Below are 144179 nucleotides of genomic sequence, written 5' to 3' on the forward strand. Positions count from 1 at the left end.
CTATCATAATGACAACTTTGAACCCATCAAGAGTACAATGGGTCTTGCTTAGCCTAAACTAGGCTAAGTGCGTCGAACTTAACGACGTTAAACAAAAGTGCTTGTGGGAGACAACCCATCTAATTTTCTTGCTAAATTTTCGTTCAATTTATTTGTTTTTATTTTCTGTTTTATTTGTCAAATTCCCAAATTTTCTCCATAAATGTTCTTTTGTTTTAGTTAGAGTTTTTTTGTAGGAAAAAGTGAAAATCCAGAGTAAAGCACACCCAGCCCGTGCCATGGGGTTAGGAGCCAGCACGCCCGTGCGTTTTTCAAGGGTACTGACACTTGAGAGTTAAAGAAGAGCACACCCTGGGCGTGCCCAGCAGCACACCCGTGCCGTAGAAATAGGGGGAAAGGTCACTTGAAAGGCAGGGACAAGCACGCCCAAGCCGTGCTCGATAGCACGCCCGTGCTGTTCACAGGCATTTTTCCATTTTGAGAGGCAGAGAAGAGCACGCCCCAGCCGTGCTCCTTAGCACGCCCGTGCTACCAGCACAAAAATCTTAAGCCCAAAGGTCAGAGAGAAGCACGCCCAAGGCGTGCTTATCAACACGCCCGTACAAGGTACGCTTCTTCTTTTGTTTTGTAGGTCAGAGGAAAGCACGCCCAGGCAGTGCCACGATCAGACCCACTCATTAATTGGCGCCCCTATTTAAAGAACACGCCTTCAACTCCTCTCTTTTCCATCTCGCACGCCCTAGCCGTCATCCTTCTCTCTCAAATTTTCTCTTTTCTTCTCCCTTTTCTCTCAAATCAAACACTCTCCACCCAAAATCTTCATATAATCAACTCCAACAATGCCCCCTAGATATAAACGCAGTAGACCCGCATCCTCCGTTGCTGCTCGAAAGCGTTCAACTACGCGATCCTCCACGGCTCCTCAACCTCCTTCACCTCCTGCACTTCCATTCGAGTTTGCCTCATCCGAGCAACAAGAAAGGTACACAAAACTATCTCTTCGGCCTATTTTACCGAATAAATTTATTGATGAGGCTGCTTTAGCACAAGTGGGTCTTAGAGATATTGTGTTAGAACCACTTAAGAGAATAGGGTGGGGGGAATTTCTTGGTATGAAGGATCTAGTTTATGCACCTCTTACTCTAGAATTTTTGAGTTCCTATTCCTCTTTTATTCGGTTTTTACCTACATCTCCACCGAGCAAGATTCGATTTAGGCTTTTTAGCCAGGATTTTGAACTGTCTGTGAATGAGATTAGCCAAATTTTCAGGTTTCCCACAGAAAATAGTCAAATACAAGTGCCTAGTGATTTTAATGCATATAATACATGGCAAGAATTTACCGGTAAAGTAAATTATAATCCTAGATATTCAAAGGCATCCAAATTGAGAAAACCTTCCTTGCGATACATTCACAAATTTTTGTCAAATACCATATTTGGAAGGAGTGAGAGCGACGGGGTGTTAAGTTTGAATGAATTATATTTTTTGTGGGTTATTGAAAATGGGGTTTTGTTGAATGTTGGATATTGGCTCTGCCAGAGATTTGCAAGGGTGGCTAGAGCCGACAAAGGGGCTATAATGATGGGGTGTTTTGTGACCCGCATTGCTAGATATTTACAGGTTTGGCAACCACCTAGATCAGTACATGAGAGTGTTGGAGGGGGACGGGGTACCCGACTGGATTTAGATGTTATGATCCACATGAAACTGATTGAAAAAGTCGGGGATGCATATCGAGTAGTGGGTGCTCCAGAGGTCAATCCTGATGATGCGCGAGCAGAGGCAGCAGGTGGTGCTAACATGGAGGAGGACAACCCTCCCCCTTTTACCTCTTCTTTTGGTGCAGGTACATCCGGTGCTGGTCCATCGTTCCAAGGCACATCCAACATGTCAAATGATGAAGTCCTTGCAAGAATGATGTCTCGAATGGACCTTTTTGACACACGCCTTAACGGGATGGAAACGATGATCGCAGACCGTTTCCAGTCCATTCAAATTATGAACGGCAGTCTTGATTCTAGGATGGATACCATGCAAGGCCAACTCTAGACCATCCTCCAGCTTCTGCAGCCACCCCCACCACCGGAGAATTGACGGATTTCTCACTTATCTTTTGTTTTGTTTATGTTTATTTTTGTTCTAATACATTGTCTTGGTTGCTTTCATTTTAATTTGTTTGTTATTTGAATTTTTTTTTTTTTTTTAACTTCTTAGTAGTTTTTGTTCTTAATGTTTAGTTGCTCTTTTAGCTAAGACACATTCCACAACCATTCTATTGTATTGTTCAATACAATGTTGGTAAGGTTTCTTCTTCTCTCTTACTGCTTTCCTTTTAGTAATGCAATAAGTTTGGGGAATTTATACACATTGGGGACAATGTGATTGATTGAATTGGGGGAAGGGAATTTTAGCTAAAAATTTTTATTTTTGCTTAACATGTTTGGAATGATTACAAGTAAGCTTGAAGGTTCTCATGTCTAGCAATAAGTGTTAAATATAGTTGATTCTCAATTCCAGCATATTTAAGCTCTGAATTTGAAATTTTGACTCAATCATGTTCATTGATCTAAACTATTTGTTTCTAGATTTTTTTTAAACACTGATTTTTATGAAAGTTATGATGTATAAGTTTGTTTCACTCTAAAGTTATTTAAACCTTGCCGTTCCTAGAACAAAAATTAGAATTTCCTTCGAGGCGAAAAATTTAAATGTTTACTTTTTGAAAGAGATGATTTAGGCAATTTTTGTTGAAACCTATATTTAGCCTAGACCACCTAACTTAAAAATATGACCCTCGAAACCAACTTTGAAGCCTTAAACCGTAAAATTTTCTTCTTCACCGTAAATAAACCGAGCCCTTAAAGCCAAATTCAAATTTCCTACCCTAAGTACAAAGGATTGTATGATTGAAAGATTCGACTTTTAATTAGAATATAGCAACAAAAGAGGGAGAATTTATCAATTAATACTAGCAAATAAAGAAAAGAAGAAAGAATCAAGAAAGAGGCACATGAAAAGCAATCAAAAGAATTCAAGAAGAAAGGAAAAAAAAGCAAGGAAGAAAAGTGCCAAAATATTAAGAAAAGACCTTGCCCAAGATGCCTCTAGCTAGTAAGAAAGTTTCAAAACAGACACTCCCTAGAACTAGTAAAAGTTTAATTAAAATAGAATCTTGAATATTATACATTCTTTTTTTACTCTTTGATTACCTTTTATCCCTTTCTTTGATTAAGCAAAATTTGCACCAAGAAAGCCCCATTACAACCCAAAATAAAGACCTTTTGATCTTTTAATCGTATGCATTTAAATCGTGGAGAAAGGATGACTAATTCTGCATATGGGAATGCCACTTTTGCACTATCAATTGTCTTATTTTTAAAAGGTTGAAAATTCTTTAGATGATTCATGTCCTATCTATCATAAATTGAATAAGTATTAGTGTTGACAATCTCTTTAAACTTTTATTTTACTCAATGAACGTGCTTCATTCAAGAATAAAAGTCAAGCTTAAGTATGAATAGCATGGAGAACGATTGAGTTTATTCACTTGTTCACTAATCATGATATCTTGAAAGTTTATTGAGATCATCTCCAACCATGGTAAGCTAGTGTCGTCAAATTATTTTTCCTGCTTGAGAACAAGCAATGATTTAAGTTTGGGCAATTTTGATAGGTGTTAATTTCATAGTATTTTTAATATAGTTTTTATTAAAATTTCAGTAAGTTTTTGTTACTTTAATTTGATTTTAATTCACTTCTAGTATAATTGTGTTCAAAGCTTCCTTGATTTTTAGTCCGCTTGATCTAAGAGAAAATTGTAGGAATTTGGCGCAGAAAAAGGACTTTACAATGCAAGACACTTAGCTTCTAGCACGCCCAGGCCGTGCTAGAAGGCACAACCATGCTAGAAGCTAAGGAAACCAAAGGAGAGACAAAAGAAAGCACGACCAGGGTGGTGTCAAAAGGCACAGCCGTGCTAGAATGGGACCGAGGCGTGTCAAGCCTAGCACGCCCATGGCAATTCTAAGCAGACTTCCAGAAGAAAGCACGCCCTGCCTGTGCTTGGTAGCATGCCCGTGCCTCAGGAAATCATTAGCCCGTGCTGCCTAGCACACCCCGTGCTTCACTAGCCAGACTTCCAGACTAAAGCACGCCCTACCTGTGCTTGGAAGCATGCCCGTGCTGCACAGGCGGAACCAGCATGAACTAGATACGCAAATCAAGCTTTTTATCACATGGGCTAACCTCGGGGAGTTTCCTAAACACACTAAACAAGACCTAGACTTATTTTGGGAGAAAAAGGAGTCCTAATCAAGAGGAAATCAAAAGCCTAAACAGTCATGATCTCCTACAAAGGATTTTGCACTAAATAAGGATTCTATTTCCTAAAAGGAATCAGACTCACCTCCAGGAGCTCTATATAAAGAGGGAAACTTCTCATTGCTAGGGAGCTCGTTTTTGTGCAATTCTTTACATAATTCTCTCTCTCTATAAGACTTCAAGCATCTAAGAATTGTGCCAAGAATCAAGGAAGCCATCCACATAGTTGTGATACAGTTTTTATTCTAAACTCTTCATCTTGTTTCTTTCTTTTATTATTGTCTTTAAATATGATGAATGATTCAAGTATGATTGAGTTTAATTTAATTAATATGTCCAACTAAACTCTTATACTAGGGATTTGATGTAATTTAATTCGATTCCAGTTTATAATATTAGATTTGTTTTTCTTTGTTCTCGTTATAAATTATTATTGTGCTTAATGCTTCTAGGCAGAAAATTTCCCTTGGATTGAGTTATTTCAATAATCACATTCGGGAGAAGGGTTATTGATATGAAAAAGATAATAATTTACTTGAGAATAATAACTTGATGCGGAAGCTATATGGTTTGACTCAAGGGGGGTTTTCATAAGTTAATAAATTATTAAGTTGTGAACTCACAAAACAACCATAAAACCTAATGATCTGATTTATGTTTAATTTCACTATTAAAAGATAGGTAACTAAACTGGATTAGAATAGCTAACAATAAATCGGGAGAGCTTGTTAGTAACTTTAGGGTTGTTTCTCCTACTTGAACAATTAAAGTTGATTAATGAACTAATAGAATAAGCTGGATAGAATTAAGTGAAATCAAATTCCCTAGTAGCTTAATTCTCTGATTTCTTTTCACCTGAATTTTGTGTTTGATCTCTTCTGTTTTTACTTTAAAGTTTATTTACCTTATAGCAATTCTCTCTTATCATCGTCTAAATAATAATAGGTTAACATAATTTTGGTAATTGATAAACAATCCCTGTGGATACGATACTCTCTTACTCTATATTACTTGTTGCGATTTCGTACACTTGCGAAAACCGCTGTCAACTGGACTGTTATTTTCAAGAATGCACCTTCGAGGGAGTCAGATGGACTTGCACCTGGTGGTAAATAGAGCTAGTCACAATTTCTTTTTACATGCTTGATATGCCCCTATGCGGCTTGACCATGTTAGTGGCTTATTAGCCCAGCTGAGTAGCTAGACAATACGATCATCATCAGGTTGTCCTAAATTACACGTCGTTCGAGGGCAGCCTTTTCACACAGTAATTTCTTTCTCGCTTTATTTCCACTTGGCCTAGTCGCACGATTGTACCCATTTCTGATGTGGCTAATACTTCCGTTTCAGACTTGTACCGTTCTTGGCTGCAGGCTTACTCTGGGGTCAGTGTTGATTTGGAATCGGTTAATTTGTTGACGGCTAGATTTCTTTTAGGACTTGGCATGTAGATGCCTCTATCATTCTTTCTATTGAAATGTACTAGACAATTGTTGACAGTGCAATTATATGAATGCATGCACTTATTATGAATGAAATGTCTTCTTGCTTAAGATGCTTGATATATTTCCTGCTATTCTATTACATCAAAGTAAATTCACAACATTTGTATAGCAATATAAACTTAGTATAACACGCTTTAAAGTTAATAAGAACACAAAAGGTGAATTTATTAATTGGGATTTGCCATAAACGTTTTAAGTCATACAGAAAATTTCTTCAGTCTGACAGGTTCGATAAATTCATTGCCTTGCATGTCTGACAACTTCACTACACCTTTAGAAAACATTCTCTTAGTCAGAAATTGGCCTTCCCAGTTAGGCTTGAACTTTTCCCTTGGGTCTTGAGTGTTTGGCCACATTTGTTTCAGAACCAAATCTGCTACTCTTAGTAGCTTTTGATGAACTCTTTTGTTGAAATGCTTAGTTATCCTCCTTTTATACAATTGATCCATGAATCGGGCATTAAGCCTCTTTCCATCTAGGAGTGCTAATTCTTGATAGTGATCTTCTACCCATTGACATTCTAAAATCTTGGATTCCATCATTATGCACAAGGACTACACTTCTACTTCCGTTGGTAGTACAACAACCATTCTGTAAACTAGAGAATAAGGGTTGCCCAGTTGCAGATTTGGTTGTGATCTTGTAACCCCATAAAGCATACTGTAGCTTGCTTGCCCAATCCGATGATTTTCTGCCATCTTTCTTAATATCTTCTTGATGTTTTTATTCATAGCTTCCACTGCCCCATTAGCTTGTGGTCTATAAGATTTATAATGTTCACTTCCATACTTTGCTTGGAACTAAACTGCATTGTCTGCCACAACATGATGGGGGATTCCATATATATTGATCAGGTTCTTTTCAATGAATTTGGCCATTTGCTTGGCGTTGATGTTTTGAAAGATTCTGCTTTGACCCATCTTGAGAAATTGTAACAGACTGATTTTTCTTTTATTGTCGGTAATAGTGATTTACCGGTCTGTGAATAGTACCATCGGTCTGTGAATAGTACCAGCGGTCCGGGACTTGGTATTATTTTAGTCCGGAAAAATTACTATGCATAGTTAATATTTTATTTACTATTTTTGGAGCATGTTTGCATGATTTAGGTGGGTAGAAAATATTTAATGAATATTTTTGGAGAGTTTATGTATTAAATGCATAATATTTCTAGTGTGGTATACTAGAGGAATTATTTTAATGGAGTTAATTTAATTAATTGGTGGAGTTAAATAATAAGTAGAAGAGAATTATTTGAGGAATATTTAGAGCCATTGGATGAGATTATTTAGGACTTGATCTTAGCCACACATTTGGCATGATTTTAGGAAGTCAAATTTGACTTTGGCACTTAAAGTAACACCACAACATTTTTTTTCTTTCTTCTCTTCTCTTCTCCACGCCATTTCCATCTTCTTTCTTCTTCTTTCATTTTCTTCATTTTCTTACCTCCAAATTTACCACCAAACTACCTAATTAAACCATAGAATAGGACTTAATGCTTAAGAATTAAGGAGTAGAAGTTGAGATTGGTGATTAAAAGCAAAGAGAAGTGAAGTTACCATTGAAGCAAGTAAGTTGTGGTTTTTGAGTTTTGTGAATTGTTAAGTAGAATTCATGGTTTAGACATGTTATTGATGCATTAAATCATGCTCCAACTATTTCTTTTGTCAAGTTTTGCTTGTAATGTTGATTTTTCATGCTTTGAAGAGGTTGGAGAACCATCCTCAAAGGGTAAAGAGAAAGCCAAGGAGTAAGGCTTTCCAAGCTTATTCAAGCTTGTTAATAAGGTTAGTGCAATCATAATTTCACTTGTTTAAGTTGTTTTTACATGGTTAGGGTTTTGAATATATTTTGGGAACTTTGTATGTTTTGGTTAAATTGCTGAATTTTAATGTGAGATGTGTTCTGCCGTGGGATTGGAACTCGTTTTTGACCCCTTTATACTTCCCATTTGTTTCTGACTTCTTCATGAAAGTTGTAGCTCTATTTCTTAGCTTTCCAAAACATATTCTTATGTCTAATTCCAATACTTGTAGCTCAACTTATGATTTAAATACCAAAACTGGTTCTGTTATGATGTCTTACCTGTCTATCCGAAATGATTGTCCATTTTGACCACTCAAATGGCAAAATAACGTTTTATGTTCTTCATAAAAGTTATAGCTTTACTTCGTATCTTTCCAACCCATCCTCTTTTGTCCAAATTGGATATACATAGCTCAACTTATGGCTAAAACACCCAAACTGACTCTGTTGTGTCGGGCCACATGAATTACTAAATTGAGTGCCCATTTTGACCACTATAATGACAAGATTAGGTTCTGAGTTCTTCATAAAAGTTGTTTCCTTGTGTCTTGAGAATTCTCTCGTTCTAGATTGGTTTCATTGGAGTGTTTGGTGAAGTAGGAATTCAAGAAACATTGGACTTGGTTCTGCTGAATCAGGTCTGATCTGTTGGTCTGTGTTCTGAGCTTTTGTTTGCTATCTTACTCTTTGATCTGGGCTGTGGTTTCTTCTGAACATTTGTAGCATTTTGTCTTACATTTCTAATGAATCTAATTTCATTCAATTTGGAGACCCATAACTCAAATTATGTGTTAAAAACCCAGCAAAGGTCAAGTTTATGAAAATGCTGAAAAGTTCTTGATTTATGTACTTTTATACTATATTAAGTATATCTATATCTATAGTGTTTTGAATAAAAATTTTGAACTGATGAGTACTAAATGAAGAGGTTTTGATTAAGAATTATTGCTTTTGTGAAAGAATGATTTTGATTTGGGCTCTACTATGCATGATTGAGACGTGGTATGATGAGATGGATTTTCTTATTGTGAAGCTATGATCATATGCTAGGGTTATCAGCCCATATAAATAGGCGGACGCGCTTATTTGTGTGATGGGGTGGTGCTTTCATAGGCCACGGTGGTGCTTTCATAGGCCACGATTGTGTGATGGGGGTGGTGCTTTCATAGGCCACGGTGGTGCTTTCATAGGCCACGAGTATGTGATGGGGGTGGCGCTAACATAGGCCACGATCAAATCTGCTTATGTTCATTCTGCATGAGTATGAGCCTTAACGGAAAATGAAATTTTATTATTGCTATAAAAGAATAAAGACATATTTGTATTTATAATCTTCTCATTGCTTTCAAAGTTTAAGTTTTGCCTTGGCTATTATTGTTAATTAAATTGTTGGTTATTTAGCACCACTGAGTCTTCCACTCAGCGCGTTGATTTTTATCACGCGCAGGTTAGGAGCGGAGGGTGTTCTTCATGACCAGAGGACGAGCATCAGAGTAGATATCACATTTTGGGTAGGATATTTTGTAAATGGTGATTTTTTGGCATGTATATAAATATTGGGTTGTGAAGGTTGGATATAATAAGTTGATAATGTATTAAGAGTTATGATTATTTAAGGAAATAACATCTTACTATATTTTTGGTGTATGATGATTATAGGTTCCTTGAAAAGAATGTGTTTCGAATATTATGCATATGTTGATGGATATTTAGAAGTGCTTGTGGTATGTTGTGTTGAATTGGAGTTTTGGGGGTTTGGAGAAAATTGGAAGTGTGTATATTTTCTTTGTGTGGCAAGTTAATTTTTAGGGGAAACTCTTGCGAAATTTTCGTAGGAATTTCCTTAAACATTATTTTTGTAAAAAAAAACAAAATGTTAATTACTTGCCTCCTTATGAAAACTTAACCACTTCTAATTTGTGATCTAGCTTTAATAAGTGACATAAGATGGTGCTCTGGCACCGATTGTGGCATCCACCGTCTGGTTCTCCGGGATTGGTCAGTGGGTGTTACAGAAATAGTCAATCGCAACCACTATAAACTTTTGCCCATTAGATGCAGGAGGTGAAATCTTGCCAATGATATCTATTCCCTAAGCTACAAATGGCTATGGCAAAATAGAAGGATGTAATTCTGAAGGTGGAATGTGACTCAAATCTCCGTGAATTTGACATCTGAAGTACCTTTTCACGAAAGAAATACAATATCTTTCCATTGTCGACCAAAAGAATCCCTGTCCGAGAATTTTCTTAGCTAGCGCTTTTTCATTTATGTGGGTGTCGTAAACCCCTGCATGGATCTGTTCCATAATCCCTTCAACTTCTTTCTTTAATACACATCTTAACAATACCCCATCTACCATTCTTTTGTACAACTGACCGTCTAAGACTGCGAATTGTAATGACAAACGTTGTATAGCTCTTCTGTCATCTTTAGTAGCTGAATCTGGATAAAACCTTTTAGTCATCCACTGTAGGACATCATGAAACCATGGCTGTCCTTCTTCCTCAATATCCATAACCCTTTCACTTTTATAACACGGGAAGCTACCCGAAGACATCATAAATGGTTTCTTAGGCATAACTGAAATCTCTTCCCATGTTGACACTAAATTAGCCAAGGCATCTGGTACTTGGTTCTTCACTCTGCTTGTGTGTGTGAAGGTCACTCTCCTGAAGTTCTCAATAACAATGCGCAAGTAGTCAATGTACGGTTTCAGCCAATCATATCATGTCATGAAATAATGCAGTTGCCATCCATTGGTAAGTAGCCCTAGTGTTCTTTAAGCCAAACGCATCACTTGGTAGTAGAAAGTACCAAACTCCGTCACAAATGTTGTCTTGACATTGTCCAATAATGCCATGATAATCTAGTTATACCTTGCAAACCCATCCATAATAGAGTAGCATCCCATCATTTATGCGTATATCAATCAAGATATCAATATGAGGGAGAGGAAAATCATCCTTTGGTGATGCTTTGTTCAGATCCCTATAGTCCACACACTTTCTGAACCTACCATCTTTCTTAAGAATTGGGACTATGTTTGCCAACCATTTTGGACAGTGAACCACTTCAAGAAATTCTGCGTCTATCTGCTTAATCACTTCCTCTTTAATCTTCTTGGCCCATTCTAGTCTTAGTCTTCTTCTCTTCTATTTTACTGGCTTGGCTCTAGGATACAGAGGAATTGTGTGCTCGGCTATAGACTTGTCTATCCCTGGCATATCTTCATAGCTCCATGTGAAGGCTTCCTTTTTGTCCATGAGTAGGCTTTGAAATTTTGTGTTTAGCTGGTATTAGGTTTGGCACAATTAATAAAATTCATGGATTATCTTTTGTGCCAATATTAAATTCAAGCATGCATGATGAGTTAATGTTAAATATGTGCATGTGCTTATCTACTTGATGAATGGAACCATCAGGAAAGACATCAAACAAGTAAGCAAAATTAAAGTTCATTTCATTGAAAAGCATAGATAGTTCATTACAATCAGATTCATCTCTAACAGAAATAGTCACATCGGAAGAGGCTTCATCTTCCTCAAAGCTTTCCTCGATACAAGCCCTTATTGCTTTTAGAACTTACTCAGCAGGGTCGTCCTCCTCATTGCTGGTGCTTGCTTTCTTTCTATTGTCTTCCTCCTCCTTCACTTAGGTAGCTTGTCCCTCTTCTTATTATTCTTTCTTTTCGTTCTCTTAGGCCCTTGTGGCCCTTCCACCCCCTCTTTCTCGGGTTCCTTTTCTTCATCTTTCTGCTCTTTCTCTTCCTCGGACTTTGGTTCCTTGGGCTCTATCGCTAAGATGTCAATCACATCTGCAAAGATTTCAAGATTTTGGATACGTCTTCCCTTTGTGCTCAAAAGGTGGCAAACAGGGAGAGGAATGCTCACTCGAACGGACGAATCATCCATCCATGTCCAACCAGTCGTATGTATTCTGTAGTGTGCTTCCAATTTTATACCCTAGGCCCATGCGGTTTCTCTAAGTGTGGATTTCAAGTAGCTCTATAATGCCTTGTTAGTCCTTTCCAAGCCCTTTCCTTTCTTTATAATTCATCCTTTTCATGATGTTGGAGACACTGGGCCCTATGTCAGTGCTAAGTATAGCAATCTGAAAATCAGTCCATGGGAGGATTACTTACTTATCCACATTTAGCGTAGCTACGCTTCTCTCATTAACAGCAGGTATGGTGATGACTTCACCATTGAATGGAAACTTGATCTTCTGGTGTAATGTTGATGGTACTCCTCCCAATGAATGATACCATGGGAGCCCCAAGAGTAGGGCAAATGTTGGGGGAATATCAATAACGATAAACTCAGTCTCCTTTTCTATTAACACCACCTTGACCATTGTCTTGAAAATACCCTCAACCTGCCTCTTGGAGTCATCGTATGCTCTAATCACAACATCTGAGGGTTCCAAATCAGACAGTACCAGCTTGAACTTGGAACGCAGCTTCAAAGGACACACATTCAGGGCTGACCCATAATCGATCATCACATTACCAGTAACTCTCCCTCTGAACTCAATTTTATGAATAGTGCTTTGCTATGATTCCTTCCTTCAGGAGGAAGTTCATCATCTGAAAAGGTGATAGTGAGGGGATTGTGTTGAACTAACCCTACAAAATCGGCCGAAGAGATGGATGATGAAATAGGAATCTCCACCATCGTTTTCAGCAAGGCTTCACGGTGTTTCTTTGACGATACTAATAGGTCCCACATGCTTACATTTGCATGGGTTCTCTTCATTTGTTTAATCAAAGCATCATCTTTAGTTTTTATTTTTGGCACACCCGATGAAATTGCCTTTTCCTTTTCTTCCCAAGGCTTGATCATATCTAGCTGATAGATCCGACCACTTCGGGTCATCTGGCTTACAGTTCTCACTTCTTCTTCCTCCTCCCTACTCCATACATCCAAAGTAACGGGATGTACAACTACCTCATTGTCACTTCCAATCCAAGGTTCTTCACTTTGATCCATCCATTCTTTATCAGTGTCCCACACATTCATCGCTATAACATAGATCTGTTCCAAATTATCTCCTTCTCTCTTTCCTCCTCCTCCTCCTCAAATTCAGCCATGACCGCCTCGGGAGTCTTACCAGACTCAACCATATACAAGCTTTTAGGAGGTGGCACTTTTCGAAAGTTAGGAAGTGGATTAGTCCTCGTGCTAGGCCTTGATTTTTCAGGATCAGTCACTTTACCATTATCTATTGGAATCTGGATCTCATGCCTTCAATGCAAACAGTTATCAGTACTATGGCCCTTGCTCTGATGGAAGTAAAAATAAGTATTTTGACCAAATTTCTTTGGTAGAATTGCTGGAGGAGGTCTCGGTGCAAGCGGTCATAACAGACCTGTTGATTTTACTTTCTCAAATACTCTAGAGAGAGGAGTGCCAAAATTGGAAAATATTCTAATTGGTACATTTGTAGCCCTCAGATCTAAAGTGGCAACTGTTGTGTTCTTGTTAATGCTTGGGGTTTTGGCTGACGAACTTGGCCCTTGAAACCTAGACTTTCTGAAACTTCTGGCATGATTCCCATTCTTCTTATCTTCTCTAATCTTATCCTCGATGGCAGTCCCCACCTAATATACTTATGAAAACTCAGTTAGTGGCATATAATACAACTTCTCACGGAAAATCAGCAAAGTCCCCTTGATAAATATCTTGATCTGCTCCTTGGTATTTGGATGGTTCCTCATCTGTGTGACTTTGGTTCTCCATCTAGCCATGTAATCTGTAAAGGTCTCGTCTTGCTTTTGCACAGTCATTTCCAAATCTCTCAAATTAACAATCATTTGGAGATTTTAAGCATATTCTTTGAGGAAAACCATGGTGAGATTGTTCTAATCTCTTCTTATCTTCTTCTCGAGATTTTAATACCAAGTTTGAGCAGACCCAGTTAAGGACATCGGGAACATTTTCAGAATTTCCTTTGACAGCAGACCCGCCAATTCCATGATTGACTTGTATTGCATGAGATGCACCTTTGGATCACCATTACCATCATACTTTGCCACTTTTGGCATCTTATAAGTCACAGGGATAGCTTGCTTCAATTCTAACTCCTCATCATCATCATCGTCGAGGTCGACATATTGGTCCATCCTTTTGGACATCATAAACATGTGCAGCTTCTCAAGCTTCTCATCTAACTTTTTAAATTTTTCTGAGATGACTGGCTAAGACTCAGCCTTCTTGGAAGACATCTTCTTATAGAACTCGTCATCCTGCCAAGTGTCATCAACGTGTTCCTTCCTTTCTAACTCACCCATTGGCTTCATCGTCGTCAATCACCACTTGCTCTTTACCCTTATCAGTCCGTAAGAGCTTTTCAAGGATTGCGACCACTATTTTCTCAATCATCTTCTCGATTTCAGAAATGAGAATGCTTGGTTCGGCCATTTTATTAGTAGAAGTTGAGGCTAGAACTTTAAATCTTTTTGAATTGGAGAGTGCTCAATTTCAAAGCGGGATCCCAAAGAACTAGAAGGTGCAGAATTAGGCAAATCAGAGGCGGTTGAAGGTTCTTCAACTCTAATCAACTGGCTATCTGCTCTTAACCAACTGACTACTTTCGATGCTTTTTCTTTATGTGAAGCTATCTCGATTGCACAAAATGAACGTTAGAAAACACGACATGATGCATGTATGCATTAATGCATGAGATGACATACAAGAATGCAATCATACATTCACAATATCGTGGGATGCCACTAATGCTATATTCCATCATGGCTTTATGGCGACTGCTCAAATCCAAAATCGGATAAAGGCTCTTAAGATCTGTTAGGAGCAAAATGTGCCCTACTTCGTAGCCAAATACTAATGACGACCTTATTGCTCTTTATTATTTATTTTTTTGTTTGCATCCCTTTCTTTTTGCTTTAAGTGTAATAGTACTTGAGCAGGGTTCTTTATTTATATACATTTGAGATTTTTTCTTTGCTTTTCATTATTTTTTCTTTTCTTTTTTGGTGTTAACAATATTTGGCTCGAAATAAACTCATTTCATTACTTTTCCAAAAGTGAAATTTTTACATTAATTATTCTTTTGAGGCCCTTACTAAATATTTACAACTCTTAAAACTCAATACTTAAGAGGTTTGATGAGGCTTTTCATCCTCTAGAGTGAAGTATCCAATTTCCACAAGGCAATTAGCGATATTGCGCATGAGCGTGAATCGTGCCTCCACACCTTTGAAGAGAGTTATAGCTTCCAATTGTGCTTGCTTTATTTCAAGTAAGAGTTGATGAGCCTCTTCTAATTGGTCTTCTTTTGTCAGAGTCGAGATTAGAGGAGCCTCCCTCTTAGACACTTGGGCTTCGGCCTTGTAGTAACTATTGGAAAGAGCTCTTTTAGCTCATTTTGCTTCCAACCTCTCTTAAGTTTTTCGCCCTTTTGCACTTTAAACGTCAGGATCGAGCCATGATAGAATATACCCTAATGGCTACCATAAACAAGTTAAATGATGCACGAATAAAGCACAATACAATCCTAGCAACTATATATAAACAAGGGAGGAACGGAAGTAAGGAAATGCATGACCTTTACCTTTATATCTCCCACACACGGTTCGAGGTTAGAGTCTCTTCTAAATCCCAGGACATATAGATTGGGCCCATAAACCATTATGGAATTATAGACTGATGCCTCTCGCATTTATTGAATGAATGCAATAATCATAAATTTATTAAGGTAAACCTAGAGGAAGGAATTAGGGTCAATTACATGGATTTAGGTCGGGTTTATTAAGTCTTGGGTTCCATAAGCGAGAATTGGTTGTTTCCTCCCTTTTGCTTTGGGTCTAAACAAAAGGTGATAATCGATTGTGTCAATTCTTTTGATCATATGGTACTTGACTTATGGGTGGTGTATATTAGGAGTGGATCACAACAGTCGAGCAGAGTGAAAGGATCACAACCCCCAATACCACCTTTAGGGTTTAGGGTAGAAAGGAGATAAAGAAGAGATAAATGCATGTAAGTACAAAAAGTAAACTCAATTTAAAGTTAATGACATTATTAAAGATTGTGAATAATTGGACAACTTTTGGAGTCAACTCATTTATTCGAATCCAAAACTGAAAACCAGAGATTCTATGTTCGATCCCCAGCGGAGTTGCCAGGCTGAGGACAACGTGGTTTTTCCTCCCAAAAAGTTGGAAAGAACCCGAATCGAATGGGCTTGGTTCATTTCATTTAGAAAATTGATTTTCTTTTATTAACTCATTCGTTATTCCTCGAAACATGGTTCTCTTACTATGGTAAAAATTTTATTTTGGAGTCGCCATCCTTATTAGAGATAATTCTCAAATTAGTTGATTCTTTGGAATCGACTAATCCGGTTTTAAGCCAGAGATGGGTTCGAGAGTTAGATATGAAATGGGAAGGTGTTAGGCATCCATTTTGCCTGGTTAAACCGACCTCCTCATTGACCAAGGATTCACAATTAATTAATAATGCAATTAACTAAATTTGAGATGTAAAATAATTTTAATGCAATTTTAGAAAACATGTCATTCACACAAATTATTGCAATCATGATAAGCATGAAATATAAGACATTAATGAAGAAAGAGGGAGGAGTAAAGAATTACAAACCAACCTCATCTTTACAATCTACCATTTCCCCTCCAAATTTCCCAAACCCTATCTAATTATTACAAACTAGCTCTTTAATGAGATCCATTAAGATCTCTTACATTTTGCAATAACCAATACAACACAATAAGAAATAATTATCCAACAAACAATCATAAAAACAAGAATGATAACCCAATACTCAAGACCATACATCTCATTCAACCAACAATCACACATTCATAAAAATGAAAAAATGATGCATGATTTAAGTAAGAACTTGGTAGATAAAGGGTTAGCATAATAATGAACATAAAGGGATAAAATTAAAGAGCATAAAATTAAATGATAGGAAATTAAAGTGCTTGAAATGCAAAGAATATTAATTAAAAGACGAGATATTAAATGGTTATCAAGATTTATGCTCATGATCTTGATGTTCATTCAAGAAGATGAACAAATTCATCAATCACAGCTCTCAACCTTGTTTTATTATTTATTTGATCCATTTGTGACCATATACGCATCCCAAATCCTTTAGGATTGGAGCTAGGCCATTGGATTTCCGAATAGGGACATTTATTGAGTTTTTTATACATTCAGAGCCTCTGAATCAAAAGGCCTTGCACCATAGGGAGCTATAGCGTGCGTCATAATGTGGCACATCCCACACATAGTGGCACAGGGCCTTTCCCAAATTAGGAAGGCTTCTGGCATGAACAAGGCAAAAACAGGGGAACTTGGGCTCATGTTGCACGAGACACAGGCCTATGGCGCACGCCACACATAGTGGCTTGCACCACTAGCTTAGGCCACACGCCATAGAGGCACATAAACCCCTTTATGGTTGATCCTAGGTTTCCTTCAACCAGACCCAGAATAGGTGCTTAAAACACTAAAAAGGGAAAGAAAAAGATAGAGAAACGAGTTTAAGGTTCTCAAAAATTATCTCTTGGGGATTCCATTGAAGATTGAATAGAAATGGATGAAGAAACCCAAACTCTTTGGTCGTTGATCCAATAATTTGAGATCGTAGATTAAAAGTGTGTTTTTGGGATTTCTAGTATATGCTTAAGTGTTTTTTTGATTGAAGAATCAATGAATCACAATCTTAGAACAACGGGAAACAATGGTTTCCTTTGATTTCTTAGATTGAGTTTTGAAATTTGAAGAGTTTCCTTAAGCAAACCAAAAGATCTTCCCTTTTGCTCACCCCCCCAAATGTCTATTTATAGACATTTGAGGATGGGGTGGCCCCCATGTAGGGCTGACGTGGCAAAAATGCTACTCTCATTCCCGCAACAGGATTGACCCACTTTTACTAAAATGGACTGGTGGCATATAAAACGAGATAGCATTTTGAAAAGTGTGTCGGACGAGCCTAAAGTACTTCCCGAGCCCAATTTCCTCGCAAAACGCTCGGTGACCCGAAAAGTAAAAATGCTTGAACACGTAGATAATCTCAGTCATAGACCATTGGTTCGAAAACCGGAGCAATAAAAAATCTTGATCCAATTTTTTACAAAAAAAAAATGTATCATCATTGAACCTTTTAGGGGCAAAATTTGAGCATCTACAAAGTGCTACTGCATGAAGAATAGTATGGCATAAACACAAGCTGGTAATTTTATTCTCGTAAACAATGGTCTTGCTATCAATTGGAGGCATTTAATAAACGACTCTACTAGGCCATTTTGTATATGAACGTGTGCTACAGGATGTTTAATAGTTATTCCAATTGATAAACAATATTCATTAAAAGTACGAGATGAGAATTATGTAGCATTATCCAGGTGAATAGATTTAATTGGATGATTTGGAAATTAAGCCCGTAATCAAATTATTTATGCAAGTAATCTCACAAATGCCAATTGTGAGATGATAATAAGCATACATGTGATCATTTTGAAGATACATCTATTAAAACCATAAAGTATCTATATTGTCCACTAGGTGGATCTATAGGTCCATAAATATCCCCATGGATACGTTTTAAAAATGCAAGTGATTCATTTCCAAACTAGGTTGGTGATGGTCTTATAATTAATTTGCTTTGATAGTAAGCAGCACAAGCAAAATCATCATTTGTAAGAATCTTCTAGTTCATTAAAGGATGAACTTATGAATTATTAATTATTCTTCTCATCATTATGGATCCGAGATGTCCCAATCGACATGCTAAAGTATAAAAATATTCAGATTAGTAAACTTCTGGTTTATAATAGAATGTGTCTCAATTGCACTAATTTTTGCAAAGTACAATACAAGCCAGAGGATAAAGTTGGTAGTTTTTCCAATACACATTTCTTTCCTGAGACATTACTAGTAATGTAAAGATATTCAACATCCATTTCATTTATCGTCTCTACATGGTATCCATTTTGGCGGATATCTCTGAAACTCAGTAAATTTCTTCGAGATTTGGAAGAAAACAATGCATTACGTAAAATAAATTTTTGTTCCCTCAGGTAGAAATAGGGTGGCTCTTCTGGAGCCTTCAATTAAATTTGCACTACCTAATATTGTATTAACTGGGTCTGTCAAAATGTATCTAACACGCAAATACGATTCGCCTCACACGCGAAATCAACAGGTCAGGGTTGAGGTTAAACAGGTTCGTGTCACAAACTGATCATCCATTTATGATACGAATATAAACGTGTTATGTCGTAGGTCGACACGTTGGTTAAGCGAGTAACCCATTTATTTAGGACTAATTTTAGTGTCAAATATAAATACTCCAACTAAAACCTATTTAAACTTTATTGTTGTATTAATTTTTTTATTTTAGTCATTAATCTTGAAAAATCTATGGGTTATTTTATCTATGAAAAATTATTTTTAAATATAATTTGAGTTAAGTAGGTTAAAATTTAAAAATATTATAAGCGGGTTAAGTAGGTCATATACAGGTTAACATGACCCACTTAACCTGTTTATGATATTATGCGAGTTACACGGGTTGTATATGGGTCAACACAACCCATTTAACCTGTTTATGATATTAGGCGGATTAAACGTGTCGTGTTTGTATCACATGTCTAATTTCCGTGTTGTGTTCATATCGATAAATTTAATATGATTATTAAATGGATCGTGTTCGTGTCGACCATAATCGTGTCCCATGTTAATTGAATCTATGTCGAACCTGACACGCCAACCTGTTTTGACATCCCTAGTATTAACATTCGCTTTTCCATAAGCAAATGAGCAAAATATTTTCTACTTTTCAATATAGTATGCGTAGTTGCGCTATCAATTAGACACATGTCTTCATCATTGAATTTTAACCCAAACAAAAAATTTGGAACATCCATATTATTTTTAAAGAAAGACGATACACAAAATGAGAAATATATAAAGTAAAACTGTATACAAAATGTAACATAATAAAATAAAACATATAAAATTATTTATATTACATGATAAAAAGTAAAATTTAAGAAACAACTCGACAATATTAAAGAGAGCTAAACAAACATAAAAGCATTTAAATAATTAACTAGCAATCTTACCACCAAATCAAATGATCAATCTTCCCATCAGAGCATTACAAAAAATCTGTCACATCCAGACGTGTTATATCAATCTCAGCATCATCAACATCTGAAAAAAAAAATTTATTTCTGCATTTTTGTCTTTCGTTTTTAATGATGCTTCATAAAGATCAATTAAATGTTTTAGAGTAAAATAGGTACGAGACTAATACCCCTTCGCACCACATATAAAGCACACGTCCTCTAAATTTTTATGACATTGCTTCTTGTTTCTCGTCTTTCTTTTTCCACTTCTAGTGGTGAGAATTTGAGGCATGAAAAGTGGAGGAAGTTTTTCCCAACATATCTTTATTAGTAATATTTTTTTCCACGCAGTTTTTATTGAGAGATTATTCTAAACATAATAGAATTATGCTCACTAATTAATTTAAAATCTTGTAGCCTTAAGTGCATCCGATCATATCTTGCTTTTGGAAGAACAACCGTTTTTTGATGATCATATCTTTCTTTTAGATTATTCCATAGGATAAGAGGATCCTTAACAATTAGATATTCAATTTCCAATCCTTCATCGAGGTGGTGACGAAGGAACTTTGGCGTAGTCTTGTTTGATGCTCCAAAATCCATGACAGATAATTCTTGCCCGAATATCAAGGGCCACAAATTCAAATTTTGCAAGACTTGCCATAGAGAAGAGAGAAGGAACTAAATTTATTTTACCTTAAAGTTATTTGAAACTAGATGCTCAAAATGGTAGAATCTCGTGGTGATAACGTGTTATAAAACTAAAAGATTAATATGAGAAATATGTGTAGAATAATAATATGGAAAGAAAATTGAAAGAAGACATTAAAGAATATTTCAGAAGAATTCCAATTTCATTTCTATTCAAGTATATCTCTTTATACAAAGCGCCTCTATTTATAGGCTCTCGATCATAAATATACATGTATAAGTTACAAAAATATAAATAAGATAATTAGTATTCATAACTATACAGTTTAAGTACTTTGAAAGTTACGGAATTTATGATATTGAATTTTAAAAAATAAATTTTATCCCAAAGAACATAGCTTATGGAGAAGATAAATAATTTCTTTAATAAACTTAATGGACATTCATTGTAGAATATAATATTTATAACAAAATACAAAATATGAGCGGTTAATATCTGGCTAAACTAAAGGAAGTAAATCTCGTTACTACTACTACTCTAATACCCTCACCAACCCTCTCCCCCCCCCCCCCCCCACACCCACAAGCTGAAGGTGATGAGGAATAAAGTTGAAGCTTGTCACGATATTGCTCAAATAACAAATGGGAAAGTGGTTTAGTAAAGATATCAACAATTTGATTAGTAGAAGAAATAAATCAAAATACTAATCGCACCCAGGCAACCTGTTCTCAAATGAACAGGAGCTAAAGGAATTTTAGACAATTTTCATAACATGCATGATGAACGCAGGGACATTTTAAATGGCGTCATAGGAAGTTGAAATTTATTTACAATTTTGGAGATAGTTCTAGCATTACAAAGACCTAGACGCATGTGCCATTCATCCATGGTTAGGCAATCCACAACACGTGCTTCCTTTATTGGACGTTGAAGTTTATACACACCATGCTCACAGGGTCCTTGAAGTAGAACCTTCTTAGTAGCTATCCTTAACAACAAAATAAAAGGGCCAAATTCAAAAAAACACAAATTATCAGTTGTGAATTTTTGGATAGAGTGTAAATTTTTAACAATTGATGGAACACAAAAAAAATATTTTTAAGCTTAAAAGAACCCGAGGAAGATGGAATAGATGTTATACCAATGTGAATTATCGAGACAATCTTGCCATTACCTACATGGAGCTAGTCCGTTCTAAGATATTCATTTGTAGTACTTAGAGCAAACATATTTGGAGTGACATGGCAGTTAGTTGCAATGTGCGAAAACCAGGAAACATGTGATGAATTTGGCATAAACAATTCCCTAGGAGCTCGTGGATGTCCATAGCAATGATAATTGGCCTATAGATTAAAAGAGGGTAATGGGCGATAAAAATTGAAATTATATCAATGACGACATTGATTTGCAGTATGATTACAAGACCACAAATTTGATAAGGTCCTCTAGGTCAAAAAAGTATTGTTGTGTCCTTGATATTGTCGACGAGCATTAGGATTGTAGCTAGGAGGTGATTTGGAGAGGAAAGAAGTGGTGAATTAGTATTATTGGATTTAAGAACAATAATTGCAGTAGGTGGTTCTTGTGCACTCTTGATAAGGATTTTGTGTGTAACTAATTGGCCATAAAGTTCATAGAAAGAAACAGGATCAGATTTACAATTCATTAAGCTGATTATGGAATGATACTCTGCACCAATATTGTGATAAATAATCGCTTAAATTCGATCGAAGAGATGGGATGACTCGGAGCTTACAATTCATCTACTAATACTTTAACTTTATGGAGATAATCACACACAAAGAGGTCATTTTTATTTAATTTTTACAATTCAATATGAATTTGTAATTGTCTGTTATTTGAAATAGAACCAAAAGCTTAAGATAAGGGCTTCCAAACGTCATAAAGGATGTTAAGCCAAAAATGTATGAAAAATTTTCTTCAATTACAGATGAAAAAAATCCAAGATAGTAACATTCAATCTTTTGAAACTAAGAATCATATTCAAGGTTAATAGAGGAGAAGGAAGTTTGAGTTGGTGATAGGTTTTGGTGAAGAGGGGTAAAGAACCATCAATAAATCCATGAAGTTTTTGATAATTTAAAAGAGGAATGAATTGCGTCTTCTAAGCAAGATAATTTTTTAGTCAATTTAATGGAAAAGGTATGAGAAGGAGTGTGAGAGGATGAAAGTGAGTTGGTAAGGAGGTTAACGGTGGATGTAATGTTGCAAGCGGACATCTTAAGATTAAAAAATGGGTTATGGCTCTTGTTAACTATCTGAATTGAGATTTGAGAGTATTTGAGAATTGTTCCCCCTTGGAGTAAATTTGGGATATGTATATTAGAGTCAAGATAAATCCTACTAGAATAAAGATTGTGAGAATCCTGCACCATCTGTTAGTTAGAGTTTATTTAGGAATGTAATATCCTTTAATATATTTATATCTTATTCTTTTATGTATTTTATTATAGTATATTATCAGTAGTCCCCCCGAAAAGTGTTGGTCATTTATGTCCAACAAATGTTTAAATTTGAATTGATGGACTTCTAAAATATGAGTTGTTTAAGCTTGAATGGATGGAATGCTTAAATCCGAACTAATGGACGATTTATGTCCGAATTTGAAAGACTGCTTAAGTCTGAAATTATATATGATTTATATCTGAACTAATGGACGATTTATGTTCAAATTGGACGACTGCTTAAGTCCGGAATGAGGGATGATTTATGTCCGAACTGATGAATGATTTATGTTTAAGTTCGAAATGATGCACGATTTATGTCCGAATTGGAAGGTTGCTTAAGTCCAAAATGATGGACAATTTATGTCCAAACTGGAGGATATTTAAGTTCGAATTGGAGGACTGCTTAAGTCTGAATTTGTTGGGGACTGCTCAAGTCTGAATTTATTGACCTCACTTTGCTTGTGCTACCTGTACTTTTATCATGATATAGAGAATAAAAGTTCAAGGCAACAAACTAATTAACAGAATTTCTTTATTTAATCAAATGTAGAGAAAATAAATAAATATCGTATTCTTATAAATTCAATTAAATTTTCATTAGCAATCTGGTAATTTACCATCCTCTGACCCACACAAAGAAGATAAAACATATAGTTCAAGACTAAAAACAATGATATACTTGGCTAGATGGTAATGAGATTATAATGTAATATTATAAAGCAATATTGCATCTTGCTGAAACCATTTTCAATCTTTTGAAATATCAAAGCAAAGTAATTTTTGTAATTAAAAATTCATTAAAGCATCATCTATAATCAAACTATATATAGTTAAATATTTGCAAACACTAGTGGTGGTACACCCAATAAAACTATTTCTAGAAAGGCATGCTAATAAATTTAGTCGAATTTCTAAACTTTAGTGGATTATCACTATTACTCCTAACTATATTCACTTCAATTACAAATGTCAAATTATTTGTTCACAATGTCAAAATAATAGAACAAAACATACCAAAACTTTACTTGGCTTTGCGTAATAGATAATAGCTTAGCGGTTTCATTTGTTATTATTTTTTTTATTGAACTGCTAATTTTAATAATAAAATGAATGACTAATATTTCGTATCTCAAAAATATACTATTTTTGGTTTCTAAAGCAAGGAGCAAGTGTAGAAGTATGTGTATAATTAATGTAGTTATATTTCTAAATGCGAATACTTTCCCATGGAAAACAAACAAATGTAGAAAAAAAAATAAAAATGATTTCTTGACAATTAGCAAAGCAATTAAGCTCATTTAGCAAAAAGAAAGAACTCCGGAACCATAAAGAGCAACTTCTAAGTGCAGATAGACAAAAAGCACACCAAGCACCAAGGGTCTCCAGAACAAATTCAATAAAATTCAGAAACTATGATCAAAAAGAGACAAAAGAAACCATTTATGGCTATTTCACGAAGACATCACAAGTAAATGATATTGTCTTTTGAAAGTACAAAACAATATGGAAAATTAAAACTTTTCTCAATCACAGCACAAATTAAAAAATTCATCCACGAAATAGTATAGAGGTCAGTATAGAGTTGTGCAATTGAGAAATACAAGAAGGCTAAGGAATTCAAATATAATCGTATGAGCAGAATCATGAAATAGCAATACAGGACTTTCAAATACCTACAACTATGTATTTATACGTTCAATTCCTTCACTTTAATAAAGGCTAAATAGAAAATCTTGCATCGATTATCAATAATTCTTCAGAAACTAAAAACACAAGAATCAATCAACACGAATAGTCAAGTAGCTCCTACACAGCCAACCGCATATTCATTCTAAAAAATTATAAAGCATTTTATCCTACAGCATCACGAAAGAAACTGCCATTGGATGATTCTCAGTTAGGAAATATTTATATTAAGCTTATTTTCATAGCCTCTAAAACTCATGTAACCAGGTACAAAACTTGCTAAAATCTTAAAACCCCCTATAGTGTGATTCTTACAACCGAAATATAAAAACCCCAACCATGGCTTGATTAAATCAAAGATAAAATCCTAAAATAACAACTTGCAATTTTATAAATTTAAAAGGACTGCCCAAATATATATGCAACTAGGTGAAGAGGCATAAAAAAAAAAAAAAAAAACTTGATTAAGCTTCGACTTTGGAAATAATGCACGAACCTTTTGCAACCATTCAGCTAAATCTAGAGCAATACCAAAGACAGTCTGTCATAGAGCACTTGCCATAATTTGACAGATTGGATAGCTGTCCTAGCAGCTGGATTTAGCACAAATTCTACTCATCTCAGTGGCACTTCTAAGAAAATTCTTCAAACAAAATGCCCCAAACTTCAAGAATTTATATATTGCTAAATATCCTCTTGCTGATACCAAATAATCCAATTTAAGCATCACACAGAGAGAAGGAAGAAGTTCAGCTTTAGGACTTACCATAAATTATTAAGAAAGTATGAATTTGACATGCAACAAAGCTTGTTGGTTTAATACATTACATCAAAGAATTAAAGGGATATGCAATTTAACTGAAACCTTAATTGAAATCAATACTAAAACTTATATTCTGTATATATGTTTCATACCAAACAGAGAAATTTAATTTAATAAAACAAGATTCTCAAAGATTAAGGAGAACGAGCAAAGAACTTACAAGTTGACTGTCGCCCAGTTCAACTTGATAAGAAAGTTACATGTATATATAAGAAGTTGTGTTATACTAGGAAAGCTTGTTGGTTTGTATTGTAACCCTAGTACAATACAAATATCTTGTATATTCATCAATATACTCGATGCAATTGCAACATTCTTTCATTATGAGCAACGTAAAAAATTTAACTTTATTTTTCTTTCCTTTCCTTTTTTGTTTTAGCACCCTGCCCTACTTCATATATTTGCATAATATTTTTTTTTTCATTTGTTAGGTTTTTTTAGGTTTTATTAGTTGTGTTCTATTTTAATTGGTATTTATTATAATTAGTATGTATTATTTATTTTCATAAAATTATTATATAAAGATATTTTAAAAATAAGAATGAATTTCTAATTCTAAATTTATTTCGTCCATGATTTTAAAAAATTCATTTAAACTATAAATTTAAATTATAATATGCCAAACATGAAAAATTTATTTATAAATAAATTCTAACTTGAATTCGTTTATAAATGAATTATTTATATTAAACGGAGTGTAAAATTTTACATAATAGATAAAATAAAAAGAGATGTCAATAACTGCGATGATGAACTCAGAATTCAGTGATATAAAGAAAGCTAGGAAGGGCAAAGCAGGTGAATGGTGAGAAGGGGAGAAGATGGAGAATATGGTTCTTGATGAAAAGCTTGAAATTTTGATTATAGGATAGAAATGCAACTAAAGTTTTAAATAAGTTATAATAGTAAAAATAATAAAATTAGAATGCAAATATCAAGTTGTAAAATTTGGAATAGACAAATAAGAGGACATATATGAAACCTCGGTGCTATTGCGCACTCTTGAAGATTTATCTGTCCACATTGACCCTCCAATTATTTTCAATAAATTTATTAAGCTCTCTTTTTAATACAGAATAATAAAAAGAATATTATCTATACTATATGTAAAAGTGGAAATGAGGGGAAATAATGAGATTTTCTATGTTATTTTTGTAAAATTTAAGATACTCTAAAATAGTTTTTGTCGTATCGAATAAAAAAATTTTATCATAAAAATATATATAATATCTCTATAATTTGATTATATTTTTTAAACTTTATTTAATAGATAAATACATGTAGATAATTAAGTATTTAAAAATTTAAAATTTTACTATGATTATCTTATTATGTCTAATTATGTTTTATTTCATTATATTATTATATAAATTTTTAATAATAATTTAATAATTTAATAATTTATTATTATTATTATTATTATTTTATTTATTATTATTGTAATTTATCTTCGACATTATTATTTTAATTGAATATGTGAAAATATGAGCCATTTGAAAAATTTTTTTTGAATTTATTTTAAATAAATATATCTAGATAATTAAAATTTTAATTTAAAAAGGGTATGGTTAAATTTCTTTAATTATACATTGCACTTTAATTTTATTGGCCAAAAAATAAGATAAAAAATTATTATTATTAAACATCTCAAATTTGATTAATTATATTGATATCTTATTTAATTCAAATCCAATTCTTTCTATTAAGGAATATAATATTAATAAAAAAATTTTAAATGATTTTATGATTTTGATTGGATAAAAAAAATTAAATAAAAATTATTATTATTTATAAATATGTAATTTGATTTATTAGATTAGTTTCTTATTCTATTATAAAGTATATTTATTTACTAAGAGATATTATGGTGAAAGTTATTAACAAAATATGTAAATTAATTATAAAATGTAAAATAAAAGTTATATGATGATTTTTATAAATCAATTTGGTACTTAAATAAAAATAAATAAAAACAGCTAACGTATAATAAAAACTATATGAACTAGTATGTTAAATAGAATATAAATAACAAATATTTCAATTTTTTTCAATGAGATATTACATTTCAAGACATATAATTAAAAAAATATTTTACTATATATATAGAAATCACTATATTTATTGCAATCTAAATAAGAATATATACTTTATTTATAAATAAAAAATCTAAACGAGTATAAAAAATCAGAGTTAATTATGAGTATAGTCAACATACATCACACGTCATAAAAAGAACTAGTACATATATAAGTGGAATGGAAGAAATATAGGGATAGCCAAAAATGTCCATACTAAATTTATGGATTGAGAATAATATCATTAAAGGCTTTAATTTTATTGGTTGAAAAATAAAAATTATTTAATTTTAATTTATTATATTAATTTTCTATTTAAATCTAAATTCTATGGATAAAATAAAAAATTATATTATATATTACATTATATAAGGTATGTAGTAAAAGTAATAAAAATATAATATTTTTAAGGATTTTAATTTTATTGGTTAAAAATAAAGTTAATTTAATTTTCATTGGCTATATTAATTTTCTATTTAAATCTAAATTCTATTGGACACACTAAGAAATTATATTATATACTAAATAAGGTATATATTAAATATGATAAGAATATAATATCTTTAAGAATTTTAATTTATTGATTGAAAAAACAAAGATAATTTAAATTTAGTTAGCTATATCATACTATATACGGTATATATATTATTTTAAATTTAATTTGATTTTTTATAATTATTTCCTACCAGTAAATTATTCTACAAAGAATAAATGTAAATTATTGTTATTTATCAAGGAATATATTAAAAGATTTATTGTTTGATATAAAATAGAAAATAAAATTCACTGGAGATATATATAAAATTATGATATAATATATTAAATTAGCAAATCATATAACTTATTGAAATAATGTTCTTGCACAAAAGCAACCATAAAGTTAACTATATGCTCATCAACATTAGCAGAAATAAAAGAAAAAGATCAACATTATAACTCATAGTCTAAAACAATGATTATACTAATTATTATAATAGCTATATATTTATAATATATAATATCTACTCGTTCCGTTCCATTTTGTTTGCATGGTTTGACAAAACACATATATTAAGAATATAGTCAATAAAAGTTATTTTGCCATTTTTTATCCTTAACTCATTAAAATATTAATAAAAGCCTTTCATTTAATGAATAATCATAAAAGTTATTATGAGAAAAATAATTATTTACATATCTAAATTTAGAAATTTTGTAAACATTTTGGGACATATAAAAAAGGAATAACAAGCAAACAAAATGGGACGAAGAGAGTATAATATAAACCAAAACATAATAAGATAAGTTAAGGTAATCCTCATCTTGAAAAAATTCTCACTTGGTATCTTATATTCATTTTATTTTATTTTATGTATTTTTATTTTTAATGTGTATTCACTTTATTGCTTAATTCTTTTTATATTTTAGTAAAAAGTTAAAAAAAAAAAAAGCTTTCTCATATTTTTATAACACTAGTCTTTTTTATGACGTGCATTATACGTTTACTATGCTTGTTATATACTCATTTGTTGTACTCTTTTAATTTTTAAAAAATATATAATATTAAAGCATAAGTTTTTATTAGATTATAATAAATATAGGTGGATAATTTGTATTACATTTTGTCATACAAGCTACTTGTAATGCTACTTCCTATGTACTTAATTATACTTTTATATAATGATGGTTCCAAATTGAATTGATAATGATAATCATTTTGTGTTACAGTAGCAACGTTACTTGCCCAATGTATTTGAGAAAAGAATATTAAAGCATAAGTTTTTATTTAGATGAAAATAAATATAAGTAATTAATTGGTATTACATTGCCATACAATCATTTTGGCCACAATAGCAGTATTACTTGCGCAATATATTAGAGAAAAGAATATATGCATATGTATACAAATTCTTAAAATTCAAAAAGTGACCCAAAATAGAAATATATAGTTTTAATTTATTTTTTACTTTTCTAAACATTATTTTCTTTCAAGTCAAACAGATTTTGAATATAAGAGAAAAAAACATCAAGAAATAAAAAATGTGTAATCATCAAGAAATCGTGTATTTATTGCAAGGGAGATATAAGTCTCTTGCTAAATTAAAATAGTAATAGTTACAAATTATTCAGTAACGAAAAGAAAATTATTATTAAGAATAAAATTTTTTTCAGAACTCATCCAACAAAGAAAAGTTTCTATATATAGATATATAAATACATCAATAAAATATTATATATACTTTTCAAAAAAAAATTTAAAACCGTTCATCAATCTCTCTCCCCACAAATATATTCATTTTCTTTAAAATAAATTTTGAAAAATAAAATTTTAAAAATTTTGAAAGGTTTAATTATGTGTACTCTACTTGAAAATTTATTTTTTAAAAAATATACCCAATCAAATCATACAAATATAAAGAAAAATATTAATAAAAATAATATATTTTTTTCTTTTTTTAATCTCTCTTCTAAATAAAATGAATTTATTTTATTTTTTTAAAAAAAAGTCTTCAACTTAATTTATTTTTTGTTTAGAAAAGTTGGAACTTATTTTTTTATTTAAAAAAAAGGACTTGAACTTAATTTTTTTTTTTTTACAAAAACTAAGTTGCATGCGTATCCTCCTGGGATTTAGAGGAATCAAACCTACGTAGTTTCTACTTACCTTGTACAATAATTAGAGAGAATAATTAGAGATTGGAATTTAAAGAAATTAATTCACAATAATTTGGACAAATAATTGGAGATTGGACTTTGAAGAAATTATTTTCCAATATTTTGGACAATAATTTATGAATGAAAATTAGAGAGATTATAGAGTCGAGAATTATATCGAGTAGAGAGAGCAAAGATTATTTTGTGTGAGAGGATTGTAAATGGAATGAGATATTTATAATAAATTTAAAAAATTATTTTTCCACAAAATACCTTTGAAACTAGCCGTTATATAGCCGTTTATAGTTGTTAGGAGTGGTAATTTGGGGATTTCACAAAATTATTTGAAAAATAATAAAAAAAGCTGTTGAAACCACTGGTTCGAACTGGTGGAATCGCCGGTTCTAGCCATTTAACATTAAATTCAAAATCTGTTTGGAACCATCGGTTTCAACCGTCGGTTCTAATCAGCTGGAAAACTGTCGGTTCCAGACGGTTCCAACTGGTTCTAGGAACAGCCGGTCCACGATTCCAAAAATGGTGGAACCAGAACCGAATTGTAGGCCATCGGTTCTGGTTCTAGTTCGAACCGAATTCAGTTTCAGTTCCCACCGGTTCGGAACTGACGGTTCCGATTTTGAAAACTGTAATATGGCCGGGTCTACATCCAAGGCCACAGTCACCCACTCTAATGTGCAAAACTGTTGAACTCATTGGAGTGAATATCAAAAAACAACATGCTTAAAGACTTCAAGCATCATTTATTTGTTCAAAAAATAATTTTTATAAATATATCCGATCAATTAATAAAATATAATTTTTTAGTTGATTATAACTCAGGTTATTTTAGTGTATTCTAAATTTCATTAAGGCACTATTGAAAATCTCATTATTCCCCCTCCCTATTCTCATATTTATTTATAGTACTAGTTTTTTTTTATGACGTGCGTTGTACGTTGACTATGCTTGTTATACACTCATCTTTTACACTCTTAATTTTTTTTATCTATATAATACTAAAGCAGAAGTTTTTATTTAGATTAAAATAAATATAATTGGTTAATTTGTATTAGATTTTAACATACAAGCTACTTGTAATGTTACAACTTATGTATTTAATTAATTTATTTTTTTATAATGAAAATGGTCTTAAAATAAACTTCAACTTCATCCCTAAACCTAATCATTCGGTTCTTAATTTATAAATGTAGATTCTTAAATCTCCAATAGATGCCCAAAAAGAAAATCAAATCATTATTCAATTTTCAACCCTTTGCCCTCGACTCAAATCAATATCTATATACAAATATAATGAAAAATAATAATAAATTCGTAGGCTAGGCATGTGGGAAGAGCTCTCGGGTTTGATATCCACTAAATGCACCCTCAAGGAGAGACGAAGAGCCTTAACTATGACTAAATCCCGAACCGAATTAGGCGGTCTCTAGTAATAAGGTCTGGATACCAATGGTTTACACAAAAAAATTATTTTTTACTGCTAGGTAAAAAAAAAAAAAAGAGAAAGAAATGAGAAGATGATTTGGATTGATAATGGTAATCACTTTGACTATAGTGGCAGTATTACTTATCTAGTGCATTAGAGAAATGAATTTATGCAAATATGCACAAATTCTTGAAACTCCAAAAAGTGACCCAAATAGAAATATATAGTTCTATTTTTTTCCTAGTTCCATAAACACTATTTTCTTTCAAATCAAACAGATATAAAATATAAGAGAAAAAATATTAAGAAAATTAAAAGTTCATAAGCATCAAAAGGCCATCTATTTATTTGAACAATATAAATCTCTTAATAAATTAAAGTAATATAAGTTAAATATTAATTCAGTAATGAAAAAGAAAATAAAAAATAAAAAATATTATTAAGAAGAAAACTATTTTCAGAAATCAACATATAATAAGAAACAAATTATATTAAAAATTATCAATCTGAATTTCAAAAATCAACTCCTTCAATTGAAAAGACCATAATTGAAATTTTATATCGATGGACAAAAAAAAAACATTAAAGCCAAGTCAATAAATGCAAATTACAACACAAATCATGCTAGGATCTAATATTGGTTAGTTAATGAGTTTATTCAAGTATTTTATTTCTCATAAATTGTAAATTTAAAATAAATAAATAAGTTAATTAATTAATAAAAAAGATTACATAAAATAAAACATTTTATCCTCTACAAATAAACCATCAATTTTCCTACAACTATACAAAAAAAAAAAGAATATACTTTTTTCTTTTTTATCTCTCTCCTAAATAAAATATTTCTGTAACACCCCTTCTCCGATCCTGTAAGGCTAGACATGAGATGTCACATTCTATGTCAAAGGCACGTACAGGCTTGTTTATATTAATACAGAAATAGTTTCAAATAAAAATATAATACAAAAAGGTAGCTCAGTTTATAATACTTTAAAACATATAGTGGAAGTCAAATGAATAAAAATCCAATAAATATCCCAATTCAGTGATCCTGTGGTTAAGCTCCGACCTTAACAGATTTGTGACGTGTATTAGGTCATAAATGGATCAAATAAACAAATAAAACATGATTGAGAGCAATGATTGGTGGACTTGTTCATCCTTTTAGGATGAATATCAAGATCATGAGCTCAAATCTTGTTAAAACCTTTAAATTATTGTCATTTAATTATTGCCTTTACTTTACAAGCACTTTACTATTTCTATTTTTTTATTATTACTGTCCTTTAAATTCTTGTTATTTAGTTTAATGTTCATTGCCATTGCCATTGTGCTAACCCATGATTAGTTAATCTTGTATCATTTACATTCATCATATTCATGCTCGTTGAATGATTGATTGTGTTATGATCTTATTATTAATATATCATTCTATGAATATTTGTTATTCTTTATGTTTGTTGTTGGTGTTGTGATTTAAGTTTTATTGGAAAATGTAAGGGGTCCCTGACGAGATTCCCGTTATAGCTTGCTTGTAATAGATAGATTGGGTTTGGAAAATTTGGAGGGTTTGAGGATAGACTGTATTTTAGGAATTGGTTCGTATTCTATTCTCCTCACTTCCCCTTCTTTGGATGTTTTATTTCATGTTGTATGGATGAGATTGAATGTGTGTTTGACATATTTTCTAAAATGCATAAAAGGTTTTATATCTCAATTTTTTAGATAATTGCATTATTAAATTATTGTGAATTAATGGACAACTAGGAGGCCGGCTTATGGGTGTCTAGCACCTTTCCATTTCGTACCTAACTCCCGGACCCTATCTCTAGTTTAAAACCGGATTAGTCGATTCCAAAGAATCGGCTGATTCGAGAATTCTTCCTAATAAGGGTGGCGACTCCAAGATAAAACTCTTACCAAAGTAAGAGAACCTTTTCTCCGAGAATTAAACGGGTTTAATAAAAAGAAAACTATTTTACTAAATAAAATAAATCAAGCTCGTTCGATTCAATTCTTTCCAAATCACTTTTGGAAAAATCCAACGTCTTTAACTTACATATTCTACTTTGGATTAGATGAAACAAAAACGTTGGGTAGGTAATGGATTCTTAGCAATCAGTATTCGCCTTCCAGAAAGTAGCTATGAAGATGTAGTTTATATGTTAAATGATATGGCGGATTTAACTACCGTTGGCGTTGGGATCCTTCACTGCATGGTTGGAATCACCAATACCCTCCAAATTTTGAGGATAAAAAGAAAAAGGAAAATCAAATCAAGGATTTGATTGCTGCCCTCACTAAGTCTCAAATGGAATATTCTAAGTTTCACATGAAATTCATGAATGAAACTCGTGAGAGTTTTAAGATCCAACAAGCGGCAATCAAGAATTTGGAGTTACAAGCAGAGGAATTGACAACTATAGTAGCTAATAGATATCAAGATGATGAGTGCAAGGTAGATTATGAGGAAACTTCATGGGAAATTGCACCTTTAGAAGAAGTAAAGCCTATATGTGAAGAATACAACTCCTTTGAAGATTGATTAAATCTTACTTTTTTATTTTCAAACATGATTATTAATGACAATGAAAAAAGTGAGGTATAGTTGTAAGGGGCATTGGGTAAGATATTAAACGAAGACAAGAAGCAAGCAATATCGATGGATGAGGAAATAATTGAGACTATTGATTTGAGCTCATCAATGGTTTTTATACATATACCACCGAAAGATCCTTGCTTCCCAATGATACCACCTTCAACAAAATGTGTGTTCCCTGATTTAATACAATTTTTTTTCCAAAGTTTATCATTCGAAGTCAAGTGTTGTTACAAGACGAGCATAAATTTCTCTAAACTAGCCAATCTTGAGGACGTTTTCAACCAAAATCCATGTGTGATAGTACATGATATATACTATAGGCGAAAGATGTTATTTGATGAACTTCTCCAAAGTCGAGCTTAAGACTTAAAATAAAGCACTTATGGGAGACAACCCACAATTTTTTTTAAAATTCATTATTTCAATATTTTTTATTTCATAGGTTTTAAAAAAAATTAATTTAATTTTTAATTTTTAATTTTTGCAGGTGGAAGGGGCTAAATTCAAAGTTGTATGGCTTGAATATATTTCAATGAGATTTGGATGCAAAAAGATTATGAATTTCCCTTGTGTTGCACGGCCCAACCGTATTAATACACACAGGTGTGTCAGTAATAGGTCTGCAATTAAAAGAAATTCTTAGAAGCTGTTTTCGCCGAAATCCCAAAACCCCGGAAGGATCCGAAAACATCAATTTTATTTTTTCTTTTTTTTTTTTGGAAAGAGTTGATAAAAATCTTTTTGGATATGCGATACCGATAACTCGGTCTTATAAAACATTTGAGTCGCCACCCATTATTTCGGCAATGGGACTGTTTCCGATTTTATAAAAGTGACTTCATTTAACCCAATTTTATTCAAGGCCTTTTATTTAGGAAAACTGGTCAGGCGTACCAAGTACGATTCTAGGTAAGGGAATTGGGTACGTCGGCCCGTTGGAAATCGACGCCCGGAAAACCGGCCTCTTTTAACCTACGATTTCTAATTGATTTTATTTCAGAAAAAGCCGAATTATTTAAACCCAACCCGAATGAATCGAACTGAGTTCCTATTTGGAAAATTAATTAACCGTCCCAAATAAATTCATTCATTGCATTCATTCACAAATTAATCATCGCATCCATCATTCATCCACAATATATATAACAAAAATAACTAAAAGACCCGCTCTTGCCTTATGGTTAAAGGCGGGCCACAAACCGAGTTTAATAATATAGTTAAAAGGAAATAACAAATATTAAATCTCAAAATACCATAATCACAACAGATTAATTGACTTGGTTTGATTAAAACTCAATTTGCCCATTATTGATCATTTTTCTGGATTAAGATTAAGAATCTATTTAATGAAATGAAATTAAGGCAAAATAATCAAAATAATCTAGAACTGGAAGACAGTCGCGTCACGCGGCTGTTCTATGGAAGAACAGTCGCGTGGCGCAGCTCTTATCTTTTATTCTGGGGTTTGTAATAGTTGCGTCACGCAGGTGTTCTATGAGGAACAATCGTGTGCCGGAACTCTGGTTATGGTCCTGAAGACTAGAACAGTTGCGTCACGCAACTGTTCTATGAAGAACAGTCGCGTGACGAAACTCCTAGCTACGTGACGGAACTGTTCGTGACTTATTTAAGATACTCAGACATATTGATTATTTATTTACAATGAAACATTAAATACAAGTATAAAACAAAATATAAGCTTGAGTACGCGAACAGCTGCGTCACGCAGGTGGTCCAATCCAGGCTAAGAGCTTTTGGACATGAAAAGTCGCGTCACGTAGGTAGTAGCTGCGTGACGCGGCTGCTCTGGTCCGCAACTACCTTTCAAACTACTCTTTTTTACGTGTTCTTTTTGTCAAAAGTGATTAAAATCAACCCAGAAGAGTTCAATAGTGGGCAAACTTACGTTTTATCAATAACAGATCAACTAAACAATATGAAAATGAGATTTTTAAGAGATAAAATATTAGAAATGAAAAAGAAAAGTTAGATTAGTTACCTTGTCCTCAGATTCGAGGATTGCATATACTGAGATTGGTTTAGAGACAATATTTCACGATCCCAGAAATGTGGTCACCAAGTTTTTCACAAAATAAATCGTTTTCTTTTTCTTTCTTCCCTCTCTTTTCCTCTTCTTATATTTTGTATTTTTTTTTTTTTGATTTTAAGTCTAAATATATATGACTTGATCTTCCTCAAGTTTACTCAGTTGAGTTCTTGAGAAAGAGCTCTAGTCGTTAATCCAGAAACTTAAACTTAGAAAGTTATATTCCTTAGAGGAAATGAGAGCAAAAATGTCAAAAGTCCCGTTTTTGCTGCAAAATGTTGTATTTATATGGCTAGGGCAACAGAGGATAGTCGCGTCACGCAGGTAGTAGCTGCGTGACGCACCCGTAAGCTGCGTGACGCGACTTGCTTTTCGTACAGTTGCCGCGTATCCATATAAACAGTGCAGGTCGTTGCACGGGCGCGCGCTAGAGGTGTCAGCCCTGTTAGAGTTGCGTGACGCAACTAAGAGTGCTGTCACGCAGGTAGTAGCTGCGTGACGCAACCCTAACGCGGGCCAGGCTCCTTTGGGCCGGTTTGATTCAGATTTTGGTTCAAACACTTCTGGTTGATCGTGAAACCTTATCCCTTGTCCTCATATCATCATCGGGTCAGGTGGGGGCATAAAATTACGCGTCAACAGTTTGCCCCCCCACTTTATCATTAATTATATAAATGATTAATGTTAAAGTGGTCCATTGACACGCCTTCTATCTGGCAATCATTCACGAAGCTCGGTTTGATTGGCTTGGAAAAATGCTGAATCGATCATCTGGACACCTTCTAAGCTCGGTTTGATCGGCTTTGTCGATTTCCATTGAATATGTGAATGAATTCAAAGCTCGATTTAATCGGCTTTGAAGACACCTCCGAGGCTCAGTTTGATTGGCTTGAAGGACTTTGATCTGGCCACCTACTCAGCTCGGTTTGATCGGCTTTGTCGGCTCCAGTCGGTTTGATAAAAAAAGTCTTCAAAGCTCGGTTTGATCGGCTTGAAGGACTTTGATTTGGCCACCTACTCAGCTCGGTTTGATCGGCTTTGTCGGCTCCAGTCGGTTTTTACCCTGGTCAACTTCGCAACTCAACATCATTGACTGGGGAAGAGATTTCAAACAGCTTCGCAATACATCATCACTGTTTTGAAATTGTTCTGACTAGCTTCGCAATGCACCATCACTAATCAGTAAGACCTATCGGCTTCGAAAAACCATCACCGGTTGGCCTGAAAAATTGTTCACAAGAAAAAGAACAATATCCGTGTACGAACAGACCTTGCCTTTTGTTAGAAAAATATTGGAACATCACATGTTCCCATGCATTAATTATGAAAAAGGATTTGTATTAAGGCAAAAGGTTATACTTTTGCCCCCAGTCCGGAATTCCGTCCTAGGACCAAAAATATTCACTTTTTATGCCTGTTTTTCAATATTTTATTGTCGATGTTTTAGCAAAAATTTGTCAAAAATTTGTTGTCTGCATTTTCCAGTATACCCCTTTATGATATGGTGGTTGAAAGGAAACTTACCTGAGGGTAATCTGGCAATTTGATGCTCCTGCCCCCTGTGCGGTGAGTAGATAAAAATTGCTGTAGCGTATGAGCCGCACATCGACGTCGAATTGCCGAAGTAGACCGTTGTAGGCTTTTAAATGGACCGCACGGATCTTTTGGGCTTTGAAAGAAGATAATGGGCCCATCTCTCTTTTTGGGCTCGGAAAAGTGGGCTTGGGCCCGTTGCTTGGAAAAATGGGCTTGGGCCCATATATTTACTATAAGTAACTTTCTTCTTAATCGATTCAGTTTCACTTATTCACAAACCCTAAGCGATTAAAAATTCTCTGAACTATCAACCGAGAAAGATGTCTCAACTCCCTGAAATCCCTGCTCCTGCCTACACTCCGGAGATGGAGACCTTCGGTGCCCTACCCGATATTCCGACGTTCGATGGTGAGCCAGTGCCAGTGAGCCGGAATCCGTTGACCCCCGGGACACGGCCGCTGTAACTTATCCCGCTGCCGGGCACAGAGTTCCCGGTCAGATACGAGACGAGCCGGATGCACGGTTTTCAGTCCGAGGTAAGTAAAAAATTTTCTCTCTCTCTCTTTTTTTTTTTGTTTTTACCGCTTTCGATCCGTAGCTGTAGCGATAGGACCCTTTTTTAGAGTTTGTGCCTGCATCAACAGTCGCGTCGCGCAGGTATGAGTTGCGTGGCGCGGCTGTTCTTCCATGAATAGTTGCGTGACGCAGCTGTTCCTGTGTGAACAGTTGCGTGACGCAACTGTTCGAGGCACCAGAAACCCTAGCTTGCCTTGAACTTTAGAATCGACCCTTCTTCATTGTGGTAGAGCTTGATTCGTTGATATTTGCTTGTTGGTATCTCTAGGCGACTTGATTTTGTCCTGGAAATTGCATGAAAACAACACAAACATAGTGAAATTAGGTTTAAATCAAAGTACTGCGTACCTTCGACAGTTGCGTCACGCAGCTGTTCTTTGGAAGAACAGTTGCGTGACGCGACTGTTCGTCGACGAGGAAGGGTCTTGAACAGTTGCGTAATGTAGCTACCGAGATGCGTGGCGCGACTTCGTGGTTGCGTGACGCATCTGTGGAGTGGTGTGGGTGCTGAGGCGCGCGACGCAGCTGTGCTTCAAGGTGCGCAACTTGGGCAAAGTTGCGTGCGCAACTGTGTAGACGCGTGACGCGGCTTTGTAGTTGCATGACGCGGCTACTGTTCAAACTGAAATTTGATTTTTTATTTATTTATTTTTCCTGCCATAGAAGAAAATGAACAATTGTTAGTATTATATTTATTGAAACTGGAAATTCTTCTTACAGGTTAATCTGGGCAAGGCCCGCTCGGGTGGATCCGCCACTGATGCTTCTGCTTTCTGGGACTTGCTGGACCCGCCTATGCGAGCTCGGGTCGTCGCTGTAGGCTTCAGAGATTACGCTGCGGGATTGCATCGCACACAGCCTCGTTTCCCGCCCGCTATGCGATATGCATTGATGGAGCGGTGGAACGATTGCACTCACACCTTCATCTTCGGGTTTGGCGAGATGACCCTGACGCCCGTAGACTATGCTGCCATCACTGGTCTGCGCTTCACTGGTCCGGTTCCCCCACTGGATGCTTGGTACCAGACAGCCACTCTTAGAGCTCAGCTAGTCCGTTCTTTGCTCGGTGTCACCACACAGACCCGGTACACCATGCAGGGATGTATGTCCTATGAGATGGTCTTTCGGTTCTGGGCCAAGAGGATCAGGACCCGTTTGGAGGCTTGGAGGGAGTTGCCAATGGAGGCCCGACCTGCTGCTCCTGCGTATACTCGGGAGGAGAGGGACCAGGCTGCTCGGTCCTTCTTGTTTTACATCATCTCGTCCCAGCTGCTATGCACCTCCCAGAATAAGGGAGACCCGGCGGTGCTGGCATGTCTTCGGGATTTGAGCCAGGTCGGGTCCTTCGACTGGGCCACACTCGGTTTGGCTCATCTCTATCACGGTCTGGATGTCTGGACCCGTGGTAGCGGTGAGTCAAACTGGCTGTTCATCCGGCCTCTGGAGGTAACATTCTTTCACTCTTCAGCTTCCTCTTCGTCGTTCTCGACTGTTCAACCAGCTGACATCATTTCTGTTTCTGTTGCAGGTATGGTCATATGAGTATTGTATCTATCCAGGGGGTCCGAGCGGTGACTCTCCTGCCGAGTCTAGGAGGATCCCTCGCTACTTGGCCCACTGCCATCACACTTATGCCAGTGGTGAGGATCCAGAGTACTGGCGGAGCTTCCTTAACGACTGGGAGCTGTCTGATGTAAGTACAAATGGAAACCCTGAACGCTTAGGTTAGCTCTTTCTCTTTTTATTTTAATGCACAACAATTACTGATTCCTTATTCTTTTGCAGTTGTTCTTGACTCCTTGGGATTGCGAGGCCTGGGGGAACTACCCGGGCCGGGAGGTGGCTGAGTTGCACACCTGGTCGAGGCTGCTGATGCGGGGATACTAGGCCGATCGGTACTTCCTCAGAGAGAGAGTTTTTGACACTCCGATAGCTCCAGCACAGCGGAGGGTGCCTCATGCCCCTCCTCGACACATGTGTCTCCTGGAGGGCTTGACCCGGGAGGACTTGGAGGTGGAGTACAGAGGTTTCTTGGCGAACGACTTTCTGTCCGTCGGTGATTTCCCCTCTTACTTCGCCTCTTGGATGCAGGCGCGGCTCCCCGAGGTTCTCGAGTATACTCAGGTGACTTTTTCGATCTTCGGTCTCATTTACTTTCATTATTATTTTCACTGTTTTCGATCACTGATACCATTACTTCCTCTGTAATTTAATGCAGGAGCGGAAGACGCACAAGACTGCGGCTCACTACAGGGCGGAGGCAGCAGCTGAGGCGGGTGGCGCAGCTGCTCCGGCTGGACCGGCCAATGTAGTATTGGGTGACATGCCGTTCCCGCCGAGCATAGAGGTGGTGCTGGACCCTGGTCTAGGCCTCGGATCGGGCATCATCATTCCTGCTGATCTTCGGCAGGCTCCTCCTCCAGTACAGCTGGACCCTGAGCACACTACACATGTAAGTTATAAACCAAATTTACCAAGTTAGAAGCACTTTACCTGAATAGCTTTTTAATGGATGTTTCTTGTTTGCAGGTGCTGGCCCAGCGGTATCAGGAGATTTGCCAGCGGTTCGGGTTTGCCCGATCCTACATCGGTCGGCTCTATTCTGATGTACATGAGCGGGTGGGTACAGTCTTCCTGTGTCTCATTTTTCTTCCTTATTATTTGTCTACCTTTCCTTACACATCTTTGTCTTACAGGACTTGGAGATCGGCAGGCTGCGGAGGCATCAGTCTCGTCAGTCCAGTGCTGTGAGCCGACTCCAGGCGGAGGTAGAGTGGCTTCGGACGAAGCTGGAGGTTGAGGGCATCCCGCTCGATTCTTCAGAGGAGGATGAGGATGGCTCTTCTTCCGATGATGCACCGCTGTCCCCACCCCCTGCGGCTGCTGCTGGTTCGAGCCGTAGGCGGCGGTAGTCCTGCTCCGCGTCTCATCCACTTTTTGACATTTTTTTTGAACATTTAGAAATGTTATATTATTCTATTATTTTTAGGAGGACTGTACAGTTATGTTATTATTTTTATATGATATTATTTACATTTCCATAATATTTTGCTTTTATTATACCGTCATGGGTGTTTATATTTTACAACTGTGAAGTCTTGTTCCTGCAAAAATAAAACACAAATACGAAAACACGAAAAAAGAGGACGGTGTCCCATTTATTTACAAAAGCGGTCCACCTTGTTAGTGGTCCATGGAGCAATTTATTATAAATGAAATGAATGAAATAAAAATGAAGTAAATAAAGGATAAAATAATGGATTTAAAATGCAATACGAGAAAAATCAATTACTAAATAACAGTGGATCGTAGTACTTACCTGATAGGGCGATTTAACGCGGTCATAAAGATTCAACCTCCTCGTTGTACAAATCGTCCTTCTTATTTATCAATGCGGGTTTAAATGCTCACCCACTCCGAGCAGTCCATACATGAATGTCCTTCCAACTACCCTTAACAGTGGACATTATGTCGGACAATGATGATGCTTCGCTCATCGGTTCTTTTACCCTTCTATAAATGGGGGTTTTACTTCACACCTCCTTCACATCCAACGTTCAACACAGACCAGTCTCTCGAATAATCCTTTTCCATGGCCTTCAGAAACCAAGTCTCATCCTTTGTCCAATCCATTCCTGACGATCTATGGCAAATTCCTCCTATGAACCAGCTCGTTTGGCTGAAATATTTCAAAGACTTAAAACCTGACTATGGTTTCTTGTCTTGGCTTGTTACTCGTTTTAATCCTAACGCCATGGTTTTTCGGTTCGAAGACTCTGAGGTAACTCCGACCTACGAGGAGATGTGCGCCGTGATGGATCATCATCCTGATCAAGACGAAACTCCGGCTCTGCCCCCAGGTCCTAGGTATGATCTAGCTGAGATTGTGGCCTTGTGCCCGGTTTACCTTCCTGATGGCATAAACGTGAATCAGGGTTTACCTTTAGAACCTTTTCATAACAAGGTTCTGTCCATGGATCTGGATCCTTCTTGGATTCGAGCTTGTTGCTTCTTATTGCTGAATGTGTATGTCATGAAGAACCGTCAACCCGGAATTGGAGATTTCCGACTTCTGACTGTTGTTCGTGACATGCAATTGTACCATCGTACTGTCTTTATGATGATCATGGGAGAAACAATGTGTTAGGTCAAGGATATTGCCCTTCACATCACCGACTTCAATGTTCATCATCGCGGTTGTCCACTGCTATTGCAAGCCTGGGCTCTGGACAAATTAAGCCTGATTCCTCCGGTTCCAGCTCGCTTGATTCTGACCTACTGGGCTGCCATTTTTCAATCTCGGTCTCGGAGACGCTTCGATTTTTGTGGTAACCCTACTATTCGGTGGACTTGTCCTTGGTGGAGGATTAGACTGGTCACAACCGGAAGTATGAATCTCAACTATGTGTTGTATGCCAGTCTAGACCGTTCCATGGCCTATTTCCCTGATAGGATCAGCCGTCAGTACGGGATGATACAGCGTGTTCCCAGAGTCCATAACTTCGAGAGCGGTCTGATAACACCACATCTGTTGACCACTCTGGCTGACCGTTGGCGAAGTCGAAACACTGTGTATTTAGATGAAGGAACGATGCAGGATACCGTGACACCCGCATATGCCAACTGGTTCTTTACCCCATAATGATATCATGCTCTTGTGAGGATTGGCCTCTGCTGATGGGCCCCACTGGAATAAATTTTTGCTTGTTGCTTTTTTGTACTCAGGCCATGAGCTTTTTATTTGAATGTATCTGCTCTCCTTTTAATTAATGATGCCGATGATCCTGCCTTTATTAATTCCTGTTTCCTGCAGACCTGAATCAACAACATACAACAAACTTTTTCTTTCGAAATCGTTTGTGGCATCAGTTATTTGGGCCTCCTGCCCTTGGGTTAATAAATGAAAGCTCATAAGAAGAGATTATTCTATAAAGATAAAAGCTTACACTGGGAAATAACAAAGAATGGGGGCAAATTGTTTTATTACCTGCACAAATCAGACAAAAATAACAAATGTAACTCCTTTATGCATGCATGAACCTATATGTGTACTAAGGTTTACCCAAGGTTTTATATTGATCTTTCCGGGGAAATCACTGAGAAAATGGTGCTCGTCCCTCTGATCAACGTCTTAAAAGAGTTCATTGTTTAAGCAGGACCACCAGCTGGAACATTTGAGACCAAATGAGTCGATCTTTGTTTAAATAAGCAGAGAGGAAGGTCTTGCATTCTTCGATCACAACCCCGGAACAAAAAGAAAAATTTTAAAATTCAAATCCTTTATTGATCTTACTTCTTTTCAACATTATATAGAAGTAAAAAAGAATTTATTTTAATACAATGGTCGTTTGCTCTAACTATTCGACTTCCTATTCTCCTTCAAGTCGGGTTGATGGCATTGAGCAACCAATCACAAATTCATCACGAACGCATGGCATGGATTCTGCATTTAAACTAAGCACCACGCGTCGATCCCGAAAATTTTATTATTATTATTTTTTCATGCTCTAACTTTTGCCTAGGCCCTTTCGGGTTTTCAACCTAGCGAGCTTAATTCTTGCCTAAGCCGCCCTTTCGGGTTTTTCAGTTTAGCTAATTTTTTTTTAATCGAAATCATCATTTCAGGCATAAAATTTCTTAATTTGATCCTGATTGACAATTCGTTTAACAGGCTCTCCTTCCATGGTGACTAATTCAGCGGCGCCTTTTGCTAGTAACTTGTGAACCCTAAACGGTCCATGCCAGTTGGGTTTAAATTTCCCACCAGGATGATTCTGGGCTTCGTGGTCCAATAATTTGATTAAAACCAAATCTCCGTTCTTTAATGCCCTTGGATGTACTCGCTTATTGTAGAAGCGAGCAATTCTTCTTTTTCTCATCTGGTCCTGGAATCGAGCATTCAATCTTCTTCTGTCTAGGAGTGCCAGGTCTTCATATCTCTTCTTGACCCATTCCTCTTCAGTCAGACCAGTTTCTACTAACACCCTGAGAGACTTCTTTTCGAGATCTACCGGTAACACTGCCTCCATTCCGTATACTAGTTCGAAAGGAGAGGCTCCATTTACTGATTTGAAGGTAGTGCGATGCCCCCAGACCGCGAAAGGAAGTTTCTCAGCCCAGCTTCTGTACCTTTCGCACATCTTTGACAGGATTCTTTTAATCTCCTTATTCGCAACTTCTACCGCACCATTAGCCTGAGGGCGATAAGGAGAAGAATGGTGATGCTCAACCTTATACCTATAAAGCAATTGACCAACATCTGCTTGAAAGTGAGAACCATTATCTGTAACTATGTGATGGGGAACACCATAGCGACAGAAAATGTTCTGTTCAATGAACCTAGCCACATGCTTGGCGGTTAAAGTTTTATAAGATTGAGCCTCAATCCATCTAGAGAAGTAGTCAACTGCAACCAATATATACTGATGGCCATTCGACGCTGCAGGTGAGATTTTGCCGATGACGTCTATACCCCATGCAGAAAAAGGCCAGGAAGGAGTTGTCGGATGGAGTTCAACAGTAGGTAGGTGGCTTTTATTGTCATGGTATTGGCAAGATTTGCAATGACGCACATACTGAACACAGTCACCTTCCATCTACATCCAGAAATAACCCTGCCTCATGATTTTTCTTACTAGGCTCATGCCACTTAGATGAGTACCGCAAACTCCTTCATGTATTTTCTTCATTATGTCTTCTCCCTCTTTCTTACTTACGCATCTCAGCAACATTCCATCCCAAGCTCTCCTGTAGAGTTCACCATCGGCTAGAACATAATTCAAAGCCATTTTCCTGAGAACTGCTCGGTCTTCTTTTGTAGCATCATCAGAAAAAGTGTCGTCTTTCATATACCTCAGAATATCCGTGAACCATGGTTCTTCCTCCAACTCTACCTGGTTCACAAAATGTTCTTTGTAGCACGGGATATTGGCTGTGGTAATGATAAACGGCTTCTTCGGAACTTTACTCAAATCTTGCCAAGCCGATGCTAAGTTTGCCAAGGCATCTGGAATTCTGTTATAGGTTCTTCCTATGTGAGTGAAAGTGATCTTGTCGAATAGTGCTGCCTTTTTCAACAAGTACTCGACATAGGGCTTCAATCTTTCTTCCTCTACCTTCCATCTCTCGTTGGCATGTTCAATAACCAATAAGGAATCTCCTATTACCTTAACCTCCTTAGCACCAGATGCAAGAAGAGCTTCCATTCCCATGATGCATGCTTCATACTCCGCCATGTTGTTAGTAGCCGGAAGCAACAGTCTCTTGCACATCGTGGTAACTTCGCCATTAGGCGCTTCAATTACAATACCAGCTCCGGCCCCATTTCTGTTGGTTGATCCATCGAAGTACAACTTCCAAGCCCCTGTCTCGATACATTGTAAGTGCTCATCTGGAAACTCCAATTCCCAAGGTTCATCGCTTGTAATTGGGTTCTTTGCCAGGAATTCTGCTCCAGCCCGCCCTCTGACCGTTTTCTTCGTTACAAAGTCCGCATCCACACTGGATATCTGAATTAACCATTTAGATAGCCGTCCCTCTAGAGTAGGCGGTCTCTGCAAATACTTCAGAGGATCAATTTTGGAGACAAAAGTGACCTTGAAGGAATCAAAGTAAGGCCTCAACTTCTTTATCTACCACACTACTGCCATGCATGTTTTCTCCACCAAGTTGTACTTCTCCTCTATGGGCAGTAGTTTCTTGCTAATATAATAAATGGCCTTTTCTATTCCAACGGTGTCCGGCTGTACCAACATTGCTCCAACTCCTGCATCTTCTACAGACAGATACAAGATCAGAGGTTCTCCTGGTCTAGGTGAACTAAGCACTGGTGGATTCATCAAGTATTTCTTTATGTGATCAAAGGCTTTCTAGCAGTCCTCATTCCACTTAACTGGCTGATTCTTCTTCAGTAGCTTGAAAATTGGAGCACAGGTGATGGATAACCTCGAAATGAACCTACTAATGTTGTAACGTCCCATTTTTCTATTGAATCGTGGCGTTGCTTAGAGTCGAGTCGGGCTGATCCAAAACCCGGTTCGAGCCATTAGAGTCTAGAGTGGGCTAGAATGAAATAAGGAGAAGAAGTGGACTTACTTGAAGGAAACAAAAAGATCAAAGTATAAGGATTAGGACTTGCTTGCACTAAAATATAAAGTTGAGGTAGGAAGTTGTACCATTTTGACACTTGAGGTACCATTTGGTAATTTTCATATAAAAATCCATGATATTCTAGAGACTACCCGTGAGTTCCATTTCATTTTCATTTCTTCATCCTTATCTTCATCTTCTTCCTCTACTTTCCTCTTCCACTTTCCTTTCCCCATCACTTTTAATGGTAGTGAAGATGTTAATGGGATTCAAACATTAATTCAACTTCTATTCTATCCAAGTAAGTAAACCTTCTTGATTTTCATACTTGAATCATTTGGTGATATTTTTTTTAGATGATTCATAAGAATTCTCATGTATAGGAGAGGTGAGCTCTAAGGTAGAAGAAAAAGGAAGCTAAGAAGAAGATTCCAAGCTTGTTAAGTGAAGGTGTGATATCTCTTTTCATTTACCATTTTCTTTGCATGAGAAATTGTGTGGTGTGTTGCTAATGAGACAATATTGCTTCATGTTGAGTGGGAGGACTGGTAATGGTGAGAAAACAGGGGAGGTATTGAATAAATGAAGTAAATGGTGAGTTTATGCTGAAACAGGGGAGTTACTGGTACTGGAAATTTTACCAGTACCTTCATCTTGATTTTGACCCCATTTAATGATAGAATTAGGAAGTGTCATAGAAGAGTTATTTGTTCCTCTATGTGTTAGCTTTACATGGGTTTTTGAATCATTCAAATCGGAGTTGTATATTGAGAGCTATGATCAAAAGAGTACAGACAGTGCAGGCTGGAAAACGCGACGCGCGCGCGCGAATTGCCTGAAGAGGTCGCGACTTGTGCCTGAAACTCACTGACTCTCATTTTGCACTGTACGCGACCGCAATTTTCATTTGCGCGCTCGCGACTTTCACCTGAAACTCTCTGACTCTCATTTTGCACTGTACGCGACCGCGACTTTCATTTGCGCGCTCGCGACTTGGCCCTTGGCCTGTAAACACTCGCGACCTTCATCGCGCGCTCGCGAATTTGGCCTGGGAACTCACTGTCTCTCATTTTGCACTCTACGCGCTCGCGACTTTCAAGTGCGCGCTCGCGACTTGTGCCCGATAATTCACTGTCTCTCATTTGGTGCTTTACGCGCTCGCGACCTTGCAAGGCGCGCTCGCGACTTGTGTTTTCATGCACTTTTGGACTTCTTTTTCTATGCAATTGGATTCCTTTGCTCACTTTGTATGCCTCCAATCATTTTACAACAAAAATACAATATTAAATCATGTATCAAAACAACATGCAAGCATGCAAATGATGTGAAATGAGGTAAAAACAACTTGTAATTGTATTCTATGCAATTGTGAAATGATGTGAAATGGTGTATGAAGTTATGAATTCTATGTAATTGTATTCCTTTCTCAACTTGTATGTCTTCTACCAATTTAAAACAAAAAGACAACATGAACACATGTATAAACACAAAATGCAAGCATGCAAATGGTGTGAAAATAACATGACACAGGCATGCAAGTTATGACACAGTTATTTTGCTTTTGTTTTATCTATTGTCATTCCATTAATATGCTCCATTGAGGTTAGGTAGAAACCATGTAGATAAGGCTATGTCGCGACATAGAATAGCAGATCTGCGCCCCATACAGTTTGGTAATCCGGCTACAGGCCGTTGAGTGGATATGATTATACAGGCCATAGCAGCCAAGCATACAGTTTCATCCAGTTTCATACAGTTTTTCTTATCACTTCGGTTTCACTATAACCTTATGGAGCTATACAGTTATATCGACTACAAATTGCATAATCATACAGTCTACTAAACAGCAAGAAAGATCATTAAGGGAAAATGAAAGTATCATGATATGTGTGCTTACATTCCATATGTGAGTAAATGTTTATTTCTACATATGTATGTGCTTATATGTTTCTTCATTCATTGTGATATTCACTGAGTTTAATCAAAGTTGCAGAGTTCATACAGCATAAAGAACATCAGGTAAGATTATGAAAGTATCATGTTATATATGCTTACAAGTTTATTTATTTAATTCTTAAAGAGCCATACAGTCATGAGATGTTATTAATCATAACTTATATGATGTGACTAAAAGTGCATAAGTCATACAGCATAATGAATAGCAAGTAAGACAATGAACATATACTGTTATGTAATCTTACATGTTTATTGATTTCATTCATACAACACAATGAACAGCAGGTAAGATCATGATAGTATCATAAGGTGTGATTTAAGGTTCATGTAAAGGAGTTATGAGATAATTAGAACTAAATTATTGATGTTTATGAATTAGAAGTTTATTCGTTGCTATAAAGAGACATTTATGTTGAAATTTACTGATTCTATGAGTATCAATGCTTTATGAAATTTGTATTTTAAGTTAGTTGCCATCGCACTTTGTTTAGTATGTGAATTATGAGCACCACTGAGTTTTATACTCAGCGCGTCAATTTTTATCACGCGTAGGTTGAAGATCGTGGTTGGTACTTGAAGACTTGAGGAGTACGTTTAAAGCAGAAGTGACTAACTTGGTCATAGTAGATTGAGAGTTGTAATATTAAGAATTATGGCATGTATTAAGATTTATGGCATGTATAATTATTACATTTGTTAGAGCTTATGTGATTGGAAATATAATTGAAGCATGTAATTATTGTGGTGTAAGTATTTGGAGGAAATGATTGAAATATTTTACTATAGTTGGTATGATTAGGTCATGAAGACTTGATATAGATCATGAATGCAATTAATTGCTGGATTTTCAATGCTATTGAGGATTTATACAGTTATGACTATATATATAAAGTGTTGTTGTGTTATGATGATTAGTTGGAGATATTGAAAGTTTGAACTTTTAATTGGGAGTGTTTTATATTCATATTTAGCATACAGGATGATATCAGCATGACAGGATATAAGTTCAACCAGATTGTAGCGTCTCGGCTCGGTTCATTCGGGTTAACGGGTGGACCGGAAAGGGATGTTACAAATGTACTGAATTTTACCCAGGAAGCTTCTCACCTGACGTTCTGTTCTAGGCGGCTCCATATCCTGAATGGCTTTTATTTTATCGGGGTCGACCTCAATCCCGTTAGGTCCTACAACGAAACCTAACAACTTCCCTTTTGTTACTCCGAATACGCACTTCTTGGGATTGAGTCTCAAATTATACTGCTTGACCCGTGCAAAGAACTTTTCTAACATCTCTGCGTGTTCTTCCTGTGTTTTTGTCATGATCACCATGTCATCCACATATACTTCTAGCCCTTTATGGATCATATCATGAAATAATGTTGTAGCCATTCTCTGGTATGTTGCCCCGGCGTTCTTCAATCCAAATGGCATTACCCTATAGCAAAATGTTCCGAAATCCGTGGTGAAGGCCGTCTTGTGCTTGTCCACTAGGGCCATCAGTATCTGGTTGTATCCGGAGAATCCGTCCATGGTAGAATAACATCCCATTCCGGCAGCACTGTCGATCAAAACATCTATGTGCGGAAGTGGAAAGTCATCCTTAGGCGAGGCTTTGTTCAGGTCCCTGTAGTCAACACAGACCCTTATCCTCCCATCTTTTTTCAGCACCGGGACTATATTAGCCAACCATTCCGGATAGTGAACTACTTCCAGGAATCCTACATCCAACTGCTTCTGGACTTCAGCTTTGATCTTGTCTTGCCACTCTGGTCTGACCCTTCTTCTTTTCTGCTTTACTGGCTTAACATTCAGATCAGTAGGAATGAAGTGCTCTGCTATTGATCTGTCGATTCCTGGCATGTCCGCATAGCTCCAGGCAAATACCTCTGAATTTCTTCTAATGCATTCTTGAAGATCCTGTCTGAGCTCAGGTTTAGAGTCTGATCCGATTTCGATTATTTTAGGATCTTCAGTGGTGCTTAAATTAAATGCAAAATGATGCAATGCATTTATGTCAAATATGCGAGTGGTATAATCAATGCCATGAACATGACAATCAGGAAAATAAGAAAACAAATAGTCAAAGTTCACTTCCATTGATTGAAATAAAAGAGGAAAACCATCCATAGTGTTCTCAAAACAAGGATCAGAAAAACAAAATACAGGATTAATTGCCTGTTAAATACATTCATTACAAGTATCCCTTATCGCCTGGATTACTTCATCGGCATCTGCACCTTCTTCTCCTTCCTCCGGGGTAGCTTCTATCTTCTCTTCAGCTAGCTTCATCTTCGATACCTTCCTCTCTGTCCCTTCGGCATCTTCAGCAGCTAGAACCAACTGGAGGATTCGTGCCTTGGCCTTCCGTTCTTGCGCCAGTTTGGAAGCTTCATCCCCAATCCCCAAAAAGTCTTCAAACTCAGATATCCGCTTTGACCGCTCAGATTCGGTGCTTGCTTCTATCATACACACTGTAAACTCGGTTCCATCCACAGCTATTCCAAAAAAGGTTTGGGTGACTTGATCAGCTTCTCCTCATAGTCGGTCATAAATATCTCCAAGCCGGGATAGATCTTCCCCCTTACTCTGAAATTCTCCTTCGACTTGTGGAACAAAGAAAATATGATTCAAATTCGACCCTCTGATTGGAGACCGAACCTCATATTTTTCTTTCTTTCTATTTTCAAAATACCCCAATCCGCGCTTGTCTTGCTGTCCCAATGCCAACGAGAGTGGTTTAAACCTTCCTTGCAGCTCCCGACCCAAGCCTTTGCCGTACTGCCAATTCATCTTCTTCATCATCTTTCTCGAGAAAGGACTCATTTTATTCACTGCACTCTTGCTCTTGGTGGTGGGCGCATCAATTACTGCCACCTGAAAACCCGATAGCGGTACCGCCAGCTCTAGACCTTCCACTATTGCCACACTCAGATCCTCTTGCGCATTGACTGTCACCACGTTTGTACCCCATGGAATTTTTACTTTTTTGTGCAAGGTGGACGGAACTGCACCTAAATGATGGAGCCAGGGTCTTCCTAACAAAAGAGCACAGTTGGCTAAAATGTCAAGCACAACCACGTCTACCCAGCTTTCCACTGCCCCTGTGGATATCTTTGCTTTAAAAGTCCCTTTTGCATTCCTCATGGTGTTGTCATAAGCTTTGACCACCATATTTGATGGCTCGAGTTCAGACTCTTCAATTTTGAACTTGGACAGCATCTTCAACGGGCATACACACAGTGCTGATCCATTATCCACCATCACATTCCGGGTATCACGTCCATTGACGGCAATCTGAATATATAGTGGCTTACAGTGGTTTCTTCCTTCTGGTGGGAGGTCCGAGTCAAAGAAAGTGACCTCGCCAATTCTTCGTTGTAGCACGTTGATCATATCAACACTTTGAATCCGAGCCGGCACCCTGATGAAAGTCATAGCTTCAAGTAAAGCTTCTCTATGCTCCTTAGATGCTATCAGCAAGTCCCATATTGAAATGTCTGCTCTTGTTCTTTGCAACTGACTCAGTACTGAATTGGCGGTCATCCCACTAGGTGCCTTATTCTGACTGCTTTCTTCAACCTCGACAGTCTTCTTGTGTCCTTTTATTATCTCTTCCTCTTTCTTCTTTTCTTTTGGCTCCTCTCCGCCTTTCTCCGTCACTTTCTTCTTTGTTCCATCAACAACAACCTCTTTTCCCTTAGCCTGCATACTGCTCTCGGGATTGTATACTCGCCCACTCCGGGTCAAGCTCTGAACACCTACTTCATTTACTTCCTCCTCACTGCTGTAGTACCACTGTTCTTCTTGGTCGGCTAAGCTCTTTTGAATGGCAAGCTGGAGTTGCTCATCCTCATCTTCCGGCACATCACCCACCTTCACCGTGATGCTTTTCTCGATTTCAATTTTTACTGGCACCTTCTCTTCCTCATCGCTACTACAGTCATCCCATATGTTCAACATTGCGCACATCTGCTCTTCCCATTCCGCTTCTGCCAATACCACTTCTTCTGGCAATCCACTCCCAATCGCATTGACTGATCCGCTGACTGAGTCTTACGGGACGGATAATTGTATTGATATTGGGGAAGTGGGTTATTCTTGGTACTTGGCTTGCTTTTGTCCGAAGGCTTAGTAATCTTCCCATTGTCAATCAAGTCCTGAATATCGTGCCTCAATTTAAAACATTCATCAGTTGAATGCCCTTTGCACTGATGATAATCACAATTTCGGTCCATACACTACAAAAAAAATGCTCATGTGCGACCGATATTTGCGACCGACCAGTATCGGTCTCAAATTTGCGACCGATTTGCTACACAAGAACAAACAGTCGCAAATTTTAGCGGTAACAATTCCCGTGATTTTGTTTCTCAGTTTATGACTACTATGTGACGGATTTGCGACCGATTTGTGACTAAGGGTTATTCCGTCGCAAAATTTCGCGGTTCAAAATTAGGGATAAATTTTGCGACCGATGTGCGACATATTTGAGACCGACATATTGCGACCGAATGTATTATTCGCAAATCGGTCGCAAAATGACTCGGAAGTAAAACGACGTCGCAGGGTAAAAAATTGCGACCGATATTAATAGAATTTGCGACCGACTGTCGGTCGCAAATTTTAGGGCTTTAAACGCCCTCCTTCTTCTTTCTTCTTCTTCCTTTCTTCTCCTCCTCCTCTCCTCTCCTCTGTTCGCAGGCCGCTCCAGCCCCTCCTGACGCCGCTCCAGCCCGCCTGACGCCGCTGCAGCCCCTCATGACGCCGCTGCAGCCCCTCCGATCACTCCACCCGTCTTGTTGAGGTATTTTCCGATTTGTGTTTCAAAATTTTTTGAATTTCGTTTATTGTTTTTTTTGATTTGCGATTTATTTGTATTTGGGCATAATTATTTGTATATTTGTAATGTTATTTAGTTTATTGCATCTTATTGTTTCATTGAAACTAGTCTGTTGAGCATCATAAGTGGAAATTCAGTGCATGGTTTATAAATTAATTGATTCATTTGACCCTGCATATTAACAAGTTTCCTAACATCGACATTTCAGTTGATGAGAGCAAAAAATTTGAACTACAATTTTTATTGAACCTGAAAGAAATAAAAACAATAAGAAACCGCTTTGCCTTTAAAATCAATAATCATGTAGTTATACCTTTTTCTGCATGTGATATTTTCACTAATTTATCATAGATGTAGTACCATAAGTTCAAAAAAATGAAAAAGAAATCAAAACATAAATGTATAAGCATTTTCATTAGTTAAAAAAAAGAAAGCATATGCAGTAGGAATAATATCTGAGACTTATTAACAATCCTCCGTTAAACTTTCATGAATATGCTCCTTCTATCATTACCTTCAATGGATATATATGTATCAATAAAAACATAAAGGGTCAGTCTATTTATTTTCTTATAAGTCAATGTTTTGAAGCCAATTGCAAATAAAATTTATCCAATTACCAAAATGAATGTGCATAGTTGACAGTTTTGCTGATTTCGATCGATAAACATTATCATGGAAATGCTTGGAATATAAAAGATTATATTGGTCTTCAATAGAAAATGCTTTCTCACTTCATACACATAGAATTATCTTACAATCAACATAGAATTGCCTCACTTCAAACACATAGAATTATCTCATCTTCTGCACCATATGACCCTTTACAGCTGCTTAATTTTTAGGATTGGGAGTTGGGTTTGTTTCAGTTCTTCTCTAGTTAATTGTTCCTCACTCTCTCAGGTCATTTCTGTTACTATACTGTTTCATTTTAATGTTCCATCCTTTTTCTTTAATTAACTTATAAAAATAATAAAAAAAAAGCTAATTCTCGAGCTTAACCCTACATATGCAACTATTTATTTGCATGTAATCCAATAATTGAACATTCTTTAAATAATAAGATTATGCAGTTTTTAACTGTCCAATTATGCTTATTTCTCAAAAAAAAAAAATTAAAAATCAATTTAATTGGGTCCTCTACTTCAGTATTTGCCCTAAATTAGATATAGTGAGAAGGGATGGAATCAGAAATGATTAAATCACAATGAACATTTTTTTTTTCTTTTAAATCATGTTGGTCTTACATAAAATAGCATCTCAAAAGAGTGTGTTTGTGTGTATATATAAAATCCCTCCCTCCCATCCTTTCAATCCTAATTGTAGTAGATCCAATCCATAAGTTAGAAAAGCACTACTACATGTTCATGACCATCATCATAAGTACAGTACTGCTAATGATGATAAAAACCTAGAAATTGATTAAGGTAGAGAAATAGAAAGAAATTAATTAAGAAAGATAAGTTCTATTACATAAGTACTGAAAATTAACTAGCAATTATTAAATAATTAATCATTAAGCTCTATTATTGCATTAGTAAATTCCTAATTATGGCAGCTTGAGCAGTGTCAGTAGTTGCCAATAACTCAGATAGCCTCTCACTTAGATCATCGACTTCTCTGTGCAAGTTTCTGATGTAGTTGCATGTCTCCTGCAACACCTTGGCTGCTGAAACCTGTAAATGATCATCAATTCAATAACAAACAAGTTCATATTTAGACTCTTCTCAAACACAAAAATTACTTTGGACAAAATTATTCACAATATATTTGCATCTTGGTTATGGTTTTTCTTGGGTGTAATGTAAGAGGAGAGTCTGATGGTTCGGATATAACTTTTCTTGAATAAGTTGAATTTTTCTTGAATTTAGAGTTACAAATGAATCCAATTTTAGTGAAGTTAAGTTTGGCTAGATAAAGATATTTTTAAATTCAAGTTTGATTCAATTGGATTTATTTAAAAATAATTAAATTAGTTCAGCTCGAATTCAACTCGATGATTATAAATAAACTCAGTTTATTAGCGATGCAGATTATTTATAGCCCTAAATTTGATAATTATAATATAATAATTTGATTTTATCATATATATATATATATATATATATATATATATATATATGATAACTAAATATTATAACTACATAGTAATAAATAAAAAAATGATAATATTAAAAAATATGTAATTTTAATTTTCAAATAAGACATAAACATGATAGTTTGAATTTTTTTAATAATAATTATGTTATGATACATGTAATTGAAATTACTCTTTTTTTATAATTATGAAATAATGCTTTTTTTTTATTATTGTTGTTATTATTCTTTTTTTTTTTTTTTAATGAATGATGCGTTTGGTTTGGTTGGAGGCCTAGTAGTGGCCATTTTGCTTTTGGAGAATGTTGGTATGATATAGGAGTGGTTATTGAAGTGTTTTTACATTTGAGATTTGATTGAGTTGTGCCGAAGTGCTGCCGAATTTTTTGCAAAAAAATTCAATATGTGGAATCGTACACTTACCTTTATTAGGGTAAAGGTAATAAATGAACTTAGTGAATAAATGAACTTAGTGATTTTACATTTATATATAGGTACCCTTATTATAGAAATAACCTTAGTTAGTTATAAGCGTAAATTGAACATTACATTAGTGGCATGTTTTAAGGATGATTTATACTAATGCAATTACATATAATTTACCCTTCATAAACACATTGTTAATTAGGTAAAAAAAAATGCGAAATAATCGAGATTGGATGTACTGGAGGTTCGAGGTCAATGGGATATTACGACAAGAGTTCCTGCAAGGATTAGAGGCGTTTATACAGTTTGCAGTTGGTAATCCCAGTTTTATGGATGGTAATAAGTTGAGGTGTCCATGTAATCACAAGAAGTGTTGAAATCGAGCCTTCTTAGACATCGATACAGTGAAACTTCATTTGTGCAAAAATGGGTTCGTGGAAAATTATTACGAATGGATACATCATGGTGAAGCTCGAGTTGCCAGTGGGTCAGGGCACTCCATTCCGGTAAGTTTAGAAGTTCAGCCTTATCAATTTCTGTATGGTAATCAATGCAATGATATGGTGATCGATGCGAGTAGAGTATAATGTGATTGGGATAATATGGAGGAATCGCCAAACGTAACAGCACAACAATTGTTTGACATGCTAAGTGCAGCTAACAGTGAACTGTGGCCTGGATGCAAGAATCATTCAGTTCTGTCTGTTGTTGCACGATTACTACACATGAAAGCGGAGCACCATTTTTCAGAAAGGTGTTACGATGATTTTGTGCAGTTAGCAAAGGAAATGTTGCCTGAAGGCCATTCAATGGTTGATAATTTTTATCAGACAAAAAAATTAGTTCGGGGATTAGGACTACTGGTAGAAAAGATTGATTGCTGTCGTAATAATTGTATGATATTCTGGGGTGTTGACTCCGAATTCAGAGAATGCAAGTTTTGTAATCTTCCAAGATATCAACGGCGGGGTCAAGGTACTGGTAGAGTACAAAGAGAGAAGGCTTTCAAGAAGATGTATTATTTCCCTCTTGTTCCTCTCCTTCAAAGGTTATATGCATCTAAGGCGACAGCTGAACACATGACATGGCATGCTTTGCATGAATATGATGATGGTATAATGACTCATCCGTCAGACTCTGAAGCGTGGAAACATTTTGATAACATTCATCTTGTGTTTGCTGCTGATATGAGAAATGTGAGATTGGGGCTTTGTACTGGTGGGTTTCAGCCGTTTGGCCAATCAGGACAACAATATTCATCATGGCCTGTCATTGTGACACCATATAATCTACCACTGTCAATGTCTATGAAAGATGAATATATGTTTTTGTGTGTTATTGTTCCTGGCCCTACTAATCCAAAACATAAAATTGATGTGTTTCTGCAACCTTTGATTGCCGAACTTAATTATTTATGGGAATATGGGGTTGAAACATTCGATATTTCGACCAATCAGAATTTCATAATGCGAGCTGCTTTGCTTTGGACCATCAGTGATTTTCCAGCATTTGGAATGTTATCTGGGTGGAGTACGGCTGGCAAATTGGCATGTCGTCATTGCATGGAAAACACAAATGCATTTACACTAAAGAATGGAGGTAAACAATGTTGGTTTGATTGTCATCACAAATTCTTACCAGAATCTCACCCTTGGAGGAGAAATCGACAATGCTTTAGAAAGAACACGACTATTGTTGAACCCCCTCCACCTGTGAAGTCTGGAGCTGAAATATTACAAGAAATTGAAGATCTGGGGCTTATGAAAGTTACAGAGTTAGGTGCAGATGAGGTAAATACAAGAATTGGCAGGAATAGCGGGTGGAAAAAGCGAAGCATCTTCTGGGATTTGCCATACTGGAGTTCACTTCTTATCCGTCATAACCTTGATGTCATGCACATAGAAAAAAATGTGTTTGAAAATCTGTTCAACACTGTCATGCACATTGAAGGGAAAACCAAGGATAATGCAAAAGCTAGAGCAGACATGAAGGAAATTTGCCGTCGACCAGAACTCGAGCAATCTGTACTTACTGGTAAGTTTCCAAAGGCATGTTATTGTTTAGATAAACCCCAAAGGCAATTATTGTGCGAATGGCTATGATCATTAAGGTTTCCAGATGGCTACTGTTCAAATATGGGTAGATGTGTGGACATGAGGAAGTACAGATTGTTTGGTATGAAAAGCCATGACTACCATGTTCTCATGCAAAGATTGATCCCTGTGGCATTCCGGGAATTATTACCAGGAAAAATTTGGGAAGCAATGACAGAATTGAGTCTCTTTTTCAAGGAATTGACGATGACTATTATCCGATGCGATGATATGGACCAATTAGCGCGAGAAATCCCAGTAGTGATGTGCAAGTTGGAGCAAATTTTTCCACCCGGCTTCTTTGATTCTATGGAACATCTGCCGGTTCATTTGCCCTATGAATGTCGTTTAGCAGGACCGGTACAATATCGATGGATGTATCCATTTGAGAGGTGATTCAATAACATCTCATTCTAATGATTACATCATTTATTTGAACTTATACTTACATATTGGTATTATACAATGACAGACACCTGCAGAAAATTAAAAAAAATGTGCGCAATAAGGCAAAGGTCGAGGGATCCATTTGCAATGCATATTTGGTGGAAGAAGCTTCCACATTCTATTCACACTACTTTGACCAACATGTTTTCACCAAGCATCGGAGAGTGCCACGTAATGATGACGGAGGAGATCGCGTACAATCTGAGTTTGAAGGAAATCTAAAAATTTTCACCTATCCCTGGCGTACGATTGGTAAATAAAAAAAAAGACGATTGACTGATGCAGAGATACAAGCGGCTCAAACCTATATTTTATTGAATTGCGAAGAGATCACACCATATGTACAGTAAGTATACATAATGTAAACAGTCTAAAATTGATGTGGGCCGTTAGTTAAATCATATTTATGCTAATTTGGTTCATTGATAAATAGGAAATATATCAATCTTTTGCGGCTTCAAAATCCCAATTTGCCTGATACTGCAGTTGATGCAAAGCTGGACACCGAATTTGCAGAATGGTTCAAATATTATGTAAGTTACTTTCAATGTACACAACATGGATCAAACTACATTTATTAAATCTCACTCATTTCATTACTATTTTCCATAGGCTCGAAGCTCGGGAATCGATATCTGTAACAGATTTATTACGGATCTGGCAAAGGGGCCATTACCGATCGCTAATGCCTACTCTGGCTACTTTGTAAACGGTTTCAAGTTCCACACTGAGGGTTATGGGAGAAGCAGAAAGACAATGAACAGCGGTGTGTGCATAAAGGGATCGAACTACAGTGATGTGTCAAACGATTTTTATGGGAAATTGGTTGAGGTTTTGGAGTTAGAATATCCAGGCCTACCAATGAAGTGCACAATCTTATTCAAATGTGAATGGTTTGATCCTACGCCAAACATTGGCACGAAGGTTCATCCTAAGTATAATCTGTTAGATATTAATCAAAGAAGAAGATATACAAAGTATGAACCTTTTGTGTTGGCAATGCAAGCTGCATAGGTGTACTATGTCCCATATCCATCGTTTAAACGAGACCGATGCGATTGGATGGCAGTGTGTAAAATCAAGGCTAGATCAGTTGTTCATGCTCTTGAAACCAAACAATCTGCTTCACTTGCAGTATCGGAGCCATTTCAAGAAGTTAGGGTTGAAACGCAACCGATGCAAGTTGTTGAAGATTTAACAGATAGATTGGATGATGAAAGCCGATCTTATGTTGAAATAGGAGCATCGGATGATGAAGAGGAAGAAAATCAAATCATCATGGGTACCTCAGAAGACGAATATGAAGAAGAGGAAGTTGATGAAGAGGAGGAGGAAGCAGATGATATTGAAGACACTTAAAACTTAGAGCAATTTTACTATTACAAATTCGTAAATGTATATCTAATTAATATTATTAATGAAGAAAATCAATGGTATTAACTTTCTTTACTCATATTTACGACATGTTCAACAATTCATATAATTATATAAATTCATTTTTTCTATGTTCTGATATCTGCAGTACAGATGGCTAGAGGCAGAGCGTTTGATTCTGACGCGTCCGGTAGTGGTTCGCGTGGAGGACGTGGCCTTGGATGCAGTGCCGGTGGACGAGGAGGGTCGATCCCTCATCCTTCATCAGGTACGTCTGGTGCTTCGTCATCTGCTCAACGACCAGTACTGCCGCCATCACATCCTTCTTCAGGTACGTCTGGGGCTTCATCCTCTGCTCAGCGTCCAGTACTGCCGACATCATAGCCTTCTGCTCCTTCCTCTTCTGCTCCTTCCTCTTCTACCCCCGTTTCTGGACCAGTACAGACTCCATCAGCTGCACAGTCACCTACTGTGCAAGGTAATCATAAATGTCATAACTGTCATTTTAATTATATATTAATTATCTAAAAATTATAACATTTGTCACTTCTTTTGCAGCTTCATCAGATCCACGTATCACCCTCAGTTTGGTAGCGGGACAGTAAGTACTTATTCAATTTTTTCGCAAGCATATTTTGTTCACATTGTGATGCTTTCGTGTAATTATATTTCACTTCTGTTTTTTTTTTTTAGCATATATCCATCTTCTCGAGCAGCGAGGCAAATTTTGAGGATAATCAAGCTCCAGCTGCATAAAGAAGGATACACATGGGATGCCGTACCACAAGAGGCGAGAGACTTTTATTGGGAGGAGTTTCAGGTACTCTTTGGTTTAAGTTCTATCATCATTGAATGTTTACAATTCAAGATACATCCTTAGTGTTGAAACGCTATATTTAATTTTTTGCAGAAACATTTCATATGGGACGAGGCCATTACAGCTATGCTGAAAATAGCCTGGGAGAAGATATGCGCCGAGCGATATGCTGACTTCACCTATAGGATGAGAAGAAGCGGTAAGAAGCAGCAGTGTGTGTCTCAGGAGATATGGGAGAGCTGGCAAAAGGCTTGGGAGGATCCTGCCTTCAAGAGAAAGCGGGAGATATTTGCACAAAACAGGTGCAGTGAGACTGGCGGTGATGGAGCAGGACCTTCTAGACACACAGGTGGATCTATATCTGCTATAGAGACAGCTCGATTATTAGTAAGTGTACTAGTCCCTTTATATGAAACTGATGTTTAATGAAAGGACACTATATATATTAATATATCATGCATAAAAATTCATTACAGGCTGAAAAATTACGTCGTGAGCCCACACCGATTGAGGTGTTTACATACACTCACACTAAGGACCACGATCTGAATACGTTTGTCGAAAGACGTTCGGTGAGCGTCAATGTAAGTAACAATGAATAATATTTACATTTGCCTTCTACTCGTTGCGAAGATGTACAAAGTTCAATATAATAAAGCTTGCAATTGCATTGATTAATTAATTTTTTGTTTTCAGGAGAACTATACTACAGCTCGGGAGCGTATTGTTACTTCTCAGACCGATGAATCCGAAGCTGAGTCAAGAATTGACGAGGTAGCGCTTTATCTCGAGGCTATAGGGGGCGAGAAGAAGAGGAAGGTATACGGCATCAGGTCTCAGGCATCACAGTTTTATTGCGGCTCAGCAGCTCACGCTTCTACAGCCAGCACAGCACCACAGCCCGAGCACACTGACGAGCACTGTAATGATGATATACGGGCTCAGCTTGCTGATCAGCAGAGACAGATTGCAAAGTTAGAGCGCATGTGATGCGGCTGTCCGGTGAGCCCCGTGCTGGTACTTCTTCCTCTGATCCTGCGCTTGCTACAGACCGACATGTTTCGACATCTCAGTAGCAGCCACTACCGGCTCCTGATCCCGATGCTGCAGCAGATACCTTGGTCACCCCTCCTGGCGCTACATCACATCCAGCAGCTACTCCTCCCGGCGATCCGACATCGGATCCTGCAGATGAGCAGCAGCATAGATTTGATTTTGGACCTTTTTAGTTTTTTATTTGTATTTTGATATTTTAATTTGTTCAGTACAATAAAAATTACATTTTTATATTGTTCTTGAATTGCGTGTGTGATATATATGTATATATGTCAATTTTCACAGGTACGGAAAAATTTTGGTTTCATAATAATATTTAATTTTTTTTATTTTTTTTTAATTTTGCGACCGATTTGCGACCGATTTAAAAAATTTGCAACCGATTTTTCTGCGACCAAATTAGCGACTGAATTTCAAATTAAACCACGACCAAAATTTGCGACCGATTATTCAATTTTGCGACCGATATAATCAGTCGCAAAATTGCGACCGATGAAATAATCGGTCGCAAATATTTTTTGCGACCAGGTATTTTGCGACCGAAGTATGTCGTTCGCAGATCGGTCACAAAGAACAATTTGCGACCGATCTAAGCCATTTTGCGACCGATTTGTCGGTCGCAAAATAGCATTTTTTTTGTAGTGATATATCTCCCTCGCACGGGCTTAGTCAGGTCTACTGGCAGCTTCGACAGCACCCCATTCTTGATGCATGATCTTAACACTATGCTCAAGGGTCTTCCTAAATCGGTGAACTCTCTTCTGGCTCTTTCATTAACTGCCCCCACAATTGTATTACTATTCCCCGACTGGTTCTGATTACTACCTCCGGCACCTCTGTCACCATAAGAAGTCCGATAGTTGCCAAACCCTCTATTCTTTTTCTTTTCTTCCTTGTATAATTCCTCAATGTTCAACCCAGCGCTTTGAACCAAAGCAAAATCAGTGAGAGGTTGAGTTAACATCCTTTCTTTAAAGAAGGGCAACAAGCTCCTGCTGAAGATTCGGATCAATTCCTTGTCTTTTGGCCTCGTCTGAACTCTATACAACTTAGTTCTCCATCTCCTATAGTAATCAAAAAAGCTCTCGTCCTTCCCCTGTCTTAAACTTTCCAAGTCGCGCAAACCGAACTCGTCACTCTCATCGGTCTTGAAATGTTTGAGAAAAGCGGTCTGCAGCTTGATCCAATTCTTCTGAACCTCCTCATCTAGGCCATCATACCACCTCCGATAATCCTTGTGTAATGTTTTCTGGAATGCTCGCAAAACATCTTCCTCATTATATCGGTTCATCTGAGAGACTCGGAGAAATTCGGACAGGTGAGAACGAGGATCATTGTCTCCTTAAAAAATGGTGTGCTTGAATGTCTTAAATGAGGCAGAACTGGTTGGGTGCAAAACATACTCGGTTATGTGAAAGTTGGTGACCGGGTCTTTTTCCTTTACTGCAGCCATTTTGTCAAATCTTTCCTTCAGCTCGGCAAGTTGCTTGAGCACACCATTCTCGACAGGGGTAGTATTTCCCATAGAGGTCTGATTATCTGACACAGGTTCTGGAATTTGTCTCTCTTCAACCACAGGTTGGCTGCTTGAAGGGGGAGTAGTTTGGTTTTGGGCCCTATCTTGGGCGAGAGCAGCGGCTACAATCTGAGCGATGGTCCTTATCTGAGCTTGAGAAAATCCGGGCTCATCCCCTATATCATCTGCCATTTCTACTGGATCTGAGTCGGGCTCTAAATCTGATGAACTTGAATAGCTCACTGAACTGACCGGAATAAACTCGGGGATTGAGGATGTTCTGACTAAACACTGACCAGGACGTCTGTTCCAAGCTCTCGAAGTAGTTTCCCGGGAAGGATCAATTCTGACAAAAAATTTCTAACTTAAAGAGGGTCCTGCATGTATGCATGCAAAAATGACAGCACATAGGATGAGAAATGCGTTTCTAATGTGCTAAAGCCAGCATGGAAATAAGATCTCGATTTCAACGACTGGATCAAAAATTTGATATGAATAACACGTCAATAACTTATTTTATATTTAAACATTTCGAGCATTATCTGTCGTCGACCGCTCCTTTTGGATTTACGATTGACTATTTTCTCTCGAATCCCTAACTTTTGCCTCGGAATGAAAGAATTTCCGAGCGGGATTTTATTTTGTTATTATTTTTATTGTGTATTTGTATCCTTACTTTTTGCCTTGGAACATATGGTCCCAAGCAGGATTTTCATTTTATTTTGTTACAAAATTTTGCAATCTCTCACTTATTTTCAGATAATGCGAGAAATGTAAAAAATACAAAGGAATCGCAACCCCCTTATATCTCCCTTTTCTTTTGGGTATTGATTTACTATAAGTGATTGCATAATATTATTCAAAACGAATTTGAAATCCAGATCAAGATCAAGGTCAAATGTCCATACCGAACATTAGCTCTTATTAATGCATGGCTAAAAAAGAAAATGTTACATGATGCATGAATGTCACATCATATGTACAGTTTATATCAAACAGGGGAACGGGAGTTGGGAAATGCATGCCTTCCAACCTTATTTCTCCCACACACGGATTCCGTTGGTATAAAATTTCGACATCTGTTTCCTAGGAATTGGTCTAATCTCGATAACCAACAGGGGGTTTTGAGATTGACGATATCAACTCTCGGACATGAATGTGGCATAACATCAGCAAATAGAATCGGGTGCACCTTAGGGGAAGTAACTAAGGCTTTTAACTATGTGCATTGGCTTTAGTCATATTGGGCTTAACAAGGTCTGGGTTCCGCAAACAGGATTCGGGCTTTGTTGGGCCTACTCCTTTTGACGCACCTTTGAGGTACTAGGCTAGTAATGTTAATTCTCAGATGGATGCACCTAAATCGCATGGTCTAGGCTAGATCCACCGTCAAACTTAACACCAGTACCGAAGGGTAGTATGGGTAGAATGAGGTGAGAAGAGAGAAATGCAAGTGAATGCAACAAGTCCTATAAAGGAAAAGGAAAGCAATTAAACACATACGGACGATTAAAAAAAATTTTCATCGGCTTTTCTAACCAATTTTATTTAGAAACAGTAGGCTTTTAGAGTCAATTCCTATTTGCAACCACTAAATTATTTATTAAAAATAACCGGGGATTAGTGGGTTCAAAAGTCCCCAATGAAGTCGCCAAACTGTTTTCGCCGAAATCCCAAAACCCCGGAAGGATCCGAAAACATCAATTTTATTTTTTCTTTTTTTTTTTTTGGAAAGAGTTGATAAAAATCTTTTTGGATATGCGATGCCGATAAATCGGTCTTATAAAACATTTGAGTCGCCACCCATTATTTCGGCAATGGGACCGTTTCCGATTTTATAAAAGTGACTTCACTTAACCCAATTTTATTCAAGGCCTTTTATTTAGGAAAACTAGTCAGGCGTACCAAGTACGATTCTAGGTAAGGGAATTGGGTACGTCGGTCCGTTGGAAATCGACGCTCGGAAAACCGGCCTCTTTTAACCTACGATTTCTAATTGATTTTATTTCAGAAAAAGCCGAATTATTTAAACCCAACCCGAATGAATCGAACCGAGTTTCTATTTGGAAAATTAATTAACCGTCCCAAATAAATTCATTCATTGCATTCATTCACAAATTAATCATCGCATCCATCATTCATCCACAATATATATAACAAAAATAACTAAAAGACCCGCTCTTGCCTTATGGTTAAAGGCGGGCCACAAACCGAGTTTAATAATATAGTTAAAAGGAAATAACAAATATTAAATCTCAAAATACCATAATCACAACAGATTAATTGACTTGGTTTGATTAAAACTCAATTTGCCCATTATTGATCATTTTTCTGGATTAAGATTAAGAATCTATTTAATGAAATGAAATTAAGGCAAAATAATCAAAATAATCTAGAATTGGAAGACAGTCGCGTGGCGCAGCTCTTATCTTTTATTCTGGGGTTTGTAATAGTTGCGTCACGCAGGTGTTCTATGAGGAATAGTCGCGTGCCGGAACTCTGGTTATGGTCCTGAAGACTAGAACAGTTGCGTCACGCCACTGTTCTATGAAGAACAGTCGCGTGACGGAACTCCTAGCTACGTGACAGAACTGTTCGTGACTTATTTAAGATACTCAGACATATTGATTATTTATTTACAACGAAACATTAAATACAAGTATAAAACAAAATATAAGCTTGAGTACGCGAACAGCTGCGTCACGCAGGTGGTCCAATCCAGGCTAAGAGCTTTTGGACATGAACAGTCGCGTCACGCAGGTAGTAGCTGCGTGACGCGGCTGCTCTGGTCCGCAACTACCTTTCAAACTACTCTTTTTTACGTGTTCTTTTTGTCAAAAATGATTAAAATCAACCCAGAAGAGTTCAACAGTGGGCAAACTTACGTTTTATCAATAACAGATCAACTAAACAATATGAAAATGAGATTTTTAAGAGATAAAATATTAGAAATGAAAAAGAAAAGTTAGATTAGTTACCTTGCCCTCAGATTCGAGGATTGCATATACTGAGATTGGTTTAGAGACAATGTTTCACGATCCCAGAAATGTGGTCACCAAGTTTTTCACAAAATAAATCGTTTTCTTTTTCCTCTTCTTATATTTTGTGTTTTTTTTTTTTTTTCATTTTAAGTCTAAATATATATGACTTGATCTTCCTCAAGTTTACTCAGTTGAGTTCTTGAGCAAGAGCTCTAGTCGTTAATCCAGAAACTTAAACTTGGAAAGTTGTATTCCTTAGAGGAAATGAGAGCAAAAATGTCAAAAGTCCCATTTTTGCTGCAAAATGTTGTATTTATATGGCTAGGGCAAAAGAGGATAGTCGCGTCACGCAGGTAGTAGCTGCGTGACGCACCCGTAAGCTGCGTGACGCACCCGTAAGCTGCGTGACGCGACTTGCTTTTCGTACAGTTGCCGCGTATCCATATAAACAGTGCAGGTCATTGCACGGGCGCGCGCCAGAGGTGTCAGCCTTGTTAGAGTTGCGTGACGCAACTAAGAGTGCCGTCACGCAGGTAGTAGCTGCGTGACGCAACCCTAACGCGGGCCAGGCTCCTTTGGGTCGGTTTGATTCAGATTTTGGTTCAAACACTTCTGGTTGATCGTGAAACCTTATCCATTGTCCTCATATCATCATCGGGTCAGGTGGGGGCATAAAATTACGCGTCAACAGTAGCAAGCACAAGCTGACCATGCTTTCACTCTCCTGACCGTGTTCTCTCTTTTCTCAGGAATTTTCAATTTTTTTGGTAATTTTATTTATTTATTATTTATTTAGTTTTTGTTTAGTATTTTTTCTTTACTTTTTTAGTATTTTATTGTATCATGTAGTTTTCTTCTTCCCTATTTCAGAATTTAGCTATTGGAACTAATGCACTTGGTTTTCTTGTATATATTGTATCAATTCTCAATACAACGGTGGTAAGGTGTTCTCGACTCTATTTTACTTTTACACCTTGTTTTGATAATATATGATAAGTCTGGGGAATAGATTTTATTTTTGCACACATTAGGGACAACGTGCTAAAGTAAGTTGGGGGAAGGAAAATTTTAGTTGAATTTTTAATTTTTTTTATTTTGTTTTGTTTGTTTCAATTAGCTTGATATGGTTGGAACAATTATAAGCAAGCTTGGGAATTATAGTAATTTATTAACTTGTAATGAATTTAGTTGTTGTTCGAAACTAGTTGCTTTGAGCTTAAATTTTAATTTTTGACATAACATGATTCTTTAGTTTAACGATTTATTTTTAAGGTCATAACACCAATATTTGTGATTTTTTATGGTATATAGGTATGTTTTAATCAAAATTTATTTAACCTTGGCAGTCCTACAATAAATTCGAATTTCTTTTGAGGTAAAATTTTTGAAATGCTCACATTAGAAAGAGATGATTTAGGCATTCTTTATTGAACTTCATATTTTAGCCTAGATCACCCTAAGTTGAATTTTAACCTTTGCAACCAATTTGAAGTCTATAACCAAAATTTTTCTCGTTTACCCATATTAAGCCTAACCATTAAACCAATTTAAATTCTTATTTTCAGTAAAATAATGTATAATTTAAGGATTTGATTTTATTAAAATATAGCAAGAGAATAAAAGGGAGAATATTTCATTAATACTAGCAAGTGAAGAAATTAGCAAATTCAAAGAGAAACATCGCAATGAAAAAGCAACCAATCAAAAATTCAAGTTTGGGGAATCGAAGCAAAAAAGAAATTATCAAAGTATTATGAAGAGACCTTGCCAAAGTATCTTTAATTTTGAGCTAGTGAGGAACTTCAAGTTAATTTCCCTTTACAAATAAAAATATATGTTTTTGATGTAATGAAAATCTTGAGATTATGCATTCTTTGTACTTTTCATCTATCTTTTCATCATTTTTCTTTGTTTAGCTAAATTATAACACTAAAACTCCATTACTACCTTAATCAAAGACCTTTTGATTTTTCTAAAAGTATTGCATTTAAATTGTGGAGAAGGGATGACTAATTTTGCCTATGGGAATGTTGAAGTTTATCTTATTTAAAGGTTAATATTTTTTGTGAAAATTCATATTTTTATTTGTCATAATTTGACCAATTATTGGTGTTGAAAATCTTATTAACTTATGTATAATTTAAGGAATATGTTTTGTTAAGAATTGAATTTTTGCTAGAATATAATTAGCATAGGAAACTGATGGTTGTCGATTCCACCGAAAATTAATAACTGAATTTTAATTGCAGAAGTGGTGAATTCAGGTCGAACTCTAGAGACTGAAATCTTAAATTTTGTGATATTTTGTAAAGTGAAAAAGAGGGGTTGGCTTTTGAAAATTCACTTATAGAAATCAAAATAAAACTCACTATCAAACTTAAATTGGAACTCAATCTAATAAACATTCAATTCAAGGCAATTTAGAATCCAATGTGTAAATGATCACAAACAAATTTTGAATGAATTACTCTTTGAATACTTAACTGAAACTTACCAACAAGCATGATAAATTCCCCGACTTCCCTATTACAATTAATTTGAGCCCAACACCCTTATTAACTCTAATTATTAAATGAGCAGGTATTAAGCAATCATTTTCAATCTAATAAAAGCATTAAGGACAGGAAGTAGTTAAATTTGAACAATAATTTAAAAAGCATAAATTATTTAATTCAACCCTACTGTTTCTTTATATTACTACTGAAAACTTGGAACATAATCAGTAAAACCTAATTGCTACTAACACTCAATCTTTCACAACAATTACGAATTATGAAGATGAAATAGCACTTAATCCTACCAAATAATTAACTAATAGGCCTTTTTAGCAAATCACCCAATAGAATTAACACCTTAATTGCAAGAAACAACAGATATTCAAAGACCATTTAAATGAAGAACAGGTCTCATAATTATACATATGGAAATTGAATGCCTTGAACTGAACTAGTCACTCATATTCATGGCTTTCAATCACTAAAACAAAAGAATATGAAACAAAATCTCAAATTAGATGGTGAACTATGTAGGAAGAAAAACGTGCCTCCCTGTTGCTCCAAAATCGCAACTATATATAGCCTCTCAAAAGACCCAAAGAATCTCTAATCACTTGGGAACTTTAAAAACAGTCAACAGAAATCTTTATTGTTCTGATTTCTCTCCCATTTTTCAGCAACTTCCTTTTTGAATCTGATTCTGACTTCTTCAACAAACTTGCAGATCTCCTTCTCACCTTTCTAACGAACTAAGGCTTGAAAATGGACACTCACAGCAGAAGATATGACCTACAAACCAAATTAGGTTGAAGGAGATATTTCTGCTCAAAATGTAATCTTTTATGGCGTTTTTGACAATCAAAATGACCTCACTTCATTTAGTTGTCTTCACAGCAACTGCAGAGCCATCTTCCAAGATTCAAATGGGCCTAGACCGAGCTGATTTTGACTCTTGGAGCTCCAGATATGTCTTAAACAATAAAACCCCTTCATGCATGTTCATTCATGACATTCGTTCTAGATTCAGAGCTCTTTTTTTGATGAATTTCAAGGCTAAATTGAATCTTGCCTCATCTTAGAAATTTGTAGAGCTCCTTTCTATCTTTCCAACAAATCACAAATCAATCAATTTGAACATCTATACATTCAGTTATGCCTGAAGAAGCAAACAATGGTCAAAATATTAACAATGCTGAAAATTCCTCAATTAAATGGTATTATTCAAAAAAACAACTTAGATCATGTCTAATTGATAAAAATTGTTCAACCAACTAATTTAAGCTTGAAAACAACTCAAAAATACCAAAAATATTAAGAATAAAAGTGACAATTTATGCACATATCGAATTCCCCACACTTAATCCATGCTTGTCCTCAAGCATAACTCAACTTATCAACATGCTCCAAAAGAAAATTCATCCAACTCTTCACAATCCTCAAAAGAACATTTTAAGAAAAACTCTCCTAATTGCAAAGTAAAGTTAAATTGAATAAGCATATCTAAAGTCCATAGAGAATAAAGAATTGAATTTAAAATTCTTTCTAACATAAAAAACAAGGCTCGAATATTGTGATTTAAAGCATGCAATTTAAGTTTCATATCAATTAAACCATTGCTTGAAGAATTATTTGATAATCTGCCAGGTCACTAAAATTCATCGCAACCACACAAAATTTAATAAGCTAAACTTTTTTTTTATTAGTTGCTTGAGCATTTATTGAATGCCTGAGTTTGCCATTATCCGTTCAGCGCGAGGACGCATATTGGTGATACTCGTACCCGGCTACTTAGAAAGGAACAAACTCAAGTGGCTAGACTAACACTATTCTTTATCCATTACTGGACAATGGAGTAACTCAACTGCTCAAGTCTTTATTTAATTGCTGTTTTTTTTTTCTTTTTTCTTTTCTTTTTCATTTAAACACACACACAACGCTCATCTCCATGCCTAAGCAGTTTATACAAGAATTCTAAAAGCAATGGCTATGAGTTATGTTCATGCAATTCTTTAGTTGCTCCATCATTAGGTCAAGCCTCAAACCTTATACCAAAAAGAATCAATGTATTCAACAAGTTATTCTAGATGCACAAGAGAAACCAGCTACTCAACTTAACTTTTCTAAACAAATCAAGAAAGTCTTTCAATTTCTCAAAGGACTGCTCTAAGTCAAGATAAAAATTCTTTAAATTTTACCCATCCGGCCACTTAATCTGTCATTTAAAATGAATTTTAGCACCAAATCTCAGCTTTCAAACTCTAATTCCCTTCCCCACACTTAGTTCATTTATTGTCCCCAATAAATAAATAAACAAACAAATAAATAAATAAAAATTTGACAGTAAACAAAATAAAATCAGAGGAAGAATAAAACAAATTTTATTGTGGCAGCTAGCCACCAAAGGTTGCCTCCCAAGCAGCGGTTTTGTTTATCGTCGTTAGCTGGACAGAGTCATAACAAAGCTTCTTCAATCCAAATAAAATGGATCACTCAATTTGATTTCCTCCAATGAATGCTCCTGAAACCCCTCATAAAATGGCTTGAGTCTCTGACAGTTGACTTTGAACACCTTGTTAGTTCCTAAACTTTGAATTTCAACAAAACCATAATAAAACACACTAGTAACAATAAACGGTCCAATCCAATGAGAACGCAACTTACCTAGCATTAATTTCAATCTAGAATTATACAATAAAACTTTTTGCCCAACCACAAACTGCTCCCTAATATGAGTGTTGGCTCAAGTGTCAAATACTAATCTCGAAATTTTGATGATTAAAACAAAATAAATAAATTTAAATTTTATTATTCGTGCTAATATTATTTTATGCAGAATTATTATGGAAAGAAAACGAACAAGGCAAGTCCTACATTGTGTGTGAAGATATCCGAAGACCCTAGTGGTTAGGTTTTTAGGATACATTGTAGGATAGAGAGAAAATTCATCTATAAGCACATAAACTAATTTACTCTTATCAAAAATATTTTTCGGAAATTAGATTCTTCAAAATAAATTCTTTCGTCAAAAATTTTATTTTTGAAAATATTTAAAAATCAAAATGATTTAATTACCTAAAATTAAAGAGATTATGTCTCTAACGATTTTGGTAATAAATCATATGTCTTCTTTTTCGGAAATTATCTTTGAAGATCTAAAGGATTTTTATTTATTCTCTTACCTAAAACGAAGGAAGATTGTATCTTTTCGTTTATAGTAAGTAGTATCTCTTCGAAAAATACTTTCCCAAATAAAATGCTTTCGGAAAATCTTTATGTTTAAGGGAAGAAAGATCGTTTTCTATTCTCTTACCAAAACGATAAAATAAACTTTTGATAACTAAGATTTTCATATCTTCTAAATAAGGAAAGAAGATATTCTGATTTCAAAATGAAATATTCTCCTTCCAAAAGCGAGAGTTACATATCTCCCTATAAAAAGGAGCTTCCATGCTTTGAACTATGAGGAAGAAAGAGTTTTCGTTTTAAGAGTATTCACCTATTGATCACATCCTTTATCTCTCAAAACTTACTCTCTACCCCCATTTTTCTTTTCATCTTTACACTTCACGTTTTTATCTTTAAAGAGAAAAGAATTTTATAATTACTTTTGAAAAACGATTCTGTGTTCTAAACGATTTTCTAATCTGATAAACTGTTTTTCCTGTGCTTATATGTGCATTTCTGTCTGTCTATTTAGATTTTGTAATCTATAGCAGATAGGTTTTATTTGATAAACATTTGTGTAATAGCTTAGGTGAGAATCTATTGTGAAAGAGGTTATCAAGCGACCTTCTCCATGAGAGAGATTTAATGTCTTGAATTGAGTTTCTGTACTCTGCCAAAAACAGAAAGGGTTGAGGTTAACTAGAACCTTTGGAAAATCTAATGGGATAAAAGGTAGATTTAGGTGTTGATCTATTGCCTTGTACTGTTGATTTGTCTCTTACCCATGAAAAGAGATAACATAGTTGAGGATCTCAAGATGAGTCTTGGGGAGTGGATGTAGGCGAGTTAGTGCCAAACCACTATAAATCACTGTGTTGATCTTTTTAATTTCTGAAGTTTCACTTGATACTGCTTTACTTACACTCTTGTTTATATTTTAGAAATGCTAAAGTTGTTAATGATTTGATGTTCTAAAACTGAAATAAGTCTTATCTTCTCTGAATATTAGAACTCTAGAATTCTAATAAGTGAATATGCCAAGTTCTAAACAGTTCTTCTATTTACAGTATATTTCACTACTTGGGTTTCTAATCTGTTTTCTAAATCTGGTTAAGGCTCTGTGAAGCAGTTCTAATTTCAATAACTGTCTCTCACACAGTCTTATATGATTTTCTATACTTTATGAGGAAGTTCTAAATACAATAGCTTTCCATCATAAAGAAGTTCTAATATTGAACAAGACATTGTGAAGCAATTCTAATTAATAGCTGCAATTCTAATTAATAGCTGCACTTTGCATAGTCTTTCTATTCTTTATAAATAGAACATTATGAGGAAGTTCTAATCCATAATCTATTCTCACAAGTTCTTTATTTTTCCGCTGCACTTAGAATTTGATATTCTGTTTTTAAATTCTAAAATATTTTTAGAAAACCCAATTCACCCCCCCTCTTGGGTTGAGCCATACACATACAGGACCCACAATGAGTTTATCATGAAATGCCTTTGTCTTTTCCTTATAGATCCTAGAATTCTCATAAGCGTCAAGCCGAATTTCCTCTAATTCCTGCAATTATAACTTCCTTTCCACACTAGCAGTATCTAGGTCCAAATTACAATGTCTAACAGCCCAATAAGCCGTATGTTCTATCTCAACCAGAATGTGACACATCTTACCAAAAACAAGCCTGTAAGGGGACATACCTATGGGTGTCTTATAGGCTGTCCTATAAGCCCACAAAGCATCATCAAATATAAGGCTCCAATCCTTTCTATTCGGCTTCATTGTCTTCTCTAGGATAGAATTCACCTCTCTATTAGATACCTCAGCCTGCCCGCTTGTTTGAGGATGATAAGTTATAAACACTTTATGAAAAACACCATATTTCTTTAATAATGCCTCAACAGCTCTATTACAAAAATGAGTGCCTCTATCACTAATTAAAGCTCTTGGAATTCCAAATCTACTAAAAATGTTTGACTTGATAAAATCTACAACAACTTTAGAATCATCAGTTTTGGTGGCTTTAGCTTCCATCCATTTAGAAACATAATCAACAGCAAGCAATATATAAGTAAAACCAAAAGAAGAAGGAAATGGACCCATGAAATCAATACCCCACACATAAAAAATCTCACATACAAGTATTGGGGTTTGAATCATTTCATTTCTACGAGATATACTTCCTCTTCTTTAACATTGTTCACAATTTTTGCAGAAAATATAAGCATCACGAAATATGGTAGGCCAATAAAAACCACAATCCAATATCTTCCTACCTGTTCTCTTAAGTCCAAAATGGTCTCCACATGCAAATGAATGACAAAAAACCAGAATTGACTTAATCTCATATCAGGAACACACCTCCTAATAATTTGGTCAGAATATAATTTCCACAAATATGGTTCATCCTATACATAATATCTAGACTCACTTTTCAATTTTTCCTTTTTAGCTATATTCAAATCAGAAGGCATAGTATTAGTAACCAAATAATTTACCAAATCAGTGTACCAAGGGATCATACCTTGTAGTTCAAAAAGATGCTCATCTTTAATTTGAAATAATTCCTGCAAAGGAATTGAATCCTCTTGTGTTACTAACCTGCTTAAATGATCCGCTACTAAATTTTCAGCACCTTTCTTATCTTTAATTTGAAGATCAAATTCTTGCAAAAAGAAGAATCCATCTAATTAACCTTGGCTTTGCTTCCTTATTTGCTAAGAGAAACTTTAAAGCTGCATGATCAGAAAACACAATCACTTTAGAACCAAGCAAATATGACCGAAATTTATCTAAAGCAAAAAAAATAGCTAAAAACTCTTTTTCAGTCATGGAATAATTGTGCTGTGCTAAATTTAATGTCCTAGATGCATAATAAATCACATGAAAATGCTTTTCCACACGCTGCCCTAAGACAGCTCCCACTGCATAATTACTTCAATCACACATTATTTCAAATGGTTTAGTCCAGTTAGGAGCCTGAATAATAGGAGGTGATGACAATATTAACTCTAGCTTGTCAAAAGCCTCCTTGCATTCTTCACCAAACTCAAATTTAACATCTTGTTGCAAGAGCCTAGATAAAGGTATTGCTATCTTAGAAAAATCCTTGATAAATCTTCAGTAGAAACCTACATGACCAAGAAAAGAGTGAAATTCCCTCACAGTTGTGGGGTAAGGTAAATTCACAATTAAATCAATCTTTGACTTATCTACCTCAATACCCCTATTAGAAACAACATGCCCCAAAACAATTCCTTGTTCTACCATAAAATGACACTTTTCATAATTCAAAACAAGATTTTTTTCAATGCATCTCTCAAGAACAGAAGATAAATTATGCAAACATGCATCAAATGAATCTCCATACACAGTAAAATCATCCATGAACACCTCAATGCAATTATCAATAAAATCTGAGAATATGCTAACCATACATCTCTGAAATGTTGCAGGTGCATTACAAAGTCGGAATGGCATTCTTCTAAACACAAAAGTTCCAAAAGGACAAGTGAAGGTAGTCTTCTCTTGGTCCTCTGGTGCTATCACAACTTGATTATATCCCGAAAAGCCATCAAGAAAACAGAAATAAAACTTACCTGCTAACCGCTCAAGCATTTGATCAATGAATGGCAATGGAAAGTGGTCCTTCCTTGTTGAAGAATTTAACTTGTGGTAATCTATGCACATACGCCATCCACTTTGAATCCTTGTTGGAACAAGCTCATTATCTTGATTTGCTACAATAGTGACACCTGATTTCTTTAGCACAACTTGAATCAGACTTACCCATTTACTATCTGAAATTGGGTAAATCACCCCAGCATCTAATAGCTTCAAGATTTCCTTCTTCACAACTTCCATCATTTGTGGGTTCAACCTCCTTTGAGCCTCTCTACTTGGTTTAGCATCATCTTCTAACAAAATCCTATGCATACACACCGCTGGACTTATGCCTTTGATGTCAGCTAATGTCCAACCAATAGCTTCTTTGTGCATCCTCAAAACTCTTATCAATCTTTCTTCTTAAATCTTTGTTAACTTACTTGAAATGAAACTGGAAGTGTCTTTTTATCTCCCAAGTAAATATACTTCAAATGCTTAGGCAACGGTTTGAGTTTAAGAAATGGTGCATCTAAAATAGAAGGCAATAGTTTTGTGTGATGAGGTAAATCAATCTTAGAAACTCCATCCCTTTTTGGAACTAATGGTAATGACTGTAATGCCATTACTGCATCTTGAACCTCTACACTTAATGGCTGATTGGTACTATCTTCATGAATTCCTTGACTAGTCACCACTTCTAACTCATCCTCATTGCTTAACTCAAAGACGTCCTGCACAAATGTATCAATTACTTCAATAGAAAAAATAGAATGATTATCAGCAAGATGCTTCATTGCCTCAAAAATATTAAATTTAACAACTTCTCCATCAAACTCCATGGTTAAAGTGCCACCATCCACATTAATCTTTGTTTTGGCAGTTTTTAGGAAATGTCTTCCGAATAAAATCAAAGCAGAATTTGATGTGGGAACAGCATCCCCCATATCTAAAACGTAAAAATCTGCTGGAAAAATTAATTGTCCAACCTGCACCAAAACATCCCCCACTACTCCCATAGGGTAAGCATTAGAATGATCAGCCAATTGAATAACAACACTGGTTTCCTTCAAAGTGTTCAAATTTAAAGTTTGAAAAACTGAATATGACATAACATTAATAGATGCTCCTAAATCTGCCATTGCTCATTCAAATTTAGAATCACCTATTCTACATGGGATAGAAAACGAACCTGGATCCTTACACTTAGGGGATAATTTCCGTTGAATAAATGCTGACACATTTTCCCCAACACTAACTTTTTCATTATTCCTCAACTTGCGCCTTGTAGTACACAATTCTTTAAGGAATTTTGCATGCTTGGGGATTTGTTTGATCGCCTCAAGTAAAGGTATATTAACCTCTACTTTTCTGAAAGTCTCCAAAATCTCTTGTTCTTGTTTTTCTTTCTTTGTCTCGGCCAACCTACTAGGAAATGGAGGAACATAATTATTAGCATCATTAACTATAAGTTTAGAATTTACCTCAACTTCAAAAACCCCACAATCCTTTGTACCCTGCTGCTTCTTTTTCCTTGACTCATGTACAACTTGATTATCAACTTTTTTCCCACTTCATAAAAGTATAGCACTTCCATTTTCTCTAGGGTTTATCACTGCTTGTGATGGAAGCTTACCCGAACCTTGAGCTTCAAGTTTACCCACAGATGAAGCTAACTGACCAATTTGCTTCTCTATGTTCTGAATGCTATTCCTAGTCTCTTGTTGAAATTGTTGTGTACTATTAGCTAAAGCTTTAACAATTTCATCAAGTGACATACCTTGATTTTGGGAAGAGGAAGGCAATTGAGTTACTTGTGGTCTTTGCTGCTGGTATCGATTTTGTACGGGTTGATTCCCATAGCTCAAATTTGGATGGTCTCGCCATCCTGGATTATAAGAGTTAGAATAGGGATCATACCTGCGTTGTTGTTGTCCAAAATTACCTACTGCGTTGGCATGCTGCACTAATTCATCCTCTTGGAGTGTAGGACACATATCAGTAGCATGACACGAAGCAGAACAAATTCCACATGCCTTAACAGTTTGAATATTCCCTACAACCAATTGTCTCACTAAAGAAGTTAAATCAGAAATTTGTCTCTCAAGATTAGATGTACTTACCTCATTAACCTTTCTAGGTGTGTGATCCATTCTCATTCCAAACTGTTGAGAATTTGTTGCCATGTTAGCAATCAGCCTCCTGCATCTTCCAGTGTTTTGTCAACCAAAGCCCCTCCACTAGCAGCATCTATCATGCTACGGTCCATTGGTAGAAGTCCTTCATAGAAATATTGGATCAAAAGTTGCTCACTAATTTGATGATGAGGGCAGCTTGCATAAAGCTTTTTGAACCGTTCCCAATACTCATACAAACTCTCTTCATTGTATTGTCGAATGCCACAAATTTATTTTCTTATGTTGGTAGCCCTTGAAGCAGGAAAATGCTTCTCTAGAAACATTCGCTTCATCTCATTCCATGAGTTGATAGATCCGGAAGGAAGGTAATACAACCAATCCTTAGCTTTGTCTTCCAATGAGAAAGGAAAACCTCGAAGCTTAATTTGCTCCTCTGAAACTCCCTGAGGTTTCATGTTGGAACACACCACGTGAAACTCTTTTAAATGCTTATGTGGAACTTCTCCTGAAAGACCATGGAACTTAGGCAACAAATGGATTAGTCCATATTTTAATTCAAAAGCAACATGTAAAGTAGAAAATTGAATACACAAAGGTTGCTGATTTAGATCAGGTGTAGACAATTCTTTCAAGGTTCTGACAGCCATGGTATCAATTCCAGAATCTGAATCTGAAATTGATTCCTTCAGAGAATTGTTTGAACTATCAATAATCGTCCATTCAGATGAGGCTTGACTCAAATTAGCTTATTTAGCTTGTTTAGCTAATTTCCTCAAACGTTTAGCTGTTTTTTCTACTTCAGGATCAAAAAGAATTTTACCAGATTGAGAACTTCTTGTCATAAACCAAATGACTTCAATTCTCCTTCAATTCTATAAATTTTACCACAAACCTGAAACAACAACACTACACAAAGGTAAGAACACTATTTTAACAAAATAAAAACACAACATATAATAATCTTTCAGTCCCCGGCAACGGCGCCAAAATTTTGATGGTTGTCGATTCCACCAAAAATTAATTACTGAATTTTAATTGTAGAAGTGGTGAATTTAGGTCGAACCCTAAAGACTGAAATCTTAAATTTTGTGATATTTTGTAAAGAGAAGAAGGGGGGTTGGCTTTTGAAAATTCACTTAAAGAAATCAAAATAAAACTGACAATGAAACTTATATTGGAACTCAATCTAATAAACATTCAATTCAAGGCAATTTATAATCCAATGTATAAATGCTCACAGACAAATTTTGAATGAATTACTCTTTGAATACTTAACTGAAACTTACCAACAAGCATGATAAATTCTCTGACTTCCCTATTACAGTTAATTTGAGCCCAGCACCCTTATTAACGCTAATTATTAAATGAGCAGGTATTAAGCAATCCTTTTCAATCTAATAAAAGCATTAAGGACAGGAAGTAGTTGAATTTGAACAATAATTTAAAAAGCATAAATTATTTAATTCAACCCTATTATTTCTTTAGATTATTACCAAAAACTTGGACCATAATCAATAAAACCTAATTCCTACTAACACTCAATCTTTCATAACAATTACAGATTATGAAGATGAAATAGCACTTAATCCTACCAAATAATTAACTAATAGAATTAACACCTTAATTGCAAGAAAACAACAGATATTCAAAGAACAATTATTTAAATTAAGAATAGGTCTCACAATTATACGTATGAAAATTGAATGCCTTGAACTGAACTAAGAAATTAGTCACTCATATTCATGGCTTTCAATCACTAAAACAAAAGAATACGAAATAAAATCACAAATTAGATGGTGAACTATATGGGAAGAAAAACGTGCCTCCCTGCTACTCCAGAATCGCAACTATATATAGCCTCTCAAAAGACCCAAAGAATCTCTAATCACTTGGGAACTTGAAAAACAGTCAACAGAAATCTTTATTGTTTTGATTTCTCTCCCATTTTTCAGCAACTTCCTTTTCGAATCTGATTCTGACTTCTTCAACAAACTTGCAGATCTCCTTCTCGCCTTTCTAACAAACTAAGGCTTGGCCAAAACAGACACTCACAGCAGAAGATATGACCTAAAAACCAAATTAGGTTGAAGCAAATATTTCTAATCAAAACGTAATCTTTTATGGCGTTTTTGACAATCAAAACGACCTCACTTCATTTAGTTGTCTTCATAGCAACTGTAAGGCCATCTTCTAAGATTCAAATGGGCCTTGGCTAAGCTGATTTTGACTCTTGGAGCTCTAGATATGTCTTAAAAAATAAAACCCCTTCATGCATGTTCATTCATGACATTCTTTCTAGATCCAGAGCTCTTTTTGATGAGTTTCAAGGCTGAATTGAATCTTGCCTCCTCTTAGAAATTTATAGAGCTCCTTTCTATCTTTCCAATGAATCACAAATCAATCAATTTGAACATCTATACATTCAATTATGCCTGAAGAAGCAAACAATGGTCAAAATATTAACAATACTAAAAATTCCTCAATTAAATGGTATTATTCAAAAAAAATAACTTAGATCATGTCTAATTGATAAAAATTGTTCAACCAACTGATTTAAGATTAAAAAAAACTCAAAAAAACCAAAAATATTAAGAATAAAAGTGACAATTTATGCACATATCAGAAACACTTGATTTGTTCTCATGTTAATAATTTTTTATATTTTTGAAATTATAAATAATTGTTCCTAACCATATTAAGCTAACTTTGCTAGTTTGTTTAGTTTGTGTTTTTCTTTTGTTTTTAGTTTTGTTGCTTGAGGACAAGCAGTGGTTTAAGTTTGGAGAATTTTGATAAGTGTTATTTTTATAGTATTTTAATATAGCTTTGTTAGCTTTCACTTGATCTTGAGGAGTTTCATAGGATTTTTATAAGAAACTAACTAAAAATGCAAAACAAGATTAAAAGCAATATTCTGTCCAAGATTTTTAGCAAGATTCATGCTCAGGGCATGCTACCTAGCACCCCCATGCTATTTCCAAGGCAAAATCAAATGAGGGCCAGACTCGAGCACACTCAGGGCGTGCTAACTAGCATCCCCGTGCTACTCTGTAGAGTTCAACTTGGGCTAAGATTTCATATTAAGCCCATGCTGCCTATATGAATCTACATGAAAATATTGTGGGACGTACCTTATTAAAGCTAAAGTCCTATTTAGACGCACGCTAGGAGAGTCCTAATAGGGAAGAAATACAAAACCTAAATAGTTTCATATCTCCAAAAGATTTTTTTCCTCAATAGAGATTTACTATCCTAAACGAATTCAAAGATATTCCAAAAAGTCAATATAAAGAGAGAGACTAGCCATAATCTGTAGACAACCATTGTATATTTCATCTTTTGTTCTATATTCTCTAGCCTATTTCATCTCTCTCTCTATAAGACTTCAAATATTCAAGTGATGTCAAGATTCAAGAAATCCACCCTCGCCTATCATTGACTAGTTTTTATTTCTAAATTCTCTTCTTGTTTATTATTCATTATGGTATTATTTACAAGTTTAATTGAGTTTAATTTATTTACTATGTCGAACTAAATCTTTTTATTGGGGATATAATGTAGCTTAAATTTAACTCCAATTTATAATATTAGATTTGATTTTTTTTATTCAAGTAAAATTTATTGTTAATCTTAATGCTTCCAGGCATAGTTTCTCCCTTAGATTGATTTATTTCATTAATCACCGTCGAGACTAGCCATAATCTGTAGACAATCATTGTATATTTCATCTTTTGTTCTATATTCTCTAGCCTATTTCATCTCTCTCTTTATAAGACTTCAAGTATTCAAGTGATGTCAAGATTCAAGAAAGCCGCTCATGCCTATCATTGACTAGTTTTTATTTCTAAATTCTCTTCTTGTTTATTATTCATTATGGTATTATTTACAAGTTTAATTGAGTTTAATTTATTTACTCTGTCGAACTAAATCTTTTTATTGGAGATATGATGTAGCTTAAATTTAACTCCAATTTATAATATTAAATTTGATTTTTTTTATTCAAGTAAAATTTATTGTTAATCTTAATGCTTCCAGGCATAGTTTCTCCCTTGGATTGATTTATTTCATTAATCACCGTCAAGGGAAGGGTTTTTGATATGAATAGATTAATAAATTTCATGGGAATAACAACTTAATATAAGAGCTAGATGGTTTGACTCGTGGGAGGTTTTCATAAATTAAGAGCCTTAATTTGTGGATTCCTGAATAATCACAAAAACTTAATGATTTAATCTATGTTTGGTTGCGCCATTGAGAGATGTGTAATTAAATTGGGTTAAAATAGCTAATAAAACATCGAGAGAGCTTATTAGCGATTTTAGTGTTATTTCTGCTTATTTAGTAATTAAAATTGATTATTAAACTAATAGGATAAACTGGATAGAATTAAGTGAAGTCAAAATCCATAATAACCTTTAAACCTTGATTTGTTTTCAACAATTACTTGCTTGATTTCTTTTTCATTGCTTCAATTTATTTCTTTTATTTTTACAATTATTCTCCTTATTGTTGTTTAAATAATAGTAGGTTAACACAATTTTCACACTTAGTATACAATTTTCGTGGGAAAATACTCTACTCACTCTTTATTACTTATTCGCAATTTCGTACACTTGCTAAAAAATCTGTCAGGATTGATGAGGGCACCTCTTTGGCATTAGAGTTCTTCCAACAAAAGATTATATATATAGTGATATAATAGGATAAAACTTTTCCACAATAAAATTATAATTCCTAATTAAAATGGAACAAAGGAAAATTAGAAATAAATAATAATGCCACAATATTGGTTTTAAGAAAATTGAAACTGAAAAAATTTCTAGTCTACAAACCTACTATTTGATTATAGATTATATATTATAGATAGATATATAGGCAGTATTAATATTTTATTGGTATATACTTTAGGAACTATAATGGATAAGTAATTGAAAAGGTATTTTACATTTTGAGAATAGTGACAACAATTTCTGTTTTCTTTAAATAATTTTTATTTATTTTTAATGGAATATTAATTTTCAGATACTTTTCCGAATCCAATTAAGTTTCTTTGATTACTTATAAATTCATTGTAGCTAAGTTGATTGAACTATCTTTTAAATTCAATTTTTTTTATCAAAATAAATATGGTGAAATTTGTATTATAAAATTGCATACTTTATATATATATATATATATATATATATATATATATATATATATATATATATTTGTAGATTTATTTTTAAAAATATATATCCAATTAAATTATACAAACATAAAGAAAAATATAAAAAATATACTTGTTCTCTTATTTTTATCACTCATAAATAAACATTATAAAGTATAATAAAAACAGAATCAAATATTTTAAAAATAAATTTAAAAATAAAATATAAAAATTTTCAAATGTATCATTATCATATCTATTTATTAAAAAAGTAAAAAAGAAATTATCCATATGTATTATTTAAAATAATTTAATAAACTTTATCCAATCAAATAATAAAATGTAAATATTCTAATTGACTATGATTAAGGCTATTGTAAGACATTTTAAATTTTATTAAGGGCGATATCGAAAATCCTATTGTTCCTCCATATTCTCACATTTATATATAGTACTAGTCTTTTTTATGATGTGCGTTGCACATTGGCAGCGCTCGTTATATTTTCATTTTTTGTACTCTTTTAATTTTTTATCTATATAATATTAAAGTATAAGTTTTTGTTTAAATTAAAAAAAATACAATTGGCTAATTTGTATTAGACTTTGCCATATAAGCTAATTGCAATACTATTTCTTATGTACTTGATTCTATTTTTATATAATGGAGTGGTCTCAAAATAAAGTTCAATCCAATCTCTGCACCTAATCCTTCAATCCCTAATTTTTAAATACAGATTTTTAGAATCCAGATAGATGCCCAAAAAGAAAATCAAGTCATCACTCAATCTCCAACTTATTACCCTCAATCCCAATCAATATATATATACAACTATAATGAAAAATAATAATAATTTATTTTTTACTAGTTAGTAAAAGAAAAGAAATGAAAAGATGATCTAAATTGATAATGTTAATTATTTTGGCTATAGTGATAATATTATTTACCCGGTACATTAGAAAAATGAATATATGAACATATACATAAATTCTTGAACCCAAAAAATGACCCGAAATAGAAATATATAGTTCTATTTTTTTTTTTTCAATTTCATAAACACTATTTTTTTTCAAGTCAAACAGATTTAGAATATAAAAGAAAAATATCAAGAAAATTAAAAATACTAAATAATGAGACCATCTATTTATTGCAAGAGAAATATAAATCACTCACTAAATTAAAGCGATAGTGGTTACAAATTAATTTGATAACGAAAAAGAAAATAAAAAATAAAAAAAAATTATTATTGAGAATAAAACTCTTTTAAGAACTCAACATATAATAAGAAATAAATTATATTAAAAAAATTATCAATTTGAATTTTAAAAAATCCTGGTTAGGCTATAATTTAATGAAATTTGATGTTGATGGACAAAAAAAAAAAAAAATCCAAGTAAATAAATAAAAATTACAAAGCAAATCATGGAATGATCCAATATTGGTCAGTTAATAAGTTTATTCAAGTATTTTGTTTCTCTATTATTCTAAGTTGCAAATTTAAAATAAATAAATAAGTTAATCAAGTAATAAAAAAAAAGATTACATAAAGAAACGTTATATCCTCACTAAATAAACCATCAATTTTCTCTACAACTATACAAAAGCAAAAAGAATATATTTTTTCCTTTTTTTATAGCTCTCTTCTAAATAAAATATTATGTATATTTATTTTTTAAAAGATATATCCAATCAAATAATATAAACATAAAAAAGAGTATACTTTTTTTCTTTTTTTATCTCCCTCCTAAATAAAATATAAAAAATTTCAAATTTCTTATTATCATATATATATTTATTAAAAATAAATTTAAAAAGATAAAATTTAAAATTTTGAAATTCTTAATTATTTAGAAAATAAATTTTACAAATTATATCTAATCAACTAATAAAATATAATTTTTTAATTGGCTAACTAAGATTATGTTAGGATATTTCAAATTACATAAACAGATAAACTATCTAAAGATATAGATATATATTTTTATTGAATTTTATTTTCTATCTTATATCAAACAATAAATCTTATGTGTATCCTCAAAAATAATAATAACTTACATTTATTCTTTTTAAAATAATTATAACCAATCAAATTAAATATTTAATAAAAGTAAAAACAAAACATATTATATTCTTATTATATTATATTCTTATAATATTTAACATTTAAGACTTGTTTTTCAACGTCATTAAAAGACTTAAATTTAATAGCAAACTTTTTAATAAATTTTAATAGTTATTTATTAGTTAAACAAATAATATACATAATAGCATAAACAGTAAAAAAAATGGAAATAGTAGAATACAAAATTTTCCGATTAAGATTTTTAATAATATATAATATTAGTGTTATACTTTTAAGGTAACATACTAAATTATATGTAACATATTTTAAAATTTTTTCACGTTTCACAATTGAAATTGTTTTTAATAAAACTATTTATGTATAACATATACTTTTTTATTTCTCCTAAATAAAATAATTTCAATTATAATCAAAATAGAATCAAAGATTTAGTAAATGAAACATAAAAATTTTCAAATATCTCATTATCATATTTATTTATTAAAAAATAAATTTAGAAAAGAAAAAACTTAAAATTTTGAAATCCTTAAATATCTACATGTATTTATTAAAAAATAATTTTTATAAATATATTCAATCAACTAATAAAATACAATAATCTAGTTGGTTATGATTAACTTTATTTTAAAATATTCTAAATTTCATTAAGGATGATATGAGAAATTCCATTATTCCTCCCCCTCTCCCTCCCCCTCCCCCTCTTATTCCCACATTTATAGATAGATAGATAGATAGTTTATGTCTTTATGATATTGTATTATATACAAAAAAGTTAAGTTAATTAAATTTAAATTTAAATTAAATTTAAAGTTAAGTTAATCTAAAGCTCTTGCCAATTGACTGAAAAAATGCTTGCCTAAAATTATTTCTGCCAACCAATCGACTTTTGTACCTGGGCATTTGATTACTGATAATACACTAGTTGCCTTTGAAACCATTCATTATTTGAGGACTACTAGGAGTGGGATGGGTACATTTGCGCTTAAAATTGACATTAGTAAGGCATTCGATGGAGTGGATTGGGATTTTTTAAGAGATGTGATGCGGTGTCTGGGTTTTTCGACTTTATGGGTGAATTGGATGTTTTTGTGTTTTTCACAAGTTAATTATAATGTGAATTTTGATGGTCTTCTAATCGGTCCTATTAAACATGGGAGGGGCTTAAGGCAGGGAGATCCTTTACCCCCTTATCTGTACCTTATTTGTGCGGAAGTTCTTTCTCTTCTTTTTTCTGATGCCAAAAGGCAGGGTTTAATTCATGGGCGTTGGGCAAGTAGTCGATGTCCTAGGACTTCTCACCTATTATTTGCAGACGATTCACTATCCTTTTTCCAGGCAAATGTCTTTGAAGCCTCTCAGGTTCAATCTATCCTTTATGAGTATGAGAGAGCTTCTGGTCAGTCGGTGAATTTAGGGAAATCAGGTATTTTGTTTAGCCCAAATGTTAGTATGGAGCTTGAGCTTAATATTTCAGCGATTCTTGCTGTGCATAACCCTTTGGGTGGAGGTAGCTACTTAGGTTTGCTGTCTCTCATTGGGAAAAATAAGAGGCAAATTTTTTATTTTATTAAGGATAAATTATGGAAATAGATTATTGGGTGGAATAACATATTTTTGTTTAGAGCTAATTGGGAGGTTCTTTTGAAATCGGTTGCTCAGGCGGTCCCTTCTTTTTGTATGAGTTTTTTTCTTCTTCCTCTTCCTATTTGTTATGATTTACAGGGGGTTATGAATAAGTTTTGGCAGGGTGGGAAGAGGAAAGGGGGTAAGGGTATTAACTGGCTTGCGTGGGCTATGATGTGTAGCCTTAAGAAGGATGGTTGTATGGGGTTCAGAGACTTACATTGCTTTTAATGTTGCTATGCTAGGTAAGCAAGGTGGAGGTTATTAACCAATACTAACGCTCTTCTTTGTCACATTTTCAAAGCTATATTATTTTCTCGATGGGGATTTTTTGAAGGTTTCCTTCGGAAGGAATCCGAGTTTTGTATAGAAGGGTGTGTTGTTTTCTAGTGGTGTTTTGAAGCATGGAGTCAGATGGAGAGTAGGGAATGGTAAGAGTATTAAAGTGGCTAGTTACCCTTGGATATCAAATCATGATACCTTTTTGGTGGAGGGTGGCACTTCTTTTATTGACCCAATTTATATGTTAAAGACCTTTTCGAAGAAGGGGAGAGAAAATGGGATGTTTCTAAACTTATGGATCTTTTTAGTATTAGGGATATAAAGGGCTATTATTGGGATTCCCATTAGTTCTTTTGATAGTAGAGATTTGCTTATTTGGTACTATGATAAGAAGGGGATATACACGGTGAAATCACGGTATTATGTGAGTTTGAAGGTCTTGGGTAGGAAGCCTTTAAAATTGAATGGTTAAGAGTATGGAATCTTGATCTACCCCCTAAGGTTCTTGATTTCACGTGGCGTGCTTGTCGTAATTTGCTTCCTACCAAGGAAATGCTTCATAGAAGAGAGTTAAATATTGATGGGAGATGTTTATTTTGTAATGAGATGGAGGATATTGATCATATGTTGGTACGGTGTGATAGATCGATGGGTGCATGGAGGTTAGGGGGGTTTCGTGCACCAAATGCTAACATCTCTTATTCAGATTTTTTTTTCTTTTAATTCTAAAGGGAAGGAAGGTGCTGAGTTGTTTATTGTTTTGGCTTGGAAAATATGGTATTTCCGAAACTAGCTGCTGGAATCAACGTGGTAGCTCTGCTGTGGATATTCATACTACTGCCGTGAAGTACCTGTCGGATTGGCAAGTGTACTTGCCACATGAAGCTGTTGTGACGTCCATTTCAGTGCTTCATCGACATGCACGTGCAGCACCATCCATTCAAGCTCATAATTTTGCTTGGCTTTGCTTCGTTGATGGATCAATGTTCACAACCAAGGATTTCATTAGGTATGGTTATGTTATTGAGGACAGTGAGGGATGGTTTCAACGTGCAGTTTTAGGGTTTCAGGAAGGCAATGGCTCGGCGGCAGTGGTGGAGGCTCTAGCTCTTTGTTCCTGCTTTCATATGCTCGTGAATTTCTTCCTTTAAATGGGTGTATTTTTCCGATTGCCAAAACCTTGTGAACGCTCTCAAATCCCATGTTTTAAATAATTCTGAATTTGGTTTGATCGTACTTGATTGTAAGTAAATTTTAGAGTCAAGGCGTGATATTACTGTCAGGATGGTTTGGAGACAGCTAATATGAGTGCTCACACTTTTGCTAGAGCATTTATACATCATGCTCGTTTCCAAATCTGAGATGATGTCCCATATTGTTTGTTGGATTTTTTCCATTGAGATAATGCAATATTGTTTCATTTCAAAAAAATTATTATAAGAAAATTTAATTGGTTAATAAAAGCAATTTTTTTTCATAAAAAAATTTGTTTGTCAATTTATAATAATATTTTATTATTATAAATTTTTTCTTTTCTGAACAAATTATTTAATTATTGAATATTTTATAATAAAATATTCCTTTTTATTATGTAAATACTCTTAAATCTTTAGTAATAAAAACTATTCATAACTTTATAATTTATAACAAGAAATTTATAACAAGAAATTAATAGAAATTATACATGTATATTAACAGAAATTTATTTATATAAATTAAATTACATTTACTTGCCACTGAGTAAAAATCCAAAAGCACAAACAACAATTTTCAAACAACTTCAAGTTGGTGACATCCATTTCCAAGGGCATGCAAGTACTTTGCTGGTACAAAGAAGACATGTACTAGTTTCTGTTACACAAATTAAGCAGGAATTGAATTCCGAAGTGTGATTGTACAGCTTCCTCATTATCAACATATATGTGTCACTTACTAATATCCCAGTTTATCTTTACATCAAAAACAAATTTCAAGTCATATGAAGTCAAATATATCTGTTGAATTAAAAATAATAGTAATTAATAATAATATATCTTTAGTGTTGTGAATGTCCTTGTTGCTGCTGAAGGCTTATCAACTTAAAGTAAGCTCCATCTATGTTCTCCAGGAGACTAGAATGAGTCCCTTGCTCTATTATTTTTCCATCTTGTATGACTGATATTTGATCTGCATTCTTTATAGTGGATAACCTATGTGCCACCATGATCGTTGTTCGGTTCCTCATCAATCGATCTATAGCTTGCTGCACAACTCGCTCCGACTCCACATCTAAAGCACTAGTTGCTTCATCTAATAGTAATATTTCTGGGTTCTTTAGAACTGCTCTAGCAATAGCCACTCTTTGCTTCTGCCCACCAGATAGTTGCACCCCTCGCTCACCGACTTTCGTCGAGTAACCCTCTGGAAGAGAACTAATGAAACTATGAGCATTTGCAAGTTTGGCAGCTTCAATCACTTCTGCTTCAAAGGCTCCTTCTTTCCCATATAAGATGTTTTCATAGATTGATGTTGCAAAAAGTGCTGGCTCTTGTTGAACTAGGCCAATGTGCTTTCTTAGAGATTTTAGCTTCAGTTTCTTGATATCTATGCCTGTGCCAATACAGTTACATCCTCATCAGACTAAAACAATATAAAATAAAATCTTGTATATTGCCAATATAAAGCAATTATTGCAATTAAAGCCCAAAGAAACTCACCATCAATAATCACTTTTCCTGCCGTTGGATCATAGAATCTTAATATAAGAGCAAGAACAGAGCTTTTACCAGAACCACTTTGCCCAACTAAAGCAACAGTCTTGCCTGAACGCACTCGTAGATCAAAGTCCTTGAAGATTAACACATCTGGCCTTGATGGATAGCTGAACTCTATACCTCTTAGTTCAATAGTACCCTCCACATTTTTCAACTCTTCTCCAATATCCCCAGTTATATGTGTCTTGCGGTCCAGCAGCTCAAAGACAGATGCCACCATTTGGTTCCCTTTCAAAAGATCTGGGGCCATTGCGAGAGTTTCGCCCATGGCTAATGCAGTTACAATTAAAACCATAAATGACTTCATGACAGATTTAAAGCCAGCAAGCTCCTTCCCCATCAAAACAGAACCATACCTACACAACATTTACAAGATTAAGCACTGAAATTCACTTTAATCACTCTCTTGGAACCAAGTAAGAGTAACATCATTGAAAAACATATAATGTATTGTTATATACCACAAGGCAAGCCCATAAGATGAGAAGATGAAGAACTGGGATACACCATAGAATATACCGGCAATTTGACCACGAACCAATGAGCGCTTGGAGGGATCCACAAGCTCACGGCCATAAAGGTCAAGGACCTTCTCTTCAGCACAAAAGGCAGCAACAGTGCGGATGTTGCTCACAGCCTCACCAGCTAGCATGTTAGCCTTTAAATATGCTTTGCTCAAGTTTCCACCATAGCCTTTCATGAAGAGTTTCTGAATTTATGAGAATTATAATTATTATTGTTGCACTACAAACAAAATTTTGAATTTAGATGTAGGAAAGAAAGGCAACCTCACTGATGTGGCCACTTATGATCAGTGGATAAGTGGCTATTACAACTAGTGTGATTCTCCAGTTTAAGGTGAAAGCGATTACAAATGAGGTGACAACAAGACCCACATTCTGTAAGAGAATTGTTGAGCGATCAACGACTATAGTTCGTAACAAGGTTGCATCACTCTCTAGACGTGATGCCAGCATAGAACTTGTGTTATTCAAGTCATCAAACCATCCAATCTCATTCTTCAAAATGGCTGAAACAAACATAGAAGAAATGTTAATTAATGGAAGGAGAGAGGGGGGGGGGGGTTTTAAATCAAATCCATGTAAATGAACAATTTCAATGTTAAATGTATGCTGACCATACAAATACCAATCAGCTTACATTGTTTTGGGAAAAATATGTCAGAGCATTGACGCGTTATCTGGACAGAAGCACGTAAGTTTATCCAATGGACATATGAATTCAGAAGAACATATGCAAATGCTTTGATATATAATGTTGAAGTAATGAAGATGTTTTAAGACCAATATAGTTACCAGAAAACATCTTTTCTCTCACACGAAAAGTCAGTCGCTCCCCCATGATTCCAAAGCAGAGATGTTCAATGGCATAGACAATAACAGTAATTACTGAACCAGCACAGAACAAGATTGAAATCTTTTTGACCTCGTGACGAGTAGTGTCCCAGTCCATGTAATAGGCAACGAGAGCTTGAGATACCCCAAGTGCAAAAAGTGGCATCTGCGATCCAGCAATAAATGCACAAGTGGTACCCACTAACCCATAAATCCAATCAGGGCCTATCATTGCATAAAGTCTTTTTGCTGAAACCTGTCTTGGCTTCATAGGCTCCATTGCATCGGCACCCACACGACTGACTGAATCCTTTTCAGAACGAAAGCTTGTACCAAAACTTGATCTTTTGTAGGATAATTCTCGAGAGTACCGTATGCTAAAAATGAAATCAAAAGTCAGAATGCAATATTTCAGTATTTTAAATTTTAGAAGTCGGCATATGTGAATGATATGTGCTGTTCCCTTTATAGATTCCTTCCAGGCTACAATGAGAAAAAGGCTTTAGTTTCTTTTTTGAAACACCGATTTTAATGGCATTGTAAAATTCTTTAGTGTCTCAAATACTTTTAACATTACTGCATACTAAACTAAGAAAGATAACAATAGGATGTTTCTTTTACTTGGAATAGAAAGAAAGTTCATAGTAGTGCTAAATAAATGTGCAGTGTCTTGGCAACTGCTTCCAAAACTTGGTACCCAAATGCCCATTGACACCTAACATTCTTCATCTCTACTAAAAACAATAACATTAAGAATTGCAGAATGTCATTCTCGAATGTTAACTAAGTACCTGAGTGGAAGTCCCATTGTAGGACCAACAGAAGACTGGCGCTGCAAAGATGCCGTCTCCTGTAGATGAATAAGTGATCCATATGCACTATTGGGGTTAGAGATGAGCTCCTCATGACTTCCTATTTCCACTATATTCCCTTCTTGAACAACAGCAATCACATCTGCATTTCTAATGGTAGAAAGGCGGTGGGCAACAACTACAGTTGTTCTTCCCACCATGGCACGATCAAGTGCCTCTTGCACACTCTTCTCAGACTCAGCATCAAGTGCACTTGTAGCCTCATCTAGCAAAAGAATAGATGGATTCTTCACTATAGCACGTGATATTGCAATCCTTTGCTTTTGTCCACCTGATAGTTGTATTCCCCTCTCACCAACCTGCAAGTAACACATTATATACAATTATTACAAGAAAATCCATCCTCAGGTTCTGTTCTATTTTCTAATTTTTCTATTGGCAGCGGTTAATGCAATTTTTATAAAGATTATGAGCTGATATTCCTCATTTATAACCACCAAATGCTTACTAAGAAACCCTAAGAAACCAAATGGCTAGAATTTGCTACGGTGGGAAGTAACTGAGGTTGATAACTCCCGTATTTTGCACATTAATATCTGCTACAGCCTCCTTTAAATTACCAAATACCTGAAACAAAGAAAGGCTGGGAACTCCAAGCACGCAATAAGTAACTTAAAGCAGAACACACTATCTTTATGCCATGCAGAAAAGCACATGATGGTCCGTTCAATTATTACTTAATTGACCATTATAATAGCTATGTCTCTTAATTGCTAGCAATGATAAAAAAGTACCTGAGTTTCAAATCTGTCAGGGAGATTGTTGATAAAAGAAATAGCTTCTGAGAGTTTAGCAGCATTTGTTATCTCATCAAGGGTTGCATTATCTTTTCCATAAAGAATGTTCTCCCGTATGCTTGTGGCAAAAAGAGCAGGTTCCTGATTAACTAGCCCAATTTGCTGTCTAAGCCACTTCAGGTCAAGGTGCTTGATATCATTTCCATCTAATAGTATCTGTCCCGATAAAGGCTCATAGAAGCGTTCAATCAAAGATATAACCGTGCTCTTTCCAGATCCACTGCCTCCAACAAGAGCTACAATCTTCCCAGAAGGAATATCAAGGCAGAGTTTATCAAAGATCATTACATCAGGACGAGATGGGTAGCTAAAACACACATCCCTGAGTTCTATGTGGCCCTCCAATTTATCTAGCACTCGGCCAGTTTTTGAGCTGGTTTTTGCTACTGTGTTCCTTTCTATCATTTCAAAAATGGGGTAAGCTGCTGCCATTGCTCGGACAAATGCAGCAATATCTGGAGCTGCCTGTCCAAGTGACCTGAAAACCATCGCATGATATTCGAGAAATATATCATCACCTAATGGTTTCATTTGTTACAATTTAGCAGAATTGAAATCCATCCTTTCAAATAGAAATGAAAGAGGTCATTGTATTCCGAAGATGATATTAAAATTGCATGATACCATTAGGCTAAACAGCCCATTGGTGAAGTGCTTCACTCCTAGCTCAATAAGTCAATGTTTAACATCAACAGCATCTTCCATTGAGAATTTCATGCAACAAGCAAAAGGGAAAAACTCATTTCAAAGCCCCTAAATTTATCACATCTAATCATTTGGATCCCTAAATTTTTATTTCTCTAAATTGAGTTCCCATACTTGAATTTATTTAATTATTTTTCTCATTGAGCGATTCTTCACAGAAAAGGTAAAATTGAGGTTAAATTCTTTAAATAATATTTTACATTACTAAAGACTTGTTCTAATTTCAAAAGCTTGCACGTCTGAGTTATCTTTCTTGTGGCTTCAGTAATTTTTCTGATCAGAAATTAAAACAAAAATTTAAAAGTTTTTGAACTGTTCATGAAATTTCTAATCAAAAAAAGTCACACGGGCGCACGCACATATATCTATATATATATATATATATATATATATATATATGAACAGAATAAATTTAGGGTTCCCAATATGGTTACTTGCCAATAACAAAGGAGAAGATTGTACAATTGAAGAGCAACAAATTCCATTACCGTTAAGAACAGCATGTGAAATAAAATTCATGTTAATCACAGTACAATGACTCTATTTGCACGAAATGTGGAAGGTAATGAGAAAAGGAGGAAGAGAATGTACTTACAGGCCAGCAATAACAACATTGAGCATGGTGGTGAAAGACTCACCACCATTGGCGATCTTCTTATGAACAACAATGCTAGTGAACCAAACAAGCAATGACCATGACAGAAAAAGGACACAGTGCAAGGTCCCTAGTCCTAGACCCTTGGCTAGACCAGCCTTTTTTCCATATTTGTAAGTATTCCTAAGAGCATCTCTATATGATGCTACTGCTCTCTCTTCTCCTGCAAATGCCTGTACTGTTCTAACATTTCCAATCACCTGAAAGTTAAACACATTTTAGGCTTAGTGATCAACTTTTATTACAGTAAATCAAATAGGTTCTTGTCCATAGGCAATTTGACATTGCTAAATTTTGAGCCAACCTCAGTTTTCAATCTATTGAAAATTTTAGAAAAAATTACTATTTTATCTCTCTGTTGCACCAAAATATATCACCCCAACCTTATGTTTTTAGAAATATAATGTTTATCCCTAATTATTTTCATTTTTTTACAAGAAATTTAACTGCAAAGCTCAAACAATTAATTGAAGGACTAAATAGTCTGGGTGGACTTAGGAATTATTTTGGGCAGTAAAATGAAATTTTTAAAATTTTAGAGAGTCAAATATAATTTTTTATATTTAAAGGATTCAAATGTAATATAAAAGAAATTTTTTTAAAAAAATATCTCAGGGCCACATCCGCCTTAAGCTCCCAAAGAGCTCGACTCCTGTAAATATTAAATAGTTGACGAAAACAAACATTAAGAATAAAAAAAAAAAAAAAACACTGTGGTTACCTCCTCAGCGATTTCACCAGCTTTGACATAAGATTTGCGAACTCTAGAAATAAGGCCGATGGTGACGTAAGCATAGCAACCACCAGCAAGAGCAATTAAGGGCACTATGGACAATGTCACCAAACTGATTTGCCACACTCTAACAAACCCAATCGTAAACCCTGCTAGAAATCGGCTTATATAGTGCATGAAGTTCCCTACCTGCACCACCATTGTAACATGATCATTTTTTACTTTTTTTTATGAAAAATTAATTACGATAATCGCATACAAGCACACATCTATAAAAATAAATTTTAATCTTTGATATAAAAACATTTTGTTATGTATTTATAACATTATGTTTCCATAATAAAAAGACTTACTTGTTATGAGAGTTAGTTATTTAATTACTTATCTATATTTATATTTCAAAAAAAGTAAAAAAAAAATTCAATAAGCTTTCCTAATAAAATTTTAATGAAAAAAAAAATATATTAATTAAGAAATAATGTGAAATATCAAAAAAATCTAGAATTTGCTTAGCACCTTATTGATAAAGTTTTTTGCTATTAACACCTAGAAGTAAATATTACATGTTTGAGCTCACCTTAGGTTGCATTTGCAAAAAATTGACTCGGAGATGTAGATAATTTAAGATAAAAAATATTAAAATAAAATATCAAAATATTAATATTTAAAGAATAAAAAGAATCCAACACTACAAAAGTTATCACCAATTCGGTGAATGTTAGTCAAAAAAGAGCGTATCCTCTACTGTGTACACGGGCAGAACTCCTTTAAGACTAAGGAGGCCATGGCCTCCCAAAAAAATTTTTTTTTTATTTTCTTATGAAATTGATATTTTAATCCTTCTTTGATCGATCAATGTGTGATCTTCCGAATCCTCGTTATTAATGAAAATATAGAAAAATTACATTTGACTTTCTAAAAGTTTAAAAAAATTTCATTCAGACTCTCCTAAAATATTTGTCTTAGCTCCCCCACTAGCTTTGTAGCTCGTGATATCATTTTGGCCTTCACGTATCAGGAAGAAAAAAAAAAAAAGATAAGACTTATTCACTTAAGATGCATGTGCATAAAATGACTTGAAATATAGTTAACCATTAAGATAAAAAATTTAAAATTAATGTTTTTATTAACAAAAAAAAAATAAAACAAAATTATGTTTTTTTCCCACCAAAATTAGAAAATTAAAGTCAAAATTATAAGAAATAGAATATTCGTGGGTTTATGTTTACTGCACTAATAATAATATGGTGTTACAGCATGAAGAGCCTGCAGCTTGTAGCATTGGCGACAGAATGGAAATGGGATCCTAAATATCTGTAAAAGCTGGTCCATCAATAAAAGCTTCAAACAACTCACCAAACAACTCCAACTGGCTAATAAATGTTTTCTCAACTGTATTCTTTTTCTCTCTTCTTTTTTTTTTTTTTTTAAAAAATCAATTTCTTTAATTATTTATTTTTGAATGAAATGTGTCAATTTGGTTAGTCGTTTTCTATATTTATGGTTATGCATGTTATCACGTGAATTACCTCATGCTTTTATGATTGTTATTAGACCTAATCCTTCAATTTTCAACAATTTTTTTTATAATCCTCTGAACGTTACGGAATACAACTGTCAAACCTATATTTTTATATTTTAAAAATAATTATAATTATATATTTTAAGGGACGAAGATAGAATTTAAAAAGAATGATACAAGCTAATATAAAATTAATTAAAAGAATATTGTGTAGAAATGAAGGCAAAATGATTGAATGTATGTTAAAATTTCTTTTTTTGCCAACATTTGAACCTTGGTATTACTGAGGGAAATTTTTTAAATAAAACAAATAGAAGAGGGGCAATTGCCCTATTTCTCTAACACATACCTCTGCCTTGTATATTTTCACATTTTATTTTGGCGGTCAATATGATTATTATCAAAATATGAATGTGCAGAATTATAATTGTTCTATTTTTTCCATGTTTATAGCAATTCATGAAATTAAATACACGTATTTGCTGTATTTGGGGATGATTAGTTTTAAATTGGAATTTATTTAATTTTTTAAAAGAAAATTAAAAACATAACTTGATAAAAAAAATATAGCACGAATTAGGTGGAATCTTATTTCAATCGAGCTCATGTATTCTTAAACGGAGTGAATTTTATCCGTCCAATTTAGAACCGGTCGGACAGAATATGCGACGTGACGGATAAAACTGACATACTAAATATCCGCACCAAACAAGCCCTTAAGCTAGCTTCGGATAGGAAATAGCGGTGACAAGTGATGGGAAAGTAGGCTTTCAATAGGAGATACGTTGACACGTGATGGGTCCTTGTAAGAGCCGAATAGTTCAAACCTCTCTTCAATACTAGAAAAAGGCTTGAGATAATGATCGTAAAAATACGCGTTCTAGATTATTAATAGAAATTTCAATTTACAAATTTTAAAAACAAATGCTCAATAAAAATATATTATAAAATACTCAGTACTTTTATTTGAATTATTAGTATATTATCTAAATGATGATAAAATTTAGCGGAGAAAACCATTTTCATTTATGGAGACTAGAATATTTACGAATCTCGAAATAAAATTAATTTTTTATTTATTAAAATTGTATTTGAAATTAAATAATTAAAAGAGGAGAGAGAAAAAAAAATACCTTTTCAGAAATAGCATCTTGAACCACAATAATATCACTAGTAATGGCAGAAATGACTTCTCCTGTAGAGGCTTCAGTGTCAAATAAACTGATATCTTGATTTAACATTGACCTTAAGTACGCCATTCTCATCTTTGCCGCCTGCCGTTCTCCGGTATGCATCCAACAAGCCACTTCTGTGTATATATATATATTTCCATTTCCATCATTTATTAAAATAAATTAAGAACAAAATCTCAACCTAATTATAATTTCTCAAAAACATTCTTCAATCTCTCAATCTCACGTGGGTTTCGCAAAAATTTCAAAATCTTATAGTTTTTGACACTCAAACACCAGGGTTTTAAGGTTAAGTTTACACTTCTGATATGGTCTTAGAGCTCGTTTCGTCTTTATTTTGTTGGTTGTGACGTTAAGTTTGAATGTTTCATAATAATTAATTAAAAGAAATTGATAATAATAAATTTATGCTTACCTATCCATGATGAAAATAATATAGCAATACTGAGATATACAAAATCCAAAGAGTACTGCAAACAAAAACATCCATAATTTTAATTTAATGAACAGAAGAATATAATTCTTGAATTGAATATATGTGTGCGTGTATATATATATATATATATATATATATATATATATATATAGGCACCTTCGCAACTCTGTGAGAAGCTTGTTGGGGAAAGAGATAAGCCAATCCAATAATGTTAATCAATTTGCCAAAAAAAATGAAAAACACAGGCACTGAAGCTCCATGAACGCAAGCACCAATAGATCCTAACCCCATCAGTACATAGTCATAAAAATCTGCAAATGCAAAAAGCTTTAGCAATGGAACTTTCTGTTGCTTCTTTTGTTCTTCTTGCTTCTTCTTCTTCTTCTCCACATCTTCATCCATGTCGGTCTCTTCTTTAGCAGAAAAAGAACTCATAGATTTGAAAGAAGAGAGATTTGAAATCAGTATTAATTAAGGAACTCATAACCTTCTCTGTCTCTATATATTGAGAAGGCTTCATAAACACATTTCTCTCTTCTGTGTCTTTATGTGCATTAAATTCTGCTCTGGTGATGGTTGGAGCAGATTATAATTCAGTCTTCTCGTTTAAGTTTAGGTATCCACTTTTGCTGCTATTCATATATGGTCATAAAATTAATATCTCAGTTCCCAACTGTAAAATTACCTTTTCCATCTTTCTTAGCATTTGGGAAGAGGGAAATTTAGTCTGACCTATGCATTCTGTCATATTCTTATTTAATGATTCATGTCAATTATTAATTTTAAAAAAAATTGAGTAAACCCTAAAATTAATTTCAAATTTCTATATCTGAGAAAAAAATAAGATAGGGTAAAAGGATATAAGAATTATTTGGATCAATGGAATTTGAAATTCATGGAATTTCTGTTCAATGGTTTGGTTGGAAAATAAAATTCATTCATTTTGAATGGTGTTTGTAGAATAAATTAAGTGGTTTAAATTTTATCATTAATAAAAAGATTGATTTTGAAAATTTTTGATTATTCATAAAATTTATCAATTTATAGATTTAGTTTTTTTTTTTCCCTCAAATAAACACATTTATATTTTATTATTCAAATTTCATTAATTTATATATAATTTGATTTCTTAATTGAAAAATCCGGTTCCGAGAGATAGCTTTATTCGAAATTCGAGGCCGAATTTTCTTTAAGGGGGAGAATTGAAACAACTCGAATTTTCATTTTCACAAATTTTTGAATTTAATTTAATTAGGAATAATTTCAAATAATATTATACTCATAAATTTCTAATTGAACCGAAAGTGAAAATCAAGAACCCATCTAACATTATAAAAAAATCATCATTTTGTGACCGACTAAAATTGTTCGCAATTTTGCGACCTATGAACAAACAGTCGCTAATTGTAGCGGTGAAAATTCTCGTGAGTTTGTTTTCCATTTTGCGATTAGTGTACGAAGGATTTGCGACCGATTTTGTGACTGATTTGCGAACATATATTATTCCGTAGCAAAATTGCGCACTTCAAATTAAGGACCAAATTCTACGAACGATTTGCGACCGACAAGGATGGTCGCAATTTCGATGCGAAGTAAAACGATGTCGCAGAGTTAAAAATTGCTACCGATTTTAATGAAATTTGCTACCGACCAGTCGATCGCAAATTTTAGATCATTAAACGCCAGCAACACCCTCCTTCTTCTTTCTTCTTCTTTCTTTCCTCTCCTCCTCTCTTCTCCTCCTCCGTTGGCAACGCTGTCCTAGCCTCTTGCCGTGCCACTCCAAGCCGCCTGATACGTCCATCTCCGCTCCATTGCAACCCCGGTCGCGGGAGGATCACTTCTCATCGTCGTTCGCGGTCGCTAGTCAATTCAGGTACGTTTGATTTTTTTTTTTTCATTTTTTTTTTTGTGAATTGCTATTTATGGGTTCCCATTCATCTTTTTATTATAATCATTCTATATATTATAATCATATTTTTATTGTAATATTGTTTAGTATAAATTAATTTGAACCACAAAAATTCCTTGGCAAGTGATAGAATTAATTAGCTAGTACAGTTATACTGAAGTTCACAAATTTCATTTTTAAGAAAAATTGAATTATTTTTCCATTTCTATCTAACATAAAATCATAAAATTCAAAATGAAATCTATAAAATTGCGTGGAATTCATTTATTAAATTGAATTCATTTTTTTTTTTGTTGCATGACAAAAAATGAGTTGTTATTTAGTTGTCGACAGATTTGTAGTTGTGATTTAGTTGGTGTTGAATTTTGTACACGTGTTATTGAAAAGAATGATAAAATTAGAATTAGGCAAAATTATATATGTAATTTAATCAATGTAATTTTATTTAATGCAATTTTAAAATTTTAGTTTGTGTTGAATTGATTGAAAAATAAAAAATTACATGTTATTAATTAATGTTAAAAAAAGAACTAAATCATTTAAAATATGTGTAAGTAAATAAATATAATTGTGTAACTAAAATAAATGACAAATAAACATAGTTGTGTAACTAAAATTACTCTTTTTTTGTAATTATGAAATAATGCATTTTATTTGTTATTATTGTTGTTATTATTCTTAAATATATATATATTTTTAAAATGAATAATGCGTTTGGATTGGAGGTCTAGTAGTGGCCATTTTGCCTTTGGAGAATGTTGTTATGATATAAAAGTGTTTATTGAAGTGTGTTTTTATTTGAGATTTGATTGTGTTGTGCCGAAGTGCTGCCGAATTTTTTTCCAAGAAATTCAATATGTGGAATTGTACACTTACCTTTATTATAGTAGGTTCATATATATATATATATATATAGAGAGAGAGAGAGAGAGAGAGAGAGAGAGAGAGAGAGAGAGAGAGAGAGAGAGAGAACTATATATAACCTTAGTATTGAATAAATGAACTTAGTGAGTTTACATTTATATAGTTACCCTTATTATAGAAATAACCTTAGTAAGTTAGAAGTGTAAATTGAACATTACATTTGGCATGTTTTAAGGATGGTTTAGATTAATGCAATTACATATAATTTGTCCTTTATAAACACAGTGTTAATTAGGCAAAAAAAATGCGGACTAATCGAGATTGGATGTACTGGAGGTACGAGGTCAATGGGATATTAAGACAAGAGTTCTTGCAAGGATTTGAGGCATTTATACAGTTTGCAGTTGGTAATCCCAGTTGTATGGATGGTAATAAGTTGAGATATCCATGTAATCACAAGAAGTGTCGAAATAGAGCCTTCTTAGATATCGATACAATTAAACTTCATTTATGCAAAAATGGGTCCATGAAAAATTATTACGAATGGATACATCATGGTGAACCTCGAGTTTCCAGTGGGTTAGGCCACTCTATTCCGATAAGTTTAGAAAGTCAGCCTTATCAATTTCAGTATGGTAATCAATGCAATGATTTGGTAATCGATGCGAGTAGAGTAGAATGTTATTGTTATAATATGGAGGAATCATCACACTATGCAGCACAACAATTGTTTGACATGCTAAGTGCAGCTAACAGTGAACTGTGGCCTGGATGCAAGAATCATTCAGTTCTATCTGTTGTGGCACGATTACTGCACATAAAAGCGGAGCACCATTTTTCAGAAAGGTGTTACGATGATTTTGTGCAGTTAGCAAAATAAATGTTGCCTGAAGGCCATTCAATGGTTGATAATTTTTACCAGACAAAAAAATTAGTTCGGGGATTGGGACTACCCGTGGAAAAGATTGATTGTTGTCGTAATAATTATATGATAGACTGGGGCCTTGACTCCGAATTCAGAGAATGCAAGTTTTGTAATCTTTCAAGATATCAACGGCGGGGTCAAGGGACTGGTAGAGTACAAAGAGAGAAGGCTTTCAAGAAGATGTATTATTTCCCTCTTGTTTACGCCTTCAAAGGTTATATGCATCTAAGGCGACAGCTGAACACATGACATGGCATGCTTTGCATGAATATGAGGATGGTATAATGACTCATCCGTCAAACTCTGAAGCGTGTAAACATTTTGATAACATTCATCATGTGTTTGCTGCTGATATGAGAAATGTGAGATTAGGACTTTGTACTGATGGGTTTCAGCCTTTTGGGCAATCAGGACAACAATATTCATCATGGCCTATCATTGTCACACCATATAATCTACCACCATCAATGTGTATGAAAGATGAATATATGTTTTTGTGTGTTATTGTACCTAGCCCTACCAATCCGAAACACAAAATTGATGTGTTTCTACAGCCTTTGATTGCCGAACTTAATTATTTATAGGAATATGGGGTTGAAACGTTCGATATTTCGACCAATCAGAATTTCATAATGCGAGCTGCTTTGCTTTGGACCATCAGTGATTTTCAAGCATTCGGAATGTTATTTGGGTGGAGTACGGTAGGCAAATTGGCTTATCCTCATTGCATGGAAAACACGAATGCATTTACACTAAAAAATGGAGATAAACAATGTTGGTTTGATTGTCATCGCAAATTCTTACTAGAATCTCACCCTTGGAGGAGAAATCGACAATACTTTAGAAAGAACACGACTATTACTGAACCGCCTCCGCCTGTGAAGTCTGGAGATGAAATATTACAAGAAATTGAAGATCTAGGGCTTATGAAAGTTACAGATTTAGGTTCAGAAGAGGTAAATGGAAGAATTGGCTGGAATAGCGGGTGGAAAAAGCGAAGCATCTTCTTGGATTTGCCATACTGGAATTCACTTCTTATCCGTCATAACCTTCATGTGATGCATATAGAAAAAAATGCATTTGAAAATCTGTTCAACACTGTCATGAACATTGAAGGGAAAACCAAGGATAATGCAAAAGCGAGAGCAGACATGAAGGAAATTTGTCGTCGACCAGAACTCGAGCAATCTGTACTTACTGGTAAGTATCCAAAGGCATGTTATTGTTTAGATAAACCCCAAAGGCAATTACTGTGCGAATGGGTCCGATCATTAAGGTTTCCAGATGGATACTATTCAAATATGGGTAGATGTGTGAACATGAGGAAGTACAGATTGTTTGGCATGAAAAGCCATGACTGTCATGTTTTCATGCAGAGATTGATCCCTGTGGCATTTCGAAAATTATTGCCAGGGAAAATTTGGGAAGCAATGACAAAATTGAGTCTCTTTTTCAAGGAATTGACGATGACTGTTATCCGATGCGATGCTATGAACAAGTTAGCGAGAGAAATTCTAGTAGTAATATGCAAATTGGAGCAAATTTTTCTGCCCGGGTTCTTTGATTCTATGGAGCAACTACCGGTTCATTTGCCCTATGAATGTCATGTAGCAGGACCAGTACAATATAGATAGATGTATCCATTTGAGAGGTCAATCACTAACATCCCATTGTAATCATTACATAATTTATTTCAACTCATATTTACATATTGGCTTTGTACAATTAGAGACACCTGCAGAAAATTAAAAACAATGTGCGCAATAAGGCAAAGGTTGAGGGGTCAATTTTGTATGCATATTTGGTGGAAGAAGCTTCCACCTTCTATTCACACTACTTCGAACCACATGTTTTCACCAAGCATCAGAGAGTGCCACGTAACGATGATGGAGGAGATAGAATAGAATCTGAGTTTAAAGGAAATCTAACAATTTTCACCTATCCTGGGCGTACGATTAGTAAATAAAAAAAAAAAAGACGATTGACTGATGCAGAGATACAAGTGGCTCAAACTTATATTTTGTTGAATTGCGAAGAGATTACACCATCTGTACAGTAAGTATACATATTAGTGAGTCAGTCTAACCTGGTCTGGGACGTAGTTAAATCATATTTATGGTAATTTTCTTCATTCATAAATAGGGAATATATCAAGCTTTTGCGGCTTCAAAATTCCAATTTGACTGATACTGCAGTTAATGCGAAACTGGACTCCGAATTTGCAGAATGGTTCAAATATTATGTAAGTTACTTTCAATGTACACAACATGGAATGTACATTATTAGATCTCACTCGTGTCATTACTATTTCCCATAGGCTCGAAGCTCGGAAAGCGATATTGGTAACAGATTCATTACGGATCTAGCAAAGGGACCTCTACCGGTTGCTAATGCCTACTCTAGCTACTTTGTAAATGGTTACAAGTTTCACACTGAGGGTTATGGGTGAAGCAGAAAGATAATGAACAGCGGTGTTTGCATAAAGGGATCAAACTACAGTGACATGTCAAACGATTTTTATGGGAAATTGGTTGAGGTTTTAGAGTTAGAATATCCAGGCCTACTAATGAAGTGCACAATCTTATTCAAATGTGAATGGTTTGATCCTACGCTAAACGTTGGCATGAAGTTTCATCCTAAGTATAATCTGGTAGATGCTAATCAAAGAAGAAGATATACAAAGTATGAACCTTTTGTGTTGGCAATGCAAGCTGCACATGTGTACTATGTCCCATGTCCATCATTTAAACGAGATCGTTGCGATTGGATGGCAGTGTGTAAAATCAAGGCTAGATCAGTTGTTCATGCACTTGAAACCAAACAATCTGCTTCACTCGCAGTATCGAAGCCATTTCAAGAAGTTAGGGTTGATACGCAGCCGATGCAAGTTGTTGAAGATTTAACGGATAGATTGGATGATGAAAGCCGATCTTATGTTGAAATAGGAGCATCAGATGATGAAGAGGAAGAAGATCAAATCATCATGGTTACCTCAGAAGACGAATATAAAGAAGAGGAAGAAGACGAAGAGGAGGAAGCAGATGATAATGAAGACACTTAATACTTAGAACAATTTTACTGTTACAAATTGATAGATGTATATCTAATATATTAATGAAGAATTTCAATGTTATTAACTTTCTTTACTCATATTTACCACATGTTCTACAATTCATATAATTGTATACATACATATCTAGGTTCTGATATCTGCAGTACAGATGGCTAGAGGCAGAGTGTTTGATTCAGACACTTCCGGCAGTGGTTTGCGTGGAGGTCGTGGCCTAGGATGCAGTACCCGTGGATCAGGAGGGACTGTCCCTCCTTCTTCTTCAGGTACGTCTAGGGCTTCATCCTCTACTCAGTGACCAGTACTGCCGCCATCACTTCCTTCTGCTCCTTCCTCTTCTATCCCATTTTCTGGACCAGTACAGTCTTCACCAGCTGCACAATCACCTACTGTACAAGGTAATCATAAATGTCATTACTATCATTTCAATTATTTATCTGCATTTATAGCATTTATCACTTCTTTTGTAGCTTCATCAGATCCACGTTCCAGCCTCAGTTTGGTAGCGGGAGAGTAAGTACTTATTCACTTTTTCCTCTGTACTTGGTTTTGTTCAGATTTTGATGCTTTCGTCTAATTATATTTCACTTGTGTTTTTTTTTCTCAGCATATATCCATCCTCTCGAGCATCGAGGCAAATTATGAGGATAATCAAGCTACAACTCTATAAAGAAGGATGCACATGGGATGCCGTACCACAAGAGGCGAGAGACTTTTATTGGGAAGAGTTTCAGGTATGCTTTGGTTTAAGTTATATCATCATTCAATGTTTACAATTAATCAAGATACCTCGTTTTATTGAAATTTTATTTTTCATTTTTGCAGAAGCATTTCGTATGGGACAAGGCAATTACGGCTATGCTAAAAGTGGCATGGGAGAAGTTATGCGTTGACCGATATGCTGACTTCACCTATAGGATGAGAAGAAGCGGTAAGAAGCAGCAGTGCGTGTCTCAAGAGATATGGGAGAGCTGGCAAAATACTTGGGAGGATCCTTCTCGACACACAGGCGGATCAATATCTGCTACAGAGACAGCTCGATTATTAATGAGTCAACTAGTCACAGTATATGAAACTAATGTTTAATGAAAGGACACTATATTAATATATCATGCATAAAATTCATTACAGGCTGAAAAATTTGGTCGTGAGCCCACACCGATTGAGGTGTTTACATACACTCACACGAAGGACTACGATCTTAATACGTTTATCGATAGACGTGCAGTGAGCATCAATGTAAGTAACAATGAAGAATATTTACATTTACCCTCTAGTCGTTGCGAAGATGTACAAAGTTCAATATAATAAAGCCTGCAACTGCATTGATTAATTAATTTTTTATTTTCAGGAGAATAATACTACAGCTCAGGAGCGTCTTGTTTCTTCTCAGGGTGAATCTGAAACTGAGTCAAGAATTGATGAGATAGCACTTTATCTCGAGGCCGTAGGGGGCGAGAAAGAAGAGGAAGGTATATGACATCGGGTCTCAGGCATCACAGTTTTACTACGGCTCAACATCTCATGCTTCTGCAGCCACCTCAGGACCATCGCCCAAGCATAGTGCTGAGGAGTTTTCTGTATTACGAGCTCGTGTTGATGAGTAGGAGAGACAGCTTGCAGAGCTTAGAGCGCATGTCATGCGGCTGTCCGGTCAGCCCGGTGCTGGTACTTCTTCCTTTGATCCTGCGCCTACTACATATCAAAATCTTTCAACATCTCAACAGCAGCCACTACTGTCTCCTGATCCCGATGCTGTAGACGATACCTTGGTCACCCCTACCGACACTACAGCACATCCATTAGGCACTCCTCCCGGCGATTCGACATTGGATCGTGTAGAAGACCAACCGCGTAGATTTGATTTTGGACCTTTTTAGCTTTCCAGTTGTTTTTCGAAATTTTGTTCAGTACATTACATACATTAACAATTACATTTTTATATTGTTTTTGAATTGTGTTGATTTTGGACCTTTTTAGCTTTCCAGTTGTTTTTCGAAATTTTGTTCAGTACATTACATACATTAACAATTACATTTTTATATTGTTTTTGAATTGTGTTTGTGATATATATATATATATATATATATATGCCAATTTTTACAAGTGCAGAAAATTATGGTTTTATAATAATATTTAATTTTTTTATTGTATTTTACGATGGATTTGTGACCGAACTGCAACCAAAACTATAAACTTTAAATTTAAAATTTGCGACTGATTTGCGACCTATGTTTTGCGACCGATTTGCGACCAAAATTTTGAGCCCGATTTGCGACCATTTTTTATAATTGCGACAGACTATTTCTACGACCAATTTGTGATAGAGACTCAAAAGAAAACATGACCAAATTTTGAGACCGCTTTTTTTAAATCGGTCGCAAATTTGCGATCAATTACTTCATCGGTCGCAAAATATTTTGCGACGAGCATTTTTGCAACAGATTGTGATCAGTCGCTACTGTTGATTAGGGACCGATTTTTATCTTTTTGCGACCAATTGGTCAGTCGCAAAAAGCCGTTTTTTTTGTAGTGTAAATCGGAGTCAAACCATATTAAAAATCAAGAGGAATCTTCTAGAAAACAATTTGAACCAAACTGAGCTCCTAATCAGACCGGATCAGCCTTTCTAGCCAATAGGAGGGGAGAGAAAATCTTTTTTTTTTTTCATTTTCCTTCTCCAATCACCAAACCTCCTCCCCCTTCGTTTCTTTCGTTCTCCGGCCACCGGCAACCATTTTTGACGAATGAATGCTCTAAATCCACCTATTCGACACAAGGATCGAGAACATGGCCTCAAATAGTGTTGTTATTGCACCGTTGGTGAGAAATCGCAAGCTAAAGGGGTTGTTACTGTTGCAACACCATTTTTCGGCGACTCTCTCCGTTCTCAAGGAGCTAGGGTGACAAGATCAGCTCAAATTGGCTCCTTGCGACTAGGCAAGCATTTTCCCTCAGTCGATGGGTTTATCGAAAAATGAGAAAACCGCCATGAACAGCGGCTTAAAGCTCCTGTCGAGCTTGTTTCGGCCAATTAGAGGACCAGCCTCACCAAACTAACGCCGAAAATGAACTCCTTAATGAATTTTGAGTCGAATGGTATGATCGTTGATAAATTCTGAGCAGGCTTGATTTTTCGGCCACCGGTGGTAGAGATCTAGTGATTGGCCGACGAGTCTCCAGCGAAGGCTCAAGAAGCAGAATCATCTTTCTCCTCACGCTGGTCATGGAATCATAGTCCAATTTTTAATTGGTACACTCTAAGACTAGTTCCTCATTTTCGGTATAAATTCCAAATTTAAAACTGTTAGTTGATTAAGTTGATTTCGATTAAATAGTTAATTGAATATGATTCTTGTTAAGGAACCTTGATAGATGAATACACTTAATTCTGAAATTAAGAATAAAAGTCATTTAGAATAATCGTTATGAATCAAAACGTGAAAGTGAAATTGGAATTTTTAAGAATATTGTTATTACTATATGCATAACTACTCGGTACCTTGTCGATTTTAATGTTTTGAATGATTAATCTATTTGAAACATTTAAGTGTGAACTCTAGAATGGATTGAGTTAAAAATGAATATCCTTAATTGATAATACTTATAAACTTGAATTGACTGATAATAAGAAATATATTTATATGTAGTTATTACAATTGAGTATAATAGATGGTATTATAATGATGGAGGATGGGCTTTTTAGATTGGATTGTCTTGATGGATGGGCTGTGTGTACAGCGTTGATATTTGTGATATACAAAATACGGATAACCCAATTTATTTGTGATATTTGTGATATTTGTCTTCTTGGTTGTAACCTTGAGCCACTAACCTTGCTTTGTTTCTCATAATATTACCATATTCATCAAGCTTATTTCTAAACACCCATTTTGTTCCAGTAATAGAATGGTTTTTAGGTCTAGAAACAAGTTTTCAAAATTCATTTATCTCAAACTGGTTCAGTTCTTCTTGCATAGCAAGAATCCAACTTTCATCATTTTGAGCATCTTCTAAATTTGTAGGTTCTAATTGAGAAACGAAAGCAACATTACCAAAATATCTTTTAAGTTGAGCTCTAATCATCATCCTTTCTGAACGGTTGTTAATAACGTCCTCTTGAGGATGATTCTTATGGAATCGTCACAGTTAGAATTCTCACTTTCTGGTTTTGGACTTTCAGTTATGTTCTGATCTTCATGTTCATCTTCTGGTTCAACCTAATTATCAACATTCTGCTCATTTTTTGGGGTGTTCTAGTTATTCTGACTGTTCATTCTGTATTTCTTGATTAAAATCTATAACATCATCATTTTCTAAAATTCTAGAAGTAGAATCAGTTTCATAAAAAACAACATGGATAGATTCTTCTACAACTAGATTTTTCTTATTAAACATTCTATATGCTTTACTATTACTAGAATATCCTAGAAAAATTCCTCCATAAGATTTTACATCAAATTTAGCAAGGTGATTTTTCTTGTTATCTAGAAGAAAACATTTACACCCAAAAATGTGAAAATATCCATTGCTTGTCTTTCTACCTTTGTATAGCTCACTTGGAGTCTTTTTAAGTTAAGATCTTAACAAAGCCTTGTTTAGAATATAAGAGGCAGTGTTAACAGCTTCTGCCTAGAAGTACTTTGATAACTTAGAATCACTTAGCATGGTTCTGGCCATTTCCTGAAGTGTTCTATTCTTGCAATCCACTACTCCATTTTGCTGGGGTGTTCTAGGTGCTGAGAAGTTATGGAAGATTCTTGATTCATTGTAAAAAGCATAGAATTTCTTATTTTTAAATTCTCGTCCATGGTCGCTTCTAATTGCAAAGATGTTGTGTCCTTTCTCATTTTGTATCCTTTTGCAAAGATGAAAAAATAGGTCATATGACTCATCCTTATTTTTAAGGAAGAGTGTCCAGGTGAATCTAGAATAATCATCAACAATAACAAGTGTATATGATTTTCCTCTAAGGCTAGAGGGAGTTATAGGTCCAAACAAATCAAGGTGCAGCAATTCTAAAGATCTAGAAGTAGAAACCATGCCCTTAGATTTGAAAGATATTCTAGTTTGTTTGCCTAATTGACAAGCATCACAAATGTGATCTTTTCAAGTTTCAACTTTGGCAAACTACGAATTGAATCTTTCTTTGGCCGTTTAGAAATAAGGTGCGTGTTTGTATATCCAAGTCTTCTATGCCATAACCAATTAGAATTATCAACAGAAATCAAGCATATGCCTAGGTTATGCATATCATAAAGCTCAACTAGGTAAATGTTTCCAAATCTTTTTCCTCCAAATAGAGTTTTGTTATCATGCATGTTCTGTACTTCACAATGAGAGGGTTCAAAGGTCACTCTTCTATTTTTATCACAAATCTGACTTACACTTAATAAGTTATAATGCAATCCTTCCATTAAGCATACATCTTCTATTGAAGGATTAGAACCTACAACCCCAATACCAACAATTTTACCTTTGGCTTTGTCACCAAAGTTCACTGTACCTCCTTTTTTTTCTAATCTGGTGAAATTTCTTTCTATCATCAGTCATATGCCTAGAGCAGGTGCTATCCATGTACCACATTTTTGTTTTAGCTCACTCCTGAGGCACACCTGAAAATATTATGCAGATTTAGGTACACAATATGTATTGGGTCCTAAAGGGTTAGTGGTAGCAGGTATAGATCCTTTTTCATTTTTTTTGCTATGATTTTTCTTTTTGTCAAGACTGCTAGATTTTTCAAAGTGTTTCTGATGTTCTAAAGTCATAACATTAGAAATGGCATTTTTCTTAACAAAAAACTGATTCTAACTTGAAGTGCTATCATAGCTAGAACTTGTCTTTTCTTCTGTAAATGATTCTAAAATTGACTTTAAAATTCTAATCTCAGATTTTAAAGACTCGTATTTAGAATTCAGATTTTTGCATTTTTCTTCGAAGTGTTTCAGATTTTCAGAAAATTTCTCATTGCAATCTTTAAGATCTTTGATCTCTATAACAAGATCTTTGCATGTAACTTCTTGATAAAAGCATCTTTCAAATGATTACATTTAATTTTCAACTTTCTCTAATCCTTCTTTAGAACTTTATGCTTTTTAGCAAGCTTTTTAAATTTAGTGCATTTATTATAAATATCTAGAAGATCACTTTCAGATTCAAGTTTAGAGATACTTACATTGCTTTCATTTTGTTTTTGGCCTGCTGCATCTGCTTTTCTACTTTCAGCTTTCTATGTTGAAGTCAGAGTGTTGATTCCTTCAGAGTCAGAATTGGTAATGGTCTTCAAACATATATTTGCAACTTCCTCCTGGTCACTTTGACGTTCGAAATTAGAACTGTCTGAATCTCTCCAAGCAGCTACAAATGCCTGCTTCGGCTTTTCTTTCTTTGATTTCTTTTTTAGCTTAGCGCAGTTTGGCTTGATATAACTGGGTTTGTTGCACTCATAACAAACCACTTTAAAAGGTTCTTTCTTAGGCAAGTTACTATTTTTAGGTGAAAAGTTCTTTTTGTTAAACTTTTTCTGTGGCCTTCCACCTTTCTTATAAAACTTTTTGAACTTTCAAGCAACAAGAGATAGGTCATCGCTGTCAAGATCAGAAGAACTTTCTTCACTAGAAACTACTTTCAAAGCCAGTCCTTTATTTTTCTTATCTTCTACAGTCAAAGAAGATTTCATCTCTTCTAAGACAAGAACTCCCATCAAATAATCATAGGTTACAGGAGTCTCCTTGTAGTTCATGACAATTCCTATAGAATCCCATTTTTTTGGTAGAATTCTAAGGATTTTCTTAACAAGCTCATCTTCTAAAATTTCCTTTTCAAGAGTTCTCAAAGGAATCTAGAATTTAGTTTAGCTATAGTCTCTCCTTCTTTCATGCTAAACATTTCATATTCTCTCTAAAGTATATTGATTTTGGATTCCTTAACTCTCTCAGTATCCTCATAGATAACTCTGAGTTTTTCTCAGACTTCTATTGTAGACTTACATCTAGAAACTTTGTTATATTCTGCTGGGTCTAATGCACAGTGAAGAATATGGATGGCTTTTACGTTTATAGAAATGTCATTCCAATCAACATCAGTATACTCTTCTTCTATGTTTTGAACTCTTATATTTTCCACAGTTTTCATAGGAATGCGAGGACCAATAATGATGTTCCTCTAATAGTTTATGTCAACTAATTTTATAAAGCTTTCCATTCTGCTTTTCCAGTAAGATTAATTAGAACCATTGAACATAGGTGTTCTAGAAATAAATTGATCTTCTAAAGATGTGAGAAGTGGGGCTACCATGAGATCTTTTCTCTTAAGCTGTGAAGCTTTGGTAAGCTAAGAAACGAGCTCTGATACCAAATTGTGGATCCCATTTTATATGGCACAACCCAAGAGGGGGATGAATTGGATTTTCTAAAAAATTATCTTTTAAAACACAAGATCAAAATTTTGTAGCAGCAAAAATAAAAAACACTTGTCAGAGTTAGTTATCAAGTTCAGAACTTCCTCATAAAGCTTTTGTAAGATTAGAAAGACTCTGTCAAAAATAGTTATTACGTTTTAAAACTACTTCGCAAAGCTTATGCAAGATTAGAAAACTGACTAAAACTCAGATTATGATTTCTACTAAATATAAAAGGACAGATTAGAACTTGATAAAATCACAATACAGAAATCTAGAGTTCTAAGGTTTTATAAAGATAAAGCTTATACACATTTAGAAACAGAAACTAATTAACAATTTTGCATTTTCTGAAATGATTAATATAAGTGTATGCAAAATATAATCAAGCAACACTTTGGAAAATAAAAGAAGATAAACACAGATATTTATAGTGGTTCGAGTTAGCTCCCCAAGACTCATCTTGAGATCATCTACTAAATTATCTTTTTTCAAGGTTAAGAGACAAACAAACTTCATAACAAAATAGATTAACACCTAGATCTAACATTTGCTCCACTAGATTTTTGAATGTTCTAGTCAATCTCTACCCTTTCTGTTTTGCAGAGAATAGAAAACTCAGATTAAGACATTTCACAAGGAGAAAGTCACTTAAGAACCTTTTACACCATAGCTTTTTACTTAAGCTATTACACAATGTTTTTTGTTTAAAAACCTCTAGTCTACATTAGATTACAACCATCTATATAGACAGAGAGAAATGCAATTATAAGCACAGGAAGAACAGAAAATAGATTTTGAAAACAGAAAAAAGTCCAAAACTGTTCTTCAAAAAGAGTTGTTACCAGATTTCTTTTCTCTTGAAAAAACTATCTTTTGAAGGAAAATAGATGAAAAGAATTAAAGGGAGGTTGAAGATAGAGCTTTGAAATATTTTAAACTTTGAACAATGGACTCTTACTCTTGCCAACATAATTTTTAAAAGAAGAAAACTTTTTTATAAGAGGAATGATAATCCAGTTATAAAAGATATTGGGATTGAGCTTTAATGAGCAATGAATATTTTTGATATTTTAAAATGAAGGGTCAATGCATGGGTAACTTGTACAGAAACTCATTTAATAGTTACCAAAAATATTTTTCCAAAATCTTTTCCATTTGGGTAAACATAGAAGAAAAAGATTTGAGCTTTTTCTTTTAAGACATTTATTGAGAATATCTCAAAAATGATTTTAAGAGAGATAAAAGATATTTTGTGCTTATAATGGAATTTTTTCTCTATCCTGAAGTATTTCCTAAAACTTAATAAAGTACTAACCACTAAAAGATCTTCAATAATCTTCATGGTCTTCAATAAAATATCTTGGATTGTAGGAGCTTGATTTCTTCAATAACTTTAACATTAAAATTCTGTATAAAATAACTTTAGTACATACAAGAATATTAAATTTATTTGATTTGTTTAATCATCAAATTCTTAGGGTAAATTGAACCTTGAGCAAACACAAACATGATTATTTAATTTTTAAATGAGCAATTGATATTGTATTAAGAAATAATTTAGATTATTTTATAATAGAAGATTTTAATTTTTTTTATCATAACATTTAGAAATTTATTATAAAGAAAGACAATTCTTATCTTTTAAAATTATGATCATTGAATTAGAAATAAATTTGCTCCTTCCTTAATTAGTTTAACCAATTCTTAAAATTATTAAATTATTTATAACTATCAATTTAGTTAGTTAAAAATGTTTCGACTTGTTATACGTTTAATATGAAATATAAATATAATAAAATTAAATCATTACCTAATTGAGGAAAAAAATTAATTTCATCTATATAATTCTAAAATTATTTGAAAGTGTATAATAATTAATTTCAAAATGTTCGTATTAATAATCAAAGAGATCTCCAATCCATTTGGTGCATAAATATTTCACCATGATGTGTGTTTTGGTAAAAAATATTTTGAGTAAATAAATATTTTTTATTAAAATCGTTAATTAACCTGATGGATTTTTAACAAAATATTATTTTCTTATGCATTTTTTGCTCACCAATGGTTACATCCATATTTGCATTAAAACCATCAAATGCATTGTTTGTCTTAATGAAAAACTCATTTCCTAATTATAATTTTTTTTAGTGAAATCACCAATTGATTTGGTGGTTTCAATACAAAATAAAAATTATTGTCTAATCACGAATCACTTTTTGTTGACTGGCCGGTACGAATTATTTTTTATATTATATGAAACCATTTGAGTTGGTGATTTTAATACAACATTCTCTCTACATGATTCACAAATATTAGATTTAAAATTAATTTCAATTTTGCACTCACTTACAAATAGTTTTTACAATAGCACTATTTTTATCAAAATCCCCTATTTATTTCTAGTTAATAAACCAAAATATATATAAATTCAAAAAAATTGAAAAAAAAAAAAAAAGGACAGAGAGAAACAGAGAGGAAGTTTCACGCTTGCACTTCGTGATTGTATGAAATTCCATTTGTCTTTTTGTTGGATAACACGCTAAAGGTTGATTTATTATTTAGTCCTTTAAATTTGATTGAAATTATAACTCATCCCACCTATCTAGTAAAATTACTTATTTAGTCTTTTCATAAAAAAAATATCATTTTTGCTCTTAAATATATTGTAATATTTGGTCTTTCATATTTAATATAACATTATTATTCTGTCTATAATACATTTACTATTTTTTTTAGTACTTATCTATTAAAGCATGCTTTTTCGGGTGGAAGGACTAAATAATTTAATGACACTAAAACATTTAAGAATAAATCAATAAATTTATTAAGATTGTGTTCTACAACAGCTTTTTAAGTAGCTTCTAAACATTTTGATTAGTCAAAATGTTAAATGCGACTTAAAAAGTTGTTCGGTAATATAGCGTTTGGAGTATCTTTTAGAACCCGTGGTAGTATTTTGTGAAAAGTTAACTCATGTAACGTTTAGCTGTTAGCGTTTCATGAAAAGCTACTAAAATAATTAACAATTAAAACGCCACTAAAACAGCTAATTTTGTCGAACAGATCTTAAATAATATGAGTGAATAAGATATTTTTTGATAAATCTCATGGATTAAATAGTAATTCTCCTTATATTAAATGAAAGAAGAAAAGGGTAACAAGGAAAAGTTAGTTGATATTTCAATAAATATTTATGGGTGAGGGTTGATATCTAATGGACGTATTTTTGTGGATAAGACTAGTTAAGGAGACCCAAAAGCCAAACTTACCAAATCAACGTTTGATGGAATTTCCTTCACCCATAAGAGATGTGTGAACATGAAGCTAAGCTTCCAATGGCAGCAGGTATCAGCTCTAGGTAACATTGAGGCTGATGTAGACTACTGTTTCTCCTAAAATTTATATTTTTACTACAATCCCTCCATTTCATAAAAATTAACTTATTGTTATTTTCACATAAATTAGAAAAAAGATTTAATATTTTTGAACAATAAACTTTTTATATTTTTTTCTCAATATATTCCTCTATTTAGGGGGCAGAGTTAGGATAATTATTTTGGGGAATCAAATGAAATTTTTTTGAAATTTTTAGAGAGAACCAAACCTAATTTTTCTATATTTTGAAAGATTAAAATATTATTTTCATAAAAAAATTTTAAAAAATATTTGGAGGAGGCCTCGACCTCCTTAGATCCCAAGGGAGCTCCGCCCGTGCCTCTACTAATATTATATGTCACTTTTTTAATAAAAATAAAAAATAAAACTCAGTAAGAAGTGATTTGCCTCTTACTGAACCTACTCAACGCGAATACAGATTAATCGAAATAATGAACTTTGTATATTTGATAGTTTTACCAAAAAAAAATGAAAAATTATTAATAATAAATCATTTTAAATAATACTATATTAGAGAACTAAAAATTTGATTATACTTTCCAAAAGTAGCATAAAATTTCGGCAAAATTAGCTGTTAGCTATTTGTGTTTAACTGTTAGCTATTCGAATAGCTGTTTATGAAACGCTAAAAGCTAAATGTTATATAAATTAACTTTTCACAAAACGTTATCTTAATTTCTAAAAGTTAATTCAAATTCTATATTATCGAACACTATAAATAATAGCGTCAATTAAAAAATTAAAAATTATATAAAAAGCTGCTATCGAACACCGCTAAGTAAGAGTTCCATCTTGTCATTTAGAAAAACCGAGACGTGAATTCAATTTGATTAGATTTTGATTTCAAATCAATGACACCTGTTATCAAGTCCTCGTTTTTTTCTTTTTTTAAACTAAAATGTCCAAATCATAAAATATTGGACCATTATATTAAAGAAGTGTAAAGGTGAATGTTATTAAAAGGCTTATGTCTCACATATGATTACAAAGTCAACAAATTGTTGCTCAATTATTAGCATGCCATCAATCCTATATTGGACTATTGTGGAAGCGTAAAGCTACAAATTATTCTTTCACCATTTTGCCTTTTTTGTTTATTACTCGCAGGAAAACTTAGTGTTAGAACTCATAGTTTTGCTTGTAATTATTTCTATATGAATTAATTTAGTTTATTTTATTTTAATAAAATACATAGATTTATCTATGAAATTTTTGTAAGACTTTATGGAAGACCTATCCCGCTCACAGTGCACATTCTTCCTCTCCGGCGATAAGAATTTTTAAGATTTTTAATTTTTATATATAAAATATTGATTTGTTATGTGATTAAAATAACTTTTTAAAATAATAAGTTTTATATTTTTTAATTATTTAATAAGTGTGTAATTAATCTAATTTTACAATTGTAAACATTTAATGGATCAAATTGAAGTATTTAATAGGTGCAATTTTATAAATTGATGCATTTAATAGATCAAAATAAAAATTAAAAGTGATAAAACTTTTTCATCAAAAATATAAAGAGAATTTATGTATTCAGCCATTCTATTTTTAATAAATTGTTCACCTTTTTTTATGAACTTTTAGAATTCGGCTTAAATTAATTAAATTAAGCCTAGTTCTATGTGATAAATGATTGTAATTTATGTAAAGCCTGTCAAATTATAAAACACATGTCTTATTAGATAATTTCAAGGGAAGTTATTTTGATAAGCATAAATATAAGAAGTGGAGAGAAAATAGGACATGGCGGAGCACTCCTTGGCCAGAAATAGATTACTCCCTTTATTTTAAAATATAAGTCGTTTTAAGATTTTTCACAGAGATTAAGAAAGCAATTAATTCTTCTAAGTTATAACAAAATTAAGAGTAATTTGAACAATTTATCCTCTATCTCAAATTAAGAGTTATTTGTAAAAGTAGTTATTGTATTTAATGTAAATAAGAATAATATTGAAAAATCATCATTTATTACTGCTTAAAATACTCAAAATGACTTATATTTTGAGACAAAATAAACACTAAAAAACAACTTCTATTTTGGGAGGAGTATTAAATAGCATATGTGTGACATCCCAGGTTTGGGGCACAACACCTTAGGCGAATCCCACATCGGCTACGCACAAGGTGGAAGTCCTATACATAAAGGGTGGCAACCTTGAACTAGTGTGACGCGTTTTGGGCTGGCAGAGCGGAGGTTTCCCTGGCCCAGAAACAAAACTGTGAGGGTTCAGGCCAGGTTTGGCACCCAAAGCGGACAATATCACACTAGGGCTGGGCTGTTACAATTTGGTATCAGAGCCAAGCCTTGTCCCTCTGGCCAGTGGTGGGGCAAACCTCAGCGAGGACGCTGAGTCCCTAAGGGGTGGTGTATGTGACATCCCAGGTTTGGGGCACAACACCTTAGGCGAATCCCACATCGGCTACGCACAAGGTGGAAGTCCTATACATAAAGGGTGGCAACCTTGAACTAGTGTGACGCGTTTTGGGCTGGCAGAGCGGAGGTTTCCCTGGCTCAGAAACAAAACCGTGAGGGTTCAGGCCAGGTTTGGCACCCAAAACGGACAATATCACACTAGGGCTGGACTTTTACAATATGGAGGCAAGGGTCTGGTTGATCTTCTCGTTATGTAAGGAGTAAGAAGCTTCGGATTCAAGTCATCTTAATATAAGAGTTTGTAGCGAGTCAAAGAGAGGATCGTCCATATTATGTAACTCACGCGTTATTAGAGACTATTAGCTTTCTAATGAATAATAATAAATAAATAAAAGAGCATATGGAGTCTAAGTGAGCCCACGACCGTTTGGAGCACCTACAAAAGTAAGAAGCATAAATGGAAACGATCAATAATAAAATCTACAACAAAAATAGATAAAGCAAATCAAACTCAAGTTGCAAACAAAAAATCAATTTCAATTTCTCAAATCATCATCTTTACATTTCCAAGAATTGTCCATATTTTCTTGTCAATCAAAAAATTGTCAATATTGTTGTTTCAATTTTTAATCAAGCAAATTTCAATTCCGAACACATACAAGCCTTTTCTATTTCAAAGCCAAACTTACCAAATCAATGTTTGATAGAATTTCTTCCACCCAAACAATTTCTTCATTCTCTAGTAATATGATTAACACAGGAGACGTGTAAACATGAAGTTAAGCTTTTAAAGTCGTTAAGACAAACAGTCACTTGCTAATCATCTTACCTTAAGCATTTTATTCAAATTATAAATGGATATAAAAAAATTGACTCATATGTATGACAACTTAACCTAGTACTGTCAAAACCGGCCTAAACTCATGGACAGCCCGGACACCCCCGTAATTTTTATCCAATCTGTTTTTTATCAAAGCTCGTGCGGGCCGGGGCATGGGGCCTCTTTAATAAAAAAAAGGCAGATTGTGTGTGAAAAGAAAAGTAGAATTTTTGTTTTCCTTCTTCTTTTTTTCTTTCTTTATATATATATATATATATGTGCGTGTGTGTATTTGTATATAATTATCTCATGTAACTATATCTTAAGAAAAAAAAGGTTCACGTCAAAATCCTATAGAGAGACAATGTTTTATTTTTAAAGTAGTGAAAAAGCTTTTTTTTTTTTTTGAAATAGACATGTCCGGGTAAATCCTCGGGCTAGCCGAGCTTAAATATTACAGGTGCATTTTTTAACGAGTTTTTTTGGCTCAGCCTGTTTTGGAATCGAGTCTATGCGTGCTGGTCGGACAACCCGTTTTGATAGTGCTAACTTAACCGACAGGAAAAGACATTGAAAAATATTAGATATACTCACAGCTAAGCCAGATTTTGATATGTGAGGCACCAATAATATGTATATGTTTGTAAAGGGTCCATGTAAATCATTTTCATATTTTGAATTGAATTCTTGAATTGAATATATATATATATATATATATATATATATATATATATATATATATATGTGTGTGTGTGTGTGTGTGTGTGTGTGTGTGTGTTTACTTCATGTGTATGGCTCTTAGACTAAATTGTTAAAGAGAGATTATGATCAGAAAGAAAAAAGGACACACAAGACTTTGTAGTGGTCCTAGCAGCAGCTAACAACTTGCTCTGAATAAGAAAATTCTATATTGTAAGTGACCACCAATAATAGGGAAAAATATTTGCCTAAACTGAGTCCATAATTTCACCTATGAATCAAATAATGAAAATAAGATTTTTTTAAAAAATGTTCCTATTTTATCTATTTTTTCTAGTGTATGATAAAAAATATCATCGTTTTAACAAAAATCACGATTTTTATTGATATGGCTATCGGTGAGTTATGAACCAGGTCTAGGCAAATCAATCCCAATAAATAGTAATTCATTTCTCTTTCACCTATTCAATATTATACTCATTGTGTAAAAAGTAATTAATTCATTGAAATTAATTAGACTAGCGGTTGACTGTTTGTCTCATATATATATATATATATATATTATTTGGCTGGACAGAAATGAACAACCACCACTCAACTTAGAATCATCGAGCATCATCACCTCCAAAATCAACAATCCATATAACATTAAACTTATCCATCACTATGTTTGGGCTAATGCATTAAATTGCCCCTGAATTTTTTAAGATTGTATCCCTAAAATTTTTGAAAGACATCATGTCTTTAAATTTGGAATATACCTTAAAAATACAAAAACTTCAAATAATGTTCAATGAATATACATAGGTGATGCCATGGCGGTAGTGGCAGTAGCATCTGAGCTCATAATAACTAAAGCAAAAATTGTCAATGAAATTAAGAGCAGAGAATTCATATTTGTTGTCTGCTTTTGATTCAACTATCAGAATTTAATAAAAATGAGTGAAATTTTCATTTTCCACCATTATTTTTATTTAAATTGGAGAGATTGAACACATGTGGATCCGGATGGAAAATAAGTGAAATATTATTTCGTCCAATATTTTCTTCTTCTTTTCCAAACAAGGGAAAATACTTTTCCCTATATATTTTCTATAGATGTTTTTCTTCCTTCAAAAGAATTACTCTCATCCAAACAAAGGGTTCATTTTTTTTCTAATATAATCTTATGTTAGTACCAATTAAAATTAAATGATGCATATTAAATTATTCTTCAAATTAGCCAAATATTTTATTAAATAGAATTTTGTTGAAAGATTAAAGGTCAATATTAAATAAGCATATTCAATTTTAAAAAGAAAAACATGACAACAATTTGGGAATGCAGAAAAAAAAAAAAAAAAAAAAGCATGATAAAATTATGGGACGGAGGAGTACTTGTTATCAAAACATACAATGAAAATATTAGCAATTAATGCAATAATTAACTCGATTGGCAAGTACAAATGTTGCAGAAATAATATTTCTATATATGCATTAAATTACATAGAAATAATAATTTGATGTGGAAGCTATATGATTTGACTTATTGGGGGTTTCATAAGTTAACGACTTTAGGTTATGAATTCATAAACAAACCATAAAACTTAATAATTTAATTCATGTTTGACTACACTATTGGAAGATGAGTAATTAGATCGGGTTAAAATAGCTAATAATACATCGGGAGAGCTTATTAGCGATTTTAGGGTTATTTTCCCTACTTGAACAATTAAAATTAATTATCAAACTAATAAAATAAATTGGATAGAATTAAGTAAATTCAAAATCTCTAGTAGTTTTTTATCTTAGATTTCTTTTCATTAAATTATCCTACTTGATTTCTTATTCGTTGCTTTATTTTATTTCTACAATTATTCTTCTTATTGTTGTTTAGTTAATAGTAGGTTAATATAATTTTGGTACTTGGTACAGAATTCTCGTGGAAACGATACTCTACTCATTCTTTATTACTTGTTTGTGATTTCGTGCACTTGTGAATTTGCGCTGTCAAGTTTTTTAGTGTCGTTGCTGGAGATTGGCATTACCAATATCAATACCAATTAACCTATTATTAATTTAGATATTTTTTATTTATTAATTGAAATATTTATTTATATTATTTTGTAGTTTTTCTTTATTTTATTAATTTTACTTTTGTTATTTTCTTGTAAATATTTTGAGATGTTTCATCGACAAGTAGTTGCAAGTTTTAGTCAACAATATTCAGAGCCATTTTATGCCGCCTAGGCAAGATTTAACGAATTGTCGGAGAGATTTTCTTATCATAATTTTACAAATAAATGTCTCACTTACATATTCTACTTTGGATTAGATGAAGAAACAAAAAGTTGGGTAGATAGTGGACTTTCCGCAATCGGTATTCACCTTCCAGAAAATAGCTATGAAGATGTACTTCACATGTTAAATTGATATGGTGGATTTCGAATACTGTTGGCATTGAGATCCTTCTCTACGGGATTAGAAGCACCAATACTCTCCAAATTTTGAGTATGAAGAAGAGAAGTAGAAGAATTTAGACGATTTGATTGATGCCCTCAATAAATGTCACATGGAATTTATGAATGAAACTCACAGGAGTTTTAAGATCTAACAAGAGGCAATGAAAAATTTGGAGGTACAACGAGAGCAATTTGCAAACCTAATGGCTAATAAATATCAAGATGAGAAATGCAAGGTAGATTATGAGGAAACTCCATGGAAAGTTGCACCTTTAGAAGAAATAAAGCCTGCATGTAAAGAATACAACTCCTTTGAAAACAGATTAAATCTCACTTTCTTGTTTTCAGACGCAACTATTAATGACAATAAAGAAAGTGAGGTACAATTGGAAGGGATATTGGGAGAGATTTTAAACGAATACAAACAGAAAATAATATCGGTGGATGAGAAAATAATTGAAATTATTGATTTGAGCTCATCAGTGATTTTAATATATACACCACCGGAAAATCCTTTCTTTCCATTATTACCACCACCAATAAATTGTGTTCTCTATAATCTAATACAATTCTTTTCTCAAATTCATCATTCGAAGCCAAGTGTTGTTGATAAGATGAGCAAAATTTTTTCTAAATTAGCCAATCTTGAGAGCGTTTTCTACCAAGACCAGTATATGATGTTACATGATACATACTATAGGCGAAAGCCATTATTTGACGAATACTTCTCCAAAAGTCGAGTTTAAAGACTTTAAAAAAATGCTAACGGGAGGCAATCCATATTTCTTTACTTTTTAGTTTTTAATTTTTTCTCTTTAGCCTATAATGTTAACTTAGAAAATTTTAAATTTTTCATTAGCTTTTTAAAACCCAAACTTAATCAGTTTTGTCGGTCTAGAGAGAAAAGTTTGATTTTACAATAAAGTACATGGCTACGTAACACGACCGTGTCAGAATGAAGGTATCCAGTATATAAGTCAGTGTTGTACATGGTCAGACCGTGCCTTGAAGCACAATCGTGCAAAAACCAGTTGCTTCTTTGCACTCGTTGTGTCATATTTTATTTCTTTTATTATTTATTTACTTAGTTATTTATCTTTTCTACCCGTTTCATGTTGTGCGTGAAAGTCACATCCATTCTTTATTCTCCATTATTAACGCCACATGCATTCTTTGTTTTTATTTATTTTTCTTCTCTTTCTTTTCCTTTTAAGTGAAGTACTTTTTTTTACCATTATTATTATTTTTTTATTTTTGTATTGTTTTTTACTATCATTTTTTTTTATGTATTTTCGCAAAACTATGTTATTTTCTTTATGTTCCAACAATTTTTTTTTTTTAATATCTTCTTATTTTTGTGGTATTTAGTCCTTTCTCACTTTCAAAATTTAGGCATTGGAATTGTGCTCTTAGTTTCCTTAAATTTTATCGTATTTCTCAATACAATAGTGGTAAGTTGTTTTCAACTCTATTTTTATTTTTTACACCTTGTTAATAATATATGATACGTTTAGGGAATTAGTCTTATTTTTACACACATTGGGGACAATGTGCTAGATTAAGTTGGGAGAAGGAAAGTTTTTGTTAAAATTTTAATTTTTTATTTTTATTAGGTTAATATGGTTGGAATAATTATAAGCAACCTTGAAAATTTTCAAAATTTGTTAACTAGTAATAAATTGAGCCTTTTTTCGAAGCCAGTTGTTCTTAAGCTTTAATTTTATTTCCTGAATTAATATGATTCTTTAGTTTAAGCATTTATTTTTAAGGTCATAAACACCAATTTTTAAAATTGTTATGATATATACGTATGTTTTAATCAAAATTTATTTAACCTTGACATTTTTAGAACAAATTAGAACTTCCTTTGAAGCAAAATTTTAAAAACTTAAATTTAGGAAGAGATAATTTAGGCATTTTTTATTGAACCTCATATTTATCCTAGGTCATGGTAAGTTAAAGTATGGCCTTTGGAACCCATTGAAGCCTATATCAAATTTTTCTTGTTTACCTTCATTTAACCTAGCCATTAAACTAAATTCAATTCCTTACCCTAAGTTCAAAAATGTATAATTATGAGATTTAACTACATCAAAACATTAAAAAAAAAAAAGTAGAGTTAATTCATTAATGCTTGCAGATAGAGAAAAAAAAAAGATCACCCCATGGAATAAAAAGTAATCAAAATTCAAGTTTGGAAAATTATAGCTAGGAAGTTATTATCGAAGTATTAATATTAAGAAGAGTCCTTGCTGAAAACACCTCTAATGTTTTGCTAATAAAGTACTCCAAAGAAATGTCTCCTTATTAAAAAAGAAAAAAATATATTTTGATGTAATGAAAATCTTGATATTATGTATTTTTTATGCTTTTGGTTTACCTTTATCATTTTTATTTGTTAAACTAAATTTATACCCCTAAAATCCCATTACAAACTAAATAAAAGACCTTTGATCTTTTTAATTGTATTACATTTAAATTGTGGAAAATGGATGAATAAATTTGCCCATGGGAATGTTGAAATTATATTCATCATCATCTTATTTAAAGGTTAATAAATTTTGTGAAAATTCATATTCTACTTGTCATACTTTATTTAATTATTGGTGTTAAATATCTTACTAACTCATGTTTAAATTAGGGAATGTGTTTTGTTGATAATTAAATTTTTGCAAGAAAATAACTAGTTTAGGAAACTCTTAGTTTATTCTCATGTTAAGAAATTTTTTATATTTTTGAGACTGTGAATAATTGTTCCCAACCATATTAAGCTAGTTTTGTTAGTTTATTTAGGTTTTGTTTTTGTTTTAGTTTTTGTTTTATTGCTTGAGGACAAGCAATAATTTAAGCTTGGAGAATTTTGATATGTGTTATTTTTCTATTATTTTAAGATTTTTTATTAGGATTTTGTGTTTTTAATTATTAATTTTTGTTTAGATTTATTTATGTTTTTAATTAAGTTTCTTTGATTCTTGATATGCTTGATTTGAAGGGTTTTTAATAGGAAAAAAGCCAAAATTTGCATCAAAGAAGGTTGGAGCTGAAAAATAGAAATCAAAGCTCAACATGACCAAGTCAGTAAAGTAAAAGGTTGGCCATGTCAGACACCACGACTGTATCTACAAGAAAACTGAAAATTTAAGTGGGCTGAATTTAAAGACTCTTAATTAGAAGATATACAATAAAAAATCAGTTTTCTATTCAAATAACATTTCTTCCTAATTAGGCCATCTAATTTCCTACTCGGATTCAAAAACACCCTACGAAGTCTAAGAGATCACTACAACAATTAAAAGAATCTCTCTCTCTCTCTCTCTCTCTCTCTCTCTCTCTCTCTCTCTCTCTCTCTCTCTCTCTCTATATATATATATATATATATATATATATATATATATATATATATATATATATATCAAATCTTGGATCTTAGATCTTTGTTTTATTCTTTTAGTTCTCTTTCTTTCAAAGCTTCAAACATTCAAGCTTTCAAGTTTGTGTAAAGAATCAAGGAAATCATCCACGCTATTCGTTGACTAGTTTTTATCTCTTATTCTTGTTTCTATTTTTCTTATTTATATTGACTATGGAATTATTTTCAAGTTTAATTGAGTTTTATTTAATTACTATGTCGAATTAAACTCTCATACTAGATATTTGATGTAGCTTAATTTCTATTCGAATTTATAATATTAGATTTGTTTTTTCTTGTTCAATATATAATTTATTATTGAACTTAATGCTTCTATGCAGAATTTCTCTAATGAATTGATTTATTTTATTAATCACTATTGGGAGAAGGATTTTTGATAAGAAAATATAATAAATTACATGAGAATAATAACTTGATGCAGAAGCTATATGGTTTGATTTACAGGGGGTTTTCATAAGTTAACAATCTTAGATTATAAATTCATAAACAATACATAAAACTTAATAATTTAATTCATGTTTGATTGCGCTATTGAAAGAGAGGTAATTAGTTCGGGTTAAAATAGCTAATAATATATTGGGAGAGCTTATTAGCGATTTTAGGGTTGTTTCCCATACTTTGAACAGGTAAAATTAATTATCAAAGTAATAAAATAAATTGGATAGAATTAAATGAATTCAAAATCTCTAGTTGCTTTTTATCCTTAATTTATTTTCATTAAATCCTGCTTGATTTTTTATTCATTGCTTTATTTTATTTCTTTTATTTTTACAATTATTCTTTTTATTTTATTTTATTTCTTATAGACCTCTACGCCCAAAGGCAGGGATGAAACATACTTTAATATCCAATCCAAACAGCAATCCAAACATATTTTGATACGTAAAACCAGAGAATGGAATCCAGTTGGGGGAGAAAGCAAGCCCTTCGTAATTGCACTAGAATCAAATTATCACATTCAACCACAAGGTTGAAACAGTTCCGGCTCCGTGCAAGCTCAAATTATCATATTCAACCACAAGTTGAAACGGTTGACTCCGAGCAAGCTGTAAACCGGTGAGGAGAGACCAAGTTTCAGCCCCTAAAACATTAGTTGAACCGATGTTTATAGTAAAACCCATCATCCAAACATTAATATTTAAAAATATTAATCATATATAGTATAATATAGCTGCAAGGCACAATTTAAAAGCTAATGGAAAGTAAAATATATAAATAGGCAAAAAAAGAAAATATATATTTGTAAATATTTACAAATTTACCGATAATATTTAAAAATTTGTAAAAAAAGAAGAAAAAGTTACTGAACAATATTAATTAACTAATATTACATTTCCTTGCAAAGGCTTTCGAAAATTTACAAAATACAAACTATTCTTTTCATAGAGAACCACAGAGCAAAACAACTAGTAAATTTTCTCATTTCATTCCCATAATTTAAGACAAGATTCAGAACATAACAGATTGGTCGCGATAAATGATAATAACTGCAAATGTATCTTCCAACGATGACTAGTTAACTTTTTAACACTAAATCCATGATAAGACTCATTACTATATGGCCTTGCAACACACTTACACATATCTTTTGGGATTAAGCCAATCTAACTGAGATTATACAATTTTGCTCCCCAAACTAGACCCCAGCAGTAAACATAACTGATGAAAAAAAACTCGTAAATCGCTACATATGCACCTTCCTTAGATCTGGATCATCAATGCCTGCAGTATCAACAATCAAGTCAATTCATATTGCATTTATTTAATGCCAATCTGTACAGAGATGAAGAGGCGCTGATACAGTTGCCCAGATACTAAAAGCCGATGTACAAGAAGCAAGTTCTTCTGTAATCATGTTATGATTTACTCTTGCTCATCAGTGTAGGGGTGATAGAGACAACACCAATGAGGAATAGAGTGGCAACGGAGTTGAAGTCATAAAGATCTCCCAGCGATTGCAATTCTCCAAGAGCTATTCCAGCCTGCACAACAATCAAGTATCCGCTATATTTAGGCAGCGCCAATGACATATTAGATTCTTTCCCATGACACTAACAAGTCAAGCTCCCAATTTACTTGTTACTTTAATATTGCTTTGATTTCCGGAATTTATGGCATCATATATCATGACATGAGAACTTTTATGCTACTTCGAGTTGAAAAGGTGATTGATGCAATTCAACCCTAGGTGTGATGCCTGTGGAATTTGGGGTGTGATGCCTAAACACTTATCTACTATTTACTAGTATAATGGCACAATTCATAGTACAATAAATTCCATAACCATCCTTAAGGTGTAGCTTTGCCTCTTTAGCCTATTCCCATATAGACCCTAATCATTCACCTAATAGGACTTCTAAGTTGGCTGTCCTACATCAGAATTGTATGCAAATGGATTATTTTTAAATTTTAAACAAAATGTATTGGTTATATTAAAGAATGATACTTCTACCATTTCAATATAAATTAAAACCTTTCGAAAATAAAAGTAATAAAAAAAATTGGAATCCTCATGAATCAAACAAAGAAATGAAATCATTTGAAGTAGTACATTCCATTCCAATTTCAACCAAATATTGCCTTAATTATGATCAAGGTATCACAACTTAATATTTGGCCTTAACCCTAAATTCAGCACTAAAATAAATTCTCGCAAAGTACCATACCTTGACAGTGACATAAGCAGCAGGAATGAGTCCAATCAAGGTTCCTAACAAGAAAGTATGATATGGCACATCAACTATTGGTGAAGCAACATTTATGAATGTATTTGGCAACGTTGGGGTTAGCCTCAAGAAAAGCATGTAGTTCAACAAACATTGTCTTCTTCTAGCCACCTGAGAATAAAAAGAATGAATTTAACCCTATTTGTTGGTTAATATAAGCAAGGAAATATAGCTATGAAAAAAAAGAGAGGAGAATCACCTGTTCTTGGAAGAAAATCAGCTTGTCAGGCCACAAAGAGAATACAAGAGGACGACCAATCAGTTTTGATAGGAAATAGCATGAAGAAGCACCAGCAGTAGCAGTGAACACCACCAAAGCCACACCTTTGAATACTCCAAAAAGAGCTCCAGCAAGCAATGACATAAAAACAGTCCCAGGAATCATAAAAGTTTGCATAAAAATGTAGACCACACAGTATCCTACCAGGACTTGGGCAGTGTAGTCACTTGTGTAGCTCTCAAGGTGATCTCTAAAAAACGACATGTACATTACGTAATAAGCAATTGCATGACACTCTCACAAATTAACTGAGCCAAATGTCATTCTTTTGGCCACAAATGAGGAAACAGAAAACATTTTATTTTAATATCTTAATCCAGTTTCAAAAAACAATATTAGCAACAACGTAGACCAATTCAACGCTCTAACAAAGTAGGAAATTTGTTGCCCAAGGGTAAACAGCCAATCTCCTTCTTTTTTTACGTATTTTTCATTTCTTATAGGTCATACTTGTAAGATTTTCTTTTTTCTTCCCCTTTTCATCTAGGTTCCAAGAATAAATGAAGACCTAGCGCATGAAGCATCTCACATTTGTAGGCTCTGGGGTTTGATGGATGCAGCCCCCCCTGCTTTTGCAGAGAAACTACATCCATAGCTTGAGGTGACTTTATCATTACATCAAAGCCACTCTCCCCAAGTTCGAAGAATGAGCTGAAAAGATATAATAAACACGTTCTTCCTCCGTAAAGCTGCACTAAAGGATTTGGTGATGAAGATGCAAGATTAGACTGGTGATACCAGTACAGTCAATGCCTATCTCAAGTTGCATCAGCTGAATCAACTAATAGCTGGCTTCCCAATCTTTAAAAAAAACTAAAGATTCAGCAGTAGTCAGCCCCTGTCTCACCCTCTTTCATGTTGTTCTAAGTACAAAAATAACCATTGATCACATATTCATAGCTACGAATAAGTACCAATAGATATGGTAACACTATCAGCATGCTGCATCCCTGCCAAAAGCAGTGTCCAAAACCCATCCAATTAGTACTCTCACAGTCTTAATGTAAATTTCCCTAAATTTTATTACCCTTCCCTGAAAGATGTCTCTAACGGCTGTAATCATTCACCAAAATCAATTCTTCTTTAGCTGTTAAGAATTAGCCACTCAAATCACCACACACAAGACCTTGTTAGCAACAATATGTTCGACCCAAATGCTAATGGATGTAATCAGTGTCAAAGGTTTTCATTTCTAACCACCCACACATATTGCAATCTTTGTTCCTTAGCACCTCCAAGGTGCAATTCATATTTATAAATCTAATTCAATAATACTTCTCTTATTTGAAGGTCTTCCATTAATAACTTCAAATCAAATTCCCAAATTGAAACAACAATTCATCAGCAAAACCAACCAATTTTATGTTTAAGATAAGCAATCAGATAAAGTTCAAAATCTAAAAAGCCATGCAGAGCATGACCTGCATCATTATAAAGGCACAGATGAAATGTAACATTTTCATATCCACATGACAAAGGATATACCTTTTTCCAATTCACCCAAACAAATTTAATAATTAATGTTAATTATCTGAAGGCCCCATTTTAACACAAAAGGAATAATAAATATATGGATATTATGATGGAAACACGATACAATGAATATCTTGAATTAAGTCCCAAAATAGAGAAAAAAAAATATATATTTCCAGGGAAACAAACAGGCGTGATTTAACATCAAAAAGAAAATAAATTAAACCTGAGGATTTGAAGATCTTCAAGGGTCCGAGGCAGCTTAAGAAAGCTGTAATCCGAAGCGGGCATGGTGAGGTAAACCCCCAAAAGACCAATAACAAATCCGAATACAACAGTAGCACCCCCCATTACCTCCCAAAAGCTTAAAGGAAAAGCAGATCCCACATTTTCCTCTTTTCTTTCTCCTCCTCCTCTACCTGCGTTTTCTGTTCTCATCTCTCAGAATCCCTCCCCTTTCTTGTTCTTTCTCTAGCTTTGGGGAATAGGGAGAGAATGAGAGGAGGAGAGGCCAAGTATTTCACCTTCTTTGCTTTATGGGCACTTCTTCTTTCTCCGCTGTTTCTCTTCTTCTTCTCTTTTGTTGTCGTTTTTGTTTGTTGTGTATTGTAATTTTGTCGTTTTATTTATATTTTCCTCTCTCTATCTTTCTTATCGTATTCACAATCACAGAGACAGAGAGAGAAGAAGAAAACTTTTTGATCCCAAAAAGTTAAATTAGCTAAATATGAATGATTTTCTCATCCCCCAAAAAGGTGAAAATAAATGTAAGGTAAACTATTATTAGTTAATGGAATTTGGTCTCATAAGTTCGCCATCCTTTTTTTTAAAGAAATCAATTGAATGTTATCTAATATTTAAATTTTCTGTCTAAATAATATTTATTAAAAATAATTAAAAATATTTTTAATTTTATCTTTATTTTTTTAAAAAATAATTTTATCTTTATTTATATTAAATACAATAACTATAAATCATCTATAATTTTTTTACAAATAATTTTAATTAAATTAATAACTATTTTATATTATTTTAAAAAATTAACTACTTTCTTAAATGACTCATATTTATTGACAAGGAAAACATTTTTTTTCATATACTATTGTACTTTAGGTTATTGAGACGAAAAATTCATGAGTTCTTATGAAATTTAAATTTAATTTCACAAATTATCTTAATTTTTAAATAATAGAAATCAAAACTTTTTTAGATATTTATTTGAAAATTAATTAAATATATTTGATTAAATATTTGGAAAGTGCTTTACTTATATAAAACGGAAAGAATTATTTTTAAAAAAAATACTTCATTTGTCCCATTTTTATTTTCATGATTTGATAACACACGATGTTAAGAATTTAGTTAATAGAAATTATTTTGTTCTTTTTAACTCTTAACTTGTTAATATATTAATAAAAGTTTTTCATTTAATAAACAATTAAGTTATTATGAGAAAAATAATTATTTATATATATAAATTTAGAAATCTTGCAAACATTTTGGAATACTAAAAAAAATAATAAGCAAACAAAATTGGACAGAGAGAATAATTTATTTTTTTTGTTAAAAATTATTTTCCATCTAACTAATTTTCTAAAATTTTTTAATTATAACATATACTCTCTCTATGTGAAATATAAGTGGTTTTGGTGATATTTTGTCCCAAATATAAATTGTTTTGAGTATTTTAAAAAATAATAAATGATATTTAATATTACTTTTATTTAGATTAGTTATAATAAATACTTTTATAAATAATTATTAATTTTTAGATAAAAAATAATTTAATCAAATTATTTCTGAATTTATTATAACGTAAGAAAATTAATTACTTCCTTTTGAAAGATAAAATTAATTATTTTTTTAATTTTTTTGTCTGATAATCTTAAATGATTATATTTTATTTTCAGACACAGGAGTATTTACGTGTTAAATTATTTTATGAAAACAAAAATTAATTTGCCTAACCATGTTTGGAGGTAGCTTCAATCAGTCAATCAATCATCAAAATATCAATGATTAAGGAGGGTCCCACTCCCAGTTGCGGTGTAAGAGCGCAAATTAAGAATCAAATCCAACCGTATGTTAATAAAGAAATTTTAAAACGGAAAGGCATATGCCACCGAGACCATCAGAATATTACAAACCTGGAACTATATTCCATTGGCAAAGCAAAGCAAAACGACAAACATAGAAACACGTGGTTATTAAAACCAATTTTAAACGACACGCTAGCCACTAGTAGCACGTGGGACAGATGAAAAACGTCACACGCATTTAGACCGACGCATATAAACATGCCGTACGTCATCCGAGGTCCATGTGCTGCTCATCATCATCCGTTTTATCACGCAAATCCAGATCTTTGTTTGTAACGTAATTTGCTTTTTGTTTTTATTTCAATTAGTAAATTTAACTATAAACTAAAGGGCTATTGTTTTAAGTTTTGAGGTGAGTAAGTGGGTCATAGATATTAGGCTGAAAATGTTTAAAAATTTTTTCAATAATTTTGTTAAAATTTAGTTTTAAATCTTAATTGTTCGAGAAATTCCCAATTATAATTTGAAAAACGCTTTTTCAATAGATCCAATGGCTATATTTAATTTAAACAAGTAAAATTATCCTGGCTGTAAGACCTCTTTTATACTTTCATTTATTTTAACTTTATTTTTATTAATCTTCTATACAAAAAATATCCTTTATTTATATAAAATTATATTTCCTTTTTTACTGAAAAATTCTATAAAATTTATTTTATGAAATATGTAAAACTAATACGAAAGTGGTAGAACAATTTTTTTTAATTAATAATAGAAGAAAAAAAGAATTATATTAAAATTCTAAATTTATTTCATGTGGATTGTTATGTTTTTATTTTATTTTATGCTCTCACATTTTTTAATATTTAAATTTTTATGGATATAAAAAATTCACATTTTATTAACTTTTTTCATCATTTTTTATAATGACGTTCACTGAATATACGGAAAATTTTTGGTTGTAAATTTTTCAAATTCTATATACTAAGTAATATAATTTTTAATAATTTATAAATTACCTTTCAAAAAATTGTTACTCTTAGCATAAACAAATTTTTTCAAGTGGAAAAAAAATTAAATTATTTGCGGAATAATGACTGTTTAAGAGTTTTAAAGTATTTTCTATGATAATCATTATTATATAGTTACAACATAATTATAAAACACTAAAAGAGGATGCGGTGAGTATTGTTCACTCCACTATTCACTTCTCTGTCACTCCAGCGATGTGAATTTATGTAATCGTGTTTTGGCACTTTTGTTGAAAGTAAGTTGTAGATGGATTGATTAATGTGCAGGTTTTGTAAGAGAGGAGTGTGGGTTTAAGGCCATATGATGGGGTTTTTGGGTTTTTCCTCAGCCTTTTTTTTTTTTTTTTAGTGTGCGCAACGCGTGGGTGACTCATGTAACAGCTGGTTGATTGCAAGTCAGCCAATTGTTTTTCTTCTTGCCACGTTTTTTTTTTCCTATTTTCTTTTTCTTTCTTGCGCTTGTTTTCTTCTCCACTCGATGCTTGGTTAGGTAAGTTTCAAAACTTTGTACTTTATTTAACAACTATTTCTTTATATTTTTTTGTTTTTAATTATTGTTTTCTTCTCCTTCATTTCGTTTGTATTTTCTTGCTTCTTTCTGTTTTCTCTTTTGATTTCGATTTTCTTCTGATTTTGTTTTTTTTTTTTTTTTTTTTTGCTCAATTTCAAAGAAGAGCAAGGGAAAGGGAGTGGGATTTCATACCAAAGAAACTTTAGTGGAAAATTTAGCTAGGTAAGTTAGAAATTAATTTTTTCAAGAGCTAAATTTAAATTTTTGTCTGTTTTTTAATTTGGTAAGTGAGAAATGAGTATTTTGGATAAATTGTGTTTTCTGATTTTTTCAAGTTTTGCATGTACTTCCTGACAGTTACATTTTAGTTGTTTATAATTTTAATTGTTTATAATTTGGTTTTCTTATGTTATATTGCAAAATGTAAATTAGTTGTTTATAAATCTTAGTTAGCCACAACATTAGTTGACTAATCTGTGCTATTGTAGGATGCAGCCAATCTGAGTATCTTTTTCTATTGTTCATAAATCCAATTGAGTCCTGAAGGCTTTAAATTCAACTGAGAATCCAATTGGCATTTAGATCATTTCTTTTGCTTGCTGTGCTTTTAGTTTTCTGCCAATGATTCATAATCCTTACCATAAGTTGTCAAGTGACGTTATTCTTAATATAATATTTTGTTATTTTTGTTGGGATTATAATTGATCCCGAGTGGGGTACGCCGAAAAATGCCGGTGGTAGAAGTAAAATAAAATTACCGATGATAAAAGTTAATAGCGTCGATAAAGATTTAAATTACTATTACCACATATACCTCCAATAATTACGTATTTGACATTGACGATTGAATCCACCAGAAATAATAACCACGGTAAAAATTAAATAACTACTGTAAATGCCAGATGAAAAATAAAGACACCGAGATTTACGTGGTTCACCCTTCAACTGTTATGGGTTACGTCCACGGGACAAAAAATCCAAATAATTCTTCCACACAAAAAATAGTAGGTACAAAAGAGATTACCAAAATAGTGGTACTCTAAGTGTTTTCCAAAAAAAAACACCCTAAAAATTATAATCCTCACTATTTTCTCTCTTTCTCAATTTTAGGAACCTTTTCCTAAAATTTTCTCTACACTTAACTGTGTAAACTTTTTCGTTTTGTTTTTGTACGATTTGTTTAGTGAGAAACCTTCTCCTATAAATAGGAGAAGGAGACGCGTCATTAATGCATCCACCGAATGGATGCATTAATCACGCGTCCACTTTTCCTCTTTTTTTTCTTCTTCCTTCCGTAGCCTTCTTTGACTGCCAAAACAAAACGTGTTTGTTTTTTTCCTTTTTTGTTCTTCAAACTTGTGTGTGTCCCACATGTCGGAGGGACCCACAACAATTCTCCCTCTCCCGACTACATGGTGGGACTCTCCATTCTGCCGCTGTGACACACAGTTCGAACTTTTCCTTTGGAACGACCTTTGTCAATATATCCGCAGTATTTCTGTCTGTGTGGTTCTTTCGCAACTGAAACTGCTTCTCTTCAATGGCATATCTAAGCCAATGATATCTTACATCAATGTGCTTCATCCATGTATGATACATATTATTTTTGCTCAAGTCTAACACATTTTGACTATCACAATAAACTATATATTCTTCCTGATGCACACCCAATTCTTGAAAGAATCGCTTTAATCAAAGCATTTCCTTTCTTGCTTCCATTGTTGCAACGTACTCTGCTTCGGTCGTCGATAACGAAACACATTTTTGTAATCTCGACTGCCATGAAATAGCTCCCCCTGAGAATGTAAATAGATATCCTGATGTAGATTTTCTTTCATCAAGATCACCCGCCATATCTGCATCTGTGTAACCAACAAGTGCAGGCTTTTCACCTCCAAAAGTTAAACATAACTTTGAAGTTCCTCTCAAGTATCTGAAGATACACTTTACTGCTTCCCAATGTGTCTTCTGGGGATTTGATAAAATTGGCTCACAACGCCAACTGCATGAGCGATATCTGGTCTCGTACACACCATTGCGTACATCAAACTTCCGACCGCTAAGGAATATGGAACTTTTGACATATCTCCTTTTTCTTTCTCTGTTGATGGGTAGGATTTCTTACTCAACTTGAAGTGAGCGGCAAGTGGAGTGCTAACTGGTTTAGCATTCTTCATATTGAACTGCTCTAGAACTCGTTCAATATATTTTTCCTGCGATAACCATAACCTGCAGGACTTTCTGTCTCGGATAATCTCCATTCTAAGAATTCTCCTTGCCAATCCAAAAATGCTTTTGACAAATCACTCTTTAACCTGCTAATCATATGTGCATCTGGTCCAATGATTAGCATATCATCAAGATATAAGAGAAGGATGATAAATTTACCATCAGGGAATTTCTAGATATATACACAAGTATCTGCATCTATCCTTTAGTATCCTTCATTCACCATGAAAGAATCAAACTTTTTAGACTATTGTCGTGGTGCTTGTTTCAACCCGTACAAGCTCTTCTTCAAGTGACAAACCATGTCCTCTTTTCCCTTGACCTTGAAATCTTCTGGTTGTTCCATATAGATTTCTTCCTCTAGATCCCCATGCAAGAATGCGGTCTTTACATCAAACTGCTCTAACTCAAGATTCAAACTGGCTACTAGACCTAGCACAACTCGAATATAACTCATTTTTACAATTGGTGAAAAAATCTCATCAAAGTCAATACCTTTCTTTTGAGTAAAGCCTTTGACGACCAATTGAGCTTTGTATCTCACTAGGTTGCCATCATCTTTTTTTCAGTTTGTACACCCATTTGTTCTTGAGTGTTCTCTTCCTTTTTGGAAGTTTGACCAGCTCATATGTATCATTCTTTTTCAAAGAATTCATCTCCTCTTGCATGGCCTTTGTCCAGCAATCTTTATCTTTACAAGACTGAACATCTTGGAAGCTCTCTGGCTCCCCCTCATCAGAAATCAAAATATAATCAAAACTAGGGTACCTTGTAGATGGTTGGCGTTCTCTGGATGACCTTCTTAACTGAGGTTCAACTCCTTTTGGTGGAATGGGGTTCTCTGCCTCCCCCTGCTCAATACCCTCTGCATCACTGTTATCATCTACAATCGTCTCTTGATCCCCCATGACTGGCTCTTCTTCTTCTTCCCGTTCTGATTTTGGCATTCCTCCTCTCGTGACATCATCTGTAGGAATGCTTCCTGGTGTAATATCAACAACACCATCACTTGTGGATTCTTCACAAGTTGTATCTGCCACGATCTCATTCTTGTGGAATACTACGTCTCGGCTCCGGATAACTTTTTTTTCACTGGGTCCCACAACCTATAGCTAAACTCTTCGTCTCCATAACCGACAAAAGTGCAAGGAACTGACTTGTCATCAAGCTTTGATCTTTGCTCCTCCGGAACATGCATAAATGCCTTGCAGCCAAATACCCTTAGGTGAGAGTATGAAATATTTCTACCTGTCCAGACCTTCTCCGGGATATCAAAATCCAAAGGTGCTGAAGGTAGTCGGTTGATTAGGTAGACAGCAGTATTGACAACTTCTCCCCAAAATGGTTTAGTTAAGTTGGCCATTTTAAGCATGGATCTGACTCTTTCAACAATGGTGCGATTCATCCGTTCAGCAATGCCGTTGTGTTGAGGCATACCAGGAACTGTCTTTTCATGCCTGATACAATGCTGACTACAATACTCTCTAAACTCCTTAGAGATATATTCACCACCATTATCTGTGCGCAAACACTTCAAAGCCACTCCAGTCTCCCTTTCCACCATCGCATGGAATTGCTGAAAGTTCTTGAATACTTGGTCCTTTGTGCGCAACAAATATATCCATGTTTTTCGTGAGAAATCATCAATGAAGGTTAGAAAATATCTACTTCCTCCAAGTGATTCTACCTCCATGGGACTACATATGTCAGAGTGTACTAACTCCAACTTGTTGTCTCTTTGTCTAGAGCTTTTCTGAAATGAGACACGATGTTGCTTCCCAAATAAACAATGATCATAAGGGTTTATTTTACCTTTGGCTAATGGGATGAGGGACTTCTTAGCCAACATATTCAACCCATTCTCACTAATGTGCGCCAGTCGCCTATGCCACAAATTTGGTGAAGCATCATCTGCAACTGTATTCAGTTGACCCACACATATTATTGCGTGCGTCTTATACAGTGAGCAACATAATTTTTCTCTCGCCACCACCAAAGACCCTTTGGTGAGTTTCCGATTACCGTCACCTGTATGGTGGTGATAGCCTTCCTTGTCCAGTTCACTGACAGACAATAGGTTCAACTGACGATCAGGAATATGTCTCACATTTTTAAGTGTTAATGTGCACCCGACACTTGTCTTTATGCAGACATCACCGATTCCCACCATTTGAGAGACACTATTATTTCCCATTCTAATAGTGTCAAAATCCCCTGCTTTATAAATAGAAAAGTATTCCCTTTTTGTAACAAAGTGGTATGAAGTACCGGAGTCTACTATCCACTCGGTATCTGCATCTCCAACATGACAACAATTTGCATCATGAGTGACTAAAGTCACCTCACCATCTTCTACTGAGACCGTAGCAGATGTATTTCTGTCATTCTCCTGTCTTCGGTTTACATTATCCTGTTTGAGTAAACGACGATTCCTTTTAAGATGAACCTCCTTACCGCAATGATAACACTTTCTCATTTCTTTGGACTTGGATCTACCACCTGACTTTTCATGCCTTGGACCTCTACTCTTGCTTTGGCCCCTATTCTTTTTGACAAGGACTTGTGAACTGGTACTGGCAACGTCTCTTCTTCGTAGCTCTTCATTGAGTAGTTTATTCTTTACCATAGACATTGTTACCACACCATTTGGAGCTAAGTTACTCAATGATACCACAAGAGTATCCCAACTATCCGATAGAGATCCCAACTGTAGGCATGCTTGCATCTCATCATCTAAGGACATACCGCTAACTGCTAACTCAGTTACGAGTCCTTCAAAATCATTCAGGTGTTGTGTAACTGATCGCCCCTCTAACAGCTTCAAGTTCATGACTTTAAAAATCATGAACACTTTTCCTTGAGCATCCGTAGCCTCATACATATTCTTTAATTTCTTCTAGAGAACTTGGGGATCTTTTTCATTTTTCACATGGTTGTTGATAGCCTCGCAAAGCGGGCAAATCTTGTTATGTTATTTTTATATAAATTGCATGAATGCATGATTGTTTTTATATATTTTACGTTTGTTCGTGTTGTTTTTGTTTCAAAGTAATTTTCAGGAACACGGTTGGAGCAAAGATTTATTTTATACAAAGAAGCCAAAACAAGTTGAAAAAAATGGAAGAAATCCTTGATCCAGCCTTCGCGCCGCAAAGCAAGTCGCAACAAATAAAATGCCCAAAGTCGCGAGCGCTACCTGAGGTCGTGCGTGCAACCTACACCCAGAAAAGACAAGTCGCAAGCACAACATTCACATGCGCGGGCGCGAGAAGCACTTTTGAGAGGCAGAAGGTTTGCAAGGGAAAGTCGCGAGCGCGACATCCATCTGCGCGGGCGTAAAAAGCACTCTTGAGAGTCAGAAGCATTTGAAGCACAGGTCGTGAGCGCGACCTTTAACCTCGCGAGCGCGAGTCGAGATTTCCAGGAGACGTAATTGCTGCCTTTTCATCAGAAATACATATCTTTCCATGCAAGGGTCGGGACTCTTCCTAAGAGAAGTCACCTCAAGCACCTTTTGGCCAACCAATCACCACCAAAACCACCATCACTCTCCTCCTCTATAAATAGCAATCAAAGTGAAGCAGGAAGGAAGAATTTGGTTCATATTGAGAGTTAGATTCAGAAACAGAAAAACTTAGATTGTATTAGGAGAAGTGTGATAGTAGTACTTAGAATAAGTTGACAAGAGTCACTTGTTATTGATTGTGCCAAGAACATCAAGAAGTTCCTCGAGGTGTGACGCCCTCCGGAGGCTTGAGTTAGATTACTTCTTTCTCTTGTTTTATAGATTTGTTGTATGTTGTTCTTCATAACTCTTCTATGCAAAGCAACAATTTAAAGTTGGTAGCATTCAATAAAAATTCCTTAAGCTATCTTTTGATCTTTGTTTAATCAAGGTTACTGAATTATATTCTCAGAAGGAAATAGTTTAGTAAAGATCAAAGAGATTTAATTCATTGAGTTGAATTTACATATGCATATTTCACTTATTTCTGTTAAAGTTAAATCTGTCTTATTGAAATAATCAAAGAATAAGAATTAGGTTTAATATTTAACAAGATAGGGTTTTTATTATAAGTAGAAATACATATAATAGATAGTATAATTCTATACTGAGAAGTTGAATTATATCTTACCATATGTAATTAAAGAATTCTTTATTGTATGTTACAAGCTTTTGCATAGAAAGGGAAAATCATGTGTATGATTAATTATTCTAAGTGTCTTACTACACACTTATCTTTAGAGTTAATTAAACATTAGATTTAGCATAAATAGAAATTAATCACTTCTGTATTCATATTTCTGTAAACACATCATTAAGAGTAAAGTAGCAAATGAACTCAACCCGTTCTTCGTGGGATCGATCTTTTATTACTACGTTGCGATCCGTATACTTGCGGGAACTCAAAAAGATGCAACAAGTTTTTGGCGCCATTGCCGGGGAACGGTGTTCTGTCATTTAACGAAATATTCTTTTATGTGATTTGCAGCTTATTTTAATTAAGATACTTACTTGTTTTTGATTCAAAATTTTGCAGGAACATATAATTCGCATACACCATATGCCAAGTACGAGATCTTCAAACAGTGAACTAGAGGATTATCAGCCTGAGATTGAACAGTTCCTTTCACAACAAAAGAAGAAAAAGAAAAGAAGAAATTCAAGTCATGGGTGATGGAAATCCGCCACAGAGGTTGATGGACTATGTTACTCCAAGTTTAAATGGTTCACAAAAAGGAGTAGTACGTCCATCGGTAAATGCTAACCAGTTTGAGATTAAACCTGCTATATTACAGATGATCCAAAATAGTATTCAATTTTATGGATTACCGAATGAGGATCCTAACTCGCATATAGCCAGTTTCCTTCAGATCTGTGATACATTTAAAATGAATTCAGTACCAGCAGATGCTATTAAGTTACGTTTATTTCCTTTCACATCGAAAGATAAGGCAAAAGCTTGGTTGAATTCATTAATACCAAATTCTATCACTACCTGGGAACAACTAGCCCAAGCCTTCCTGTCTAAATACTTTCCATTAGCAAAAACCGCTAGGCTTATCAAAGAAATAACCTCATTTACCCAACATGAACATGAATCCCTATATGAGGCATGAGATCGCTATAAAGAACTCCAATAAGTTTGCCCACACCATGGCCTTCCCCAAAATATATTGATTCAAACCTTCTATAATGGGGTAACACCTTCTACAAGAGGAACTATAGATGCTATGGCAGGGGGATCATTAATGAAGAAGACTACTAATGATGCAATTGAGTTACTAAAAGAGATGGCCAATAATAATAGCATATGGCCAACCGAAAGGACTCAGGTAAGTCATTCTACTACTAATAATGAGTCTTCATCTTCTTCAAAGAATTCGGTAAAGAAAGTGCATGAATTAGATCCCTTAACTATGATGCAAGCATAGATTTTTGCTCTGTCATATAAAATTGATAATTTAAACATAAATAAATCAACATCTCTTATTTGTGACAATTGCGGTCAAAATGGGCATGTGTCAAATGAATGTAATTATAAGCATCCGGTTATGGAGGAACAAGTGAATTATGTCCAAGGACAAGTTCGCGGTCCATATTCGAATACTTATAATGCTGAAAATCGTAATTATCATAATTCTTTTTGGAGAAACCATGATAATCAAGATAGGGGAAGTCAGGGTAGTCAATCTCAAGATAGACTAGGACAACTGACTAGTAAAATTGATAAATTTTTGGAAGGAATTAACCAAAAGATGAGTAGTCAAGATGATAGTTTTAAATGGTTAGAATCAAAGTTTGACAAGTTATTCAAAAACCATTCATCATCCATACATAATTTAGAGGTACAAGTAGGGCAGCTTGCAAATGCTATTTCCTCACGTGAAGTGGGAAATCTTCCTAGTAATGCAGAAAAGAATCCTAGGGAAAATGTAAGTGCCATTGCCTTACAAAGTGGAAAAATAGTAGATAAAATAGTTCCTTCGGGTATTGATGCTAATGTTTTGAATAATACAACTGTGGAGCCGGTTTGTGAACTGAGCATTGAAGTAAATAGTGCAGGATCAAGAGAACAAGAAAAAGGAAAGGACAAGGAGAAGGACAATGTTAAAGCTTATCAATCTAGGCCACCTTTTCCGCAAAGGCTCAAGAAGCAAGAGCAAGATAAGCAGTTCTTAAATTTTATTGATAAACTAAAAAATTTGCATATCAACATGTCACTCATGGAAGCTATCACACAAATTCCAAACTACGGTAAGTTCCTTAAAGAATTGATCTCGAAGAAACGTAGTTGGGAAGATGTGTCAACAGTCACCCTGACTGAGGATTCTAGTTCCATAATCTCAAGTAAGTTACCTACTAAACTCAAAGATCCAGGAAGTTTCACTATACCATGCAAATTAGGTAAAGTAAATTTTCCTAGATGCCTTTGTGACTTAGGAGCAAGTATTAATTTGATGCCATTATCTCTCTTTAAGAAATTAGGATTAGAAGATGAAGTTAAGAGAACTAATATGGTTTTACAACTTGCTGACCAAACTATTAAAAGACCCTATGGTATCATTGAGGATGTACTTGTTAAGGTTGACAAATTTATTTTTCCAACTGATTTTGTCATACTTGATTTTGTTTATGATAAAAATTGTCCTCTTATTTTAGGAAGACCATTTATGAACACAGGGAGGGCATTAATTGATGTTTCAGAAGGAAAATTAGTCCTTAGGATAGGTGATCATGTTATTGAATTCCATATAGACAAAGCTATGAAATATCCTATGGATGAGGGAAATTGCATGAGGATTGACATAGTTGATGCATGCATACAAGAAATGTTTACCCTGGAAAATGGTGAAAAATATGAGGAAGAAAATGTCAAAATTGAAGAAGAGGAGTTTATAAATTTAAGACCTGAAATGTTATTTAGGGAGCATGAGCCTTTGCCACCATCAATTGAAAGTCCACCAATAGTAGACCTTAAAGAGTTACCAAGTCATTTACGATATGCTTTCTTAGGTAAAGATCACACACTTCCTATAATTATTTCTAACAAATTAACTGTAGATCAAGAAAATGATTTGTTAAAAATTGTTAGAAATAGGATTAAGAGTATAGGATGGCAAATTTCTGACCTTAAAGGGATAAGTCCAAATCAAGTCATGCATTACATCAATCTTGAAGATGGACATATTCCTAAGGCTGAAAGACAAAGGAGACTTAATCCTAATATGAAAGAAGTAGTGAAGAAAGAAATTATCAAGTTGTTAGATGCAGGAATAATATACCCAATTTCGGATAGCCAATGGGTTAGTCCAATTCAATGTGTGCCTAAAAAGGGAGGAATGACTGTGGTAAAAAATGAAAATGGTGAACTAATCCCTACTAGGACCACTACAGGTTGGAGGGTATGTATTGATTATAGGAAACTCAATTCAGCTACAAGAAAAAATCATTTTCCATTACCATTCATAGATCAAATGTTAGAAAGAATTGCTGGTCATGTTTTCTATTGTTTTCTCGATGGATATTCTGGATATTTTCAGATTTATATCTTTCCAAATGACCAAGAGAAAACCACATTTACTTGTCCATTTGGTACATTTGCATATAGATGCATGCCTTTTGGATTATGCATGCACCTGCAACATTTCAACGTTGCATGACCGCGATTTTTAATGACTACATAGAGGAAATTATGGATGTATTCATAGATGTCTTTTCTATTTATGGTGATTCATTTGAAAGTTGTTTGATAAATTTAGATCTTGTATTGTCAAGATGTGAAAGTGCTAACTTGGTTTTGAATTGTGAGACATGCCACTTTATGGTTGACGAGGGCATTGTTTTAGGGCACAAAATAAGTAAGGAAGGAATCCAGACAGATAGGGCAAAGATAGAAGCCATAGAAAAGTTACCTCCTCCTACTACGGTTAAAGGTATAAGATCTTTTCTAGGCCATGCAGGGTTTTATAGAAGGTTTATAAAAAATTTTTCTATCATTGCTAAACCTCTAACTAACTTACTTGTTAAAGATGCATCTTTTGATTTCTCTCCAGAATGTTTTTGAGCTTTTAATACTTTAAAGAATGCATGAATAAGTGCACCTATTATGGCAAAACCCAATTGGGGATTACCATTTGAAATAATGTGTGATGCTAGTGATGTTGCTGTTGGTTGTGTTTTAGGCCAAAGACATGAGAAAAAGTTGCATGTGATATACTATGCTAGCCATGTTCTAACTAGTACTCAAATGAATTATACAACTACTGAGAAAGAAATGTTGGCTGTGGTATATGCATGTGATAAATTCAGATCATATTTGTTAGGAGCCAAAGTCATAATCTATACTGATCATTCTGTATTGAAATACCTATTTGCTAAGAAAGATGCAAAACCACGTCTTATTCGATGGGTATTATTATTGCAAGAATTTGACATTGAAATTAAGGACAAGAAGGGTTCTGAAAATTTAGTTGCCGATCATTTATCACGTTTGGAAAATGAAGAAGGACCAATGGGAGAATCTACAATTATAAATGAAAGTTTTCCAGATGAGAATTTAATGTTAGTACAACATGTTCACACACCTTGGTATGCTGACATTGCAAATTTTCTAGCTTCTAACATAATAACTCCAGATATGACTTATGCACAAAGGAAGAAGTTCTATGCAGATGATAAAAATTTCTTATGGGATGAACCATTCTTGTTTAAGATATGCATGGACGGTATGATTAGAAGGTGTGTAGGGGAAACAGAAATACAAGATATACTTATGCATTGTCACTCTAGTCCATATGGAGGGCATCATGGAGCGAATAGAACCGCTTCAAAAGTTTTGGAAAGTGGCTTTTATTAGCCTACTCTATTTCAAGATGCACGTATATTTGTCTCTCATTGTGACAGGTGTCAAAGGGTTGGCGACATAAGTCGGAAAGATGAAATGCCTTTGTCCAACATACTGGAAGTAGAAATATTTGATGTATGAGGGATTGAC

General features: G+C 34.1%; 5 protein-coding genes, 2 non-coding genes and 1 pseudogene across 7 annotated transcripts in view; 3 read left to right on the plus strand and 5 right to left on the minus strand.

The window, feature by feature from the left end:
- Window positions 1-54710: 54710 nt before the first annotated feature.
- Window positions 54711-60000, minus strand: LOC149492721 (transcription factor PRE3-like). The gene is made up of 2 exons (XM_089715933.1): window positions 59992-60000; window positions 54711-54860 (listed from the first exon to the last, which is right to left on the minus strand). Exons 1-2 carry the CDS (start codon window positions 59998-60000, stop codon window positions 54711-54713), a joined length of 159 nt encoding a protein of 52 aa, XP_089572059.1.
- A 15692-nt stretch (window positions 60001-75692) lies between these two features.
- Window positions 75693-77444, minus strand: LOC149492722 (uncharacterized). Its single transcript, XM_089715934.1, has 3 exons — window positions 76895-77444; window positions 76451-76807; window positions 75693-76393 (listed from the first exon to the last, which is right to left on the minus strand). Exons 1-3 carry the CDS (start codon window positions 77442-77444, stop codon window positions 75693-75695), a joined length of 1608 nt encoding a protein of 535 aa, XP_089572060.1.
- Window positions 77445-77573: 129 nt separating this feature from the next.
- On the plus strand, window positions 77574-77680 carry LOC149492723 (small nucleolar RNA R71). The gene has a single exon (XR_016319013.1). It is a non-coding gene; the product is annotated as a small nucleolar RNA R71 (small nucleolar RNA).
- A 10519-nt stretch (window positions 77681-88199) lies between these two features.
- LOC105635530 (ABC transporter B family member 2) lies at window positions 88200-98150 on the minus strand. The gene is made up of 12 exons (XM_089716313.1): window positions 97709-98150; window positions 97532-97586; window positions 97057-97232; window positions 94390-94590; window positions 93609-93868; window positions 92246-92786; window positions 91431-91810; window positions 90601-91016; window positions 90073-90314; window positions 89746-89993; window positions 89228-89640; window positions 88200-89120 (listed from the first exon to the last, which is right to left on the minus strand). The coding sequence occupies exons 1-12, from the start codon at window positions 97985-97987 to the stop codon at window positions 88567-88569; spliced, it is 3765 nt and encodes a 1254-aa protein (XP_089572439.1). The 5' UTR covers window positions 97988-98150; the 3' UTR covers window positions 88200-88566.
- Window positions 98151-101430: 3280 nt separating this feature from the next.
- On the plus strand, window positions 101431-103312 carry LOC149492724 (uncharacterized; annotated as a pseudogene).
- Window positions 103313-126619: 23307 nt separating this feature from the next.
- Window positions 126620-129946, minus strand: LOC149492725 (SNARE associated Golgi protein family). The gene is made up of 4 exons (XM_089716463.1): window positions 129597-129946; window positions 127817-128087; window positions 127558-127728; window positions 126620-126873 (listed from the first exon to the last, which is right to left on the minus strand). Exons 1-4 carry the CDS (start codon window positions 129806-129808, stop codon window positions 126748-126750), a joined length of 780 nt encoding a protein of 259 aa, XP_089572589.1. The 5' UTR covers window positions 129809-129946; the 3' UTR covers window positions 126620-126747.
- Window positions 129947-140238: 10292 nt separating this feature from the next.
- LOC149492726 (small nucleolar RNA R71) lies at window positions 140239-140345 on the minus strand. Its single transcript, XR_016319002.1, has one exon. It is a non-coding gene; the product is annotated as a small nucleolar RNA R71 (small nucleolar RNA).
- A 391-nt stretch (window positions 140346-140736) lies between these two features.
- The window catches only part of LOC149492727 (uncharacterized), a 4303-nt gene continuing 860 nt past the window's right edge, over window positions 140737-144179 (plus strand). The window contains exons 1-6 of the mRNA XM_089715935.1: window positions 140737-141532; window positions 141866-142198; window positions 142945-143118; window positions 143368-143471; window positions 143631-143773; window positions 144089-144164. Coding sequence (XP_089572061.1) covers window positions 140737-141532; window positions 141866-142198; window positions 142945-143118; window positions 143368-143471; window positions 143631-143773; window positions 144089-144164 — 1626 coding nt within the window. The remainder of the gene's footprint in view (window positions 141533-141865; window positions 142199-142944; window positions 143119-143367; window positions 143472-143630; window positions 143774-144088; window positions 144165-144179) is intronic.

The sequence above is a fragment of the Jatropha curcas genome, chromosome 11 (genome assembly GCF_041381405.1).
Source record: "Jatropha curcas cultivar XTBG-Jc1 chromosome 11, XTBG_Jcur_1.0, whole genome shotgun sequence".
In the NCBI taxonomy this organism is placed as follows: Eukaryota; Viridiplantae; Streptophyta; class Magnoliopsida; order Malpighiales; family Euphorbiaceae; genus Jatropha; species Jatropha curcas.

Bases quoted from the DNA above. Each gene is read 5' to 3' on its own strand.
- LOC149492722 (XM_089715934.1), bottom strand. From the start codon at position 77,444: ATGGCAACAAATTCTCAACAGTTTGGAATGAGAATGGATCACACACCT. The intron at 76,808-76,894 runs GTAAGCTTCCAT...TTGATAATCAAG, and splicing joins ACTTGAAGCTCAAGGTTCGG to TTGTACATGAGTCAAGGAAA. The intron at 76,394-76,450 runs GTTCGTTTTCTA...GAGCAATGGCAG, and splicing joins CCCTAAGTGTAAGGATCCAG to ATTTAGGAGCATCTATTAAT.
- LOC105635530 (XM_089716313.1), bottom strand. From the start codon at position 97,987: ATGAGTTCTTTTTCTGCTAAAGAAGAGACCGACATGGATGAAGATGTG. The intron at 97,233-97,531 runs GTAAGCATAAAT...ATATATACACAG, and splicing joins ATTATTTTCATCATGGATAG to AAGTGGCTTGTTGGATGCAT. The intron at 90,315-90,600 runs GTAACTATATTG...TGTTTGTTTCAG, and splicing joins GAGAGAAAAGATGTTTTCTG to CCATTTTGAAGAATGAGATT.
- LOC149492725 (XM_089716463.1), bottom strand. From the start codon at position 129,808: ATGAGAACAGAAAACGCAGGTAGAGGAGGAGGAGAAAGAAAAGAGGAA. The intron at 128,088-129,596 runs GTTTAATTTATT...GTCGTTTTTTAG, and splicing joins GAAGATCTTCAAATCCTCAG to AGATCACCTTGAGAGCTACA. The intron at 127,729-127,816 runs GTGATTCTCCTC...TTTTATTCTCAG, and splicing joins TGATTTTCTTCCAAGAACAG to GTGGCTAGAAGAAGACAATG.